Source organism: Protopterus annectens, chromosome 3.part1, assembly GCF_019279795.1.
Source record: "Protopterus annectens isolate FY-2018-M chromosome 3.part1, PAN1.0, whole genome shotgun sequence".
NCBI lineage: Eukaryota > Metazoa > Chordata > Ceratodontiformes > Protopteridae > Protopterus > Protopterus annectens.
Window position 1 is genome coordinate 594,365,347 of NC_056732.1, and position 144,179 is coordinate 594,509,525.

Sequence of the window (144,179 nt, forward strand, 5' to 3'; positions counted from 1 at the left end):
ATTGTCAAAGGAGAGATTGCTATCAACTTGGGTCCCCAGATCCCTAATTACTTTCTCTGTACTTAATGGGTTACCACCTATGTGGTCATTTGTGGGCACATTGTTTTTGCCAAAGGGTATGACTATACACTTTTTGGCATTTAGCTTTAGACCATGGCTCTGGCATGAGTTATCCGTCTCTGCTAGACCTTTTTGAAGGATGTTTGTGTCAGCTGGAGAGTCGATTATGGAGCCCAGTTTGCAGTCATCTGCGAACTTGGTGAGCCATAGTCCTCCCACGTTGGCCTGTACCTCAGAAAAGTAAATATTGAACAAGAGAGGTCCCAGGACAGAACCTTGTGGGACGCCACTTGTGACCGGTTTCGAGTATGACATGGCCCCAGCAACTCTGACTCTGTGGGTTCTGTCTTTGAGACAGTTTGCGACCCATCTTGTGACATAGGGGTTTATATTTAGGCTGGATAGCTTATCTATGATGCCCGAGTGGGGTATTGTGTCAAATGCCTTTGTGAGGTCCAGATAGGCTGTGTGGACTACCTTCCCTTCATCTATGGCCTTGGTGACTGTTTCGAAGAAGTCGGCCAGGTTCAAAAGGCAGGATCTGCCCTTGATGAAGCCAAATTGGGTAGGATCTAGTGTCTGTAGGTCCCCAATGTCTTTGTTTATGATTTCCATGATGATCCTCTGCATAGCCTTGCAGACTAGACTAGTCAGGCTTATGGGACGATAGTTTCCAGGGTCCGCAGAGGCGCTACCTTTGTGGAGTGGGACCACTGTTTCTGTATGCCATTTTTTGGGCACGTATCCTGTAGTGAGGCTGAGATTGTACAGCAGTTTTACTTGAGGGATTAGTTCTTCTTGGAGTTCATGTAGGACGCAACCCGGGACACCATCTGGTCCCATGGAAGCAGTGTTTTCTGCTTTGGAGAGGGCGGCATTCACCTGAACATCAGAGATGTTTGGGAGGCTGCACTCTGCTGGGATAGATACTTGCTCTTTTGGGGGGGAGGGGGTGGAGAAGTTTGCACTGAACCTGTCTGCCAGGATATTGGCAATGTCTGTGGGTTCAGTGTATTTTTTTGTCGTTTAGAATCAACTCAGAATAAGTCTGGGAGTTGCATCCCAGGTTCCTAACATAACTGAAAAAAGCCTTATGATTGTCTTTAGTGTCCTGTGCAATTTTTCTCTCGAAGCTGGCCTTGGAGGATTTTATGAGGGATCGTAATTTTTTGCTAGTACTGATCAGAGATGCCTTCCCTTTTAGGGATTTTGCTCTATCATGTAGTAGCTTCCTCCTTCTGTTGTACAGTTTATTTATGGCTGGGGTCCACCAGACTGGACGCCTGCCTTTGGATGATTGGGTCTTGATTTTGTTTATGATAGCATGATCCATGCATTCTTGGAGATGTCCGTAGAATGCGTTTATATAGGATTCTGCAGTTTGGGCCATAGTTTCCACTGGCCCTGGGGCCTTGAAGTATTCCTCTTCAGTTTTGAGAAGTGTGAAGTTCACTTTTGAGAAGTTTTTCACTGTGGTTTTCTGGGCTGGAGGTGGGGTCAGGATGTGGATATCCAGTGAAATTAATTTATGGTCTGATCTTACCAATGAGGGATATACTTCTGGTATGGAGCATAGAGTCCCCATGTTGGTAATGATCAGGTCTAGTATGTTTTCCCCTCTTGTGGGAGTGGTGACTAGTTGTTCCATAGCATTTGAGTTTATAAATTCCAGGAACCTTTGGGAAAAGGTGCTGGGGCTTGCGTAATGCTCCCAGTCTATGTTTGGGTAGTTGAAGTCGCCCAATATAATGGTGTTCGGAGAGATCTTCATGTTCTCCATTGTTTTCAGGAAAGCCGAATGGGATTCCTGACTTTGAGAGGATAGTCTGTAGGATGCTATAAACTGAAAAGCAGTCTTGCCCACTGTCAGTTGCACATGGATGGTCTCCAATACTTCGTGCAATGCCACTAACCTGGAGGTGTGGATATGAAAACTCCCCCTCCTTTTGTGGTTCGGTCCGGGTTTTGGGGCCGAAAAGCATGATATGAGGTATAACCTGGTAGTGCTGGGGTGCTCTCTGGAGCCTTGAACCAGGTTTCTGTCACTGCAAAGATATTGATGTTCTCCATACTGAGGAGAGCTTTGAGTGAATGCATCTTGAAGTTAAGACTTCTGGCATTTAGCAGCATTACCCTTAGTTTCTTGTTCCTTGTGCTGTCTATGGAGGTGGGTTTGACTTTTAAGCCTTGCCTAAAAAAGGCACTATGGGGGTAGCAAGAGTCTTTGCCAATATCTGAAAGCCCAGGGGTGACAGGTGCAAGCTGTCCCTAGTGAAGCAACATGGCTTGTCGAGCATGTCATTCCAGGCTGAAAGACACTGGATCCCCTTTGAATGACACCAAAATTTTAGCCAATTGTTAAAATCGATCATTTTGTCTTTATACTGTGGCATCATTCTAGGTGAGGGTAAGATGCTGCTCAAGGTCAGGGCCATACCGGCCTGGGCTACATGATCAGAGAGCTCCTCTATGTCTCTTTTCATGTAGTCGAGGGAGGTACGTCTCAGGTCATTCACGCCAGCATGTACAATGACTGAGTCATATTTGTATTTGCTTTGGAGTGACCTGAGCGCTTGCATTATGTGGCGGATCCTAGCGCCCGACAGGCAGCTCACTGTGACCTTCTCTTTATTCAGCCTGGTGAGCAGGACGTCAGTGTATCTGACAATAGAGTCACCTATTACAAGCGTATCAGGTGTGTTATTCAGCCTTAAGGGCTGTAACTGCTTGGCACACTGACTTTGTGTGCTATGTGTTGTACGTGTTTTGTTTTGGGGTAGCGTTTGCTTGGATGTCTGCTTTGGAGGTCTCTGTTCCTTAGGTAGAGTTCTATTTAGAGCCTCCGAGTATGTTTTTGTGTTTTTATGTGTTTGGTTCACTGTTGTGGTGGGACTATGTGATACTGGAATTGTGTTGTGTGAGGTTACCTTCTCCTCCTGACTGGTTACACCAGTTTTGAGATGAGAGAGCTCAGCCTCCAGTTTGGCTATATGGTTGTATCTCTCATATATATTTGAACCTGTTTGGAGGAGGAGAGGGTTGTCTGTGTACATGAGACAGTTGTAACATTGCCTCAAAATTCCCAGATTCACCAGCTGGACTGGAGAGGAAACCATTGACTGACCTTTGGACATGCTAGAGTAATATAGGGAACTGAATTAAAATGGACCAATAGGGGACAAGGTAATCGTAGAGAGTATAAGAGTAAGTAGTGCTTATGGTTTATTAGTGCTAACTTGTAAAATTACTTATTTGGACCAGTGAGGGGCCTTAGAATGAGAATATGGTGTTTAATTTGAGAGATAGAGTGGTTCTAAGGGAAAAAGTGAAGAGCAGACTTTGTGGAGCCAGGAATAGTTTAAACCCAATTAGGCTGCCCGATGTTGCGCTATGAAAACATAAAACCGCAAAGAGGGTTTTAAGAGAGGGAGATCAAGGAGTTAGGAATTGACCCAAAATGGCCAATAAAACTACAGTTTCAAGGCAGTAACCACTCCCACAGGGGCAGGCAGGCTGCTCAATGTTTATCACTGCCACTGATGAACACAGAGACTTCCCTTTAGCCCAAGCAAATAACCTAGTAACTTCTGTTGCGCCTCCTGTAACTGCATACTGCTGTAGTGTGATAAAGTAGTTAAGTAGGTGTTCTAAACCTAGAATTGGCAGCTGTGTGTGTGTGACTTTGTGTCTCTGACTGAGTAACAAACAATGCTTTTGAAGTTATACGCACTCCTTAGAATTCATATACTCAACTTTGGCAAGGCTGCTGATGTCACTTACCTAGAAATGCACCTCTGGGAAAGTCATAGGCCAGTAATCTCTGTAGCACATCCTGTAACTGCGTACTGCTGAGCTGTGATTTAGAACTGTGGTAGGGTTCCATCTCCATGGATGTTTTGTGTGTGTTTCAATGAATATGTATGGAGCAATGCATCATAGGCTACTCACTTGCAGTGCATTTCAAATACACTACTTTGCCAATCCTGCTGATGTCATTCATTGGGAAATACAACTTTGGGGAAAAAGTTTATTAGCAATCCCTGTGGTGTGACATGTAATTGCTCCATGCTGTAGTGTGATGTAGGCTTTGGTCAGGGATTCTATACCTACACAAAACAGTTGTGGATGTTTTGTGTGTGTCTCACTGTCTGTGTAGGGAGCAATTCTTTTTAGGCTAGTCACTCGCAGTTCAGTTGAAATGCCCTACTTTGGTAAACCTGCTGATGTCATTCAGTGTGAAATAAACCTTTGGGGAAGAAAGACTCCAGAAATGTTCATGTGCGTACTATAACTGCGTAGTACTGTAGTGTAATAAACTTGTTAGGTAGGGGTTCTACTCCCAGACATGACAGGTGTGTGTGTGTAACTCATATCCTGTTTAGAGGTGAGTGTGTGACACCTGGTGGGGGTTTTGCTTATTTCTTTTATGGTGGCCCTACTATATATCACAATGTCAACCATACAGGGATAACAGATGTAAATTAGCTGGGAGGCTGGGGTGCAAAGCCATACCCATACACGTGACATCAAGGCCAGCCAATCCAAATTAGCAACCCCACTATTACCCAGAGCACACACTCAACCCATGTGTCATACGCACACACATGCCTTGACAACAGACAATAGGTGGGTAGTACACTGCATATTGGCCACTGATAGTAACTGTACAGTGACAGCAGTGGGCTAGAGAGGGCATGCCACCCTGCCCATCTATCCAATATGTGTGTACATGCAGACAGTGCACCTCCACCATGTTCCCTAATGGACACCTGCACCACCTGTGGTGCCTTCACATGTGACTCACAACAGACATACCATGCCTGACAACATGCCCTGTATGGACAGATGGCACTGACATCAGGGAATGCTGTTGGCATGCTATTAGTGTAGGTGAAGGGTAAACATTCTGCCCATTACCAGTTCCTGCCATAGGAGGGCATGACTGGCACATCTGATGATAATGTGTGTTCACAACATGGCTCAGACACTCCAGGTACAGTTCCACATGTCACTGTACATGCATGTGGGAAGTGTGCACATCCCAGATGCCATCCATGTCATGGACTAAGGAACACATACATTGCATGTGGTGTACAGCATTGGACACACACAATAGTCACCCAGGTGACTGGATGAGGGATGTAATACCAATCTGTGTAGGCAAATCCAGTAACTACAGGCCTGAGCCACAATGCAGACCATTGTCATGTGGCCTGATGCCAAGGTATACCCATTGCCTAGCATTGTACAGCCTGCTGGCACAGTTGACCACCACATACCCATGTAGACATGCACCCATGCATGCCAGAACTGGCACCCTGTGTGTTCGTGTGTGTGTGTATGTGTGTGTGTGTGTGTGTGTGTGTGTGTGTGTGTGTGTGTGTGTGTGTGTGTGTGTTGTATGATACGTATGTCAACATCCACACTCACTACAACCCCCCAGGGCATACTGAAGCATGCTGTCTGATGTCTGACATCTCCTCATACTCTTTGCCCATACGACCTCCAAATGACCCCATGTGGTGCATGTGATACCTGCACATTGATGTGTGTTGTGGTAATCCCACTAGTGATGAGTTGCACTCCTGGCCCTGCCAAGTGTGTCAATGTGTGTGTGTCGCCGTGTGAGTGTGCCTGTGTTGATGCTGGCACCTGTTCATGAAGACAGGCATGTGTACGACACCTACCATATATCTACCGTATTCCTGTTGCAGATGTCACTTACCCTCACATATATGTTCTGAGTGCTCCACATCTGGTAACCCATGTGGTGCATCCAATAACTGCATCGAACTGTGATAGCACTACATAGCTGTTGGGGGTTTAATACCCTGTACTGGTAGGTGTCTGACACAAAAATGCTTCAATTCTACTCTCCCACACCTACCTGACATGTATCTGCCTCTGTCTGCCACCCCTACTCCCTCTCTGGTGGATGTGGAGACCCACACCTGCCTTGCTTATGCAGCAGCATGTGCATTTTACGTCATGCTCATGATCAGCTGATGGCCTCTGCATCAATTGCAGCCCTCCCCTAGCTGATAGAATGTGGAACTACTGTGGTAACAATCTTATAGCCAATTGCATGAAAACACACTAAAATACTTAGGAACATCATGGTGATGTTGGGCCTTTGCAGTCACTGTGAGCAGGAACTAGACCTGTTGTTTGGCAAACAGCATCTCAGAAGGATTAGCGATTTACCTCTAACAACATACACTGTGGAAAGAGGGCAACAAACAGGAGGAGGATGTGCCTGACCTGACTACAAACTGTAAGTGCTGCTATACTGCATTTGGAGTAATGTTGGTTTAACAGTGTTTGCCTGTATTTGCCTGTCGTACATCGCAATACCTCCCATGTCAGTTCCATGTATATGAGGAATCCCAATCTGCAGGGTCATCTGCAGACTGGGCTGTGTTTGTGCCTATGGTTTCATGTGTTAGCCACAGTGCATCTATCTGTGGAATGCAGAAGGTAGTGTTAGGATTGCAGTCTGTAGATGGTGAAGGCCGTGACAGTTACTGACTTCATATCCCTCATAGGACATATGTTGCAACAAACCTGTTACAATGGAAAATATATGAGGTTATCACAGCAACATGTATATACTGGCCCTGTGTATGTGCTGTCAGCCACACCTCTGTCAACCTTTGTACATATGGCATGCATGAAATGGTGCATATGTGCTATACACCATAAATACTGCCATCATATCTGATAACAAGCCAGTGATATATCAGATTGCTACACATGTCATGTACAGTAAGGGTTATCTTTCATGACATAAGCTGGACATTCTGTGCATGTTTGTACAGTACAGAGGTCTGTGTAATGATGGTGAATGTCGGCAGTGTGTGTATTGTTAATATGTACTTTAGCCTGTGTACAGACTGTGGTAGATGTCATTGTTCTAGCTCCCCTTCTATCAGATGTTACATGCTGCCCTACTGTATGGTACCATTTTGCCATACATGTTTGTAGGGCCATACACACACATGTCCCATACCACGGACAGCCATCAGACCAAACTGTGTAGCAGCCCAGCATATGTAGGGTCATTCTGTGAGTGGCACATATGAGGATGGTGTAGAACACATAGTCCATATACTGTAATATTATGCTAGCTTACCATATGTGACTGTGGCTGTGTCCACATTGGTTGTGGTTATGCACTGTCACACAGGTGTATCTTACCCTGTGCTGTGACATGGCTATTGAGCCTGCAATATATGCAAGTACATGTGCATTCCCCCATATGAGATGTAGGCCAGTGTTTAGCCAGTCTGCCTATAGCATGCACAGTGCATTGTTGCATGCCTAGCAGCTTAGTGTACTTAGCCAGTGGGATGTTATGTGCAGATACTTGCCAGATGTACTGCTGCTGGGCCTCCCTTAAATGTCATATATGTCAGACAGAGCAGTGGGATGCTGTACAGATGTATGTCAATATCTAGTGTGTAGTACGTGTCCATGGCACCCCTGTACCAGCAGTCATTATGTGTCAAGCCAGATAGGAGTGTGTGAATCCAACACCTATGGTGCCAAATGTATACCAGTAGTTATGTGTTATACCCATCTACATGGCTGTCTACATCCATATTGTCAGGCCTGGTACACATGTGATGCACTAAGGGATTATGTGTATACCTCTGGACTGTACAGGGTGTGTCTGAAGTTCCACATATAGTGGCCAATATCTCTGCTGCACTCCACAGGGTCCTTACATGCTAGCAGCAGTACTTTACAATGATTTCCTTAGGATGTCTGTCAGTAGCCATTGGCACACATGTTAGAACCAGATGTCAGCATCCACACACACCATGTCTGTGAAGAAAATCCCAATGACAGTAGCAACAGTCTAGTAATATACCTGCTATACATACCTGTCATCCCCTTGTACTATGACTTTGGGACTGTAGGGGCTGGGGTACGGCCACACTCCATGTCCAGGACATATGGTGGAAATATATATACATATACTTATCCAGATAGCCATATATATATAATTACACATGTGTACTACATTCAATTACCACTGTCATGGCAACCACCCACTATAAATCCCTACAGCATGTGGGTGTGGTCCCAGCATATGTAGGATCATTCTGTGAGTGGCACATATGAGGATGGTGTAGAACACATGGTCCATATACTGTAATATTATGCTAGCTTACCATATGTGACTGTGGCTGTGTTCACATTGGTTGTGGTTATGCACTGTCATACAGGTGCATCTTACCCTGTACTGTGACATGGCTGCACAGTGCATTGTTGCATGCCTAGCAGCTTAGTGTACTTAACCAGTGGGATGTTATGTGCAGATACTTGCCAGATGTACTGCTGCTGGGCCTCCCTTAAATGTCATGTATGTCAGACAGAGCAGTGGGATGCTGTACAGATGTATGTCAATATCTAGTGTGTAGTACGTGTCCATGGCACCCCTGTACCAGCAGTCATTATGTGTAAGCCAGATAGGAGTGTGTGAATCCAACACCTATGGTGCCAAATGTATACCAGTAGTTATGTGTTATACCCATCTACATGGCTGTCTACATCCATATTGTCAGGCCTGCTACACATGTGATGCACTAAGGGATTATATGTATACCTGTGGACTGTACAGGCTGTGTCTGAAGTTCCACATATAGTGGCCAATATCTCTGCTGCACTCCACAGGGGCATTACATGCTAGCGGCAGTACTTTACAATGATTTCCTTAGGATGTCTGTCAGTAGCCAATGGCGCACATGTTATAACCAGATGTCAGCATCCACATACACCATGTCTGTGAAGAAAATCCCAATGACAGTAGCAACAGTCTAGTAATATACCTGCTATACATACCTGTCATCCCCTTGTACTACGACATTGGGACTGTAGGGGCTGGGGTATGGCTACACTCCATGTCCAGGACATATGGTGGAAATATATGTACATATACTTATCCAGATAGCCATATATATATATAATTACACATGTGTACTACATTCAATTACCACTGTCATGGCAACCATCCACTATAAATCCCTACAGCATGTGGGTGTGGTCCCTTTACATTTCCTGTGTGATGGACATCCTTCCTGTATGTGGGCATCAGTGATACAGACAGCAGGTAGCGATACCTCCTACAGGAGAACCTGCACACTCAGAGTGGCCACATATCTTTAGGAGGATTAGGAACTACAGACAGACTGTGAGTAGAGTTGTGTTTTGCTTTGCACAGTACTGGTGTTACAGGGTGTGTGTGTATACATACTAGTGTATCTTGGAATGCAGTCTGTCTGCATAGCTCACTAATGTGGACCTATCCTCTTGCTGGACAGAGGTATGCTTATCATGTATTGTCCGGCGACTACACAGGTCCTGTGCAGATATTACACTGGCAGTGTGTGTGTTCCATGCTATCAGTACATGATGGCTACATCCATTTCTATTTCTAATCTCAAGTCCCTGACTAAGGGTATGTTGCAGACTATCCTGTAACACCAGCACCTTCCTTAGTGTATGGCAACAGTGTTCCACATATGTGCCTGTGTTCCAGCCTCTGTCCTCCATCTACATACCAAGCTTTGCACATATGTCATGCTGTTTGGGGTTGTTCTGTAGTGGGCTATGAATATATCACTCTGCCATTAATGCCATTAGTCCACTGATGTTGTAACCCCCACACATAAAGTGGGGCTAGAGCCATACATGTGTAGGTGTCACCTACACAACACATGGGCGCCCTTATGCACTGCAGAGGCCAGTGTATGTAACAGTGGTATATGGGCCTGTATTATTGAGTCTAGGTGGAGAGCACCATAAATGACCTAGGCTGTTACAAAATGTGGGGGTATCAGGGGTGAGCTGCCACAAGGTATCTGGATGTACACTACTGTATACTCCACCTATATTGACATTACTTACATGACTTAGGGTACTGCAAACATACTGCCTCCTGCCATACAGACTGTCCTGTGCGTTATGCTTTGTTATGTACCAGTTATAACCCATTTGATCACAAAACATCTTTACCTCCTAAGGAGTTTGTACAGAGTGCAGATAGAGGCTGCTGAACTACACACCCGAAGTACATACTGTTGATTGTGTGGTACCCTGTGGGCCAGTCTGTCTGCACTATTGTACATTCTGAAGGGCTTGGCCTGGACAGCAACAGTTGTGAACCATTCCAGACTACTGTATTAGTGTAACAGTTTCACAGTTGCAGTACTCTATTTATATGGTTGTCAGTATTTGAACAGCTATATGACATGGCATATAGAACTGTTATAGTACACAATTGATGGATTCCCATTTCTGCAAACCTGTGTGTGGTGTCTTTCCTATGACCTTTCTATGGGTATATGTTGTAGGCAATGACTGGTACATGTGTTTGACTGTGGGGGGATGCCTATTCGTACAACACATATAGTGTGTGGGGCTTCTCACCTCAATTAATGGTGCATGTGGACATAGGTATATTTTTTTTTTTCAAATAATTTTTTTTTATTTTTCCAAATAAAAAACAATACATACATACAAAAACAAACTATTTACACAAAAAAAAAAAAAAAAAAAAAATACACCATGCTACTTTATATGTATAAAGACAGAGCCGAAAAACTGTAAGCATGAAATAATGCCACTCCAAAGGGCAAATCTAAAAGAATAACAAAAAAAGTGTGGAGATAAAACATTAGTCACATAAAATTACATCCAAAAGACATTTCCATAGATTGGTGAAATAAACTTTCTTCCTAAGACCAAGCGTAATAAGTTTTTGTGCTGATATATGTTTAATTGCCATCTCTTTGAAACCAGCCAAGACATTTTGTGCGATCCATCCAATTATTAGTGATGTAGAGTTTGATCAGAGAACAAAAAGTGATTAAAATGTGCAAATGTAATTTAGGCATCGTGAATAGTGGAATATTTAATATGGCTGTTTCCCATGAGAGTGTGGAACTGTAGTAACCCATTTTTTTAGTCGCACTTTGAGAGAACACCATAATTTATAGGAGTGGTTACAGTGCCACATAATATGGAGAAGATCTGCTTTTAGACAGGGGCAACATGAACAAGCAGAGGAATTGTTAGGATTAAATTTATTGAGTATTACAGGTGTATAGTACAGTTATTATTCAACATCAATTGGGTATACAATAATTTTTGAAGGGCAAGTTCTAGAGTGGTTTTATGGCTAGTAGTTTTGATCCTCTGTGATAGGAGAACTTATATTGTCCCAGTAGGTGGAGAAGAGGCAATTATTATTGTAGAGTAATGGTTTCAGTAACTTGTAGGAGGAGGAGATGGTTTTTATGGGGTTTGAAAGTGAAGAAATAATTTGGATAGTTTATTTATTTCCGTGTATAAGATGGAATGCAAACAACTTGTGAGGATATGAGTTCTAGTAGTTGACGGAGAATGACTGTGTATTTATTATTGACCTTGAGGATTACACGTAGTTCTGCAATCGATAGAGACTTATGTTTGAGAAGGTCCCACACCGTAAGGTCCGTGATAAGGAGAATTCAGAGATCAATCATATTGTTATTGATTTTAAGATTTGGATTAAGATGCAGAGGTTGTAGGAGGAAGAGTATTTTCCAAATTAATATCCTTAATCAATTTTGGAATAATCTAATTTTGTGCTTCAGTAAGGGGAGTAATTTGGAGTTATATAGAGAAATATGGGAAAGAAATGGGATAGCTTCGGGTGGGTTGATTTTTTGGAGGTCACATGTCGATGCCAAATCATCACCCAGGCAGGAATATGTGTGTGATTTAGTATTCATGTTTGAAATGGACCATAGTCTGTTTGCGGAGATGATCGCATAATACAGATGAAAATTTGGCAGACTCACTCCTCCTTTCTCTTTGGGGAAAGTAAGTTTAAAATAAGAGATCCTGACTTTCTTAGGAAACCAGAGAAATTTTGCTATGTTTTTATTAAATTTGGAGAATAGGTTATTCGATATCATTATATTAAATGGCGTTAAATTGATAGAAGTCTCGGTAAAATATTCATTTTCACAATGGCAACTTTAGAAAGAAATGCTAATTTCAAAAGTTTCCACCTCTGTAAGTCTTGACAAATAAAAGCCCAAGATTTTAGTAAATTATTTTGAAGCATAGAGGCTTGGTTGTGTTCAAAATTAATACCGAGATATTTGGTACTATATGAAATGTGGAAGGAAGATTCAGGGAAAAAGAAGGATTTATGAGCGTCAGGGTTAATTGGGAGGATATGAGATTTTTTCTTATTAATTTGGAGGCTAGAGGCACAAGAAAAAATATTAATTGCATTTATAATTTTGGGTAAGTCAGAGTTGGGATAGTGAAAATATAAATTCAAATCATCAGCAAAAGCCGACAATGCAACTTGTGTGTTTAATATTTTGGGGATCGTGTGGTGTGTATTCTGAACAATGTATAGGAAGAAAGATTCGATAAATATATTAAAAGGAAAGAGCGGACAGCCTTGCCTTGTTCCATTGGTAATCAGAATCGTGTTGGATCTTTTTTATTTATGAATAAAGAGGTGTAAGAATTTGTATAAAGAATTCTGATCATATCTGAAAAAGATTTAGGAATATTAAAATGGGACATGGTGAGGAATAGAAAGTCCCAATTTACTCTGTCAAATGCTTTTGAGGCATCAAGAGTCAAGGCATATAACGGATTTTTGTCTCGTTTAGTAAAGTGTATTAAAGAGTCCAAAGTTAGAGTATTGTCCCATGTATGTCTGTTGGACATAAATCCAGCTTGATCCTGTGAAATTATATGTGGCATTATCTGTTTAAGTCTGTTAGCCAGAATAGCAGAAAATATTTTAATATCTACATTAATAAGCGAGATGGGTCTATAGCTGTGAGGATCTGTTTTATCTTGATTGTTTTTTAGAATTAAAATTGTTTTTGAGATATTCCAATGTAAGTCAGTAATTCCTTCTTTTATAATAAAGTTGAATATCTTGAGAAGAATAGGGGCAATTTTTAAACTAAAGGTTTTAAAAAAGTTGGTGGTAAAACCATCTGGGCCAGGAGATTTGCCAACTTTGAGATTGCTAATGACATTTTGAATCTCCTGAATATCCAACGGGGCAAATAAGAGGGACGATTGATCTAAATTAAGAGAGGGAACTGCAATTGAATTGAGAAAGGTTTCTATTTGGGGTTTAAGGGAGTGTGTTCATTCTTACTATAAATATCAGAGTATAAATCATGAAATAATTGGATCATTTCAGAATCTGATTTGTAGAGTTTCCCCTTATACTGGAGAATGGAAATTTTGGCAGCACCATTATTATTCTTAAGTATTCTAGCAAGAGTTCTCGAGGAATTTAAGCCCATTCAGAATATGTTGCAATAAATCTTTGTTCCTGAAGAGTAGTTATGAGAGTGTAAGTCCAGTAATTCTTTGTGATTCTTTAATCAAATCCTCCAACTTTGGGTCAGATTGTATTCTCTGTTTTTTTTCTAGGGATGCTAGTGTTAGGAGGAGATCCGATTCTTTTTTTTTATTGAGTTTTTTAAAGAATGAGGCTTTACTGATCAGAAATCCTCTTAACTCTGCTTTACAGGCTGCCCATTGTATATCAGGAGCAATTTGAGAATTATCAAGATTATAATATAGGTCAGAAAGTGTGCTATTAATTTGTTTTAGGATCTCCTTGCTATGTAATAGATTATTATTAAGGGACCAGTTAGAATAGGAAAAAGAAGTGTGTGTAAAAATAATTTTAAAGGATATTCTAGCATGATCTGATAAAAATCTAGGTTCACTGGTGAAGGTGTTGTTAAATTTAGAAAAAAAGTTGGAAACTAAAAAAAAGTCAAGACGTGACCATGATTTATGGCAGTTGGAGTAGAAAGTGTATAAGTTGTCCTTGGTTAAGATATTACTAAATGCAATAGTGTCCATAAGGTAAAAGTCTGAAATAAGTTCTTCTAGAGCTACAGAGGCTTGAAAGTTATATGATAAAGAATTACTGGTGCGGTCTGAATTAGGATTTATTACCGCATTCCAATCCCCACCTATTATATATAGATAATTATGGAACGAACTAAGGATATTATGAATTTCTAATATGAAGGTGTGTTGTTGGGAACAAGGTCCATAGAGGTTTAGAAAAAGAACTGGTTTATTTGTGTCAGGGAGAATAGAAGTAAAATAGCGCCACCTACCATACTTGTCGGATTTGATTTCATTTATAGTGCCCTGAAATTGTTTCTTAATAATAATGGCTACCCCCTTAGAGTTTGTGCTATCACCATCTGCTATAATAGTTCTAATCCATTTCCTGGTGGAAACTTTCTCCCATCCCACTTTTGACAAATGTGTTTCCTGTAGGAAGCAAATATTAGCCTGGGATTTGAAAATAAGATGAAGTAATAGATTTTTTTTTGCAGTGTTTTGTAAACCCTTAACATTCCAACTATCAATGGCCCAAGTCATGTATTCAAACAGACAAATGTGAATAGTGGAGCATTATAAAGTTTAGTGATTGTGAAAGAATCTGAGTGGAATAATGAGTGTAGTGAATATATTGTCATGAGGTTTAATAAGGTGAGTTGTGTATATATCCGAGAAAGTACTGTCTTTACACACAATTTAAACATATCAGTAAAGGTAGCAAAAAACTTCTTCTTACTATCCCCAGTGCCTAACCACCCAAACCCCTTGAGAGAAGAAGTATAAAAACACACATTCCAAAACCATAAAAATATTATACATATGTACAAACTACTGTTATTCCAAGAAAGCGTCAACCTAAAGAGCCAACAACACACACAAGAGCATCCAAGTAGCTATATATTAATGAACACAATATGAGTAAGTAATAGGAAGTCCTAGATTAAATTTAATTCAAAACAGAGGACTTAAACAATATATAATATAACTGACTATTGTACTTAGATTCTAGAATAATAGAACAGAGGATGAAGACCAATACACTTTATAGAACACTGAACTGTTATTTAACTGAACAAAGAGAATATAACAAACCTAGATGATTCTAGATCTTGATAATGAAGCAGAATCTATGTGAAGAACAGTTCTTTATTTGAGAAAGCATTATGTGGCAGTTAAAGAGCAATAGAGCTCATTAAGGACAAGTATATCCAGTTAATAAGACTATAAAAGAGCACTGAGTGCAACGACAGAAGCTCAGACTATAACTAAAACAGTCTCCAGTCTCATTACAAGTGAAATTCCAAAGCCCACATCAACTTATAAATACGTAACTGGTTAAAAATTGACTAAATATGTAGGCTGAAACTGTGAAACACAAAACGTTCTACTAAGATAGTTAAGGAAAACAAATAAAATTCTGTGTACACTTAAGAGCCACATCACAGATCACTAAAAAAAAAAAAAAACATCCCATGAAATACATGGCGTGTGAACCAATAGTACCACAGCGCCAAGGTCTGAAATAGGTATAATACAAACAGCATCTCCGTGCACAATTAAAGCATTACCCACTTGAGGATAATCCCCAATAACAATACAGACTAGGGTTATCACCTGTCCCACTATGTAAGGGACAGTCCCTCTTTGGGCAGCTGTGTCCTGTAAAAAAAATTGTAAAAAAGGCAAATGTCCTGAGATTTTAGGACAAAATTATTTCCTATATTTTATGTAATAGTTTCATAGAACAGTTATTCTGTATATGAAACCCCTAAATGTCATAAGAAACAGAATAACCAACTAAAATGCTACAAGAATAAGCTTTTATTTAGGTAAAAAAAGTGAAGTTCTGTTCTTTGTACTGGCCGTGGGTATGTTTCAGCCTGCTAATTCTGATGTTTGTACCAACAATGTCCCACTTTGGGCATTTGACAAGGTGGCAACCATAATACAGACCAATGCTGATAAAATATAGTTGAGAATAAAACAACCACAACAACATAAGTACTGCTGAGCACTTTATATACCCATATATTCATAACCACGCTCAACTACCCAGCACACAGAGTGTAAGCACAGGCCGAAACAAATCAAATATAGGTGTAATAGATTAAATTGTAGCCTGTATTAAATACAAAAAAGTCAGAGACAGGGAGGCTCCACTGTGTTTCCATAAACATATGCTGTTGACTAAAACCCTGAGGGTGAGTTCCTCCGTCACTGCAGATTGCTTGTTATATTCGCTGGCAGCTTGATTACAAATATAATGATTAATCATGAGCTCATAAACTCATAAAAAAAAAAAAAAAAAGTAGCATGTTCAAGCCACGAGCTCGCAGCAAAAGAGGTCCACTGTCTCTGTTATTGTCGATAGACATTTCGTTTTAGGCACTCAGCGAACACACACATACCTGGAGGCTAACAGATGAATAGAGCTTTACGCGCACGACAGGGCATGTAAGGCACTTATGATGCTAGATGACAAACCCCAGACACCTATGACACCAAGTAGTGAGAAAAAACAGGAGCTCTAGCAATGTCGTCAATGCACCTGCTGAGCTGAGGATTCAGGGTGAAGGTTGAGACAGCCTCCTAAAACATGCATTATGCCCCAGGCAAGGATCGACCAAAATTCAAGAACTCATGAGTGTAACTGCCAAAGTCTGCCCAGTAGAAGCGAGAATTTGGATCGTGTTCCTATAATTACGGAACCAGTATTAGCTAATGTGAAAAATAGAAAAAATAAGTAAAAAAAACTTTATAGAAGACTTTGTCATATGTAAGAAAAGCCACATTAATACAAGGAAGTCACTTCGATTAATTTTCAGCAACGCGGATTAGCCTTTTGAGCATCCGGTAAGGATACTAAGATTTTAGCATTCCTGGGAGTTCGTATAATTTCGTTAATATTCTCAAGGAATAGGAGATTTGCCAAAAGCTTTAATAAAAGCTGCTTTAGCTTCATTTATAGAGGTAGCAGAAAATCTCACATCATTCATGTAAAAGATTAAGTTATTGGGATAACGCATTTGGAACCTGATACTTCTTTTTATAAGGTCTGAACAAAACAGAGCCAGCTTTTGCCTGTTTTCCTTGATGATTAGGGGTAGATCCTGAGAGAAGGAAATTTTATGATTATTCCACATAAAGGATTTGTGTTTTTTGGCAGCAAATAAGATTTTTTGTGTATCTTGGAAGTTGAGCAACTTAACATAAATTTGACGGGGAAGTGAAGTGTCTTGACTTTTATGGAGAGCACGATGAGCTCTTTCAATAATTATTTCATGGTTATCACCATCTTGGAGAGTTAATGCTTGAAATATCTGTTTTGAAATATTCAGTAAGCCTTGATTGTCATATTTTTCAGGGAGACCTCTAATTAGAATATTATTTCTCTGACTCCTTGCCTCTAGATCTGTTATCTTCACTTGTAAATCTGCTATGGCTGTTGCTTTGGCAGATAATTCCTCTGAAAGGGATGATACTTGAAGTTCGTTAGACTGCATTTTTTGTTCCAGAATGTCCACTCTATCCACAATTTGAGTTATGGATTTTCCTAAAGTTGAGAGTTGATCAGAAAAGCTTTGTATAGCTGAGTGTATGGGCTGTAGGGCCTGTTTTAATTCATCCATGTGGAAACTGGGATCTTCATTGAAGTTATTAGTATTTTTATTAGATTCCACTTGTTGTTTATTGGTTTTCTGTCTTTTAGATATATTTTCCTTTTCTGGTGAAAATATAGCTGAAGATTTGGCTTTTGATGTTTGTGTCTCCATAATAAGAGGATCAATTGAAGATTTTTGCTGCCTGGCCATGTGGTCTCCGGAATGCTGAGGAAAGAAGCAGGCCTTCTGAATCTCTGTAAGTATGACACTGAAGTACAGAATGTACAGTTTAAGTCAGATTTACCAATTTTGATAAGCTGAAAAGATGAGTAATCCGAGCCAGATAGGATTCAGCATCTTTCTTTTGTTATAAGAACATCCCCAAGCTACTGCAAAAGTAGAACAAACTTAAAGAAGATAGATTGAGGTAGGGAGCTCTGTGTATAAGCAGTTCATCAGCCGACCACCATTTTGGAATCCTGTGGACATAGGTATATTTGTTAATCTGCAATTGCTATCCACAGATGCATGGCCATATATACCTATATAGATATATGTATCTGCTAACAGATATATGACTATATGTGCATAGATAGTGATATATATGTATATAGAGGTAGTAAAACAAAATATACATTTACATATATATATATATATATCTCCAAGGCACAAAAACAACACCAGAAAGTCAACGTATCAAATGGATACTCTCCGTCACTGCCAAAACAGAAATGCTTGCTGACACTAACTCAAATAAGGTAAAAAAGTAATCCACAATGAAATTTAATCACCCACGAAGAAGAGCAACAATGTATCTTACAAACACTTGTAACAGTTAAGCGCTTTCATCCGCAAAAATGCAGACTTCTTCAGAACTACTGAAAACATAACAGAACAGTTCTTTTAAAAACTTCTTGGCGCCAATATTCATGCAAACATTTAAAGTGACAGTGCTCACATACTAAAAAGTATTTGATACTATGATGCTTATATATTTTCGAACTATTATATAAATATACTTTAATACATAACTAAATTATCAATATAATAATAAAATATTAATATAATAATAAAATGTTTTTAAAATAAGATTTATGTTAAAAATTATTACTTGAAAAATTGATGTAGATACAATTGAATGAATTGATATGAATGTTCCATAAATAGACATTACTAATATTTTTATCTAAATAAATATGATACTGTGATAAAATATAATTCATTAATTAAGAAACTCAAAGTGTAAAAAGGAAAGGCTTTATAGAAATAAAGTCATGAATACCCAGTGCATTGGTAGCGTCTGTCAGCACTTGCCAGGTACTTTCCATTTTACTTAAAAGTGCTTTGAAATTACCTCCCCTATTGGAGGGCAAAACCTGGTCTATAATGGCAAAACTGAAACTATGCTCACTACCTTTTTTCTCAATATGTTTATATAAGGCATTCTTATTGTCATGTGTCCTTATTCTATACAAGTGGTCATAGATTCTTTTTCTAAGTTGTCTTTCAGTTTTGCCAATATAGTACGCAGGACACATGGAACAAACTGCTAAATAAATTACATTCTTTGTATTACAATTGCCTCTTTTAAATCTTATATAAGTCCTATTTACATTTCCTAATCTAATTCCCTCACTCTCATTTATACAAAAACATTGTTTACACAAACCACATTTATGTAAATATTGGAAAAACCTAGTTTTAGACGAAGAAATTAAACAAATTCTGGGTGAGATACCAAGGTTTGTTTTTAAGATGGGGTTGAATATTAAGAATCTATTACAAAAAGGACAAAAAGACAGCGGAAAAAACAATTGCTTGAAGGCCACTAAAAAATGTGGTTCGTGTAAACAATGTTTTTGTATAAATGAGAGTGAGGGAATTAGATTAGGAAATGTAAATAGGACTTATATAAGATTTAAAAGAGGCAATTGTAATACAAAGAATGTAATTTATTTAGCAGTTTGTTCCATGTGTCCTGCGTACTATATTGGCAAAACTGAAAGACAACTTAGAAAAAGAATCTATGACCACTTGTATAGAATAAGGACACATGACAATAAGAACACCTTATATAAACATATTGAGAAAAAAGGTAGTGAGCATAGTTTCAGTTTTGCCATTATAGACCAGGTTTTGCCTTCCAATAGGGGAGGTAATTTCAAAGCACTTTTAAGTAGGAAAGTACCTGGCAAGTGCTGACAGCTACCAATGCCGGTATTAATGACTTTATTTCTATAAAGCCTTTCCTTTTTACACTTTGAGTTTCTTAATTAATGAATTATATTTTATCACAGTATCATATTTATTTAGATAAAAATATTAGTAATTTCTATTTATGGAACATTCATATCAATTCATTCAATTGTATCTACATCAATTTTTCAAGTAATAATTTTTAACATAAATCTTATTTTAAAAACATTTTATTATTATATTAATATTTTATTATTATATTGATAATTTAGTTATGTATTAAAGTATATGTATATAATAGTTCGAAAATATATAAGCATCATAGTATCAAATACTTTTTAGTATGTGAGCACTGTCACTTTAAATGTTTGCATGAATATTGGCACCAAAAAGTTTTTAAAAGAACTGTTCTGTTATGTTTTCAGTAGTTCTGAAGAAGTCTGCATTTTTGCAGATGAAAGCGCTTAACTGTTACAAGTGTTTGTAAGATACATTGTTGCTCTTCTTCGTGGGTGATTAAATTTCATTGTGGATTACTTTTGTGCCTTATTCGAGTTAGTGCCAGCAAGCATTTCTGTTTTGGCAGTGACGGAGAGTATCCGTTTGATACATTGACTTTCTGATATATATATATATATATATATATATATATATATATATATATATATATATATCCATATATGGATATGTTATATCTGTTAAGGTTGCAATATAGTTACACACGCAGACATTTAGATGATGGTATGCATTCTCTGTACTGTTGAATGACAGGACTGACTGATATGTTTCTGAAACATTGACTATCTGTGTATCTGTCATGGCTTAGTGATACATCACTTTATCTAGGGTGTGCAGGGTCTTTGGTTTGAGCTTTGCAAGAGCTGTTTATTTTGTTGCTGGGCAGAACACGGCCCATTGGATACAGAGTGATTAAGGCACTTTAAAGCAGTTGTAAGCAGGTTTGCATCGGTATGCGCTTAGCTGAGCACTGCCTACATAGTCAAGCAATTTAGAAGCTGAGTGTATGAAAACGTAACTGGAGGTTAGCAGTGCTTACCGTCGCGCAAACCCACATACAACTGCTTTAAAGTGCCTTAATCACTCTGTATCCAAGGGGGTGTGTTCTGCCCAGCAAAAAAATAAACAGCTCCTGCAAGGCTCTAAACCAGGACCTGGCACACCATACACAAAGTGATTTACCACTTTTCCACTAAGCCATGGCAGACATGCATAATTATGATGTTTTCACATACATATCATCCAGCACAGGTATATAACACTACAAGAAATGTATTCCGCCATGTAGATGTATTTGTGTGTGTATATATATTCAACTTTAAATGAATATAACATATCTATATATGTAGATATAGCTATAGAAATATATATATATATATATATATATATATATATATATATATATATATATATATGGTTCTACCTTACATGACTGAAATCTCATATGACTGAAAGCTCACATGGTCGACAGTTCATTTGATGGACATGAATTTTAGGTGGGGGGCTTCACCCGCCACCCCCCCAATGTGGGGGGTTGTGCCCCCCACACCCCCCTAACTATATATATCAACTCCAAGGTCGCACAACATTGGGGAGGGGGGCAAATTCATGTCAATCAAATGAACTGTCGACCATGTGAGCTTTCAGTCATATGAGCTTTCAGTCATGTCAGGTAGGACCATATAGATGTATATATATTTATATATATATATATATATATATATATATATATATATATATATATATATATATATATATATATATATATATAGATATATATATGGGTCTACTTTCTATCACCGAACTTCCGATTCACCGACACACAAGTTACCGACCCCAAACAACCGAAAACACACAGCACCAACAACTCAAAAAACCGAACACCACTACACCGACACAAAAAATGTCAACTACACATTGCACACAACAACATATCCACTAACCTTAACCTAAACCCTAACGTCCGACACTACCACAAACTTACCCAACCCGCACCCTAACCCTAACTCACTTAACCCACCCCTAAACCTCAACACCGTCACTATCGCACACTTACCCTACCTGCACCCTAACCCTAACTCACTTAACCCACCCCTAAACCTCAACACCATCACTATCGCACACTTACCCTACCTGCACCCTAACCCTAACTCACTTAACTCACCCTAAAACATTCAGCCCGTCACTATCGCACACTCACTCCACCCGCATTCTAACCCTGACACACTTAACCCTTCCCTACACTGCTCTACGTCACTTCCACACACTTACCTTACCGGAACCCTTAGTCCGACACTACCGCACACTCACCTTTCCCACACCCTAACCTAAAATCCCTCACTATCGTACACTTACCTGTCCGCTCCTCAATCCTAAATCTTTCACTTTCGCACACTTACCGGATCGCACTCACACGCTGCCATTGTCGGTCTCTCAGCTGTCGGGATATCGCGTTTTCCGTAACCTACCTGTTCGGTCGTTCCGTCTCGGTCTTCCGGGTGTTGGTGACGTGGAGCTTCGGTTATTCGAAGTAGACCCATATATATATATATATATATGTCATTAAATACATATATACATAGATATGTATATATATATATATATATATATATATATATATATATATATAATATATATATTATATATATATATATATATATATATATATATATATATATATATATATATCTGTATACATCCATATGTCCACATATATACAGCACTAGGAATGCATATATGTCAGCATATATATGGCTCACCTTTCAAAGGGAGAAATCCATGTATCCAAAAGCTGGAAGGCCAAAAGTATGTTCTCAACATTGCACAATACTGCAATAAATGCATAGAATGTGCAATGAGCGAATGTTACTATGCATTTGCTCATTGCAGATTTGGCCCTACATGACAAGGGCAGTGCATGTTAACAGTACTCCAGCCCACCTGTAGGATGTCAGGCTGGCATTACTAACATATCATGCAGTACAGTCAAGTGAAGTGTTATGCTTGGGGGAACTCCCTGTGCAGGCACAGTAAGTAGCTGGGATACCTCATATGATCCAATAGGCCTGTACCTGACAATGGATTCACCAATGTTGGCAAGGACGACCACAAATCCACCATGTCAGCTGGGAACTACCACCCAGTAGCCTGATGACCCTGGTTTGCAGGGACATGGAACATATCAACAATGAACCCATGGCCAATGTCACTGGTAATCTTAACACATGGGACTCTGCTACCGTTGGACTTGCCAAATGCAGAGAATACAACCTGAACCTAGTATACCTCCTTTACCCAATCATGACAGGTGTAGATGAGGATTAGGAGGTGCACAATACCAACGCAGATCATAGCAGGCTTTTGTACATCATCCCACATGTAGGAATGTATGTAGCTGTTAAGGGATCTACCTCTGTTCACAGAATATGTGTCCATCAGTACTGCTTGGTAAATGCCAACATTCAACAGGTGCCATCCTGTGGACATACAGTCCTTCACAGGTCATAGATGTGTTAATGCCCTCCTCCACACTGTAGAGGTGTGCAGCACTACTGGGGTTGCTATAACTCACTGGGTGTGGCTGTTGTGGACACATTCACCATTATTGCATTTACTGTTGCATCTATCCCCCTGCCCCACATAGCTGTCTGTGCTACTGTACAGTGTATGTAACCAGGTTGTTAGTTGTTGTTTACACCATTCACAGTAGTTGAGCACCTCACACCCTCCCATGGGTAGGGCTATGCCACCGGCATTGGCACACACATGTTACTAAGGTAAGTATTGCAGTAGAGTGGGGAGAGGGACATACACCCTGCTGATAGCATGTTCAATGTCACCCACATTGCAGACTGCATATATAGCAATGTGTGGTTGTGCCTATCTTGTCTTGGTGGGATTACATGTGCAACAGATGTGTTACCTGCACGGGGACATACCTCCATGTGTACAGTCTTGTACCTGTACTGCATCCAAACCAAAGGCTCTGTGCATTGTACCCAGCCAGGGCATGTGTACCACCCACTACACATACTGGTGTCTACTGTAGAATACTTGCTGACACCACTACACCCATCATTCATGTGGCACATGGACAAAAACAACACAATCAGAATAGATAATGGTGACAATAATATGACATTGTTAATTACAGATATGATGCATCATGGCTGCTTAGCTACACCTTTCAAGATATTAGCATTTCACTTTACTGCTAAAAACATGCTACACATCATTCCATTGCTACACTGCTGTACAGTCACCCTGTGATCAGCACCATGTTAGCCTGTCCCTGCACCGATGTTACAGATGTCAGGTAGTGGCACAGGTATCATCATATGCACAGGGTATGTTATTGGTTTGCCAGTAGACTAAACTGAGCTATAAAATTGACAACGTGTGTGTATGTGTGTGTGGGGGGGATGAGTACTGTTATGGGCCACTGGTGATGTCATGTGTGCAGGTATGTGGTTGCCTTAGGTTTGTTTTTTATGTGTGTGTGTCTGCATGCACACAGTTCCTCCATGTGGCTGCCCTATACAGGGAATTGTGAGACAGCTGCAGACTGTACCTGGCAGGGTTTGCAGTTCCCTGTCTCCGGCCACGGACACAGGACCTGTGCCTTTCAGGGGTGCTACAGGCAGTATCAGATACAAAGCCAGATCGAGTACTGTCTCCCGAGGTTGACAGATGTCCACTGGATCCAGGTCCCTCCTGGGACTGGCCCAGGGCCACGTGCAGGTGGTCTGGATCTGTGGACAGCACCCCCCCCACAGTGCTGAGGCTGGCACTGTCACTACTGGAGCGGCTGTGACTGGTGGGCATCCATGGTGACGTCCAGATGCTGGTGTTGCTGGCATATGTCCACATGGCCGTCGCAACCATCACGCCCTGTACTGATGCATGGACATGACATTGTGGATGAGATCCAATGTCTCACCCCATTGTCTATCCAGGACCTCAGTGTAATTATGGATGTAACTTGCTAGGTCACAGATGCTGTCAGTTACAGAGGTGTGATGAGCCCTCTGCGCCCTTAGACCCTGACTGGTGTACCGTTCCATTCATACCTGTGCCTCCATGACAGTATGGAACATGTGTGTGGTTGATATAGATGTGGCACATCTGCCAGGGGCATGATGACCAGCAGTGCTCCGATGAGCACCCCTGCACATCTGCCTATGTGATACCCCGCCAGACATCTGGCTATGTCTGCCATGTCCTGACACACATGCCATAGATACCACACTGTCCTGGCCAATGCCAACCATAGACTGTCCCTCAGCTAAGGCCAACGGTGATGAGGTATGTAGAGACAGTTTGACTGTGTGCGTGGATAAGTTTATAGGTTCATAGGTAGGTACTAGGCTATCGGCCCTAGGGACCATACAAGCCTAGCCAAAAAATGTACCCTGGCTTTCGCCACCCAAGAAAATTATTTTCCTGTGCCCCTGTTGAGCAGAGCCACAGAAGTGACCCCTGGGGTAAATTTCCCATTTCCCATCCAATCATCAAGATTTTTCTTGAAGAGTGCTAATGAGGAGCTCTGTTTGACATAGATAGGTAGTCTGTTCCAGAGTATGGGAAGTCTCTGGGACAGGAATCTATCCCTCCAGCATGTTCTGTTTATTGTGGTGATAAGGTTTAGGTCCCTAGAGTGTGTAGCTCGGAGGGATTGGGATTTCTTTAAGTGGAGCATGTCTGGGTTTGACATAGCTTAGTATGTTAGGCAGAGATCACCACTGAGTAGGTGATATGCGATGGAGTAAAGCTGTAGTTTTTTGAGATGGTCTGCATAGGGCATCTATTTGAGGCCCTTAATCCTCTTTGTGAGGTATTTCTGTGGTCTTTCCAGTTATTGTAGATGTCTTGTGAGGTACATACCAAAAGGGGCGTTGTACTCTATAATGGGTCTAATGAGTGATGAGTAGAGGGGAACAATTACCTCTTTTTTTATGGATGAGAATCCTTTTGTGATGAGATGAGCCACGTAGAAGGATTTCCTGACCACTGTGTCGATGTGATTATCAAAGGAGAGACTACTGTCCACCTGGGTCCCAAGGTCTCTTATCACATTTTCGGCATTAAGTAGACTACCAGCTATGTGGTAGTTCATGGGTACAGAGTTTTTACCAAAGGGGATGACAATACACTTTTTGGCATTGAGCTTCAGGCCATGGCTTTGACACCAGGTATCTGTCTCAGTGAGGCCCTTTTGTAATTTGTCCACATCGTTAGGAGTTTCGATTATGGCTCCTAGTTTGCAGTCATCTGCAAACTTTGTTAGCCAAAGACCTTCTGTGTTGGCCTGCACTTCAGAGAAGTAGATACCAAACAGGAGAGGACCCAGGACTGAACCCTGTGGTACTCCACTTGTCACTGGTCTGATGTCGGATTTGGAATCTGCTACTTTCACAGTGTGGGTTCTGTCCATGAGCCAGTTGACAACCCACCTTGTGACATAAGGATTTATACCTAGTTTAGTGAGCTTATCTATAATTCCAGAGTGGGGGATGGTGTTGAAAGCCTTGGCGAGATCTAGATAAGCTGTGTGAACCATTTTATCCTCATCTATGGCTTTGGTGACTGCTTCAAAGAAGTCAATCAGGTTTAGGAGACATGATCTGCCTTTTACAAATCCAAACTGGGTAGGGTCCAGAGTTTGGAGATTACCAATGTCTTTGTTTATGAGTTCCACTATGATACGTTCCATGGCCTTGCAGACCAGACTCATCAGGCTAATGGGGCGGTAGTTCCCGGGGTCCGTCGTGGCTCCCCCTTTGTGGAGTGGGATAACCATCGCAGTGCGCCATTCCATGGGTACAAAGCCTGAGGTGAGGCAATGATTGAACATGGTACTTAGGTAGGGTGCCAGTTCATTGTGTAGTTTGTGTAGTACGCAGCCTGGGATATTGTCAGGTCCCATGGATGCTGTGTTCTTGGCTTTGGAGAGTGTGTTTTTTACCTGTGCATCCATGATTATAGGAACTTTGCATTCTTCCGGTATAGCGATTGCCCCTCTAGGGGGTGAGAGGGGAGTAAAGCTAGCACTGATCCTATCTGCTAGGATGTTGGCAATATCAGTTGGTTCTGTATATTTAGTGCCATTGTGCTGCAACTCAGAGCAGATTCTTGACATATCTATAGAATGCTTTGTGGTTGTCTTTAGAGTCAGTGGCAATTTTTTTTTTCGTAACTAGCTATAGAGGATTTTATGAGGGATCTCAGCTTCTTACTGAGGTTGACCATGGAGTTCCTCCAGTCACAGGATTTTACTCTTTTTTTGCAACAGTTTCTTCTGTTGTAGAATTTGTTTATGGCAGAGGACCACCAGACTCACTTCCTTTTTTTGGAGGATAACATCTTGGTTCTATTAGGGATAGCATGATCCATGCACTTGTGTAAGTGCTTATAAAGTGCAGTTGTGTAGGATTCGGCAGTCATACCTCTATTGTCCATCTGCATGGGTGTCATGAAGTTTGCCACTTCTGTCTTAAGAAGTGTGAAGTTGGCTTTGGAGAAGTTTTTTACAATGGTTTCCCTAATTGGGGGTGGGTGTGGGATGTCGATGTCTAGGCTGATTAGATTGTGGTCGGATCTGACCAACAAAGAATTGACCTCTGGTGTGGAACACTGGTTTCCCATGTTGGTAATGCCCAGGTCTAGGATATTGCTGCCCCTGGTGGGGGTGTGAATAAGTTGATCCAAGGCGTTGGAATTTATGAATTCTAGAAAACGTTTGAGCAAAAGAGTTGGTACATGAGTAGTTTTCCCAGTTAATGGTGGGGTAGTTGAAATCGCCCATTATTAGGGTGTTGGCTTGTACCCTAATACTTTCCAGTGTATCAAGAAATGAGGAGTATGAATCCTGGGGCATGGCGGGGGGTCTGTAGCAAGCTACAATTTGGATTACGGTCTTGCCCAGAGTTAGTTGTACTTGGATAGTCTCGGATGCATTATGCTGTGCAACTAGCCTGGAGGTGTGGATATCCTTAATGAATATGGACATGCCTCCACCTTTAATGCTTCTTTCTGGGTTAGGTGGCCGAAAGGTGTGGTATGAATTGAAGCCTGGTAATGCAGGGGTGCTCTCTAGAGCTTTCAACCAGGTCTCTGTCATTGCACAGATGTCAGTGTTCTCCATTTTAAGGAGTGCCTCGAGTGAGTGCATTTTGAGGTTTAGACTTCTAGCATTGAGTAGCATTACCCTCAGATTTTGCTTGCTTGTACCTGTTACGGTGGTGAATTTGTCATTTGAACCTTGCCTAAAAAAGGCACTATAGGGGTGGCAAGAGCTTTAGCTAGTATCCGGAATCCTAAGGGTGACAGGTGCAGGCCATCTCTGGCAAAGCATCATGGACTGTCGATCATGTCTTCCCAGGCAGACAAATACTGGATCCCCTTAGAATGACACCAGAAGCTTAGCCAATTGTTGAAGTCAATCATTTTGTCCTTGTACTGTGGTATCATTCTGGGTGATGGCAGCATGCTACTCAGGGTTAGGGTCATACCTGCCTGGGATACAAGATTGGAGAGCTTCTCCATGCCTCTTTTCATGTAGTCCAGGGAGGTACATCTCAGGTCATTCACACCAACATGGACAATGACAGTGTCATATTTGTACTTATTGTGGAGTGACCTGAGTGCATGCATTATGAGGCAGATCCTGGAACCTGACAAGCAGCTGACAGTAACTTTCTCCTTGTTTAGTCTAGTGAGTGGAACATCAGTGTGTCTGACTATAGAGTCACCTATGACTAGAGTGTTGGGTATGTTGTTATGCCTTATGGACTGTGGTTGAGTGGGAGTTTGTGGGCTATGTGTCATTTGGGTTGTGTTGGGGGATGGAGTTTGCTTGCGTTTATGCTTTGGATGTCCCTGTTGCTTGGGCAGGTTTTTATTGAGAGCCTCCGCTAATGTAGGTGAGTGTTTTGTGTTTCTATGTGTGTGTTTTGGTGGTGTAGGTTTTGAGGGACTATGTGATAAGTGTGGTGTGGTGCAAGTGTTTACCTTCTCCTCTTGACTGTCTAGTCCAGTCTTGGGTGAAGAGAGCTTTGCTTCCAGTTTGTCTATATAAGTGCATCTCTCACAGGTTGTAGTGTTGGGTGGTAGGAGGAGAGGGTTGTCTGTGTACATGAGGCAATTGCTGCATTGCCCCAAGATGCCCAGATTCATCAGGTAGACAGGAGAAATCACTGGGACCTGACCCTTAGACATGCCTGGATAAGTGCTTATTTATTAAGTACTAAAAACTGCTTTCCACTAGACAAGTGAGGAAAGTTGAGTGCTGTAGTAATTTGCAGCTTATGTAGTGCTTACACTGAGTTCTGAACAAGTGCTGAATTCAAAGAAACAGATTTGAGTGCTGAAACTAGAAAACTGGCTAGTTATAAGAAACAAAACTAAGCTAGAAGGCTTCCCTCCAAGACAGAAGGGCTTGGGGGCTCAGAAGCCTACAAACAGTCTAGACCACTTAACAGGAAAGGCAGGAAACAAGCTTATTTTTTTGTTCTCTTTCCCAGATGCTCTCTTTGTACACAGTAGGAGTGCCTGAAATCAGAATGGGTGGATATGTGTGGGTTGTCAATTGGTGGCCCAGCGGCAGCCCCTGATGACCCTTTTTGTGCCTCAACACACCTATCCTCATGGTCACTGTCTGTATCAGTGACATTAGATTCCCTGCGGGGGGACCCAGCCCCACCTCACCACCTGTGAGGGGAAAACAGGGAACAGACTGCATCACCACTAAACAGTACATATACACACACACACACACACACACACACACACACACACACACACACACACACACACACACACACACACAAACACACACACACACACACACACACACACACACACACACACACACACACACACACACGTGTGCAGACATAGCCACACACACATCCATACACACATGCAGTTGACATACATGGCAACCCATATACTCCACCAGACAGCACCAACAGACATCTCCTGCACCCCCTTAACACACACAATAGCAGGTGATGGTGCAGTGCAGTAACACACACAAACCTGTAATTATACACATGTCAGCATGCAGGACATGTGGCGCTCAACAGCATGCAGTGCAACTGTAGTCAATCCCTGTTATCAACATTATACATGTCTGTGATGCATGGCTTCTGGTAGTAGGTGATGGCCCTCCCCCTGGAGCTCTCTGCACCCATGTCCACAGCATTGCCGTTCATCTGTTCAGCACCCTAGCATGTACTGTGCACCATACCTCACAGGTGTACACACCATTGCAGGATGTGTATCTGTGTGTCAATTGTGTTTCTGCTGCTGCTCACAGCCTCTGTGTCTTTCTGGATTACATGTGGACACATGTTTAGTGAATGTTTGATGTGTATTAACAGATGTCATTATCACTGGTGCATGTATGAGTGATAGACTACCATTAGACCGACCGCAGACACAATGCACTGTACCTATGGTAAGTGTAGAGACCATTATTGACCATTATTGAGGCCTGGTTGATGTTGCCTGTGGTACACATAGGTGCATAGGATAGTGCTGGTTTATTGGTCCTGGGGCCTACATATGCCTAGCCACAGGGGTTCCCAGCCATGCACCACCCACTAATGTTATTCCATTGTGCTCCTATCAGGCTGTGGCACAGGCATACAGTGTGGGAATTCCCCAGAACAGGGCCCTATCCCTCCAGTATGTACTGTGTAATGTGTTGATGAGGTTTAGGAACCTGGAGCATGTGTTTGCAGAGGTAGTGGGATGTCTTTATGTGTAGCATGTTCAATTGCTCTGTGTATGACATAGCTGTGTATGTTGGGCAGATGTCAGTTGTGCCCGGGCAATGTGCACTGGAGTGTAGCCACAGTTGTCTGAGATGGACTGTGTATTGCATGTGTTTGAGGCTGGTAATCCCATTAGTGAGATGTGTGTTCTGTCAGTGCACATGTACAGCATGCATTAGGGGTTGGTGTGTTAGATGTGTACGTGGCCTACACAGTAGCTATGACATGCACAGTGAATTGCCAAGCATAACCTTAAACCATACTCACTGGCATCCGGCCACTGCCTTGCTGGTATCCCAGGAGTACCTACATTGAGATGGGGTAGAGTTGATGTCAGTGGCCAGAGCGGTGGCATTGCTACAGGGTGGCTGCAATATTACAGTACAACAAAAGCTGAAGTCCACAGTACCACAGATTATGCATTACTGCTTATCAGTACTATACAGCAATGAACCCCACATCTCACATATGCCTTATCTACCTGTACAGATGCATACACTGCAGTCATCTACTGATATGCCCTGGGACCTTACCTGCATGCTCCATGTCTGGTGTGTGTGTAGCACCCACCTCCATTTTTGTATAAGTCTTTAGCTCTTGTGGGCAGGCAGGTGCTATCTGGCACATGAGCAGCTCCTCCACTCTGGTAAGGGAGGATGGATGTTATGCCCCCCCCCGTTGCAAGGTGGTCACCCCACAAGGCAGCGGCACTGTGATGTACATGGCAGAGCAGGTCACTACAATGGTGGTGGACCTGCTCATATGTACGGCTGTGCATCCCCACCTCATTCACCCTGTGGACCACATCATTCCACATGACTGTTCACTCCTGCTGGTCCTGGCTTGTCAGTGAAAACAATAACTGATAGTTCTGGATGATGCTGGTAATTATAATTTCATCCTCAGCGGCACTGTAGGCAGGATTCTTCAGGTACGCCATACTCCCTGAAAGACGTAATGATGGAAATATGTCTGAGCAACTCATATGTCAAGTTTACCATAATACAATACACATAGTCTCCCGCCACCATATCAACTCCAACATAATGTTCACACAATGCTAGTGGTATGTCTCCACTATATGTACCATTGGGTCATATATTGTATTGTACAACACCTTCTACTATGTGTTTATAGACATGCTCCCTGTGGGGACACCAGAGTTGCTGGGCTGTTACAGAGTATTTCACCTGCATGCCATTGTCACGTTTCCACATATGCATGTGGTATGCCTGCTGTGTGATTGCTAGACATCTGCCAATCTGTGATATTGTGGATATCTATGCATGCTGTTGGACATGTTCTGGGATTGTGTAGACTATTACAACCCACATATGTTCCATGACAGTGACATGCTAGTATGTGTAGGGGTTACTTGCCAGCAGGAACACCACTCCCACCTAATGTGCACATTTTACCAGTCCACATCACATCCGTGACCCACCATGGAACCTATCTATGGTTCCCTCACTACCTTAATGTGGAACCACCTCAGGGGATGGTGTCACCCCACCATGAAGCACACACAGACATATGTCTGTCACCCAGTTAGGTCGAGAGTCTTGTGCATAGGGAGCCCCACAGAGACATGGGGTATGTGCTACATCACCTGGAGGCATGCAGTACACATATACAAGGTTTGACATGTATGTTCATCCTGCCCAGCCCACAGCCCAGGCACTTTTATGTCCATGTAGATGCTGTTGTGACTGCCCATGGGTGGGCACCATGTTCCCTTTGTTCCCATGTGGGGGCTCAATGGCCTCCACATTCCAAATGTAACTACCTCCCTACAGTGTTTAACCACCACATGTGTCATATACCAGCCCTATGCTGTCTTGTTTTTCACCCAACCAGACCTACATACCAATATGTGCCTAATACCCTTCACCATCATGTATATCCCACCTTCTCAAACAACTGTGATGTGTTCCCAACATGGGTTACACACCACACTCCACACTCCATCTTGCAGCCATGTACTGGTGTGTAAGTATGTTGTGTACTGATGTGTGATGTTCTCTCACACATGTCATGGCAGGGGACATGTATTGACATAAATATATATATATATATATATATATATATATATATATATATATATATGTGTGTGTGTGTGTGTAGATATACACACACACACACATATATATATATATATATATATGTATATATACATATGTCCATATATGTGTAGATATCATTATGTGTCATTTATATACCTATATAAATGTATAACTGTCTGAGTTTCTGTAGATATACACAGCTGTGAATATGTGTCACACGTATATGTATCTGTATGTGGGGTGCATACGAACATGTGGACCACACTCATGTAACCCTGTTTACTTCACAGCTGAACTGTTCTGCCATGCTGCAACACAGTCAGGTGTCACATGTGAACACATATTAACATTAGGGGGCTATACATGGTGACAAACGTTAGATAAGCATATTATACTGCTATGGCAGTTGGGCATGCTATGCTACACTTTAACATGACTGTCCTGCAGTTGGTGTGGTCTCTCACCCATGTGTCTATCATGGCAGTATTAATACCCCCACCAGCCACTGGCCACAGTAATTTACAGAACACAGATATCATGGGTCACATCTTTGACATTCACTGCTGATCTGCACATTTGACAGGTATGTCCCACTGCCCACAGGGACTGACACTACTGTCCAGTGCAGTTGTTGAGCAGAACATCATTACAGGAACAAGTACTGATGGCAAATGCACATCCTTTCATATTATACATCCTATTATTCTATGCCATATACTACATGCAAGTAAATGCATATCTGCTTCACATACCTGTTATGTTTTTTCTGCTGTAACACAACCCTGAGCTTTGTGACCTTTCTTGAAGTTTTTTTATCTCTCTCTCTCTCTCTCTCTCTCTCTCAGTCTCTTCATTTGAGTGATTGAGCTGGTTTGAATAGGTTGCAGCATGCTTTTGTTGGTATTTCATGTGATCAGGTGGCAGCCTCTGCAACAGTCAGTGTCCACCAGTTGCTAATTGCATGCAGCCTGCTGTGTAGTACTTCAGATAACCACTGTCATGTCAGCTCTGTACTATAAATTGCTGCTTTCTGTGGGCGTTGTCCCTTCACATTTCCAGTATGGATGACATCCTTCCTGTGTGTGGACCTAAGTGTTAAAGACAGCAGGTAGCAATACCTCTAACAGCAGAACCTGCAGACACAGGCCAAATCCACATTTGGCTAAGGTTCCAGACCTACAGACAGCGTGAGTAGTGTTGTTGTGTGCATTGTATCTTGCTGTTCTTACAGGGTTTCTGTGTACACAGTACTTTTTCTTGGAATGTTGCCTGTCTGCATAGCTCTCAACTGTGGGCCTATCCATATATCAGGGGGATTGGTTGTTATGTTTTGTCTGTGCACCACACAAATATTGTCCCATATATATCTCTGGCATTCTGTCTGTTGAGTGCTATAGTACATGGCTACATCCATTTGTATTTCAATGTCATATTCCTGCATAAGGGTATGCTGCAATGAATCCTGTAACACCACCAATTTCCAGGATGTGTAACAGCAATAATGCAATTATGGCCCTATGTTCCTGCCTCTGTCCTCCACATATATGCCAGTCTTTGTCCTGCTGTGATACAGGAAGGGTTGTTAGGTAATGGCCTGTGATTATTTACTGTTAGCATTACTGCTATCATACCAGTCATGTCATGGACTCCCACACCAACTGTTAGGCCAAGTCCATATATATGGGGGCAACAGCTAGAGAACATATATGTGCCCTTGTACATTCCAGAGGTAAGTATGTGGTACACAGTGTTCCTTGCCCTTGTACAACAATTTGGGGGGGGTTCTATGCCATTAACCTAGGCTATGACACCTTTTCAGGAATATAACTGTTAAGACGAGGGTCATTCAGTGTGATAGTGAGATGTTAGGTTAAGCAATGTTATGTACAAGATACCGTGACATTAACACAAGTGCTACTTTTCCTCCTAGGGCTTGACTATAGAGTGCAATTGGAGGCTGGTGAACCACATCTGTAATTGCTGATTGTTATGTATCCTGAAGGCAAATCCTCTTTCTACTGTTGTACTAATTGAAGGCCTTGGCCTGGACAATATAGTATGGTATATATACACATTGCTTGCATCTACTGTTTTGTGTGGGCCTTGCATTCATCACTGATTACATATTTCATACCTTATGTGGTGTAAGTACTGGCATACGTTATTGTATAGTACACAAAGGTTATCTGTGTATGTATACCTGTATGTCATGTCATGTCCTTTGAATTTTGGTTGGGTATATGTTTAATGTCAGCATTCTCATCTGTGGGAATGGTTGCCACACTACACATTTCTCAGGTGGCAGTTAAAGAGATTGTGGCTGAGGGATATACTTTGCGCCCAGTACTTCCACACTACTTCTACATAAGCATGGCTACTGATACTTTTTGTATGTGTATATGTGTATGTACCTATATGTATCTCATATGGCTATATCTATATATATGTATATATATATATATATATATATATATATATATATATATATATATATATATATATATATATATATATATGTGTGAACATATGTATGTATCTATATACAATTGATGTTATATGATTATTTGTGAGTCATACATTAACATATATATCTACATATAGCTTTCTATCTTTCTACATTTACAGATATATATCTGTCCATATGTCCATGCATGTTCGGCTCATATTTTGTCCTGTTCCTCATTCACATGAGAATTGTCATGGACGATCGCAGCATTAAAGTCAGTAACTAGTGCCAAAAATTTTGTGTTTCAGACTTCATCTCCTTCTACATATGTCCTGTTATACATATAACTATGTAACTAGCAACATTTTAAGTGCATTAGAGCATTAGTTGACATATATCCCTATTTGTACACACAGTGTACATACTTTGTCCAGACTTCTTGCATTAACAGGTTGTGTGGTATGATATTAATAGATTTCCTGTACTGTTGACTGATTGTGCTGCATGATACGTTTGTGACAACTTCAAGTTATGTATATCTGCCATGGTTTAGTGGTAAATCACTTTGTGCTGTAGTGCAGGGTCCTGGGATCAAGCCTTGAAGATGCAGTTTATTTTGTTGCTGGGCAGAACAAGGGACGTTGGCTACAGAGTGATTAAGGCACCTTTAAGCAGTTGTAAGAGGGTTTGCAGAATGGTAAGCACCACCAACCTCCACTTATGTTTTCTTACAGTCAGTTAGTTTCAGATTTCTCAACCTGTGTAGGCATAGCTTACCCCCACGCAAACCCACTTAGCGCTGCTTAACAGTGCTTACTGCCACTTACCTCCATGCTAATTCCTTTAAAAGAAAAGAAAAATGGGTTGATAGGAAAGTGGTGAAAAATGGGGCACAAAGAGAGAAAGACAATAGGGGAAATAGCTAGACAAAATATTATAGCTAACATCACAGTACACTGTGCTATCAGGGAATTGATGTAAAGCTTTCAACTGTTTTCTATCTAAGTCTCCTTAACTTGTACAATATGACTGACCTCTTGGCACCTCCAACATTGTTATGCAGGACTTCATGCCCATTTTATCTGCATACCATGGTGTAGGTGACACTGCTTAAGATACAACAGTACTATTTATAGTATGGAACAGATCGCCAACATATGAGAGAAGAATAAACAGAAGCACTCCATGGGTTATACCTTTATTCACAGACTATTACACATTTATTTCTACTGGTACAACACTTTCTAAGGCTCTTATATTTATTTGTTATGACAGTACATGCAGACTGATTACTAGCCTGCCTCGCAACACAGTCTTTGCAGGCTAGCATCATGGGCTTTCAGATTCACAGCCCGCTCATCTGCAGCTGTTAGAGAAATGCAGTGATATTTAGCCATACATATCCATAGTGTACACAAGCTAGGAAATCATTTATTGCTTAGTGGAATGTGTACTTACTCAGTACTGGGGCATTGAGCTTCTGCTAAGACTCCTGGATCCATTGTTCCAGGACATCTCCCCTCCACCACTTCAGGTCAGCATGGTAGTGCCTGACCTGCTCACCAGTCCGGGGGATACCTGAGGCACTGATGAGGTCATGGGTGAGACTGTCCCAGGCCTCTGTTTTATACTGCGAGCCCTGGTACTGGCCTTGTAGTAGTCTCTGATCATGGTGTTTTACCAGGAGCCATGCCATGATTTTTGACTCCAGGATGCCCCAGCACTGCACTCTAAATCATGTGCCTTCACCCACACCAGCCATTCTGCCTGCAGTAGGAAGCTACCACCAGTTATGGGAAGTATTCCCACCTGTGGGGTTTAAATACGGCCATTTTCCCACACTTCCCCGTGGTTGGCCAGTTTTGAAAAAGCTAAGCTATGGGCAGACCTGCTTACATGAGGTTGGCACTGCTTATAGGTTCATAGGTTAGTACTAGTCTAATTGCCCTTGTGGGCCATTTTAAGCCTAGCCAATTACCCCATGTGAGAATCAAACCCTGCACCTTGTGTTTGCAAGGTAAACACCTTAACCATTCTGCCATCCTCTCACCGTATACCACTAGGCAGATTGAATTGGCTCACCTACACACTGCTTATACTTACTAACTTGAGCTGTGCTGCGGTTAGCATTGCTTAATAGTTAATTAGCACTGTATGGGGCTCTGGGGATTTCTACAATTTATTACAATAACACCTCAAATCTATGCTTACTGCAGTACTCCAGTGCACATATTTATGTTCTGTGGCAGGTTATACAACATCACACTGTACATAGATTCAGTTCACGTTTGGTTTGATTTTCCTGTGGTGAGGATTAGTTTGATATGATGACTTAGTGGTTAACTACTGTGACTATAGTGTGCAGGATCCAGAGTTTGAGCCTTGCAGAGGCAGTTTATTTTTTTCCTAGGCAGAACAAGGGTCGTTGGACACAGTGTGATTACAGTACTTTTGACAGTTGTAAGCGGGTTTGCATGGGGGTAAGCACTGCCTACACAGGTTAAGCAATTTAGAAGCTTACTGGGTGTAGGACACTGTAACTAGAAATTAGCAGGCTTACCTCCATGCAAACCTGAGCATACGGTCTTAAACTCGCTTACTAGTGCTGACATATGCTTACTACTACTTCTTGCTGCTTAACGTAACTACTGCTTTATGCATAATGATACTGACACTTCACATGTATATATATATATATATATATATATATATATATATATATATATATATATATATATATATATATTTGTATATGTTATTCCATGGGTTATGCAACATACATATTACTCATAACATGCTTTGCCATGAGAAATGGTATGTCTCAGTTACCTTCCTGTTTTCTCCCCTCCTTTCTCACTTACATCCATGGGGTGGTCCCATTAGAATGGGTCCTTTCAACATCGACACTCCGCGGCCCATAATGTCTTACCCATCATTCCCTCCACCCCCTCCCTCCTCCACATCAATCATCCTTCTACAGGTTCCATCAAAATCTCACCACACCACTACACTTTGCCCACTCTCCACTTCTCGGGACCCATCATGTAAGTTGTCTCACCCCATGGATCTTCAGGGTTCCCAGACATTCAGTCTGCGAACATACATATCCTTCTTTGCTTACCTGTAAGGCATGGTATGTTACCCCGAGGACTCTTTTAGCAGAATGTTTGAGGTCATCCCACTAGGGATGAATATGTGTTTGTTTAAGATTAGACTTTGTAGGTTGACACTGTTTCTCCCACTGGTACTATCCTGCCAGTAGTCTGGGTAGCAGTGCTGTGCATTGCTTAGCAGTGCTTAATATTTGATTTGCATGATATTTGCCTTTTGGCATTAATGCCTTCTTCATTTCATGTTATATATGTGTCTTGTATCCTTGATTCATGTGTATATACGCTGTATGTGTTCCTGTGAACACTTTATTGCAATAACACCTCACATCTGGCCTTACTGCAGTACTCCAGTTCACATATTTATGTTATGTAGCAGGTTATACCATTTCACACTGAACATAGATTCAGTTCACATTTGGTTTGATTTTCCTGTGGTGAGGATTAGTTTACTGATACCTCATTCATATCTATTGCAATGATGGCTTAGTGGTTAACTACTGTAACTGTAGTGTAGAGGGTCCTGAGTTTGAACCTTACAGAGGCAGTTTATTTTGTTGCTGTTCAGAACGTAGGCCGTTGGATCCAGAGTGATTAAGGCACTTTAAAGCAGTTGTAAGCGGGTTTGCTGGGGTTTGCACAATGATAAGCATTACTAACCTCCGGTTACAGTTTCTTACACTCAGCTTCTACTTTGCTTAATCTGTGTGGGCTATACTTACCCCCACAAAAATGCACTTAGACATGCTTACTACTGCTTATTTGTGCTTAAACCTGCTTACTAGTGCCTTATTCATTATGACACTGACACTTCACATGTGCATTTCATGCAGTACTCCAGTTCACATTTAAATGTTATTATGTTGGTTATACAGCAAAAAGATGTTAAAACATGTTCATATACAGATTTCACATGGAAAATGTTATGTGCTGCAATGGGACTCGAACTGGGAATGCCCATTCATTACGCGGATGCTCTAACCACTACACTATTGCTGTGCTGCTTCATTTGCATATATATCCCTTGTTATCCTCTTCAGCCTTTTCAGCTGCTTTAACCATAGCTAAGTGATGGGCAAACCTGCGCACCTATGCTTAGCTGTACTCAGGGTTTAAAAAAAATAAATACAAGGGTTTATTCATTTTATTTCAGTGTACTGTTGCTGTTGAACACATGGGGACTGTTGTGGAGATATGCAAACATCTATGAGCAGTCTCTCTAATTTATTTACACTTTCTTCTTTATTTACACTTCTTCTGTTCTACTTTGCAGGGGCGTGTTTATTCTGAGAGCTCTGCTCTCAGACATGCCCCCTGCACTCGTCCATGACCAGTGTAGGATTTGGAGTTCAGGTAATGCGCCTTCATTAATATGCATGGTGCACTGCCATCCTCCTCTTAAACATCCACTTTCGTGCAGGAATAGATTAGCCCCGCACAGAAGATTAGTAAATCTGGGGGGGGGTCAAAATAAATATATCAGTATAGATAGCTTGAAGACATTTGTTAATCTCATTCCAGTATGGTTTAATATTAGTACAGTCATGAAAAGTATGAGACAAGTCAGCATTAGTCGACAGATGACATCACCAAACATAACTTCCTGTTTTAAGGGTTTATTTCTGGGAGTTTCTCATGTGTCAAAAAGGATCCATGTAGAAATTTACAATGAAAATCCTCCAGAATTGTGAGTAAGAAGTTAGTTTAAATGAAAATAAAATGTTTGTTTTATCTTCCATTGATAATGATACTTGAAACCCTTTAGTTAGATATTGCCAGTAATAATCTTTAGGAGCTGTCTTATAGACAAAGTGTTATATAGATATGATAATTCATTCTTAACATTGATATTATTATATAGAATTCCAAAAATCCAGTTTATAATTTTTGGTACGGTTTTGAAGGATGAGTTATGTATTATTCTACACAGATCCTTAGTGTATGCTGTGACACTCTGAAGAACCAACTAGTCATTAGGGGATAGGCCATAAGTTGACAATATACTTTGTGTGTTCAAAGCTTGTTGGTTTTCAATACACTGCAACTAACAAAATTGGTTATTATTTTCCCATAAACCAAAAATCTGTCTATGTGTTTTGTCAGGGAAATCCCTTGTAATTGCAAATGGTATCAAAATCTATGCCACAGTTTTATATCTAAATTTGTGTTAATGAATTTTCTAAACATATCAAAAATATTGTTTATTTGTGTCAGTTTAGTTAATTTTGTTATATTATACTGTAAATTTAAACTTAAATAGTGCTATATTTTGTTATCTTTGTTAGTTACTAAAGCATTCTTTGATGAACAATTTTCATTCATCAGCATAATGGAGTATAACTGTTTCCAATTGGAAGAGTATCTAGGATTTATCCAATTCATCACTATTTTAATTATAGATGCCTTTATATAAGTTTCAGTCTCTGGGAATTTTAACCCTCCCGTTCCCATTTTCTGATATGATGAGACTATGCCACTCTATTTATTTTGGGGTACAATAGGAATTTCATCAGAGTTGAAGTGATTTGTTTAAGGATTTTCTTTCCTGGTAGACGTATAAGGGCTTGTGCTATATACAATATTTTAGATAACAAAACCATTTTTATCAGTTGTAACCTATCATCAAATGTTATAAACAAATTATTCCATTTGGATATTAATGTCTTGATTAAGTCTATGGCTTTAGCATAGTTAAGCTGTAAGGTTTCCTTTATATTCTTGCCTAGGACTATTCCTAAATAGTCTAGAGTTGAAACTTGGTTTCCAATAATATGATTAACTGCAACCCGTATGTTCTTTTTTTTATTTAATAATAAATATTTTGATTTAGATTTGTTGAAGGAGAGTCCCGAGATTTTTTTGGAAATTTGTTATTACTATATCCACCTCACTTAACACTTCCTTAGAGTTAGGTAAGGTAAGTAAGACATCATCAGCAAACATCATTATTTTAGAACTATATTTGGTCATATATATTTATACCTCTTTGAGTTATTACGTATTAAAATGACAAGTATTTCTATGGCCAGAGGAAATAGGATAGGGGACATGGGACATCATTGTCTAGTACCTCTAGTGATTTGGATTGGTTTGGAAGTAAAGGGACCTAATTTGACATATGCTAGATTATTTTCATAGATTTTCTTTATCATTGTTATAAAAAGGGGGGGGGAATTAAATAACTGTAAGACTTTAAATAAATAACCCCAATTTAAGGAATCAACAGCCTTTTGAATATCTAGACCTGCTATCAATGCTTCATGGTTTCCTCCATTGAGGTAATCTATCAGAGTTAGTACACTTTTAATATTATCTTGTGTATGCCTGTTATGTATGATACCAGTTTGGTCTTCATTAATTATTTTAGATATGGGTATTTTCAATCTATTGACCATAATCAACATATATAGTTTATAATCATTATTCAACAAAGAAATTGGTCTATATGAGTTGCAATGATTAGGGTCCTTATTCTCTTTTAATATAGAGGAAATTAGAGAATATCTCCAAGAAGGAAGGATATTTGCTAATGTTTGAACTTCAAGAAAGTTTCTATGTAGGAGAGAGATTACGGAAGAAGGGAACAATCTATACATTTCTATAATTAAGCCATCTATTCCAGGTACTTCATTAGACTTACTTTCTTTAATCCCATCTATAATTTCTTTTTGAGAAATAGGTTTTTGTAGATCTAACTTAAGTTCCTCAGGAATTCTTGTTATTTTGGGAACTATATTCTCTAACTTCTCACATTCATTTGTACTTATTTTATCTTTATGATTTATTTTATTTTATTTTACATTTGTTGACCGGGCTAGTCTAGCTGGATACATGTCCATTTTCAGTAGAGGCCCGGGGAGAAAAGCTCCACAATACAATACAAATGGGTTAGTAAAACCAAGTGTTGTTATACATTCAAATAAGAAATATTATACAAAAATTAGGTGTTACAGAGAAAAAACTGGTTCATAAGCATTACTAGCAAAAATACTTTACAATACTGAAAATAAGCAAGCAAGAATATATATATTTTTTTAAATTAAGGGTGAATATAAAGGTTGAGAAAATAGAAAGTTTTAGTCAGGGTTTGTAAAGGACAGAGCTAATGAAAATTAAGCACAGGTTTTAGCTGCTTCTTGAAGGTTCAAACATAAATACTATACTAACCTAGAAAAATGTTTGAGGGGGTGAAAAAGGGTAGAGGGAATTAAGCAGAGTTTTTAGCTGCTTCTTGAAAGTGGGTAGAGAAGTAATAGTGGTGAGTTCACTTGGAAGCTTGTTCCAGATAGGTCCAATACAGTTGGCGAACAAACAGTCTCCAGCTTTGTTGTTGGATTTATAGGGTGCTGCTAGTAGCTTTGTAGCGGAGCCCGGGGACAATAGATTTTTATAAGGAGTAATAAGGGTACTAAGCATTGTGGTATTAGAAGGTTGATAGAAGATTTTGTGGGTGATGGTAAGTTGCTGTAGTCGTATTTTATTTTTTAGTTCCAGCCAGCCTAGTTGTTTAAGATTAGAGCGATGATGGGTTCTAAAAGGGGCTCCTGTGGCAAATCTTGTAATATTATTATAAGATACAGCTAGTTTATTGAAATTAGATTTTGATAAGTTTGTAAAAATAGGTGAGGCATAAAGAAGGGTAGAGAGCAAGTGTGTTTGAGCTAAAGTACATCTGGCTGAGGTAGCTAGGAAGGGTTTGAGCCAGTAGAGAGATCCACGTTTTCTGTTGACTGACTTGATGGTTAGGTTAATATGGGCATCAAAATTGAGATTATGGTCTATTGTGACACCTAAATGGTAGGTGAGCCAGGGGATATTATTGTGCCATTGTTCGACATTATATCGAAGGTAAAGGTCAAAGATTTCTGTGATGGTGTAAAAAGTAATAATTTAGTCTTTTTGGGATTTAGTAAGAGGTCATGCTGATAGAACCAATTTTCAGCTGCTGTGAAGACTTGTTGTGTAGTGGTCTGGAGCGTAATTGGGGAGGATGCTAAACATATCAGAGTTGAGTCACCGGCATATTGTATACATATGGATTGAGGAAGGGACATATTTAGTTTGTTAATAAAAATAGAAAAGAGGAGAGGTCCCAATATTGAGCCTTGTGGTACTCCAATTGTGATGGGAAGAACAGATGATATTTGATTATCCCAAAGAACTGCTTGTTGTCTATTTTCTAAGTAGGATTTAAACCACTGGATAGCTTGACTGTCCAAGGCAAATGATTTAAGGATGTTTAGTAAGAGGGAATGGTTGACCATATCAAATGCCTTAGAGAGGTCTAAGAATAGTGCTGAGGACAACAGGTTGTTGTTCCGATTTTTATTAATATGGTCTGTGAATGACAAGAGTGCTGTAGTAGTGCTGTGATAGGGTCTAAAACCATGTTGGCAGTCTGCTAGTAGGTTGTTTTGAGAAGATGGTCAAGTAGTTGACAATGTATACATCTTTCCAAGATTTTAGCTAAAGGAGAAAGTAAGGCTATGGGACGAAAGTTAGGGAGATCAAAAGAGTTACTGCCCTTGTGAAAAGGAATGATATGAGAGACTTTCCAGAGGGTTGGAATAAAGCCTTCAGTTATGGTTCATTTAACTAAGATGGAGACTGGAAGGGCAATTACTTTTGGCTGCAATTTGTAGGTATTCAGCTGGGAGGAGGTCAGCTGAGGGGGTACAAGGTTTGAGTTTGGTAAGAAGAATAAAGATAAGATCAGTTGACACTGGTTGCAGTTTGAAAGGCAATAAGGTGTTGGCGTGGACTGTGGAGATAAAGTTGAAGCAAGAGAGGTGACAGTGTCTGAGAAAAATTTGTTGAAAGTATCAGCGATTTGGTTAGGTGTGCTCTGAGTGAGGTTAGAAGGAGTGGGTGTTTTAGAGTTACCTGGATGTAGTAGTTTATTGCTACTTGTCCAGAATTTGTGAGGGTTTTGGTGTTGGGTATGTTGGAATTTCCAATAATAATTTCTTTTATCAAGGAATATAAGTTTCTTTGTTGTATTCCTAAGTTGTTTAAAGGTTTGGTGGTCAGCTGGGTTTTTAGTACTACGCCATTTGGCCCAGGTTCTATTTCTATGCAACATTTTTTGTTTGGTTTCTTTTGTTAGCCAAGGAGCAGGCTTTGCTTTGGTTTTAATTAATCTAGTAGGGGCATGGAGGTGAGGATTTGAAGGAATTTGTTGTTAAAGTATGAGACTGCATCATCTAGTGGTAAGTATTTTAGGGGAGACCAATTGCATGCTTGAGTTCTAATTGGAAGTTAGTTTGGTTGAAATTGCTTTTGTTCCTGCTAGTTCTAACTTGAGTATTATTGGAGATGGGGATTTTTTGTCTGGTGATAAAAGTGATTAAATGGTCACTGATATTATCAGGTAGTGTGCCTGTAGTATAAATCATAGAGCTGCTATTGACTAGAATCCAGTCAAGGATGCTTTGTTTGGAGCTGGTTTTGTTAATTCGAATGGGAACAGTAATGGTTTGATTAAAGCCATAGAGGTTTATGTGAGAAGTGGGTTTTTGGGAGATACAGGAATTCCAATCAATATCAAAGTCACCTAGAAGTATAGTTTCCTGAGGGAAGAAGTTTGAGAGCCAGTGTAGTAAGTTTTCAAGGGTATTAATATTGTTACCTGGGGGGATATAACAGCAAATTATATAAATGGATTTCTTAATATTAATTTGTAGTTTAGTGATTAAGACTTCACTATTGTTTTGTAAGGATGTTTTTGTATCTAGTAGGGTAACCGGTAGTTCAGTTTTGCAAAGTATAGCTACACCTCCACCCTTTTTGCTGTGCCGATCAAGTCTAATGATGTTATATCCTGGGGGTAGTATGTCATTATCCTTGGTATCTGCTTTTAGCCAGGTTTCCGTTAGGCAAAGGATATCAAAGGAATATAGGTCAAGGAGGGCATGCATTTGTGTTGTTTTATTGTTTAGGCTGCGAATATTTAGGTGGGCTAATTGGAGAGAGTTCTAATTGGGGGTATGAATTGTAGAATTACCTTGATTTACTATGGGGATGGCAGGCTGGTGATTATTTGGTCCGGGACTGGGATGAATGTCACCATATAGGAATAATAGCTTCTGTTGACTATGTAGGTATTTGGAAGGTTTGGAAGAAATTGAAAAAGGTTTCTTGTTTAGAAAAAAATTGATATGAGTTGCTCTATGGTAATGAGGCATGAGGTAGGAAGATGATGAAGTTATATTGATGTGTGGTTGTGAGATATGGAGAGAGTATAAAGTAGTTTGTTTTAGTGCTAGTTGAGATTCAAATAAGTTTGTGTTTTCATAGAAGGTCAGGGAGTAAGCAAAGAGAAGAGTGTTTAGGAGTAGGAAGGAGGAGAGTAGGATGTTATTTTTATAAATGTGTGGTTTATACATAGTGAGAGAAAGTGCTCTGCATAATGATAATTAAAAGCCTCCAGAATGTCCCCTATGTCCATGAAGTTTTTCATTTTCTCTTCATGAAAGATACTATCAATGTTATTAATTTTTGATTGTATTCTAACTTTCATTGATAGGTTATGAAGATGCTTAGGAGAGGTAGCATAAGAATTTAATTTCAGTTTTTCCATAGCTAAATTAGTTTTATGTGATAATATTTATTGTATTTCTTATTTGCTTCTTCTATTTTCCTCTTTATTAAAGGTTACCAAGCAATGGATGTAGACAAAATGCTGCATACTGCCTACCATGACCAGATGAAAGTATTTGGCACAGCACACATGGGGGCATTGCACACAAACTCACAAAATTAGGTGTAAACCCCTATGTCAAAGAAAGAAGACAAAAGCCCTTAATGAACTGATGCCTCAAGTTGCAAAAACTATTTAAAGGTTACAAGTCAATGAACCCAAGTGTGCAGTTATACAAAGATCAGTAAATAATAATAATAACAACTCATTTATCCAATAAGAAATGAATTATCCAATAAGAACCATTTGCATGGTAATTCAGAATTCAGCCCTTCAGGCTGTAAAGTTCTAAACTGTGAACTGTACATAACCTCCATTTCATCCAAACAGGACAACATATATCTTTCAGATTAACCTGATTTCCTCAAAACTTGCCACTTCACAAAATATTTTAAACATAAATATTCTCCTCAAGTTGTTTCCATAGATGGTCAGATACTGAATTTTCAAAATTCTTATTATAATAGTATTTTAAATGCTCTAGTATTCTAATTTAACCATTCTAGTAGTTCCTTAGAGTGGTTAAACATTTCTTATTGAGCGTGACCAAATGAAGCATGAAAAAGTAGTTGATGAAATTTCTTTATTACAAGTTTAATTACAGAATTCTGTTTCTTCTAAAGACTTTTTAAATCATATTTCTGAGTTGAATTCTTAGTAGCTAAGTGTGGAAGAGACCATTGTTAAGAGAAAACAGAACAAATTAACCAGGGCTCTGAATAATTTTGCTACAAGAAAATTTTTCAATGGGATGCAATAAGTACTGTAATAAAGAAAGCCGGCAGGGTCGATAAAAATACAGGGGTACCTCTAAAAGCCTTTCTCGTGTTTCTATGGGCATTCGGTACTTACGTATTATCACAATCAGATTTTACGACATCGTATACTTTCTTCTCTTTTACTAAAACTACAACAAATAAGTGTAATCAGGAAGGGTGAACTGTTAAAAAGTATTCTAGGATATTGGTGGTGGGTTTGTAAGATGATTAAGGGTTAAAAGTTTAGACTTTGCAGGTAACGTGCTTTAAAGACTTAAAGTGGTGAATTCAGCGAGCAGCTCAGTCTTCAGATATTAGTCTCAAGTCTGCACTCCTGCTTTCTGCTGCTGTAAATGACAAATTGGAATGGTAAGTTAACTTCAGTTTTCCACAGGATCGCATCACTTTCACTCTTAAACAGAAAACGACACTGAAATCCTCCTCGACGGGATAGCGGTGTGTAAGACTTATGTTAACCTACCATTCAGAGTGCTTTACAGCAGCAGAAAGCAGGACTGCAGCCTGGAGGCTAATAATCTGAAGACTGAGCTACTTGGTCCACCAAACAGAAAAACAGAAAAGCCACATTGGTGTTAAACTGATGTCAAAGATACTATTAGGAAAGTACCGTACATTTTGTACACTTTCACAAAAAGCCTTAAGAAGTAGCTTGACTTTCCAGATCCTGATTAAAACACATAGAGGATCACAGTCGCCCTGAATCTGTGGTCAGTGTAATAGAGCTCACGGTTCTACGCGCTGTCTTTAAAAAGAAATGCATGCATGAAGAAATATTTGCCCCTCTCGCAGTTGGCTGCCAAAGCCCGGCTTCCGTTTCTTCTTCCTGCTCATGTTTAACTGGCAAAACCTATCAGTAGGAGTCAACAGACACCACCTTACTCAAACATTCACTCCTTTCAAGAAAACATTAGGAGTCAGACAGCATTACAAATCTAGTTGCGATAATACGTAAGTACCGGACATTCATACTTCATATAGGACTACTGACCATTATGCATGTTCAGAGGGCACTTCTGGCCAGTTAGATGATAACTTTTCTTCATGGTATGAAGAAGTGGGAAATCAAAGACAGTGGGTCAAAAAAAAAAATCGTTAAAAAAGCCATGGAAATAATTTATGATAAATCACATTTTGACATTTAATATTCTTTTTCAAATGGACTTCTTTTTGTTGTTGTTGATGAAAAATGTACTAGTGCTTTATATGTACCGCAGGTAATTAATCTTTTTGGTATTAACTTATGTGATAAACAGCAAAATGTTTTATTGAAGGGATCAGAGTTTCTAACTACAGTTTTGCCTAAGAGATGGAATATAATAATAGATATGGATAAGTTTAATAGAAAGATAAAATCGATTTACTATTATGGTACAAGAAGTGATTTAGAGCAATAAGATGTTTATTTACAGGCCCAAAATGTTGAGGATGGGCACACCCTTTCTCCTTTCCAGATCTGTCAAGCACCTAAGCAGTTAAAAAGACTCACATAGCTTGGGCCCAGAGCAGGGCGTCATCCATCTGCACTATCAGAGTGGGGTTTTCCTGGCATTTCTACTGTTATTAAACATGGTCCTTTAGCATGTTGTACAAAGGAAAAAGTATTGCACTTTATCACTGATTTGCCAAACTAATATTGGGATATTATTTCAGTTTTAGAACTTGAAGTCTCTGCAACATACATTGAAAACTACTGATTTCCTTGGTCTCTGCCTTTTCATTCACTGGAAATTAGGTATACCACTACATCTATCTCTCTCAACAGACTTTACATAATCCTTTAAGAAATAGATGATACAAGAACTAACTTTAAATGATAATTTGTTACTGTATACATAGGTAAGCCTCTGCATAATTACAGTTACAGTTTAAAGAATCATCACCAAAGAATACTTGTTGAGAGCAGGTTCTAAATAAGAACAAATATCAATATTATATTATTATATAGCTACACGGAATCAGGAATATGTGACAGGACAATATCCTCCTCCTCAAGGAAGAGTAAATCTGGCTGGTGGACATCTGCAATAAATGAACTCTATAATAAAAGGGAAAAAAATTGCTGAATGGGACCAAGAAGGAGCAGATGCCTAACTGGAAGCAATCTCTCCTTAGCCTGAACAAACAAATAAGAGCACTAGTGAAATCCTCCAGAACAAACTTTGAGTCCAAACTGGCCTCATCTACTAAAGACAAATATAAGGCCTTCTTCACATATGCCCACAGTCTCAAGGAAATCACCCAGATCTGCTCAGAACTGGTGGTCAAGGACACCACATGCACAAATGTTGTAGATATAGACAACCTGCTGGCAGACAGGTTCAGTGAAAACTTCACCCCTTCCTCCCCCAATCAGTGAAACAAGACATCCCCAGTACTTGCCCCCTTCTCCTTATCTCTAGGGAGCAAGTCATCATGGCCCTCTCAAAGGCAAAAAAAAAACTGTCTCCATAGGATCCAATAACATCCCAGGCTGCATTTTACATGAACTCAGGCAGGAACCTGCAGCTCCATTAGGCACCCTATTCAACCAAAGCCCGAGTACCAGCCTCATCCCAGTCAAGTGGAGGACAGCCACTGTCATGCCTTTGCACAAAGCTGGAGCATCCACCAATCTAGGAAATTATAGCCCCATCAGCCTAACTAGCCTGATCTGCAAGGCCATGGAGCAGATTATCATGGACATCACTAACAAGGACATTGGTAACCTCCAGACACTCAATCTCACACAGTTTGGCTTTGTCAAGGGGAGGTCATGCCTGTTAAGTTTGGTTGACTTCTTTCAGACAGTCACCAATGTCATGGATGAAGAGACGATGGTGCACACTTTCTACCTTGACCTGGCCAAAACCTTCAATACTATCCCCCACTTAGGTATAATAGATAAACTCTCTCAACTAGGCATCAATCCATATGTTACTAGATGGGTAGCAAACTAGCTCATTGATAGAATCTACCTAGTCAAAATAAGGGAAGCCACCTCAAACAGTGGACCCATAACGAGTGGTGTACCCCGGGGATTGGATTTGGGGCCTCTGCTGTTTGGGATATACTTTTCTGAGGTGCAGGCCAAAATTAGTGGGATATAGCTGACCAAGTTTGCAGATGACTGTCATAAATACCCCTAGTAATGTGGACAACCTCCAAGAGGATCTCACTCAAATAAATGACTAGTGCCTGAAACATGGCGTCAAATTGAATGCCAAAAAATGCATCATCATCCCTTATGGGGAGAGTGACATAGCCACAAATTATCACATTGATAATAAGGTCCTAAGCATGCAATCAGTCATGAGGGACTTGGGTACCCAGGTTGATAGCAAACTGACTTTTGACCACCATATTGCCTTTCTCCATGGCCCATCTCATAAGTAAGGGTATCACATCCAGGGACAAGGTGGTCACAACATCCCTATATTCTTCCCTTATAAGACCCTTTATTGAGTACAGTACCTTTCATCATGTATCTCACAAAGCACATGCAGCAGCTGGAGAGACCACATAGGTTCCTTACCAGGAGAATCCAGGGCCTCAAACATCTACCCTACACAGATAGACTAAAGACCCTGTCCCTCCACTCAGTCTCCTACAGACTCCTCAGAACTGACCTCTTTCTGGCATACAAAGCAATCTCAGAACCTGCCCTGATGGGACTGCTGCATATCCGTAAGTCAAACTCCATTCAAGTAGCCTGCATGCGCAACCTCAACCTGATCTGTGACATAAATAGGATTTGTTACCAGAACAGATTTGTGTCCCAGAGACTCCCCCTTTTGTGGAATAGACTCCATTTCCATGTCAAGCAGAATACTTCATTAACCATTTTAAGAGCAACATGGATAGCTGGATGCATTTTTTGCATAGGCACGGGTCACACAGTATCCCCACGTGCTTGTCTCTTATACTCCTTGAATTTATATATACTGACTCCACAGATGCAGCAATGTGAACAAAAAAGAAAGTCTCCTGAAACAGAGGTATCACTGCTGGGGCAGTGATTTTCTTTGAAAAGCTGCAGTCTGGAAGTTCAACATCACTGAGTTAATAAGCAGGTGTAACCTCATTTAGTTTATCCTTTATGAGGTATGGGGAAGCCATTTCTAACTCTAACCATTAATAAATCTATCTATTGGTGCTTCATCCAGTTTTCAAGGGGATTCACACTTCAATCCCCACTGTTCAAAATTATTAGCATACTGAATCTCAGTTTCATTCGCCTTCTAGTTGCAATAATTGGAGTGAAAGTTTTCCACTCTACCAACAGCTTGTGTGCTTAGATCCTATTTTAGTATTTTGGCATTCTGTCTAGAGAATTTGTTGTCCAGTTTCTTTGACTGAACTAAGATCCAAGTAGACCACGCACTGACATGTACATCATGCTGTCAGTTGTCAAATGCTTACCTTTACAAGGTCATTCTCTATGAAAAGCTATTCATTCTTGTTGATGTGTACTGATCATGACCACATAACTGTCTTAATTATATCAGTTCTTCCACAAAGAGTCATTACTAAAGGAACACGGATACTGATCTCATCATCACTTTTACTTTTCATGCATCTTATTTACTAAAAGTATACATGAGGAGACCATGCATTCTGCTTAGGAACACTTTTTAGTTGATTGCAACACTTATCTGTAGTAATGGCAGTCACATATTATACTTTAGCATGTTTTATGTCAAAGTAGTCACAGATTATACTTAACCTTGCTTGTATCACTGCATTCACATAATATACTTCAGCCTGTTTTACATCAAAGTACTCACAGATTATACTTAATCTTGCTTGTATCACTGCATTCACATAATATACTTCAGCCTGTTTTACATCAAAGTACTCACATATTATACTTAGCCTGTCTTATGTCACTGTACTCACAGATTATACTTCAGCCTGGTTTACATCAGAGTACTCACAGATTATACTTCCGCCTGGTTTACATCAGAGCACTCACAGATTATACTTAGCCTGGTTTACATCTGAGCACTCACAGATTATACTTAGCCTGTCTTATGTCACGGTATTCACAAATTCTCCTTCAGTCAGGTTTATGTCACAGCACTTACAGATTATACTTAATCCAGTTTTACATCAGAGTATTCACAGATTATACTTAGCCTGGTTTATGTCACTATACTCACAGATTATACTTCAGCCTGTTTTACATCAGAGGACTCACAGATAATACTTAGCCCGGTTTATGTCACTGTAGTCACAGATTCTACTTCAGCCTGGTTTATGTGACAGCACTCACAGATTATACTTAGCCTGTTTTATGTCACTGTACTCACAGATTATACTTCAGCCTGGTTTACATCAGAGTACTCACAGATTATATTTCTGCCTGGTTTACATCAGAACACTCACAAATTATACTTAGCCTGGTTTAAATCAGAGTACTCATAGATTATATTTACCCTGGTTTATGTCACTGTACTCACAGATTATACTTCAGTCTGTATTACATCAGAGTACTCATAGATTATACTAAACCCGGTTTATGTCACTGTACTGACAAATTCTACTTAAACCTGGTTTATTTGACAGCACTCACAGATCATGCTTCATCCTGTTTTATATCAGAGTACTCAAGGATTATACTTAGCCTGGTTTACGTCACGGTACTCACAGATTCTTCTTCCGCCTGTCTTATGTGACAGCAGTCACAGATTATACTTAGCCTGGTTTATGTCACAGCACTCACAGATTATAGTTAGCCTGTTTTATGTCACTGTACTCACAGATTATACTTCAGCCTGGTTAACATCAAAGTACTCACAGATTATACTTCAGTCTAGTTTACATCAGAGTACTCACCGATTATACTTCAGCCTGGTTTACATCAGAGCACTCACAGATTATACTTAGCCTGGTTTAAATCAAAGTATTCACAGATTATACTTAGCCTGGTTTATGTCAGTGTACTCACAGATTCTACTTCAGCCTGATTTATGTCTCAGCACTCACAGATTATACTTAGCCTGTTTTATGTTGGAGTGCTCACATATTATACTTCATCCTGATTTATGTTACAGTGCTTACAGATTATGCTTCAGCCTGGTTTATATTACAAAATTCATAGATTATACTTCATCGTTGTAAATTTATGAATGTCTTGTATTGTCATAGAAATGAATAGCAAAATTTAACTTGTCACCGTTTTTCAATTTCAGTTAACATAAGCAATGTGAATGTGTTTTATCTCCTTGTTTGATTACAGCTCAATGAACACAAGCAGAGCCGTAAAAGTAGTTTTTTATCAGCTAAGTATGCACACCTTTTATTTTAAAATACAGCTTAGAGTAACAGCCCGGTTTTTACATGCTGTTTCACTTATGTTAGCAGTGCTTGTGGGAGCTTCAGTATTATGCATCAGATAGACTAAAGGCCCTGTCCCTCCACTCAGTGGTACATATGTAGATTGCTGGAGGATACTAAAATAATTTCATTTCAGACAGGTTTGAAGCTGTCGCATTATCTCTGTTGGCACTAAACCTTGCAGTAATGTCAACAGCAAAAGACTTATGAGAGTAAATTTAAAGTGAGGCACTTAGTTTATGAGAGAAGAAATGTAAATAAAGTAACAAAGCATATTACATATGGGTTTTTTTGCAGTTTTCAGCAAATGTATTTTATAGTGGTGTTGATTTCTATCAATTAATCTGCTGTTTAACGGAGTTCAGCAGCTGAAATCCTCTAAGGAAAAGTTCAGTGAATTCCCTCTTATTGGATCCTTCAGTCAGTGAATGTACATCACATGAAATTATAACCTACCCAAAGGTGCTATAGTTTTAGAAATAGTTATAGTTATTTGTTGATGTAGAACAACTACCCCCATGTGAGCATTCATGAGAGGTTCCCTGTATCAGGTAATATACAAGTAGTAAATGGTAAACTGAATAACTCTTTGTTGTCTTTTCTTTCTTTCATCTCCAGGCCTCTCTAATTCTTTGTGCTTTCCTGTGTTGGCCCTGAGCTTTAACTGAGTTATCTCCCTCCATTTCACAGTTTTTCAAAGTAAGCCTTGAAGCTCAGCTTATGAAATTACAACAATGAAAGGTATGCCTTGTAATTTATCATTATCTGTATCATGTGACTATGAAAAGAAAAAAAAAACTTATCTATATTTTCTTTTATTTACATTTGGACATTTGAAAAAATGCAGCACCCAGCAGGAATTTGCTTAATGCATATGAATGGGTGACCAAAAGACAATACTTTATATTGTTTTAATAAAATTAGCACATTGTACAGTACGGAGTCTTGGAAGCTAACATAAGATTGAAAATTATATGCTGCCACAGGATTGCCATTTTGTACTCTTGTCTAACAATATTCAGTTTAACGGATGTGCTGCGAAAGACAAGCACATATCTCATATCAGCATTGTCACAAAAAAAAGCAAAGAAAGGATTCAAACTCCATTGTCTGCCGATTTTTCAAAACCACAACCCAAAAAATGGATAATAAAGCAACTACTCTTTTGAATACATTTTCATAAAATTATATCATAATTATTCAGTGCAGCCATTCCTACTGCATTCAGACAATTCTACTATGAATTGTAGACTTCCACAAAGTCGACCATCCAGAATTCCTAAAACTAATGCCCAGAACACAGAAGGGTGAACAATGTCAATTTGAGCAGTTTTGCAGGGGGTAAACTCCTCCCATAGCACAGATGTGGGGGAAAAGCCCCACACATACCTCGAACTTGTATATACCACCTTTTGCACCAACAAAAAGAAGGGAGGAATTTCCCAAAAGTAGGGAATCCCTGCCAGTGCACAACTATGCCAGCAATGATTTTCTGTGGAAACAGCATCTGATTTTCTGCCTCTCAAAGTTTTTTCCTGAGGACAACTGAAGCTGAAGGAATTTCACCTTGTCTAACTGTAGAGGATCTCATTCAGACAGATGTAAAACAGTTTGCAGACAAACATGCTTTATTATTTCTTCAAATAACTTGCTGTTATAAAATCTTAACCAATACTGTATCCCCCGGATTATGCAAGTCCTGCACAGCATGCAGGACTAGTGCAGGAGCTCCAGCAGGCAATATGTCTGACGTGCGATCCAGGAATAACCTGCAGGGATGTGCGCAAGTGTTCCTGCACTAGTCCTGCACAGACTCAGCCCCTGTATGCAAATTACCCCATTTGCAGGAGAAATCCATGCAAATGAGGTGAATTTGCGATCCAGGAAGCTGAAAATCGGCTGTGCAGAACTAGTGTAATCTGCAGAAATGTACTCCACCAGTAACAGAGTACATTTCTGTAAATTACAAAACGGAGCCATGACAGCTCCAAATAAAGGGTGGATATCATGTAGAAAGCATGCCAATGGCCAACTATAAGGCCATTGGCATGGAAAACATTTGCAAAACTAAAAAAATCTACTTTTTCTTTTTTTAGCCGATCTCGGCTGTTTAAGCGTAGGGCAGTGGCTTGCAAATGGGATCAGCTGGAAAATAACAAAAAAACCCCATAAAATAAGCATTCTAACCAGAATCACTATTTTGCCATTATATCCAATGGCAGGGAGAAGACAACATGATCAGTGAATAGTGGTTGCTAAGGGGGGAGGCTCAGTGTTGGACATGTAACTATGCATCAGCAGGCAATCCTATGCAAATGAGAGGAATGATACTAAATCCCAGATTTTCCCTGCATGATAGTCAGCACCCAACAGTGTAAAAGCAGGAATAGCTTGGTGCAAGCCTAGGAGTTAGCTGACATCATAGGTGTGTGTGTGTCAGGCATACTGTAAGTGGATTGGAGCCCTGTAGCTCAGGTTTGCACCTAGCTTAGCAGAGCTAAGCAAGGGGGGGTGTCTGAGGCTGCCTAGCACTCTGTACATTTCCTAAGTGGGCGTGCATGCCACGCACTGGGTTTTAAAGGAAAAATAAAAAAAAGTAAACCAGGAAATAGCAGCTCTGTGCACATTTGAGCACTGTATTTGCATGGTGCACCCCCTAGGCTTAAACAGGAAGGCAATGGGAAGGGAAAACAGCAGTAGGAAGGTAATCTAGGAGAACTAGCATAGCTGGCAGGTGAAATGTATCAGAATCAGCCGATTACACAGGCAGCAGACCAGCCCAGCCCAAAACATTACTATAAACTATGCAAACACCTTTCCCTCTGTTTTTTCCCACATACTCTACACCACCAGTGTATACAAGCAGGGAAATTTTAACAAACAAAAAGAACAGAATGATAGGGGCTGCAGCAGCTATCAGACATCAACATGTGGAAGAGACTGAGGGTGGTGAAGATGAGAATGCTGTCAACCAACCCTCAGTGAGGAGATGGAGAAGGGTGTACAGACTCAGGGTAACCAACCATGGGCTACATGAGCTGGAGATAGTGGAGTGCTATATGGTGGACAGGGACCTCCTACAGCAAATTGTTGAGCTGTGCCAGCCACACCTGACACACAGAACTAATAGAGGGGAACCCATCCCAGTGGATACCAAGGCATGTGTCGGCCTAGGAATACTAGCCACAGGTACCTCCCAAGGCCCAACTGGGATTATCATGGGGATCTCACAGACATCAGCATCCAGAGTATTCCACCAGTTCCTGGATGCCATGTCAGTACATGCCAGTGAGCACGTATATTTCCTCAAAACATGTGATGTGTTGGCCAGCAATATGCGTATCTTCCACCAAATAGCAGAATACCCTGAGGTGGTGGGTGCTGTAGACTGTACGCACATACCCATCAAAGCACCATCCGGTGAGTGGGGTATGGTCTACATCAACCACAAGGGCTTCCCCTCCATCAACTGCCAGGTCATGTGCGATGCCCAGGGCATTATAATGAATGTGTGTGCTTGCTGCCCTGGAAGCTATCACGATTCCCACATCTGGCAATTGACACAGCTGTACCAGAGATTTGCCAATGGGGACATCCCTTATGGTTACCTAGTAGGGGATGCTGGTTACGCACTGGAGCCATGGCTGATGACACCCATCAGAAATGCACACACACCCAAACAAGAATACCATAATGAGGCACACGCACAGACCAGAATCATAATAGAGCATGTGTTTGGGATGCTCAAGTCACAGTTCCAGTGCCTGGATACATGTGGTGGAGCCTTGCAGTGCTCACAAGCTACATATACCCAAATTGGTATTGTATGTGCCATGCTACACAATATGAATCTGTGGAAACAGCTGCAGCAGGAACAGCATAAGGCAGGGCCACACAGCTCCCCACCAATGCCAAGGCCTGCACAGGCACAGAGTGACTCAGAGTAGGAACAACCTGAGCCTTCCCAGTAGGCAGATGGAGGTGTGCCCAGTATGTCCAGGCCTTGGCAAAGAGGCAACGCATAGCACATACAGTGGCACAGTAGGGACCCTGAGAATGACACCTCTCTCTGACTCGCACATACAGTAAAAGGGATGCCAAACATGACATACCTGTGCTCAACCATGTATAGGGAGTGTACTATGTGCATCCGACATTGGCACCCCCAGCACCATCCTCATTACTGGCAAACCCACAAGGTAAGTCACTCCCCTTACCGATTGCTGATTAGAGTAATATGTGTAGTTACTTGCATCTATGGTATGGATGCGATTATGCAAGGGAATCGGGTAGCTTAATAGGATGCCAGCAGATGGTAGACACCTATAGTTGCAGCATGAGATTTGTAACAAATATGGGTGTCACCATAGTAGCCAGTATTACACATGTTGACAAAACTCACTGCAGGAAATGTGCTGGGCCACATGGGTGTCCATATGATACACATGCCAGTCAGGGAGGTTCACATACCAAACAACAGTCACAGCCAGCAGAACAGGTGTAGAAAAACACAAATAAAGGCTGTGCTAAGGCCACTGAATGATGCATATGGGGAACCCCCCCCCCCCAGGCCTGCCCAGACAGACCACATCAGTTCAAGCAGCGGGATTTTAGTTCTGAAGTGTAGGAAGTCAGAAACTAATATGTAGGTCAATCAAACGTAGGACCTGTAGTACACTGGCATGCCTCTAGTCAGCATGATAAGTTAGAAAACAAAATGAAATAAAGTACCTGACATACCAGTACAGTCATAGTAAATGTGTACAAGTGTCAGGTGTGCACCCCCCAATCCTATGTAGCAATGTAGTAACAGTCAGGTGTCCACCACAATCCTATGTAGAAATGTAGTAACAGTCAGGTGTGTGTCCCCAATCCTATGTAGGCATGTAGCAACATTCGGGTGTGCCCCCATCCTGTGTAGCATTATAGAAACAGTCAAGTGTGCCCCCCATAACCTATGTAGACTTGTAGCAGCAGTCAGGTGTCCCCCCAGTCCTATGTAGAAATGTAGTAACAGTCAGGTGTGCTCCCCCCAATCCTTTGTAGACATGCAGTGACAGACAGGTGTGCCACCAATCCTGTGTAGCAATATAGAAACAGTCAGGTGTGCCCCCCATAACCTATGTAGACAGTAGTAACAGTCAGGTGTGCCCCCCCCAATCCTACGTAGACATGTAGTAACAGTCAGGTGTGCCCACATCCTGTGTAGATATGTAGAAATAATCAGGTATGCCCCCCAACTCTACTTAGACATGTAGTAACACTCAGGTGTGCCCTCCCCAATCCTATATAGAAATGTAGTAATGGTCGGGTGTGCCCCCCCAATCCGATGTACACATGTTGTAGCAGTCAGGTGTGCCCCCCCCAATCTGATGTAGTAACAGTCAGGTGTGCCCCCCCAATCCTATGTAGAAATGTAGTAACATGTATGTGTAGGTATAATACCAGTGGAGCACGGATGCCCAGAGGTGGCCAAGGTAGCAGGATAGAGTGTAGCATTTGTACAATATGTAGGTATGTGTGTGTGTCAGGTTGCTGTGTGTTTCATATTGTGTGAGAGTACTCAGTATATATGCATGTTGAGGTATGACCCGGTGGCCATTGCTCAGTACTGCCGATGACAGGGCCAAGTCCTCACAACTGCAGTGCCAAAGAAAATTCCCACCAGTATAACACATGCTAGCAGTAAGCCATTGTAAATGTATGGTGGTAATATGTGTCACCATCTGAAAGATTGACATGACATGGCTGGTGGGCTAGCTGTACAAGCAGTACACAGGAGAAAGTACCTCAGACATACAGTATATAATGTGTAACTGTGAAATGGACACACCCTTGGAATAGTACATACATATATGCATCACATTATCTGGGCCTGTAGTAGGGAATACTGGTGTAGTCTGCCCAAACACTTGCAGATCAAAAAGGTGGTAGGACTGATGCATTGCAAAACAGCTGCTGTACCTGTACATGCCACCAGGACTGGAATGCCCCATGCATATCTGTGCGTCAGATACAAGTAGTGTCCATAACACACATGCGTCCAGCTCACCCAAACACCACCCACAGGTACCACTCTGGTTGTATCCCTGCTGTGGGGAATGGTTGCAATATGACCCCCACCTGCATATGGCAATAGCAACAGAAAGCAGCATGCAGTGCAGGTATCCCATGTAGGTGTATCCCTAGCTGTAGGTAGCACCCTGCCAGCATACACACCATCTGATCAGTACTGGTAGAAAGTATTGGCATGAACACCTAGCACAGCTACCCTATCACCTAAGTGAATATACTGTATGGCAGTCTGGGACTGTAGGACTGACAGAATGTAACGGCCTGCCACAGCTGGCCTGCATCACCACTAAATGGCCTACAGGCCTCTGCCAAAGGCCTGTGTCTCACATGTACTGCCAATGCATGTTATGTCATGGACACCCACATAACAACATAACACACTCCACATAAGCCATATGCAAGGCCATGTGGACAAACCACAGTAACATGTCCACCATGTCCCACTGCATGAACTGTGGACCAACACCGAAACACAGCTGTGATGAGGTGATAACCTTGGGAAAAGTATCAGACATTGTATGCATAATGTATGTCAGAGGATAGAATAATTGAGGGGGGGCATGGGCAGCATGGAATGTGCAAGGTCCGACACACAGCTGTGTGCATACACTATCCCTGGCTGCAAACACATAAATGGGTGTCTACAAACATGCCCGTACACCACAATAGGAGTAATGTCCTGACTCATGGCCCCTGCCTCTGGGTAACCTGTGTGAATCTGTACAGTTGTGAGGTATTGCAACAACAATCTAAGGCCATACTGTCATGTTGATGGATGTACAAGTATGGGATCCTCTACCAGCACTGTACCAAGGTGCTGAACCAGATACACAGACCCAGCAGCACGTGTCTGCAGCTCCCCCTCCAGAATGGCATAACTTACATGAATATGTAGGCATCTGCCCACAATACCGGACACAGCTGCATTCACCCTTATTCCCCAGGACATCACTGTGAGCAAGGATGTCCACCTGACAGTACTTGAGGACATAAAACATCACAGTGTATAACAGTACACATGTCTGAATATGTCTGCTAACACCAGTACCATGTAGTAGACGCAGCACAGACACAATCACCTACAGTACACACTATCCCTTGCACAGTTTGTCCCAATATTGCCTAATGGTCTATGGATACCCTGCAGAAAAAATTGCTACCTGTAGGTGTACAACACATAGGTCTGCACTGGAGTACAAACGACCTGGAATTGATCCATACATTCAATACAGAAGGGTATACTGGGCATGCTCACACACCTAAACAAATGAAGCCCATGTCTGCAAACAAGAGTGGACCATACATATCTGACTGTTGCAGATGTTAGTGCATACACTCCTCAGTATGCACCAGTAATGCTTTGCACACACAGTGGATAGGAATATAAACATATATCCAAGGATAACACACTATAATAAGCCAAAAGTAGATATATATAGATGTGTGGAAGAGAGTGACTGTGACAAAGAGCCATCCATCATGGGGCCTGTCCCACCCAGCACACAGCCAAATGGCTACAACCACATGATGTGTAAATGTCACTCACTGTAGAAATTTGCCACTGGTATCGGTCAGCATTACAGATTATGTGGTGCAAGTGCTAGCTGTGCAACATGACTGTACAAGGTAGTAGTCATCTAGCAGCTGTATACATGTACCTGCAGAATATAACCCTGTGTGTGCCTGCATGTGGTGTGTCAACTTCTAGATGAATGGGTTATGGCCCATGCACACACACTGCCCACCCCACAGCCCTACTATAACAAGCCTGCTGATGTCATCAACTTTGAAATACACCTTTGGGAATAGAGTAACCCAATAATCTCTGAGGCATGTCCTAATACTGCATAATGCTGTAGTGTGATAAACTTGTTAGGTAGAAGCTCTAATCCCAGACATAGCAACTGTGTGTGTGTATCTTTGTCTGTGTTGGGAACAATGCTTTTTATGCCAGTCATGCTCACTACAATTCAAATGGCCTACTTTGGCAAGGCTGCTGATATGTCATTCACTGTAAATACACCTTTGGCAAAGGTATAGCCCAATAATCTCCATGGTTCATCCTATAACTGCGTAATGCTGTAGTGTGATACCCTAGTTAGGTAGGTGTTCTAATCTGAGATATAGCAACTGGTTTGTGTGTGTGTGTCTGTCTGTCTGTGTAGGGAGCAATGCTTTTGAGGCTATTCATGCCTACTACAATTCAAATGTCCTATTTTGGCAAGACTGCTGATGTCATTCACTGTGAAATACCCCTTTGGGAAAGATGTAGCCCAGTAATCTCCTTAGTGCATCCTATAACTGCATAATGCTGTAGTGTGATAACCTAGTTCGGTAGGAGTTCTAATCCCAGACATAGCAACTGTGTATGCCTTTGTGTTGGGAACAATGACTTTTACGCTAGTCATGCTCACTACAATTCAAATGCCCAACTTTGACAAGGCTGCTGATGCCATTCACTGTGAAATACAACTTTGGGAAAAGAGTACACCAGTAATCTCCATGGTGTGTGCTATAACTGTGTAGTGCTGTAGTGTAATAAACGAGTTAGGTATGAGTTCTAACCCAAACATGGTGGGTGTGTCTGTGTTTGTCATTCATAATCTGTGTGGAGGTGGATGTGAGTGTGTAACAGCTGGACTCATTGTGGAGAGGTTTTTGCAAATTTCTTATATGGTGGCCGTGTTATATATCGCAATGTCCACCATAAAATGATAACAGATGTGAAATAGCTGAGAGGCTGGGGTGCCAATCCATACCCCTACATGTGACATCAAGGCCTGGTGAACAAAGTTAGCAACCCTTGTATTACACAGAGAACACTCTCAACCCATGTCTCATACACAAACGCAGTTTCCTAGCCAAGAACTGCTGTGCTGGTAGTACCCTGCATATTGCCACAGATAGTAACCATGGTGTGATTGCAGCAGACTACAGAGGACATGGCACCCTGTCCATCAGTACAATAGGCACGTACTTGCAGAAAGTGCACCTTCATTATGTTCCCCACTGGACAACTGCAACACCTATGGTGATATCAAATGTGACCCACAAAGGGCATACCATGCCAAACACATGCTCAGTATGGACAGATGCCACTGGCACCAGGGCATACCTGTATCATGCTATCATTGCAGGTGCATTCTCAACCTGTTGTCCATTACCTGTTCCCACCACATGAGGCCAGGAATGGCACATCTGATGATAAGAATCTATGTACACAACATGGGCCAGACATCCCAGGTACAGATCCACATGTCACTGTACATGCATGTGGGATGTGTGCACATGCCAGACACCATCCATATCATGGACTAAAGAACACATACATGGCAAGCAATGCACAGCAATGGCCACACACAATAGTTACCGAGGTGACTGGATGGTGAGTACAAAACCCACCTGTGTGGGCCAATCCAGACACTACACCCCTGAGCCACACTGAAGACCATTGTCATGTGGCCTGATGCCAAGGTATACCCATCACCTAGCCTTGTATAGCCATCTGGCACAGTCAACCACTACACACCCATGAAGCAATGCACCCATGTATGTCAGTACTGGCACCCTGTGTCTGTGTTTGTGGTGTATGATGCTTCTGAGCACATTCACACTCACTACAACCCCCATTGGCATACTGAAGCATGCTGTCTGATGTCAGACACTTCCACAATCCCTTTGCCCATATAACCTCTGGATAACCCCTGTGGTGCATGTGATACATGCACAGTACTGCATTGTGGTAAACTAACTAGTGAGGAGGTGTATTCCTGACCCTGCCAGTGTGTCAATGTGTGTGGGTCACTGAGAGAGTGTGGCTGTGTTGACGCTGACACCTGTTCATGCAGACAGGCATGTGTACTACACCTACCATATAGCTACCATTTCACTGTTGCAGATGTCACTCACCATCACATATATGTTCATAGGTTCATAGGTTCATAGGTTCATACTAGGCTATCTGCCCGAGGGCATTTATAAGCCTAGCCCATCGTTTTGTGGCTTACGCCACCCCTTTAGTATGGGGAACTATACCCATTATTTTGCTGTGCCTCTGTTGAGCAGTGACACTGAGGTAATTCCTGGGGTATATCTGCGATCTCCCATCCATTGGTCAAGATTTCTCTTGAACAAGGCCAGCGAGGTGCTCTGCCTCACATGTACCGGGATTTTGTTCCACAGCATTGGGAGTCTTTGGGTGATGAATCTATCCCTCCAGCACGCCCTATTAATAGCCAGGTTTAAGTCTCCCGCCTTGTGGCTCTGATGGATCTAGATTTTTGAGGTGAAGCATATTCATCAAATCTGGGTTTGACATGGCCTTGTATGTTAGGCAAAGGTCACCTCTGAGCAGTGTAAGCGTTTACTGAATAGAGCTGGAGTTCTTTCAGTCGGGCAGCATAGGACAGATTTTTGAGACCTTTATCCTTTTGGTGAGGAACTTTTGTGGCCTCTCCAGCTGCTGCAAGTGTCGGGTCAGATACATTCCGAATGGGGCATTGTACTCAATCATTGGTCTGATGAGTGATGAGTAAAGGGAGACTATGACCTCCCTTGATCTAGATGAGAATCCCTTCATGATAAGGTGGGCAATGTAGAAGGACTTCCTAACTACTTTAGCTACATGGGTGTCGAATGACAGACTACTATCAACCTTGGTCCCCAGGTCCCTGATAACTTCTTCTGTGCTCAGTGGATTGCCACCTATTTGGTAGCTAGGGGTAACCTTGTTTTTCCCGAAGGGTATGACTATGCATTTTTTGGCATTTAACTTTAGGCCGTGGCTCTGCACCAGTTATCCGTTCTGTGAGACCCTTCTGAAGGATATCTGTGTCAGATGTGTTTTCTACTATGGCCAGTTTGCAGTCATCTGCAAACTTTGTCAGCCATAACCCTCCTGTGTTTGCTTGTACTGAAAAGTAGATGCCAAACAAGAGTGCCCAGGACTGACTGTGGGACACCACTTGTGACAGGCTTTGAGTCTGACATGGCGCCAGCAACTCTGACCCTGTGGGTTCTGTCACTCAGCCGGTTTGCAACCCATCTTGTGATGTATGGGTTAACATTTAAGCTGATGAGTTTTCAATGATACCCGAGTGGGGTATTGTATCAAGGCCTTAGCCAGATCGAGGTAGGCTGTATGGACTGCCTTTCCCTCATCAATGGCTTTGGTGACTGTTTCAAAAAGTCAACCAAGTTTAAAAGGCATGATCTGCCTTTGACAAAGCCAAACTGGGTTGGATCCAAAGTCTGCAAATTCCTATGTCTTTATTTATGAGGTCCATTATGATCCTCTCCATGGCTTTGCAGATAAGGCTTGTCAAGCTAATGGGCGGTAATTTCCAGGGTCTGTGGAGGCACCTTTGTGAAGTGGGACCACAGTTGCAGTGCGCCATCCAGAGGTAAGACTTTGATTAAACAGCTGTCCTAGCTGTGGGTTTAATTCCTCATTGAGTTCGGTGGAGCACACAGCCGGGGACACCATCGGGTCCCATGGATGCTGTGTTTTTGCTGGAGAGAGCAGTTCTCACTTGGGCGCTGGAGATGTTTGGGGGCTGCACTCATTTGGTATAGATATCTCCTTTTGGGGATGGGGAGTTTGCACTGAACCTGTCAGCCAGTATGTTGGCAATGTCTGTAGGATCAGTAATCTTCACATCATTTTGAACTAGTTCTGAGCATATCTGGGAGTTTCCTCCTAGGTTTCTAACATAGCTAAAGAATGCCTTATGATTGTCTTTTGAGTCTTTAGCTATTTTCTCGAAATTTGCTTTGGATGATTTTATGAGAGCTCTTAGTTTTTACTTATAGTGATCAAGGGTGTCTTACCTTTAAGGATTTTGCTCTATCTTGTAGTAGCTTCCTCCTTTGTTGTAGAGTTTGTTTATGGCTGGGGTCCACCAGACTGACGCTTGCCTTTGGTACAAAGAGTCTTTGTTTTGCTTGGGATTGCCTTATCCATGCAGTCCTGCAGGTGCTGGTAGAAGGCGTTTGTAAGTGATTCAGCGGCTTGAGTATTGTTTTCCCGCCAGCTCGGGGCCTGAAAGGAGACCACACTAGTCTTTAGAAGTGTGAAGTCGGCTTTTGAGAAGTTCTTTACTGTGGTCTTTTATTTCAGGTGGGTGGGATGAGGACCTCCAGCGAGATTAGTTTGTGATCTGATCTCACCAGTGAGGGTATACTTCGTGTTGAACATTGTGCTCCCATGTTCGTGATGATGAGATCAAGTATGTTATCTCCTCTTGTGGGATGGTGACTAGTTGTTCCATGGCATTTGAGTTTATGAATTCCAGGAACTTTTGGGCTAGGGTGTTTGGGCTTGAGTAGTGTTCCCAGTCTATATTAGGGTAATTAAAGTCACCTAGTATGATGGTGTTTGGTGATACATTTATCCCTCTAGTGTTTTCAGGAAGGCCATGTGAGTTTCCTGAGTTTGTGAGGGTGGCCTGTAACATGCTACAATTTGCAGAGCAGTCTTGCCTATGGTTAATTGCACCTGGATGGTCTCCGATGCATCGGCGTTGCCACCAGTCTTGAGGTGTGGGTGTCCTTGATGAATATGGATACCCCTCCTTTCTTGGTATTGTCCGGATTTTGGGGCCGGAACGCATGATATGAGGTAAAACCTGATAGCTGGGGTGCTCTCAGGAGCCTTGAACCAGGTTTCTGTCACAGCACAGACATCGATGTTCTCCATACTGAGAAGGGCCTCGACATTTTGAGATTTAGACTTGCATTGAGCAGCATTACCCTTAGTTTTTTCCTTTTTGTGTTCTAGGGTGGTAGGTTTAGAATTTGAGCCTTGCCTAAAAAGGCACTATGGGGGTGGCAAGAGCCTGCCAATATCGAATCCCAGGGTGACAGGTGCAAGCCGCAGCGTGGCTTGTCCAGCATGTCATCCCAGGCAGACAGATACTGGATCCCCTTTGAATGACACCAGTGTTTAAGCCAATTGTTAAAGCTGATCATCTTATCAGCTCCTCAACATGTAAGTTATGTGGTGCATCCAATAACTACATAGACATGTGATAGCAATACACAATTAGTCAGGGGTTTGATAGCCTGTACTGGTAGGTGTAACACAAACATGCTTATGTTTTACTCTCCCACCCCCTTCCTGTCCTGTCTTTGCCTCTGTTTGCCTCTTTCACTCCCTGTATGGTGGATGTGGAAATGCACACCTGCTTTGCTTAAGCAGCAGCATGTGTTTTGTAAGTGAAGCCCATGATCAGCTGATGGCCTCTGCATAAATTGCAGCCCTCCTCTAGCTGATTGCACGTGGAACAGCTGTGGTAACATTCCCATAGCCAATTGCATGGAAATACACTCCAATATCTAGAAACATCATGCTGGTGTTGGCCCTTTTCATTCACTGTGAGCAGGACCTAGATCTGTTGTCTGGCAAACAGCATCACAGATGGATTGGGGATTTACCTCTAACAACCTACACTGTAGAAACAAGCCAACACACAGGAGGGGGGTGTGCCTGACATGACTACAGAATGTAAGTGTCACTATTCTGCATTTGGAGTAATGTTGGTTTAACAGGGTGTGTGTGGATATGGCTGGTCTACATGTTTTAATACCTGTCATGACAGTGCTATGTTTCTGAGGAAACCCCCATGTGTAGAGTCATCTGCATACTGGGCAGTGTGTGGTGCCTTTTGTTTCTTGTGTTACTCATAGAGTGCCTATCTGTGAACTGCAGAAGCATAGTGTGAGGATTGCAGACAGTACATGGTGACAGACATGAGACTTACTGACTTCATATCCCTCATAGGACATATGTCACAACAAACCCTGTTACAACAGTAAATGTTTGAGGTTATCGCAGCAACATGTCAATATTGGCCCAGTGTTTGTGCCTGCAGCCACAACTCTGTCAACCTGTGTACATATGTCATGTGGTAAGAGGTGCATATGTTCTGTATGCCATAATTTAGTAACATCATATCTGATAACAAGCCAGTGAGATAGACTGTGACAGGCTACATACAGTAGGAGTTATCTTTGAGGACATAGCCTGGGCATTCTGTGGTTGTGTGTATAGCACTGAGGTCTGTGTACTTATGGTGATTGTTGACAGTGTGTGTGTATTGTGAATATGTACCTTGGCCTGTGTACAGACTGTGGTAGATGTCATTGTTCTTGGACTTGTTCTATCTCATGTTGCATGCTGTACAACTGTAATTTACCCAATCGGCTTACATATTTGTAGGGCCAAACACCCACATATCCCATACCAGAAACAGGCATTGGACCACACTGTGTAGTGGCCCAGTATATGAAGGGTTAGTGTGTGAGTGGTACATATGAGGATGGTGTTGATCAGATAGTCCATATACTGTAATATTATGCTAGCTACCATATATGGCTGTGGCTGTGTTCACATTGGTTGTGGTTATGCACTTTCACACAGGTGTCTGTTACTCTGTGCTGTGACATGCCTGTAGAGCCTGCTATATATGCAGGTACATGTGTATTCCCCAATAAGAAATGTAGGCCAGTGTTGTGGCAGTCTGCCTGTAGCCTGCACAGTGCTTTGTTACATGCCTAGCAGCTTAGTGTACTTACCCCTTGTGATGTTATGCCCAGATTCTTGCCAGATATACTGATTTCAGTTCACCATAACAGTCATGTATGGGGTTTGTTGTGACATATGTCCTATGAGGGATATGAAGTCATTAAGTCTCATGTTCTATGTATGTCAGACAAAGCAGTGGGATGCTGTACAGATGTATGTCACTAACTAGTGGTTAGTATGTGGCCATGGCACCCCTGTACCAGCAGTTAGTATGGGTCAGGACAGACAGAGGTGTGTGAATGCATAACCTATGGGGCAAATGTATACCAGTGTTTACGTGATATACCCATCTACATGGCTGTGAACATCCACATTGTCAGGCTAGGTCCACATGTCTTGCACTAAGGGGTTCTATGTATATCTCTGGACTGACCAGCGTGTGTCAGACTGTCAACATTTATTAGCCATATCTCTGCTGTAGTCTACAGGATCATTAATATGCTAGCAGTGGTACTGTACTATGATGTCTTTAGGATGTCTGTCTGTGGCCAATGACTCACATGTTAAAAGCAGATATGAGCTCCCACACACAACATGTCTGTGAAGATATATACCTGCAATACATACCTGACATCCCCTTGCACTACAAAGTTGGGACTATTGGGGCTGAGGAAGGGCTTCACTCCATGTTCAGGACATATGGTGAACATGTATGTATATATACTTAGCCGTATATCTATATAGATATATACACATGTACATATTGACATACATAGATGGATATGTATATCTACATGTATATATATATATATATATATATATATATATATATATATATATATACATATAAACACTCAGATAAATACATATACACAGCAATATATGTCTACAAATATACAGATAGAGATACATATGTACATATACTTATGGATATCTACATATATATTGAAAGTAATAGGTATATCAGAATACATCTGTTTGCACATATAGTTATAGATATCTACATATGTATCTACATAAATAGGCATATCTGTACACATAGGATGTGCATACATATATAGCTATATATACATATAGCTATATCTATCTATATATATATATATATATATATATATATATATATATATATATATATATATATATGGTCTACTTGCAGAAAGTTCATATGGCTGGACTGCTGTTTATTTGGTCGACAGTGCATTTGATCGACAAGCATTTGCCCCCTTCCCCAATGCTGTGTGACCCTGTAGTTGATATATATAGTTGGGGGTGTGTGTGGGGCACAGCCCCCCACATTGGGGGGTGTGGGGGGTGAAGCCCCTCACCTAAAATGCTTGTAGATCAAATGAACTGTCGACCAAATAAACAGTCGATCATATGAACTGTCGACCAAGTCATATAGACCCATATATATACACACACACACACACACATATATATATATATATATATATATATATATATATATATATATATATATGTATGTGTGTGTGTGTGTGTGTGTGTGTGTGTACATATGAAAAGATGTACACATGGCCATATATATGTTGCACTATACAGATGTGTATACAGACACATGTATGAATATACATGTGTATGTACATGTAGAAATATATTAACTGATTATATGTATATATCCCTATTCCTGTCATGTATTAGCCTCACGGTTGTGTATACACTCTCAGATGTATCTCACTGAATGTATCTGCTATGTGTACATTATGATAAAACAATATATGTGATGCAACTGTCATATTAATAACAAGTACTACACAAATGTGGAAGTAAAGGCAATTGTTCAGTACTAATCAATATGTGTATTGACAGATATATTGGAAAAACAACAGCTGTCTTCACAGTGATCATGGTGTAGTGGTTAAGTGCTGCGATCTTAGTGTACAGTGTCCTGGGTTCTAGTCCTGCAATCTCTGTTCATTTTGTTGCTGGACAGAACAAGGGCTGTCAGATTTGGAGTGTTTAAGGCAGTTTTGAGCAGCTTTAAGAGTGTTTGCTTGGGTTTGTGGGAAGGTAAATGGTGCTAAGCTACTGGTAAACGTACAGGCGCTTACACAGTGTAGGTTTCACTTACCATTGTGCTAATCAGCTCAGCTGTTATAGTGCAGCAATGTTGATACCTGCTAAGCATGGCTTAGCCCTGGTAACCAGTTCACATCACCCAGTCTGATAACATAGCAGGGTAATGACATCTATAATAAGTGCATGTAATGCCATGTACAATACATGCACCTGTGTGCTGTCGTTATAGTAGCAAGGGGTGTGAGTGTCATGTGTGAGACACAGACATATATGAGGCCAGTACCGCACTGTCATGCATGTGACTGTGTTACATACAGGGATAGTAGTCCAGGGTATGTGCTGTCACACTGGCATGCAGTTCATCATGGCGGTACAACTGTTGTCATTGCCTACCCAGGCAAGAGTAGAGTGCTAAATGTAGTACTGCAGGCATAGTTGGACTCTGAGGCCTCCCTGTTGTATCCCTGGTGTGTGAGCTGCATCACAGTATGTAACCCCTACTGGGTAATGATCTGACATGTGGAATGTAACTGTAGACTACTGTCTGCACAGCACATGATAGCGAGGGCTCCTGACATGTAGGTATGGCATACATATTGTTGTCAAATATCTGTCTGTCAACACATTCATCCTACTGCATAGCTGCTTGCCAAGCTGATGACTGTCAGTCCCTGTACAGATGTGCAGATGGCAGGTATACAGCTGGGATATGTACAGGCATCATAAGCTTGATTGACACTGACATGTCTGCCCAGCCATGTAAGAACTGGCCCATATTGGATATAACACCCTGTACGCACCTCATGCCAAGGGTACCTGCACTACACTAACACAGTCAACAGAACATGCTTGGGTAGAGGTCTCCATCACAGACACTAACCATGTGTTGTAATGCATGTTGCATGTATGTCAACATAATCTCCTCAGTGGCCATGTGCAAGAGGCCTCCGCAGGAATGGCTGATGTGTGTCACTCTCACCCTGAGGGTCACCACAGTAGTGTCTGTTGATAGATTCCTCATGCCACATTTCAGGTGGCAGGCTACCACTGTACACACAGCCCCTACACAACCCATCTCTCCTTGGACAATAGCTATGTACACAGCTATGACCACCTGCAGCGATGGACCCCAATACTGACACGTGTACATGTGCATGACTGAGTATAGCAGTGTATGTGTGTTAGCACATCTGTATGTGGGAATTCCATGAGGGCCTTCAAAACCACCATAACACCCATTGCCATAGCCAGTCATGGCTGCTGCTGTATGGGACATTACATGCACCCTGTTAAGCTCTTCCCCATGTTGGCTACATGAGCCTTTCAGTACCATCACAACAGTGTTGTACAAATGGGTTGATAGGCATGGGATACCCATTTTGTTCTGGAAAGTGTGGGTATGTGTGCATGTCTATTTATCTGTAGGGTACAGCATTCTGAGGCCACATACACCTATTACAATACCCATTGCCACACAGTAGTACAGGTAGTGTTGTTGCTGCCCATTGGTGAGGCATGACAATGCAACACACTGCTATGGATGTGGCATGTGCATCAGATGTATATCCCTGTAGTACCACTGTTGGGATCTATAATGGGACTTATCACAGCCGTGGCCAATGTGTGATGGTGGGTATATCAGAGTGTCATCATGGGTGTCAGGGAGTACAATATCCACTGGGGGATGTGGGTGCTGTGTACACTGTCATTACACCAAGGTACACCCATTATATGTCCCATATACCATGTTATGGTTACCACTGTCACCATCAACCATACAGGTAACTGATACCACATTCCGGGTCAGTTATGCATGTGCTGTGTGTAGCCTACCTATAACACATTGGACACACAGTCAAGTTAGTTAGCAGTGATAGGCCCTGGTCTCTTGGATGTGTGTCTGCCTGTTATGTGTCTGTTAATGTGTATATGAAGGTATGTCACACTCTGTATTGTCCATATGCACCCATTACATCCCCCATTAGCATACTGTACATGTCTGGGGATGTTCTGCATGTATCATGTAACCTGGGACTCACCTCACCCTAAATGTTGTTTTGTGTGTGCAATGTAAGCCACACACTTCAGTATCACTGCATACCTAGGTAGGGGTCTAATCCCAGTGTTGCCAAGTAACAGTGTGCGTGTATGTGGATGGGTCTGCATCAGGTTGCAGAGTATACACATGCCAGCGGGTCACCTGTCCATGTGGCACAGGCAATAACTGTTACACTAACCTGTGACATGTGTTCAACTGTACCCCATGTTACAGCCATGGTGTCACCACAGTGCCATACGCCGTTGTGGAATATGACTGCAGACCATCCTCGTGCTGACACATGTACACCTACAACACAAATAGATAACATTATAGAGACCAGAATCAACCAGTGTTACTAACAGCTATAATGTATTATTGCTGGATGGCTACACTAACTGACATATATGCATTAAACTTTACTCCTTACAACATGTTACACTGCAGTACTGTGGTACACTGCAGAACAGTCACTGTGTGCATCAGAACCATATAAGCCTGTTCCTGCATTGATGGTATGGATGACAGGGATGTAGCACAGGTATCATCATATGCACAGTGCATCCTCATGGTGACACATGTACACCTTCAGCACAAATGGATAACATTATAGAGACCACAATCAACCAGTGTTACTAACAGCTATAATGCAATATTGCTGGATGGCTATACTAACTGACATATATGCATTACACTTTACTCCTTACAACAAGTTACACTGCAGTACTGTGGTACACTGTATTACAGTCACTGTGTGCATGAGAACCATAGTAGCCCTTCCCTGCATATATAGTATGGATGACAAGGATGTGGCACAGGAATCATCATATGCACAGGGTGTATTGCTGGTTTGCCTGAGGCCAAGGGTGGGCTAAACATTTGACACCATGTGTGTGGGTGAGGGGCGTACCAAAGTGAACTGGGCATGGTGATGTGTAGGTATGGGGTGCCCTAGGTGTGTTTATATAGTGTGTGGGTATGCATGCACAGAGTTCTGCCATGTCGCTGCCCTACCCAGCATTTATGGACAGCTGCAGACCATACCTGGCAGGGTGAGCAGTTCACTGCTTCCAGCCATGGACACATGGACTGTGCCTGCCATGGGTTCCATGGGCACATGCAGGTACAGGCCTCAATTGTGCTACTCTCACCTGATGATGACAAATGTCCGCCGGTAACAGGTTCCTCCTGGGACTGGCCAGGATCACATGCTCATGGTCTGCTGTGGTGTGTTGTGGTGTGGTGCGGATAGTGCCCCACCCGCAGTGTTTGGGCTGATACTGTCACTATGGGAGCCCCATTGTGTCCTAGCATGTCCACATAGACTGGCAGCTGTTGGTGTTGCTGGCCTACATCCACGCAGCCATTGCCGCACTCCCACCACACGTTCAAGCGCAGGCAGACCATGGTCGATGAGGGCTATCATTTCACCAGACCATGAACTCAGTTAATGCATGGATGGCACCAGCGAGTTCACGGGCATTGTCACTTGCAGATGTGAGAGCAGCCTTCTGCAGCCTCAGGCCCTGTCTGGTGTAATGTTCTATACGTGCCTTTACCTCCATGACAGCTTGAAACATGCGCCTGCTGGTACCAGGTATGTTGCCTCTGCCAGGGGCATGATGTCCAATGGCCCTACCAAGAGCACCCTGGGACATCCGCCTCTGTGGTGTCCTGCCACACATCTGGCTATGCCTGCTGTGACCAGACACAGTAGACCTGGTTACCACACTTTCCTGTGCACAGCCACAAAACGGCAGCTGTCCCTCTGCTATGGCCACTGGTGATGGGGTATGTATAGGCACTGAAACTGTGTGTGGGGTTGGGGTGGTTAAAAGGGGGATGTCAAATGATGGTGCTGTTTCTGCCCCTGATAACCCCACCTGTGCCTCAACAGTACTATCATCACCTTCGGTGTCTGTATGCACACCAACATCAGATTGCGTGCAGGGGGGACCTTGACCCACCTCATCACCTGTGTGGGAAAACAATAAACTCACTTTAAAATCTGTACCGCATTGCCTAACAGTACACACACACATGCACACACACACACACACACACACACACGCACACACACACACACACACACACACACACACACACACACACACACACACACACACACACACACACACACACACCACTGTAATACCTAGATGTCCATGACTTTACAGATAGTTCCACGTAAATGTCCATGTGTACCCCATCCTACAACACACTTGGTAACATACACACATTGATACCACTCATTAACATATCAGACCTCTAAATGACTACACAAGCAATCAAAACACAAGATCTGTTACTACATTTCCTGCCTGACCTGTGTGTAGTGGTTTTAGATGGCCTCACTGCTGTCATTCAGTGTTCACCCTGTGTATGTCCAGACATCATGAGCATGGCTACTTTATGTGTGGGCTACTATGTTCATTCCATAATATTATGCACTGGTGTGTCATGTGCATGTAATGCTCAGTACATGCCAGATATGCTGCTCAATCAGCTTATCATGTGACAACTGTAATATATGGATACACTCCCTGGTGTTGACTAGTACTTCTCCAATGCTTCTGTAGTGCTGCATATCGGGTTGTATGGGTTGTCTCTTCTCTATGCGATATTAAGGGTGTACCTGGTGTCTACCTTCCCTCTCAATGCCTGTTCCATGCTGCAGTCCATATTATACTATCAGCTGTCCTGTGATCGCATACATGACAAGTATTCCTGGTGTGTATTGTGGCAGTACATGTCCATGTACTGCATGATCCCAAATGGAGGTACTGCTGTATGAACACCCCACAATCACACATGTGCATCCATGGCCAGCCACAAACACACACATGTGCACACGCATCCTACATGCATCAGCCTCCCTCCACTTCACTAGAGTGACCCTAAAGACTAACTACCCACCAGGACGCACACACACACACACACACACACACACACACACACATACAGGTGAGGTTGCACAATGATAGTACACACAGTCCTTCTATTACCCATCTGTCAACATGCATAACATATGGTACCCAACAGCATGCAGTGCAGCTATCGTCAAGCCATGCTAGCAACAGTATACACGTGTGTGATGCATGTGCTGTGTCACTAGGTGATGCCCCTTCCCCTGGATACCACTGCACCTATGTACACAGTATTGCTGTGCACCTGTTCTGCACCCTGCCATGTACTGTGCACCACACCTCAAAGGTGTACAGCCCATTGCTGAATGTGTACTACTGTCTCGGTTATGTCAACTTTAATGTTCACAGCCCCTATGTTTTCCAGCAACACATACCTGGGATGATATGTGGACAAATGTCATTTGTGAATGCCTGTTGTCTGATTTACAGCTCTCAACATCAGTAGACTATGTATGACCAATCCAATACTCTTACACTGACAACCATCAGAGCATACCATGGCTATGGGGCGTTTAAACACCCTTATTGATATGATGCACCCATCCTTGATCTGCCAAGGGACCACATCACCGCATATCTTAGCAGTACATGAGCCCAATGTGTGACATATGTCCTGTACTTTCACATGCAGTGTCTACGGAATGTATTAGGTGTGCAGATGCCGGCCACCATACATACACACCATGTGGGCATATGTGTGCACACCCTTATCATGACGGTTTGTCGCACCTCTTGTTGTGTGTACTACAGCAGTCACTACTCCTGGCAGGGGTATACCAGCGTGGGCCAGATCCTGAACCTGACTATGTGCAGATACAGCCATTCTTAGCATCCTTAGGATCCCTGCTGCAGTGCACTGGTATGTCATGCTGACACCCCCGCCCTCCTTCAGCCTTTTTTCAAATGCATGGCAAGTAAGTCCTACACATGTGTGTCACTTTGCAGTGTCCCATACACTGAACACCACATGATACAGCCTAGTCCCAGCTGATAATGTGGACCACTGCAATGCCTTATGCCATAGTGTATCTCTGCAGCAGTTGGCATTGTCCTACAGGTATATTCACACTGGTGTTGCACTGTATATGGGTGTTGTTCCATACATATCCCTACTGTAGGCCATGTCTCCGACCATTATGTCACTCCCTGTGGACACATTCCACAATGACAGGATGTTAGTTATCATGCAGGTGTCTGACATACCCTTCCAATACTCCATCATGGTCACCCCTGTGATGCTGTGCATTTCACAGCAGCAATACGTGCACATGTACAGCATGCATTCTGGGTAGGTGTGTTAGATGTGTGCATGGAATATACCATCGCCATTACATGCCAGGTGTATTCGTAAGCATCTACATAAACCATACTCACCAGCTACAGGCTGCTGCCTTGGTGATATCCTGAAGGGACCTACATAAGAGGGTGAGAGATGCAAAGTCAGTGGCCACACTTGTGGCATTGCTATAGGGTGGGTGCAGTATTACAATATAGCAACAGTACATTTCCACAATACTACCACATATGGACATCTGTTTATCACTACTATGCAGCAACAAAATATATATATGACATGTCAGATATGAATGATCTACCTGTACTGATGCAGATGTATATGCAACAGTGGTCTATTGATGTGCCCTGTGGCCTTACCTGCATGCTCCTCGGCCGGTGTGTGGGTGGCACCCACCTCCAAAAAGGTGTCAGGTGGTTGGTGGCTGGCCAGACAGGCAGGTGCCGCGAGTTTGGCCATGAGCTCTTCCACATATGTCAGGGGGTGGATGGCATGAACCCCCCCATGGGGAGGTGATCCCCCCAGACTGCAGCAGCATGCAGACGGGCATTGCAAAGCAGGTCAGAACAATGATGCTGGACCTGCTCATAACTGTGGTTGGGCAGTCCGACATCACTGACCCTGTGGACTAGGTTGTTCCACAGAGCGGTCCGCTCCTGCTGAACATGGGCAGCATGGCCAAACAAGATTGTATAGTGCTGTATTAGTTCATTCAGCAGGATTTCATTTACAGCTGCTGTGTAGGCTGGCAGCCTTCCATGGGACATTGTGCCTGAAAGACATAAAGATGGACACAGGTGTGATCAAGTCATGCAGCAAGGTTACCACAGTTCTTAATACACATCACTGTCACACCCCCACCATATCAGTGACAACAAACTGTACACACAACTTGATAGGTATGGCTACAGCATACCTACCAATGGGGCAGATATTGTACTGTACCACGCTTTGTGCAATGTGTTTGTAGCCATGTTCCCTGTGTGGACACTATAATTGCTGGCCTGTTACAGACTATTCACATGCATGCCTTTGTCAGGGCCACAATGGTTCCATATATGCCTGTGGTATGCTTGATATGTGCTTGCTGCACATCTGACATTCTTTGTTATTGTGGTTATTTATACATGCTGTTGGACATGTTCTGGGATTGTGTAGACTATTACTACCGACATATGTTCTATAACAGTGACCCAATAGCATATATATGTACTATTGGCCAGCAGAAGCACCTCTCTAAACTCATCTGCCCATGTTACTAGGCCACATCACATGTGTGACCCAACCTGGAGTCTCCTCATGTACTGGTCCAGCAATACAATCAGGTGGAAGCAACCCAGGGGATGTTGTCCCCCCCTGGGGGCACACACAGACATGTTCCTGCCTAGTGAGGACAGGTCCAGAGTCTGTTCCATAATGGGCTCCACAAACACGTGGGATGTGCTACATCACCTTGAGGGACCTAGTACACATTCACAGGGCCCAAATGCTCCTCCTGCTCAGCCTCCAGGCCAGGCACCTTTGGGACATGGACTGCTGTTGTGAGTAGCAGTGGGTGGGAGGCTTGTTCCCATTTTGTCCATATTGGGGCCTATGGGGCATTCACATCACAGACCACACACACCATCCAGGGTGTTTACTCACCACATGTGTCACATACCACCCCTGTAGGCTGTCCTCTATATCTACCAACCCTGATCACCTCACAACTATACCTGCCATACTTCCCCATATTCCCATTCCATACTTCACAGACAAGGGCAATGTAGTCCCAACAAGGGGTTCACATATGACATACCTATCCATGCTGCACACGACAGCTGTAGATATCTGTGTGCATTGCTATGTGTGCTGTTTCCTCACACATAGCATGCATCACTGTGGTAGTAATATAGGGGGCATGTATTTACATACATATATGTTTGTCTGTTTGTATATATGTAGATATGTGCATATAGGTATATATCTATATATGTGTAGATATATGTGATGTATATATATGTCTACACATGGATATCTGTATATTTGTGGACATACCTGTATAAATATATATATATATATATATATATATATATATATATATATATATATATATATATATATATATGCACATATGCATACCTACATGTGGGGTACATTCAAACATCAGGTCCGCAATCTCAAAACACCTTCCTGTACAGCTGCACTGTTCTGTCTTGCTACAACACAGACAGGTGGCACATATGGACACAGCCTGACATTAGGGGGGTATACGTAGTGCATTATTGCAGGTAACCTTATTACACACATATGGCATTCCTGCTTGATATAATACAGGTTAACCTGAATATCCTGCAAGAGGTGGGCTGTGGAACCCATGTGTACATCATTATGGCATTACTTCCACCACCAGCTATTGGCCACTTAATATACATACTTCCCATTACACAACACACACTATGATGGCTTACATCTTATCAATCAGTGCTGCTCTGCACGGTTGACGGTTATGGCCCACTACCCACAGGGATGGACTCTATTGTTCTTAGCAGTTGTTCAGCCAAACATCATTACAACAACATCACCTGAAGGCACATATAAATCATTCCACATCATCTATCCCATTATTATGGACCAAGTACTATGGTCAATTACATACATATATATACTTCACATAATGCAGACACTGCTGGATGTTTTTTTTTTTCTGTGCCTTATACTCACACTCTTTCTCTCTCTCTCTCTCTCTCTCTCTCTCTCAGTCTCTCTCCAGTAAATGGAATGAGCTGCTTTACATAGATTGCAGCATGGAATTTGTAGGTGATGCACATGATCAGGTGATGGCCTCTACACCAATCAGTGTCCTCCGCTTGCTACCTGCATGCAGAATGCTGTGTAGTACTTCCAATTACCACTGTCATGGCAACCAACTACTATAAATCCCTACATCATGCGGGCATGGTCACTTTACCTTTCCTGTATGATGGACAACCTTCCTGTGTGCGGGCAGCAGTGTTACAGAAAGCAGATAGCAATACCTCTTACAGGAGAACCTGCACACTCAGGCCAGCAACATATTTGTAGGAGATTTCATGACTACAGACAGAGTGTGAGTAGTGTTGTTGTCTGCATTGTATAGCACCAGTGTTACAGGGTTTGTGTGTACATACTAGTTTAACTTGGAATGCAGTCTGTCTGCATAGCTCTCAACTGTGGGCCTATCCTCTTGATGGCCAGAGGTGTGCCTATTATGTTTTGTCTGTCCACCACACAGGTCTTGTGTCAGATATGTCACTGACAGTGAGTGTGTGTTGAGTGCTATCAGTACATGGCTACATCCATTTCTGTTTATAACTTCATATTCTTGACTAAGGGTACGTTGCAGACTATCCTGTAACACCAGCAACTTGCTTAGTGTATGACAACAGTTTTACACATATGGGCTTGTGTTCCAGCCTCTGTACTCCACCTACATACCAGGCTTTGTACATATGACATGCTGTCAGGGGTTGTTACATAGTGGGCTGTGAGTATCTCATATTGCCATTCCTGCCATCAGTCCACTGATGTTGTGTCCCCACACATACTATGGGGTTGGGTCCATATATGTGTGGGCTTCACCTACACAACACATGTGAGCCCTTATGCACTCCAGATGCCAGTGTATGTTACAGTGGTATATGGCCCTGTATTATTGAGTATAGGGGGGATGCACCATAACCCACCTAGGCTGTTGCAACATGTGGGGGTATCAGGGGTAAGCTGACTTAAGTATCTGGATGTACATTACCATACAATTCACCTTGGGTAAATGCAGGCCTACTGACTCCTGCCATACAGACTGTTCTGTTTGTCAGTGTGATTGTGATGGTGTCAGTTATGCCTTGTTATGTAACAGATACATCAGATTATGTCAACTGTGGACTTTATCCCCTAGGGATTGTGTATAGAGTGTAGATAGAGGCTGCTGGACTATACATATGCATTACTTACTGTTGGTTGATTGGTACCCTGTGGCCTAGTCTATCTTTACTATTATACTACCTGAAGGCCTCGGCCTGGACAACAACATATGTAAACCTTTCCAGACTACTGTACTAATATAACTGTTTCACAGTTGCATTACTCTGTTTATATGTATGTCAGTGTCTAAACAGCTATAGCATGGCATATACAGCTGTAATAGTACACAAATAAAGCTTTCCCATGTATGCAAACCTGTGTGTGGTGTTATATCCTTTGACCTCTCTGTGGGCATATGTTGCAGGCAACAACTGCCATTCGTATGGGTGGCTCATACAGTGTCCAGTTGGTAAGGTGGTAACTATAGGCATAGTGCCTGTTCCATATTGTGTGCACCATCTGCATATCTCTGTGTGTGTATGTGTAGTTGCATATATATATATATATATATATATATATATATATATATATATATATATGTGTGTGTGTGTGTGTGTGTGTGTGTGTGTGTGTGTGTGTGTGCATATCTGTATCTGCATATATGTGTCTGTGTATATGTATCTTAGGGATGTTGATTGCTTCCACATTGTACATTCCCTATGGTCGCCAGACTGTACAGCATGATATGTTACTAGTACCGGCCTGACATCATACATGTGGGATGGCATACTGTTAACATCTTCTGCCCATGTTGTGTCAGGTCCTGGTTATGGGATCTCCAACAGCTGGTAGTGTATTGCAAGGCAGACATGTTTGGCTGTGGGGGGGATACCTATATGTACAAGAAGTATGTTGTTTGGGCTCCCTCAACCCCATTAACGGTGCATGTGGACATATATGTTTTTGTTATGTTCCCATTTTTATCTACAGATGTATGTCTGTATATACCTATATAGATATATCACAAAGCAGGCTGGTGTTACAAGAAACAAGGATAAAATTTATTCTTAAGCGCTTTTGTCACAGATTACAGTTGACTTCTTCAGAAAAAACAGAGTGCCTTCACCCCACTCCTTAAATACTCATTACAAACACATTCCAAACCAATTTGTAAAAAACACCATAAGCATTTAAAGCTACAGACTCCCTATTTGCTCCACAATTATACATGCAAGATAAAAACAAACTAACTATAAAACATGATTCAACATGTACTTTAAACTTAGTATTTTGACAAACATCATAACGTGAACAACTGAATAAAAAATCAACAATTAGAGGAAAAAAATCATCAAACAATTGGATACAAAAATTAGATAAAAAAAATCAGCTGTTAACCTCAAAAAGCTGGTTATTGAAACCATTCCATTCAACCCTGGAAGAAATATTGGCATTGACCCTTAATTGCCATAACAGTTATTTCTGTTCAAGCCAGTAATCCATAAAACCTCCTCTCTCATCCATAGTCAGCTGTTCAAGAACTGTGAATTTAAAATTGTGACCTGGGTGGTATTGATGGGCTTGGCCAGTTAATTTTTTAGGTTCATTTTCCTAATGTCATATAAATGCTGGTAAATACGTGTACGAAAGGCATTTTTGGTCTTGCCTATATAAAAACAGGCACACTTCTGACAAATACCAGCATATATGACATTCTTACTGCTACAGTTGTACATATACTGAAATTTCACCCATCCATATCCGTTAAGAAAAACACTGTCACCTTCCAAAATATACTTGCAGTGAGTACACTGCTTGCATTTGGACGTTCTTCCTAATGCTCCAGCCGTATTGACACCTTTCCTCCTCTCTAAGATATTTTTAACACTGGTGTCCTTTCTGTACACTACCACAGGGGCTTCTATATAGATATATATTTGCTTACATATATATATATATATATATATATATATATATATATATACATATATATATATATATATATATACATATATATATATATATATATATATATATATATATATATATATATATATATATATATATATATATTTATATGTATATATATATATATATATATATATATGTATATATGGGTCTACTTCATTTGCCCAAATTTCCAATTGCCCAACACCCATTTGCCCGACCCCATTTGACCGAAATTTCATTTGACCGACACTTCATTTGACCGACAAGCATTATTGGCAAGAAAATGGGATATGCCCCCTTCCCCACTGTAGTGTGACCCTGGAGTTAGAATATATCATTGGGGGGGTGTGGGGGGTGAAGCCCCCCACTTACTTTTGTTTTACTAAGCAATATTAAAGCAAAACTAAACAAAATAATATGAAATTAAGTGGGGGGCTTCACCCCCATACCCCCACACACCCCCAACTATATATTCTAACTCCAGGAATGCACTACAGTGGGGAAGGGGGCATATCCCATTTTCTTGCGAATAATGCTTGTCGGTCAAATGAAGTGTCGGTCAAATGAAATTTCGGTCATTTGGTCTCGGGCAAATGGGTGTCGGGCAATTGGAAGTTGGAAGTTTGGGCAAATGAAGTAGACCCATATATATATATATATATATATATATATATATATATATATATATATATATATATATATATATATATATATATATATATATATATATATATATATATATATATATATATATATATATATATAGATGTAGGCATATATATCTATAGACGTATGCATATGTATATATATATATATATATATATATATGTGTGTGTGTGTGTGTGTGTGTGTGTGTGTGTGTGTGTGTGTGTGTGTGTGTGTGTGTGTGTGTGTGTATTTCTATATATAATCTATATCTACATATATAGATATGTATATATCTATTTATATATATATATATATATATATATATATATATATATATATATATATATATATATACACACACACACACACACACACACACACACACACACACACACACACACACACACACACACACACACACACACATACATCTACATATTTAGATACATTTCCTGTACTGTTGAATGACTGGGCTGCATGATATGTTTGAGAAAATATCAGAGCTCTATGTATCTGACATGGTGTAGTGATAAATTACTTTGACTATGCTGTGTAGGGTCCTAGGTTCAAGTCTTGCAGAGGTGGTTTATTTTGTTGCCAGACAGAACACGTGCTGATGGATACAGAGTGATTAATGCACTTTTAAGCAGTTGTAAGCAGGTTTGCGCGGATGTAAGCACTGCTAACTTCTGGTTACAATTTCTTTTACTTAGCTTCTAAATTGCTTAACCTGTGTAGGCATTACTTACCTCCATGCAAACAAGCTTAAACCCGCTTACTTCTGCTTAAAAGTGCTTAATCCCACTTACCCCCATGCTAATTTCTTTAAAATAAAAGAAAAAAGGGTTAATAGGAAAGTGATGAAAAAGGGGAACAAAGAGGGAAAGACAGTGGGGAAAATAGCTAGGGATGTGCAGGAGGCTGTAGGGAAGGTCCATAGTTTCCCATTTCTTCTACAGCAACAGCTCTGCATATACACTGGATTTGGAGGTATTTTTAGACACTCAAACCCCTGAGAGAGGGGTGAGAACAACAATAATATGTTGTGATGCCAATTAGACCAGATTACACGTGTCCCATGGACACATGTGCAAAATGAACAGCTATGTATGGGGCAAAATATTTTTGGAGGAAAATAATGCCTTTTTTTCAGGTGAGAGTGGGATGTTGGGGAGGGATAGTAGGTATATTTGGGGAGGTAGGTTGGGTAGGATAATAGACAAGACAAACAAGACGCATACAGGGCTGGTATATGACACATGTGGGGGGTAAATACCTTGATGGGGAGGGATGTTGGGAAATTAGAAGCCCATGATCCCCTAGTGGGAACAGTGGGACTGAGATCCCCACCCATGGGCAGTCACCACTGCACCTTCACAGCCCCAAAGGTGGATGTGCTGGGGGCTGAGCCAGAGAGCCAGGCCAACCTTCTAGTCATGACACAAGGCCCTCAAGCTGGCATAGAAGATCTCCAAACTGCTGAACGAGCTCTCTACACACCACAACCCGGACCTAGTGACAGGTGACATCTTCCTGTCTGCGCCCATTCCCAGGGGGGTGCAAGCCCCATCCCCTGAGGTGGTTCCACCCAAGGGTGGTGCAGGACCAAAGAACGAGGAGGTCTCAGGTTGGGCCCCAGATGTGCTGGTGCCCGGTGCCACAGCCAGCTGAGGTGGGACAGGTGAGTCTGCTGGGACCCGCATTCCCATACATGCTATGTTGTATCAACATATGTGGGTTAGTAATAGTCAACACATTCCAAGGTTAGGTATAACAGCATGCATAGATATTCTCATTAACCCAGACACCAGATACAGAACAGTTGCATAGCAAATGGAACACATGCATATATGGGACCACAGTTGTAATAGCAACAGCATGCAGGTATGTTGATGGGACTATGCCACCGATGTTGGGGTATTTCAAAATAGTACATGCATAGAAACATATTTAAATAATTATCAACCATTAGGACATATGTCCCAACATAACAGTGGAGTCATCACATACCAGCTGAGGTGGGTATGTTGTGTATTGTTGGAGATTTGGTGGGGAGAAAAAGATGTTAATTAACAACTGGTATATTCCTGTAGTTCGCATCACTTTCCTAGTCAGTGCTGTTATCTGTACCTTACAAGTATTACTACACTACCCTGTTGCCTTTGTTTGGAAAGTGATATAGCTGTCTTCATCTTTGTACATGAACTGGTTTTAACTGCAGTATACACCTCTTATCTGGTATACCTGTGGAGGAAATGTTTGTTAACACTAGCTAACTGTTTCTACATACACTCCCAGTTTCCAGGTTGATGTTGTGTACATACCTGTCCATCTCTTTTTGCACAGACTCTGCCATGCTTGACCACATACAGGATAACCGGGACATATCTAGACTACTGACCTCTTCAACCTTTACTAACTTACAACACTCTTATGCAGGATTTCCTCAGTTATATTATGTAGCACAGTCTGGGTAACAGTGGTCAGTGATACCTTATTATTCAGAGCAAATGCAACAATCACAATTCCATAAATTACCAGAGTAAACAGTACCAGTACAGGGTATCAAGCTTTTATTTTTCAACACAGTGTTTGTATTTGATGTACCTGTGGGAGAAATGTTTGTTAGCACTACCTGAATGTTGCCACACAAAGTACCAGATTTCACATTAGTATTATGCACATACATCTCACTCTGTTACTGTACACACTTTGGTCACAGCTTGACAACATGGGGATGTAGATAGGACATACTTGGCTTATTACTCTCATAATAGTTTTGGGAGTTGCTAGAGTGACAGGTTTGTTCTCATAGATGTGTGACAATCAGTTGTATTTCCAGTTTGCTGCCTAAACATCTGGGAGCATCCCACTGACTTCCTAGGGGGACAGGGTGATAGGCAGCAGATATGGGCCCATATACTGGACATTCTGGACTTATCTGTACATTTGTGGAGTATGGATCTGCATACAGCCTACTTCCACTCCCAGGTATCAGACCATAGCTGTGTCTGCTAAAACTAAAACACTGTCCATCACAGTTGTGTGTGTTATATAGATATTGCTGTATATCTCCTATCTGCTTTCTGTCTTATAATTCTCCTGTGGCTTTACATTCTGACCTTGTATTACAACACTCTTATACAGGATATCCTAGACAGGCATATTATGTAGCACAGTGTGGGTGACAGTGATGAGTAATACCTTATTATTCAGATCATCTGCATCAGTCACAATGCCATACAATACCAATGTAAACAGTACCAGTACAGGGTGTCATTCTTTTATTTCTGGGAACAGTGTAAGTATCTGACAGACCTGTGGGAGCAATGTTTGTTAGCACTACCTGAATGTTGGGAGTTGCTAGTGTGCCAGCTTTGTTCTCATAGTTGTGTGACAATCAGTTGTAGTTCCTCTTTGCTGCCTATATGTCTGGGATCATCCCACTGATTTCCCTGGGGGACAAGGGGACAGGCAGCAGATATGGGCCTGTTTACTTGATATTCTGGACATATCTGTACAGTTGTGAGGTATGATTCTGTATGCAGACTACTACCACTTTCAGGATTTGCACCATTGAACCATGTGCTAAAAATACAACAGTTCACATCTCAGTTGCATGTGCTATTTGTATTTTGTTGTCTGCCTTTTTGCTGTTTTCTATGTGTCTCTCAGTTGTACTAAGTGACCTCTGGGGATTACACCAGTCATATACAGACATTCCTACACATTATATTTATGTTGCACAGTGTGGGTAACAGTGCTTAATACAACAGTACTATTAAGAGATTGCAAATCTACATTACCTTATGATACCAGAGTATACACATGCAGTCCAGCAGTTAGACCTTTACTGTCAGGCTATTATGCTTTTATTTACATGCAGACTATATAAGACTCTTCCTGCCATATTCTCCGGTGTATGCAGTACTTGCCTTACACAATACAGGTTTTATACTGGCAATTAATTTACTAATACTTTTAGATTTATTTCCTATGACAGTACATGAAAGAGTATTAGTAACCTGCCTCACATTGCAACCTCTCCATGCGACAGCCATGGGCCTCCTGGTTCATGGCCCGCTCACTTGCCAGTGTGAAGGACATAAGAGGAATATTTAGCCATACCTATCCATAATATACATGAGCTGGTAATTATTAAACAGGTGGTGGAGTGATACTTACACACAGCTGGGACCTCCCCTGCCATCCTAGCCTCTTGGATCCACTGATCCAAGATATCCCATTTTCACCACTTCAGTTCAGCATAGTGATGCCTGACCTGCTCACCAGTTCAGTGTATACCGGTGGCACTGGTGAGGTCATGGGTGAGATGGTCCCAGGCTTCCACCTTATATTGGGAACCTTGGGACTGGCCCTGCAGCAGTCTTTGCTCATGGTCTTTGACAAGGAGTCCTGCCATGACACTGGACTCCTGGATGACCCAGAGCTGTGCCCAGAAGTGCAGTCCCTCTCCCCTTTCTGCCATGGTGCCTGCAAGGGGAAGCTACAACCAGTTATGAGATGTATTCCCGTCTGTTGGGTTTAAGTAGGGCCAAATTCCCACACCTTGCTGTGATTGACCAGTTTTGAAAAAAGTTAAGCTATGGGCAAACCTGCTTACACAAGGTTGGCTTTGTTTAAAGGGGTATACCACTGGGCACATTGAGTTAGCTTGCCTACACATTGCTTACACTTCCTAAGCTGGTCTGTGCAATGCTTAGCATTGCTTAAAATTGACTTTGCTTTATATTTGCTTTTTGGCATTGATTTATTATTCATTACATCACATATATATATATATATATATATATATGTGTGTGTCTGGTATACATGATTCATGTTTATGTACACTGTAATAGGTCCTTGTGTTTAGTAGGGGACTTCAACACTCTATTACATTTACCCCTCACATCTGGCTTTATTTCAGTACTCCAGTTCACATATTTATGTTATGTAGTAGGTTATAGACCATATGACTGTATACTGATTCCTTTCACATGTTCAGTTTGATTTTACTATAGTGGGGGTTTATTTGGTGATACCTCACTCTGATGGACTGCTGTGATGGCTTGGTGGTTAACTACTTTGACTATAGTGTATAGGGTCCTGGGTTCAAGACCTGCAAGGCTGTTCATTTTGTTGCTGGGCAGAACAGTGGCTGTTAGAATTGGAGTGATTAATGCACTTTTAAGCACTTGTAAGCAGGTTTGGGTGGGTTTGCACGAGGTTAAGTAATGCTAAACTCTGGTTAAATATGCTTACAGAGAGTTAGCTTCAATATTGCTTAACATGTGTGCACACTGCTTACCCTCGCAAAAGCAGGCTTAAACCTGCTTACTAGTGCATACATATGCTTACTCCCGCTTACTACTGCTTAATAGTGCTTACATTTGCTTACAAGTGCTTACTCCCGCTTACCATTGCACTAATTTAGACAGTAATGTCTCATGGTTCTTGGGAAGGTGGGGGATTTGGAAGCTTCATGGAGTTATCATTTGTTACACATTTTACCTTCCATTTGTATCCATGATTCCTGTGTACATATACTGCATGGGGCACATGTGATTATCTGTAGAGTTTGCAACATTATGACACTGACACCTCACATCTGCATTTAATGCAGTACTCCAGTTTGCAAATATATGTTATTTAGGAGGTTATGCGACTAAAATATTTTTGTCATAATGTGATTTGACGTGTAAAATAGAATGGGCTGCAGTGGGACATGAACCAGGAATGCCTGCTCGTAAGGCTAATACTCTGCCAAATACACTGTTTCTATACTGCTTCATTTGCATATATCTTCCTTGTTATCCTCTTCAGCAATTTAAGCTGCATTAACCATAGCTAAGCTATGGGCAAACCCGCGCACCTACCGTTAAATTTAATCTGCTTCATAAAAATAAAAAATGGTATATTTATATTGTGTATTTACTATTGCTGTTGTACACATGAGGGAATGTTGCTGGAGGTATATGCGGACACCTATGAGCAGTCTCGCTCATTCTTTTGGGCTTTCTGCTGTTCTTCATTGCAGGGGCATGTACCTTCTGAGAGCTCTGCTCTCAAACATGCCTACTGCACTCTTACATGCTCCATGTAAGATTAGGAGCTCAGGAAATCTGCCTTCATTAATATGCATGGCACTGTGCCGTCCTGCTCCTAAACAGCCACTTCCGTGCAGGACTAAGCTAGTCCTGCACTGAAGATTAGTAAATCCGGGGGTATGCCCATTTAGAATGCCTTAACTCTTTCAGCTAAACTTAAACACAATGATGATGACACGTATTATTTGTTTTGTAATCTTATTCTGTGTCCAAAATACACACCGCCACAGTACTGATGCCTTTAAAGAAGCTTTCTCTTTTTGTAAAAGTTCTGATAGATTTCTTACTAATTATGTATATATATTATCACTGATTAATTAATTGCAGATAATTTTCAATTATTCCACTGTAAATGAAAATATCTCTTAAGGCAATTTGCTCACAAGTGACTATGTTTTTCACTCTTGTAATCACTAAACACTTTTTTTGTCTAAACCCATGTTTGTTGCTGCAATGTGACTGAGTAATGTAAACAACACTGAACTCCCAAGTAAAAAAAAAAATAGATGTCAATGTCATTATAAATGCACATAATTAAAGTAAGTAATCAGGCTCATCTTCAACCAATGAACTCTAATGAGAAGATATATCAGTTTATTATCCAAATTTGAACAAGTATGTTAAATGTTCATCTTAAAAGGGAAGAAAATAAAGTTGCAGAAGAACATACAGTGTAAAATATCACTCCTTATTTGCCACAAGGCTAATCAAGTTTTACCAAACACTTTTTTAGAGTTTTTAAGGATTTAGCTATGGACTCCTAATCGCAAATCTGTGCAAAAAAATCAAGAAGCAAGAGTTCAGTTAAGGCTACTGTTCAGTTATTTGAACATTTGTCACATTTGTTAAGAATAAACTTAATACCTCTAGAAAAAACATGCTTTTATATTTTGCTTCCTTGACGGCTACATTAGATGGGACTTCAGGATTGTGGTGTCAGTATACCAGCCCATCAAGAATGTTTTGAAAGTTCTTATTTAGTTAAGACAGGTGCTTGCAGGGCAACCATTTAAAATTACTAGAAATAATCTTCCCTTGGAGTTCCACTGTATGCTGCTCAAGGTTTTTGGGGACATGAAGCCTGTTCTGGTAAGCAATGAATATAAGACAGAGAACCAGTCCAAAACAGAATGCCAGCATGCATAAACACACACAAGCGTACATTTATATACACACAGACACACACAGACACACACACACACACACACACACACACACACACACACACACACGCACTCAAAAAAAACACACAGACAGACACACAAGAACACACATCACACATACATACAGACACACACACACTACATGCAGACACACAAACACACACACAAACACACACACCACACACAGACACACAAACACACGCACACACGCACACACACACACACACACACACACACACACACACACACACACACACACACACACACACACACATAAATGCACACATGCCCTGCATACTGCATAAATTACGTACAGACATGTATTTGTAATGGAAGAGGAAAATGAAAACTGCAAAGACACATAGAGGATATACAGGCTGTTCAGAAAAAAAAGCATTGCAACCAGGAACCAAACATAAGAACCAGTGTTAACCACTGCAGAACAGCACTGCCCTTTCAATAATATAGCTGAAAATGTTATCAAACTTTCATGTTGACACAAACAAATGATTCATGATCTATATAGGAATCATTTATAAATGTGTTTACTTTATATTCTGGAAACAACAAGGACGCATTTATTGCAGTCTGGTGTGACTTTTCTATGAGAAAGTCAAGGAGTATTTTTATTTTATAGTATTTTTCCTTAATTTTATTTTTCCTTAATAAAATGCAGTGACAATACGTTTAACTACCCTTAAAATATGTGTCACTGTCACTCCAGCTTGCCAAAAGAATAACAGCCAGCTGTACATTTTAAGTATGTGATGAACTATCAATTGTTTTATGCTGTTTCACTTGCAAAATGTATTTGTCAGCAAATGAAACAGTCACTATAAATGCATTACTGAACACAGTGGACAGTTTTATTACCACAGAGGTCATATCACTTTATCACTGCAAAGAGAAGAGAGAATGCATAGTTAGAAATGCAAGGCACTGGCATAAAGCAATGGAAGGAATATGACAGAATTTAGATGACATAAGAAGCATTGAATAACATTTTGTGCTTTATAACAAATTACATTCTTGCATTATCAGTGTTTATGCATATCTCTGACCTCCTTTATCTTATTATGAACTACTATTTTTTAACAGGGAATATTTAAATTATACTGAGAAATACACACTAAAGAATTATCATGAGGTGAAGAAGAATTATATAAATGTAATTATTTTTTATGGAGTAAATGACCACCATTTTATTTTCTTACCTCCATTATGTAGTGTTTATGCAAAAAATAGCTCTTTTGTGATAGAAAGTGATTTCTTTTTTGAGTGATATACATATGAGAGCTCATCGATCGACACTTAGACATGATCATTAGCATGCGATTCTCTCACTGGTACTACTGTGTGATGCACTCTAATATTTGTCAAAACATAAATACACATTGGAATGAGCCTGTTTTATAATTGCATATGAAAGCGGTATGCCAACACTGTTCTTTATAAAGTTTTGTGCTACATACATATGTAATTGTGAAATATTGTATTTCAGCAGATGTCAGTCTGCAACCATGGGATTGGAAACAAAGACCTGATGACACATAAAGCCATTTGGTCATTAAATCTGTGCATGTTCTTAACATGTAGATTAGCTGCACATTCTATTTATGCAATATTTTGTGCATGTCTCACCTAATATAACAGTTATTTTGTATCTATGCAAAACTTTTTTTTATTTGCTCATTGCTTTAGTTAATATAGCATTTCAGGTAGGAAATTACAGTCTTTCATCACTGTCTATGAGAAAAAATAAATTGTGGTACCCCCCCCCTAGAGCTATGCATCATATGTATTCATAATATGCCCTATATCCATCAGCAGTCATTTTTGCATGATCCCACTTAAACTTAAATCCTTCTATAATAGTGCCATCCCTACTTGCTTTCTACAAAATGGTATACATTAAGCTCTCCTGATACTTATTTGTGGCTTTTTATCATAGAATTTATACTCCTCTTAGTTTGACCTATCATTTCACTTAAATAAAATATATTTAATATTACAATTTTTGATCCCAGCATCTTATTATTCCTACACCCATTAACTCTGAGTCTGTCTTAATTTTTAAATTAATCCTTTTTGCAGTACACCATGTAATACTTCATTTAAATCAAAACAGTACACCATTCTGACACATTCTAAACTATTATCTTGACTATAATATTAAGAATATTAACAAACTCTGTGAGATGTTTCTAAATGGACCTTCCTGCCATAAAACCATATTGCCTCATCTCTATTTCTCTATCAGGTACTGATATTGCAACATTCATTTATTCAGAGTAATTTATCCAGTTTTCCTTGAAGCAGAATCAAACAGACAGGCTGGAATAGTTTTTAACATTATGTATTGCTTCCACTCGTTTTTTGGAGCCTTATCTAACTTTTTCTATTATGCATGATCCTATCCCTCCTGCCATGATTTGGTAAAGCAGTATTGCCTCGGTTCTCTAAAATTGTTTGGGAAATCCATTCAAGACTGCTTTGCCTGGAATTCATTTTTTCAGCTGCTTCACAACTTGTTCTTTTGTGAAAATTTTGTAATACAACCCATTTCTCTTAACAGTTCTGCTGCAAGTATAAAAACTATATATCATTTTATTTCTTAAACATTGAGCTAAAGTACATGTTAATAATCATGCTTTTACCACATATTTCTGGCAAACCCCAGTCCTTGTTAACTTTCACTCCTTTTATCTTTCTTTGATCTGTAGTGTCGCTAAATTTTTTTCTCTCTTTTAAATGAGGTTACAACCTTGTCATAAGTTTTACCTTTGCTGCTTTTGTGAGCATTAATAGAAAATATTACATGTCTTCCTCATTCTTTGCTTCCTTAATATCAAAAAGGTTATGATTTTTTACCGGACTTATTATTGTAGCTCTTAAGTGAAACATGTTGGTTTCACTCTTTTTTCAGACCTGATATTTCTTCCTTACAAATGCATGTTGTTTCTTTGAAAGCAGTTTCAGAATATCCCTGCTGGACTCTCACAATATTTTCATACATGTATACTAATACTTTGCTGAGGTATTAATCAGTTTTGCCAAAATCTATGTGCTAGAATTTCAGGATGCTAAGTCTGGATTCACTATATCTCATAGCAAAGATAACAATGAGCTTTACTATTTGATGTTCATTTATTTCCCTATATTTGCCAATGTCCAGATCTGAGATTACCCCTTTAACTCTGAGAACAATGCTTCAACAACATCTCTTTGTCTAGTATAATTTAGAACTGGTACTGGAACTTGCTGGATATCCTATCAAGAATGTTTTTCCTCTGGATAACCAATATTTGACTAGTGACACGCGCACAAAAAGGACTGGATTTGGGGGGATAGGAGTGAACGGCTTACCCATCCTGGGGAAGGTAGTCTGCTAAAGCCAGACAGTTTCCATGCTGCAGGTGGTATACAATTTCATCAGGAGGTTGTGCATGTGCAGAAGCAGGCATGCTCCTCCTTTAGGTAGTAATTATGGAGATTATAAGGCTGAACAGGGTGGGAGGGTGGAAGCGGGTTAGGGCACACTCCCTAGTAACAGTATGATGCAGCATCAGTAACCTCAATCTACTCACCAGTTCAGGACATGTATCAGATTCAGCCCTGAGAGAGGCTAAGATAGATCTAGTGTACCTGGTTAACAAGAGGAGGAGCTGGCAATAGCAGATGGCCAACTATGGAGGGGGGGGCAAAAAAAAGGAAAAACAATGCTTTTTCTCTTATATGTGACTGTAGCCAGGATTCCTCAATACCATTTTTCATAGTAAAGTGCTCAATCATTAACACCTGTCTTACTATCACTATCCAAATGACACTTTTTGTTATTTTATCTTTTAATTTTCATTAGGAGGAGACGTCTCTTAGCACTCTTTCTACAGAATGTACTATGATTTCCCCTTCTCCATTGAAACTCCGCTGCCTTCAGTGCTTCCTATGTACTTTCTCTCTTTTTGTAGTTATTTTGATGCATTTCTAAATATTCACACTTATACCATCCTTTCATTTACACTAATCTTCTCTGCCTCTCCTAGAAGTTACGCATTCCTGTATCTTCTCATCACAAACACAAACATCTTTCCCACATATTTGCAACATATTTCTTTTCCCTCTCATAAATTAAAAGCATTGTCCTTTTGTCGAAGTTACAAAATCAGGCAACTTGCTATCTACAGTTATAGTGAGGACAAGCAGCTAGTCATGCTGCTCTGATCTAAATCACTTACATTATCCAAAATCACTAAAGAGCAGAAAAGTGAGCATAATATTCAGGTGTAATAGAACAGGATTAATTTTCTACATGGAGAGTAATATCTGCTGAAATAGATAAACCCACAAGCGTGTGGTTAGTTTATACAGTAGTTTGTTTTTATTGCATAACATGGTCACACTATTCTTTATATAGCATTTATACAGCATACCTGCCTTGTTTTTGGTATTTAGACATTTACTTATTATTTAAACTTTAATTATATCAAATGAATACTGAAGTCCAAATGACAGTATGTAACATCCATTTAAAGAAATGAACTTCAGCAGTACTCAATATACTTCAAAATGCACGCTTTCCAAATATAACATGGAATGTTGTGCATTTTATTGAGATCGAAATGTTATCCAATGAAGTAGACTGGGGGCAGAGCCAAGATGGCCAACTGATAGCAGCAGTTTTTCAGAGCTCCATGAAACTACGATAAAAAACAGGAAATAACTTATTTTATTTTAGCAAAAATACTTAGAATTGATAGATGAAAGTATAAACTATATTATTAAAAACATTGGTGAACTTAGGAAAGTTTGTTCCTGTCAAACTATAAAGGAGAATATATAATTTGGGGAGATGAGCACTTCGAAGAAATCTCATTCTGACATGGCTTTAAAACAAGAAATGCTTGTTTGTGACATCTGCTTTATAAAAACTCTTACTAAAATGATTTTAAGGAGAATTTACAAAACCTCAAGGAAAATTGTTAGAAACAAACAGATTCTCTCAAGGAACTTATACAGCAGCATCAATCCAGAATAACACACTTAGAAACATCCCTGAATGATCTTGATGGAAGACTGAAGAAAGAAGAAAGCCAGAAGGATTTTCTCATCAAACAAAACAGTTGGCTTCTCAATAAAGTGGATGACCTGGAACACAGAGAGAGAAGGTCAAATATAAGGATTTTTGTCATCCCTTAGAGAGCTGAAGGAGAAGATATAATTTATTTCCTGAATACCTGGAATCCAGAGATTTTAGATTTAAAGGAGTGTCTGTCCTTTGGTTTTTGAAAGGGCTCATAGAACTTTAGGAAAGCCAGTGTGAACTCCTCCTGTACTCCTCCCAGATCAATAGTCATAAAGTTTCTAACTTATTTGGACAATGAGTTGGTCCTAAAATCTGCCTGGAGGAAAAGTCCATTAAAATTTAATCAAAACCCAATTAGGTTTGATAGTGACTGTTCTACCAGTGTTTTAGAGCAGAGGAAAAAAGTTTGGCCATTAATAAAACTGTTAAAGCAGAATAGCATCAAAACTCAGCTTGTCTTTCCTGCCTGAATAAAAATTCTATATCAGAATAAAATTAGATCATTTAATGACCTAGAGGAAGCCACTGCCTTTATTAAAAACAATAACATTATTTCCTTACTTGAAGATATGAAATGGGCATCTACATCTCTGAAAAGAGTTACTGATAAATCTTCTTGGACTGATGTTAAAAAGAAAAAAGAAAAAACTGAGTCAGAGATTGCTGTTCCCACTAAATCTCTCAAAGCATCTACTGCAACTGGACTTTAATTTCTTTTATACTTGCAAAATCTTCAAGTAAGATATGTCATGACGATATTTTTCTTATTGCTTTTCTTTCTCTTTTTGCTTTTTTCATTTCTATACTTTTTTTCTGTTCATATACAAATTAAAAAAAAAACTGTTTATGTTTTTAGTATATTAGTATAATATTATTGGTTTGTTGAGTGATATAATTGAACAGTACACTAGCTTTGCTTTTATGACCTTAAGATTACATGCTTTATTTCAAATAATATATAGCCCTTTGCCCTGCTAAATGTTCTTCTGAGTTATTACACAGGCCTAGTCACTGCTTAGATTATTTATCAGAACTGTTTTGGATACATGGGACAACAGGGCATAGCTATGATTTAGTATTTATTTCATAACTTCATAGTATAGTACTAGGCTATCTGCCCTAGGGCATTTATAAGCCTAGCCAAAGTGTATGTGGCTTTCGCCACCCCATGTAATGATACAAAAGTGTACAATTTAAATTAAATTTAGTTTACTGTGCCTCTGTCTAGCAATGACACAGAGATGACCCCCGGGGTAAACCTACGATCACCCATCCATTCATCCAGATTTCTCTTGAAGAGAGTCAGTGAGGGGCTTTGCCTAACATGGACAGGTATCCTGTTCCAGAGTGTGGGAAGTCTCTGGGTTATGAATCTGTCCCTCCAGCATGTCCTATTCATATTTGTGCTGAGATTTAGATCTTTAGCTCTCGTGGCTCTGATGGATTTGTTTTTTTTTTGAGGTGGAGCATGTCCATTAATTCTGAATTGGACATGGCCTTGTACGTAAGGCACAGATCACCTCTGAGCAGGCGGTATGCTACTGAATAGAGCTGGAGCTTTTTCAGTCTGGCAGCATATGACATATGCTGGAGACCCTTGATCCTCTTGGTAAGGTACTTTTGGGGTCTCTCCAGCTGCTGCAAGTGCTGGGTGAGGTACATACCAAATGGGGCATTGTACTCAATCATAGGCCTGAAAAGCGAGGAATATAAGGGTACAATGACATTAACTTGTTTTTGTTTGATATTTATAACTTCTGATTGTATCAAAATATATATTGGTACCTGTGTGAACAAAAAGCTGTTTACCGGGTTTTTACATAAATTGTGTCTCTCTGACAGTTATATGCTTGCATGTTTTATGGCACAAGGTTTTTAAATGGTTACAAGTTATGTTTCCTGTAGAGTTTAATGTTAGTACTGTTTTCTCACTCATTGGCATTGAATGTTACTTTACTGTTTGGGAGTATATGACAGTTAAACTTTGCATTTGTTACTGTAAATAAGCAGACTTTGTGACACAGTTAAAGTGACATCAGGAAACTGTACTGTGTAGTGTGCTGGGCGGGAAAATGTCAGTTTGAAATCTAAGAAGTGAAGCTTTCTTACTTAGAATATGACATCATGCATTCTGTGCATGCAGATCAGATTATATTACATGTAATGTGTATATGCAAGCATAATTGTGAATGTCAAAACTCTGATTGGTTAATAAAGCACAGTAGGCTTCTTTTACAAGAATTATGAGCTACACTGTCTGCAAACATATTCATGGTTCCCTTTTATAATAGTGACTGTATTTTGTGACCAAATATATACATAAATGTTATTTTTTCTTGTAAACAGTTAATTATAGCCACTATTTCTAATGAATATACTGGAGTTTTTTTATAAATCGATATTTATAAATAACTTTCCTATGCAGTTAGCAAGTGTTTAGTATAGGCTTATACATTTACAGAAAATGCTTATGACTAATGGTAATAACTGTAAGGATACTCAAACACCATACTAAATCCTAACAATTATATGTATGAAAAATTTTGATTGAACTATAATTACTTTGCATTTAATATGTTTATTTTCTTATTGCATCTTAGATATTATTTATGTTTCAGACGTCATGTTTTCAGTTATTATAAAGTCATGTTTTTTAGTATATTAGCACTTTATGACAGGGAAAGAGCTCAGTAATATCGATGACTTGTGATAACACAACAAACAAGTTATGAGTTTCAGTATAACCCTATTACTATGGCAGATATTTACAGCTATCTCTATCTTAATTTTGTCTTTGAGTCATTCATTTCTAAGGCCTGTTATCCATAGTAAGTTTTATATAAATAATGTTTTTTACTAATTTTTGTTATTTCAACAGATGTCAGTTAATTATTATTGATTTTAGTCAGTTATTTAAACATCTGCTTTTCCAAATGCTTAGGAGTTAATTAAGGACAAATATGTCTTATGGAATATTTCTAAAAATCTATGTTAACATCTTTTGGGAATGACACACACACTCACTATGTGCTAACACCCAATTCTCGTGAAGTTTTTATTAAGTGGGAATGTGTCATGATAAAATTTATTCAGAGGGCAAGTAAATACAAATGCTAAATGATTCTTTGATTTGTTCTGCCGTTTTAAAGTTTTTATTAGAACTAATACAGATGACATGATTAGGTATTTTGGGTAATCATTTAGATTGTTAATAAAGCTAATGTTTCCTTAGTCTATTAAGCACTAAATTCAGATTATATATATATGCTAATATGTCTCTTGCTTCCTTAATGAATAATTACTGTATAAATGTTTTATGTTTCTAATAATAGTGTATGTAACTCATCTCTAAAATCTAACTGGAATTAATATCTGATTAGTTGTTTATCACTATTATTTTTCTCTTAATTTATAATATATTCTCCATTTTTTTACTTTGTTTTCATGGGCTCGAACCAACAAAAATTGATGGTTGGGATAGGTAATCTAGCAGATTTTGTTTTATTTGCTAAACTAGGAATGTATCTCATTCCATGTATAGGGCGTATTAACGTTTATATTAAAGTAGAATATGCTAAAATGTTTTTCTAGTTTTGAAATGACTGACACAATTGTTTTACTTTTATCTTTCATGGGGAACGTTATTTAGATTGAGATAAATAGAAATACAACAACAGATATTCTATTGTCTATTCAGGAAGAGTATTATGTATACAGTATTCTATTAATACAAATTCATTTATTATTTGTTATCTTTAAAGAATTCTGATATGGATTTAACTTTGATATCTTTAAATACTAATGGCTTAAACAACCCATATAAGAGAGCCAACTTACTAAGGTATTTTAAACTAAACAAGGCTCAAGTAGTTTTTCTCCAAGAGACACACTTTAAAATAAATGACACATTTATGTGGGACCCTAAGGAATACACAGTACTTGCTCAATCTTCTTATAAAAATAAGACCAAAAGAGTAACAATTCTATGGATAAAGACTTTCTTAAATCCCAAAATCATTTACAAACATGTAGATAATGATGGACTTGTGGCCTTAGTTATACTTAAGTTTAATAATAGAATTTGGCCCCTGGTTAATTTATACTGGTTCCCGGGTATGGGAGTTGGACTAGATAAGACACACTTAGACTTTATTACAACTACTTTTAAAGGTAATATTATACTAGGAGGTGATTTCAGTTGTATCACAGATATTACAGAAACTACCAATAAGACATTTCCTAGACTATTGTCCTCAGCCAAACAGTTAAAAAATGGACAGAAATGTTTAAATTAAAAGATACTTTTAATGTTTTGGAACCAAATTCTTTACTATTCTCACAACAAGACTATACCTTTAATGCTTTCGAACCAAATGCTTTACTATTCTCACAACAAGACTATATAAATGGTACCCAGACTAGAATAGATAACATTTATATCTCACAAGATCTTTATTCTAAAATCTTGAATTTTTCAATACAACTTTGTCCCTTTTCAGATCATAATCTCCTGTTGTTAACAATACACTTGGAATTCAATCAGTTAGTTCTTACTTTAAGGATTCCTTCATATATCACAAAAAATAAAGACTTTAAATCTTAGATAACTTCTGAGCTTTAGCTTTTCTTAGATATTAATTATACACCTGAAGCAAACATAGTTATGGTTTGGGATTTTCTTAAGGTCTATCTATATGGTAAAACCATTAGCTGGTAAAAAAATAAAATTAAAGAATGGGACTTAGAGTTACAGCAACTCTAAAATCAAATATTATATCTTAAATCTAATACAAACTTAATTGCTAAAGATAATAAGAGGAAAATAGAAGAAGCAAATAAGAAATACAAAGAAATATCATCCCATAAAACTAATTTAGCTGTGGAAAAACTGAAAATAAATTCTTATGCTACCCCTCCTAAGCATCTTCATAACCTATCTATGAAAGTTAAGATACAATAAAAAATTAATAACATTGATAGTCCCCAGGATTTACTAATCTTCCGTGTAAGACTAGATTAGTCTTACACGGAAGCGCCAGTCTAAGAGTATGATGGCAGCGCGCCATGCAAATTAATGAGGGTGTGCTGCTTCAATTCTAAAGCTTGCACGGAGTGTGGATGAGTATAGGGAGTGTGTCGGACTGCCAAACAGTCCAAAATGCCACGCTCCTGCAATGACAAAACTCGAGAAATGTTGAGTTACATGAGCAAGTCCGCTCACATGTGTACATTGTAACACTATGTTAAACCTTGTACAAATTAAAAAATTTAAATAAATTTATTTATTTTTTGTTTTATTTCCAATATAGCTGCCTGTATTTGCTCGTGTTTGCGCAGGTTTGCCCATTACTTAGCTACAGTTAGCAGCTTAGACACCGAAAAGAATAATAAGAAAAATATATGCAAATTAAGCAAAATAGCAATAGCGTAGTGGTTAGAGCTTTCGCACAAAGAAGAAGCATTCCTGGTTCTAGTCCCACTACTGCACATTCCATTTTCAGTTGGAAATTTGCATACAAAAATATTTCCTGACATTTACCATGTATACGTTTTGTAAAAAGCATTCAAGTGTTATATGTAGTAGTGAATGAATTATATATATATGAAGGTTAAATGGTTATGCATTCTGAGGCATGAGTAACTTATTTAAGCAATACAAAGCACTGCTAAGCACATTTTACCAGTATTGAGCATATTTAAATCCAATTGCTCGTAGCTGAGCACCCCGTTAACAAGCGCAATGTCTTTGCATGCAGCTGCGCACCATGCCAACCAGTGCAACTAAAACATATTTGCACATAGCTGCACACCGTGTAACCAGCGCAATGTCTGGCAACATCGAGCAATGGTGGGCAAAGTCGAGCAAAGTTGAGCAAAGTCGGCTAAACACAGCCACACCTCCTTTACTGTACCTTAACCATTGAGGTCTGGCCAGTAGGAAAATAAAAAGCAGTGACAGGGCTCAAACTCAGTCACAGTACATAACCACTAAGCCATGACAGCATTTCATAACCATGCACTTTCAACAGACACATATCTATCAAAGTAATTTTAAACATTGCCAACATCAGCTAAGTAGGTGTGCCTACAGCTGAGTTTTTTCAAAACTGGCCAATCACAAATAAGTGCGGGAAATGAGGCATATTTAAGCTCCAGAGGCAGGAATACTTGCCATAACTGGTTGTAGCTCCCTTCTGCAGTCAGCATGGCTGGTGTTGGAGAAGGCACTCGATTTCGAGTGCAACGCTGGTGCATTGAGGAGTCCAAAGTAATGGTTTGGCTTCTTGTCCAGAATCGTGAGGAAAGATTCCTGTGGGGCCAGTACCAGGGCACCCAATATAAAACGGAGGCCTGGAACAGTCTTGTTCATGATCTCACCAATGCCACTGGCATTCCTCAGACTGGTGAGTAGGTCAGGCACCATTATTCTGACCTGAAGCGATGCAAGGAGAATCAACTGGACCAGTGGATCCAGGAATCCCATGCAATGCCTAATGCCCCAGTACTGAGTAAGTAGCCATTGTATTAAGTAGTTAAGAATTGCTATGCTTGTCTATACTATAGATAAGTATGTCTCAATATCACTGCATTTACTTCACAGCTGCAGGTGTCCAGGTTATGAATCAGCAAGCCCACGAGGATAGGTTGCAAAGGCTGAATCATCAGGCAGGTTAATAATTATTCTGCATGTACTGTTATATAAAATAAATGAGATAGCCTTCAAAAAGTGTTTTAACCCAATAAATAAAGGTGTAATAATCCTTTAATAAATGTATAATTTCTGAAGTGCGTCTGTGTCATTTTCTTTGATATGTTGTTGTACTGTTGCATTTTACAAATAGTACTGTTGTATTAAGCACTGTTAACCCACACTTGGGTAGGCCCATATAAGGTGAATGAAGGGAGTGCCAGTAGCTTTTATGCATATTTACAGCCCGCAACTGTTGGTTCATGCCCAGCATGTACAGGTTAATCTGGCACATGAGTAGCTTGGCATTGTGTTCCCCAGAAATGTCAGTGTGTTGCCAGAAATGTAGGGAGCTGTTAACATATAACGGATACTTTCTCTTGAACATATCTAGATAATTATATGAAAGTAGAGCTGTCAGTGTACCATCTTAGCAGTAGTGTGTGTGAGCAACTCTCAAAATATGTAGCAGTAACATCTGCATCTTGGACAGTTTGTATGTAAGATACAGCTCATGTATATAATGATCTAGCAAAATCCAATTGCACAATATAAGGACATTGGGTAGTGTAATTGTAATAATACATGTAAGGGACATATAACTGCAGTTACTAGGAATGTAGTGAGAATTAGAAGGATATATAAGTTGTTAATTGAGCTAACTTTTTCCACCCTACTGTATGTGCATAAAAATGCAATTCCACACCTCAATCGGTATGTTTAATCTCAAAACATTTGTTGGGACATATGTCCTATTGGTTTATAAATATTTGCATTTATTTCTATGTATGTGCCCTGTTAAAATACCACAATATTGGTGGCCTGTTGTCATCAATTCAATCTGCATGCTGTTGTAATGTCCACTATTGTTCTATATATGCATGTGTTATGCTTCCTTTTCAACTGTTGAAAATCTGGTGTGTTGGGTTAATGGGAATACTTCTGCATGCTATTATAACTCATTGGGAATGCTGTTGACTGTTACTAATCCATATCTTTATTAAACTCTCCAAAACATAGTTTGCATGGGAAGGCTGGTCCCAGTGGACCCATCTGTCCCACCTCAGCTGGCCATGGCACCTGGCACCAGCAGGTCCGGTGTCCAGCCTGGGACCTTCTCTTCCATTGGCCCTGTGCCACCCTCGGGTCAAAGCGCTGCAGGGGATGGGGGTCTGCCCCCCCATGCATGTGTGGGCAGAAGAGGGCTACCTATCACCCTTCAAATGGTCCAGGCTATGTTGCATAGAGAGATTGAACATTCTGTTGCAGAACTTCTATGCCAGCTTGAGGCACGAGTGGCACAACTCCCGGGTCAGCCTGCCCCTCCTACACAGCCCCTAGCACAGCCACCCTCTGGGCTGTGAACATGCAGTGGTGACTGCCCATTGCTGGGAACCTCAGTCCCACTGTTTCCATCTGTGGGCTCATGGGCTTGCGATTTCCAAACACCCCTCCCCATCAAAGGTGTTCACCCATCACATGTGTCATATACCGCCACTGTATGTGTCTTATTGGTCTTGTCTGTTTACCTCCCCAACCTACCTCCCCAAATATACCTACTTCCCCTACCCTACATTCCACTCTCACCTGAAAAAAAGGGCAATCTGCTCCCAAAAAAAAAATTATGCCCCATGCATAGCTGCCCATTTTGCACACATGTCCTCTGGACACATAAAATGCAATTTAATTGGCATTACAACATACTTTGCTGTCCTCATCCCTCTCTCTGGGGTTGAAGGTTTCATATCCACCTCCAAATTTATTCCATATGCACTGCTGTTGCTGTTAAAGAGATGGGCAGCTATGCACCTTCCCTACACCCATCCTGCACATCCTGAGCTAATTTCCATACTGTTTTTCCCTCTTTGTGCCCTTTTCACCACTTTCCTATCTCCCCATTTTTCTTTTATTTTAAAGAAATGAGTGTGGGGGTTAGCGGGAGTAAGCACTAGTAAGCAGTAGTTAGCGGGTTTGCCCAAGTGTGCACTTGTTTGCGCTTAGCTAAGCATTGCTAAGCATCACACAAACCCATGCAAACCTGCTTACAACTGCTTAAAAGTATCTTAGTCACACTGTATGTGAGGGCCCTTGTTCTGCTCAGGAGCAAAATAAAACACCTCTGTTAGTCTCAAACCTGGACCTTGTACACACTACACAAGATGCAGTACCACTAAGCCACTGTAGATATACAACAAGTTGGCACTGAAATAAATATGAGTGAATGTATAGGAAAAATAGGAATGACATACCACACAACTTGTTCTGTAGATTTTTACCAACAGTTGTTGCGGGTTTACATTACATGACTGTGATAAGAGAAACAGCCATTCTAGCAGGAAATAATGTTACACCATCACTTTACAACCCCACACAGTATCATAGCAGGACAAACACTGGCATATCTGTTTTGGGCAGAGGCCATACCTCCCAACTGTCCCTAATTTTCAGGGATGTCCCTAATTTTGACACAAATTTTAGCTCTGTCTCTGAATCCCTCCTAAAACTACTGACTTTGAGCAGAAAGGTGGTGAATTACACTTAATAAATAATGACAATAATTAATAGTTAGACACTTCTTTTACTTCAGAAAAGGTGTATTAATTCATATGCTCTGATTCTCTCAATGTTTCAACTTAATGGCACTAATATTTTAAAGGTGTCCCTGACTTTTTCTTTACTTTTCCTTCAGTCTGTTCAAATATGTATGTGAGTGTTTGAGAGGTCTGGCAGAGGCAGAAACACAGAGGCATGTCAGCCTTTCTGCTGTTACACACTGTGCAAATAGCTTTGGAAGGACTTTTGGAAGCATACCCTTATGTAGGAATACAACATTGAAATACAAATGGATGTAGCCATGTACTGGTAGCAACCAACTGTGACAATGCCATTGCTCTATTGCTGAAAAGACATGTGTGGTGCACAGACAAAAATAACAGGCTATTTTCTGGCTGTCATGTGGATAGGTCCACAGTTGGGAGTTATGCAGACAGACTACTTGCCTTGATAAACTAACATTTACACAGCAAACCTGTAAGTCCAGCAAGATAAAATTCAGAGAATACTACTTACGTTCTCTGTACTTCTGCACCCCTACCCAAATGTAGAATATACCTGTGTGTGCAGGGTCTACCAAGGATGTAGGTAAGCATACTCACAGTACTGAAATGTGCCCAGTTTTTTCTGAGCAGCTTGTGCTAATGTCAACACTAAAAAAGCACAAACTGTTTAGAACTGAGTAAATTAATATTCTCAGTATAGCAGTTCACAAACAATTCTTGTGCCAAAGGAATACATCTCAATAACTAGCATTGCATGTCAGTTAATTGTAAAAGTTGAAAAGAAAGTACATCTTTCCATGTATCTTGGGGTAGCATTTTGAGGGTGAGTACATTTCTACACTGACAAGTAGGTACTGAAAGCAGCAGCATTAGGTCTGAGTACAAAATGTAAATGTCTGGCTTCACCCCTGGCTTCTGATATAAGAGCTATACCAACTTTCTGTCTTAAATAATGATGTCCATAGCAAACAAGGATGATCTCCATCTTCGAAAGCTGAAAGGGCCACACCTACCTGAGTTAGCAATTTATAGTACTGGGTTGCTATGACAGTGATTACTGCAATTACTACACAGCAGACTTCATGCAATTAGTAAATGGTGGCCACTAATTAGTGCAGAGGCCATCACATGCTCAACTGCAAATACCTACAAAAGCAGACTGCAATCTCTGCCAAAAAACTCAATCACTCTATTGCAGAGACTGAAAGAGAGAGAGACACAGAGAGAGAGAGAGAGAGAGAGAAACAGAGAAAAGGAAAAAGAAAAAGAAATATTACCAAATCATACAAAGGAAAGGTATGTGACACATATGTATTTACTGGCATGTAGTAGATGTTATTGAAGAATAGTCTGCATAATGTGAACCATTCATATGTGGCAGCAGTACTTATTTATGCATAGATGTTAACTACTGCTATGGACAATACAGTGTGTACCTGTGGGCAGTGGGACATACCTGTGAAATGTGTAGCTGAGCATTAAATGTCAAAGATCTGATCCATGTTATCTGTGTTCTGTACAGTAGTGTGGCCAATGGCTGTTGGTGGGATTAGTGCTGACATTATATAAACTTGGGTGTGACAGAACAACACATGCATGATAGTCATATTAAAGTGTAGCTTAGCACTGGCAACTGCTGTAGCAGTCTAGTATGCTTATCTAGCATCTGTTGCCATACATACCCCCCTCTAATGTTAGTGTGTGCTCATATGTGACACCTATTTGTGTTGCAGCAAGGCCCAACAGTTCAGCTGTGAGGTCCAGGGACTTACAACAGTGTGGACCTTTTGTGTGTATGCCACACACATACGGGGAAATATATATGTGTCATATATATTCACATCTGTATATGTGCATAGAGCAGGGGACATATCGCAACTGTTTGTGAAGGGTGGAGATATATATGTTGGTGAAGGTTAGTATGCGCATATTTGTATCTAGGTTTTAGTGTGTGACAAACAAGACACATACAGTGCTGGTATATGACATGTTGTGGTTAAACACTGTGGGTGGATTGTTCAGTTTGCAATGTTGAAGACAGTGAGGCCTGCTAAAGCTACCTGGGCTGTGAACACCTTCAATGCATGTATCCCAAGACTGTGGGATTTTATTAAATTACTGTACACCTCACATCCTTTGTATAATTGATATTCTCACTATGAAAGGTATATGTATACCAATGGATGTGTATACATACACACATCCATTGGTGTACATATACATATATACACACCCACTGGTGTATATATGTATATGTACACCAATGGATGTGTATGTGTATATATATATATATATATATATATATATATATATATATATATATACATATATAGTTATATATACTCATACACACCTACATCTACTTGTTGCAATATATTCTCTGTACTGTTGACTGACTGTGATGGTCAATGTGTTTGTGAATACCTTAAAAATATGTATCTGTGGGATAGCTTAGTGGGAAACTGTTTATGGCATGGTATTATGGGTCCTTGCTTTGATCCTAGCAAAAGCTGTGTATTCTGTTGCTAGGCAGAAAAAGTGCTATTGCATACAGTGTGATTAAGTCCCATGGTTTTAACTAGGGTCTATCATTGGAGGCTAAAGCACAACATCTATAATTATTGATTGGTACTGATGTTGAATCTAAATCCTGTGTGTACTGTGGTACTACTTGAAGCTCTGGGCCTGTACAGCAAAGTATGGTGTATGTCCACATTGCTTCATCCACTGTTTTGTGTGGTCCCTGTATTCATAACAGATTACATTTCTCAAGATTAAGGTTGTGTAAGTACTGACACACAGTACTGTATAGTACACACTGAAAGCTTATCTGGGTTTCATACCTTTGTGCCCTGTAATTATGTCTGATGTGTGTGTGGGTATGTCTGTAACATGTCCTTTGACATATGTTTGGTAAAACATATAACTGTGTATCTAGCAACATTCATAGTGTACTACAGCAGTATGCGACCTATATTCCCAATTGTGCACATATTTTGGCCATGGGTTTGCCATTAACAAGTTGTGTGGTATAATAGTAATACATTTACTGGACCTTACACTCATTGTGATGGATGATATATTTCTTTACACATCAGCTTGATGTATATCTGCTGTGGCTAGGTGGTGCATCGTGTTGCATACAGTGTGCCAGGTACTCTTGTATAGTCTTATATAGTGATTTTATTTTGTTGCTGTGCAGAACGTGGATCATTAGATAGAGAGTGAGCCAGGCACTTTCAAGCAGTTGTGGGGTGAGCAGAAATAAGTGGCAGTTAAAGTGTTTCTCTCTCGGTTAGCTAATAGGTTGCTATATATGGCAGTTCAGTGATATCTGTATTGTATAATGTTAAATGTGCCATATGACTTGCTCAGACATATTTTCATATTTATGTCTTCCAGGGATCATGGCACATCACAGGAACCCCAGTTACAGTAGTCCTGAAGATGATATAATTACCAGCAGTATGATTCAGCACTACAGTCTCATGTTCTCACGAACCAGCCAGGACCAGCAGGAGCGTACTGCAATGTGGCAAGATGTTGTCCACAGGGTAAATGAGGTAGGCCTGCATAACCAGACATATGAGCAGGTATGCCACCACTGCAGTGATCTTCTCAGACATGTTTGTCAGTGTGCTGCTGATGTGTGGAGACAACAGCTTGCAACAGGAGGTGGTGTTAATATCCACCCCACCTTACCAGAGTTTAGGAGCTGCTCCTGAGCCTGGTGGCACCTGCCCAACAACAACAGCAGCAGACATACACCATGATGGAGATTGGAGCCACCCAGCAAGCACACATGGAGCATGCAGGTAACATGGCATATCTGTAGACTACTGTTATCTGTATTGGTAGATCATACATTTGTGAGATGTGGAGTGTGTCGTTAAAAGATGTGGAGCCTGTTGTTGTGCAATACTAATAATTTGGAACATAATCTGTAGCCCTGTAAATGTAAACTGTTGTTTTACTGTAAGATTGCAAACACACAGTAGCAATGCCATAGTTGTGTCCACTGACAAACTGTCTCATCTCTATGTAGGTCCCTTTGGGGTGACATCAAGGCAGCGGGCAGATGCTGGTGAGTGTGTTCTACATTTATTATTGTAAATAAAAAGTGCATGTCATAGTTAAGGTGTAGGCCATGTACACATGTAACACACCTACCCATAATGCATGCTGTGCATGTTTGGTGTAAGACCATGCACATCTCACTAATGCGATTAGCTGCCTCAAACACATGCAATACCCAGACCATCTCAAGCAAATGTGGCTAGACTGTAGTGACCATTGGATAGGCACAGCTGATACTCAACATGCACATAACATACACATCTATGCCATACATAGAGCATTTTAACATGCTACACATAAAGGATTCCCAAACCCTGTGTAAAGACACACTCCAGTATCCAAAATCTCATCCACACATTACACATAACATACCTGAAGGGTAGAGGCATATCATGGGACATTTAAACACTCTGCAACACACTACACATTCATGCCAGGGAATGCTCCTTATTGGCCGCCTTGCAAACTCATGTAACAACTGGTTGTGAAATGGTGAATGTAGCCAAGGTAGTACAGTTCTGGTACAGCATGATTAGTGCTGGTTTGGGAAACATTTGTAGCCTTGAGTGACCACATGATGCTTCATGATGATGGCCTATGATACTACACCCCATCCAGTTATTGTAACCACAGTACTACACATAGCTTTCATTGCTACACACCTTAATGTTGCGTGTGTGCACACATATGCACCTCTAAACAATATGCCTACCAATCACCATTTGCACAACTGATACATATATGTCTTGTGATGCTATTAAGTGGCTAGGTCATATGACACACATTGGGTATGTGTAGTGTTTAAATATGCAGTTGTGTTTTAGCATGCCATGTCATGGATGACACTGGCATGTCCACAATATGATCTACAGTTGCCATAAGTACCGTACATTGAGTATGTGGCCAAATGGTATTCCATCAATTATCCATGCTCCACTGATGATGTTGGGTGAATACTCATCATGCATGTGCTAAAAATGTGTCCACAATTATTTGCTAAAGACACAGAGGCTGTAATCAGCATTGGATACCTATCTGACACACAGATACACATCCAGCCATGGTATGTACACCTGTGAGTTATGGTGCACAGTACATTACAGAGTTTTGAATACCTGCACAGCCATGTTGTGTCCATGTCTGCATTGTGTTCCAGGGGGAGACCCATCACCTAATAACAAAACACATGCATCAAAGCCATGTATACTGTTAGTAACAAGGACTGTCTACACTTGCACTGCATGCTGTTGAGCAACACATGTCCTGCATGTGGCATGTGTGATATGACTGTTTTGCTTGTGATACTGTACCCCACCATCACCTGCTATTGTGTATGTTCTGAGATTGCTGGTGTTGTGTGTGTCAACTTTAGGGAGGAGTGTATTTTCTGCGTGTGCATGTGTGCATGTGTGCATGTGCAAATGTGCGCATGTGGTCTGACATCATGTTCAGGTCTTAAAGTGTGTTTCCTATTTTCCTCTCACAGGTGCCGAGGTGGGGCTGGTTCAGTACAGCAGGGAACCTGATGTCACTGAGACAGACAGTGATCATGAGGATAGGTGTGTTGAGGCACAGGCAGGTTTGTCAGTGTCTGTTGTTGGGCCATCAACTGACAGTACACAAGTCTCCACCCCATCCATGCACACAGTCATACTGTCTGTACATCAATCATCATCATTGCCCTTAGCTGAGGGACAGTGTACGGTTGGCACTGGCCAGGACAGTGTGGTATCTATGGCAAATGTATCAGGGCACAGCAGCCATAGCCAGATGTCTGGAATGGTACTACATAGGCAGATGCCCAGGGGTTCTCATCACAGCACTGCTGGTCATCATGCCCTGGTAGACGTGCCATGCCTCTTTTTACCACATGCATGTCCCAGGCTGTCATGGAAGCACAGACATGAATGGAGCAGTACACCAGACAGGGACTAAGGGCACAGAGGGCTCATAACACCTCTGTAAATGACAGTATCCATGACTTAGCAGGTGCCATATGTAATTACACTGAGGTCATTGATAGACGTTGGGGTGAGACATTGGATGTCCACCACAATGTCATGTCCATCTGTCAGGACAGTGCAGGATGGTTGTGATGTCGACGTGGATGTATGCCAGCAACATCAGCAGCTGGAGGTTGCCGTGGATGTCCAGCAAGTCACAGCTGCTCCCGTAGTGCCAGTACCAGCCCCAGCAATGTTGGGGGGGGCTGTCCTTAGACCGTCCAGGAAGAATATGTGCACGTGGCTCTGGCCAGTCCCAGCAGGGACCTGGATCCAGTGGACATATGTCAACCTCTTTGGATAGTACCCAGTCTGGATTAGTACCTGATACTGTCTATAACACCCCTGCCAGGCACAGGTTCCGTATCCATCACCAGAGATGGTGATCTGTAAAGCCTGTCAGGTACAGTCTGTAGCTGTCTCACAAATCCCTGTATATGACAGCCACATGGAGGAACTGTGTGCATGCAGACACACACACACACACATAAACCAGAAACCTAGGACAAACCTATACCCACGCACATTACTTCAACATTGGCCCATAACAGTACTCATGGCCCTCACACACACACTCACACACACATGTCGATTGTATGGCTCAGTGTAGGCCTCTGGCAAGTAAAAAGCAGCTCCATGGGTAGAAACACTCAGTCCAGATATCACAAATGTGATACAACCAGAAGTAAACTGAAGTTAAATAACTTTAATGAATAAAAACAGAAGAATTAATCAAGCGCTTTCGCCTGGTTCCTACCAGGCTTTATCAAGATACTGCTCAGTGAAAAGTAAAATCATTTTATATCATTATACATACATCAGGTGATCACTTAATCGACCACTCCTGGTGTTAATTATGATAATTTGTTAAAAGTTTAAACATTTTTTAAGGTGTCTTTGAAGTATTTTTTAAGGTGTTAAAATATTTGTACTCCCTACAAGTCAATAATACTGCAATAACACATTGTTTTAAAAACTATCTAGATACCTTGTGTGTCAAAAAATCTTGTAAAAATAAATACATATAAGTAGTTAATGCAAACCACTAATAATTCATGCAGTGTGTTAAATATTTTTTTAAAAGTGCAAATACTAAGAACAAATATTAAAAAATATATACAAATATGCACTTAAAATGTTCTAAATATAAATCCTTATAGTAAAAACATGTACTTCTGGTTGAAAGTTAATAACATAAAATAAAAATTCATCATTAACTAACTGCCTGTTGATTACCTGGCATTTTCAAAACAGTTTTTTGTTTACTCATAATTTCTTCCTGCTAAGCTTTAGTGCACTTGCTATACTGATGCTGTCATTTAGATCTGGGGGTCTTGTTGCATTTAATTTCAATTGCCACAAAAGTTCTTTATGCTCTAGACGAGTCTCCCAGTCCCCTCCTCTGGGATCCTGGGTGGCCTGGTCTAGGACAAGGAATTTTAGATGCATGTTAATACATTGCATTGAATGTTTAAAAAAAGCATTAGTATCTTTCTTCTTACTAATTTTGTATAGATGCTCATAAATCCTTTTTCTTAGTGGCCGCTCGGTCTTGCCAACATAAAAACTGTGACACTCCATGCAAACACCGAGGTAAACCACCCCTTTTGATGTGCAGGTAAAATATTTTGTTGTACTAATCTTAAAGTTCCTAGAGGGAATGTGTAAACTATTATTATTGTATATGTGTACACACTGGTTGTATGCACCACATTTGTAGGTACCTACCTTGTTAGAAAAATGTGAATGTGATTTTCTGTTATTTTTGTTCTCAAATAGGCCCTTTAGATTAATATCTCTCTTTCTTGTGAATCCAGGCTTGGCGGGTACAATTTTGTTAATGTCCTCCTGTAATGTCAAAACTGGCCAATATGTCAAAATAGTCTTTTCTACCTGTTGGGAGTCCCTAGTATATGTATACACAAAGTTATTATATGACGATTGTCGGTCAGCCTCTTGAGTGTGCTCTAAAATCTTACCTTTCCCAAGTAATGGTGGATACTTAGATTCCCTGTTGTCGAGAACCTCTTTAGCCAAATTATCCACACGATGGACTGGATAGCCTCTCTCAAGAAAGAGTTTTTTTAAAAAGTCAACTTCTTTAAGAAATAAATCTTGAGTACTTGACATCTTGGATGCACGAATGAGTTGACCTATTATTATACCCTTTTTCTAATAAAAAGGGTGCCCACTATCAAAATGTAAGAATGTGTTGGAAAAAGTCATCTTTCTATATATTTGGGATTGGAAAAAGTTGTTGACATAATCTTTGAATAAAAAAAATCCAAATAATGTAAATATTTTTGCTCACATTATGTGTGAAAGCCAAAAAATCTGTAGTGGAATTAATGTACGTGATGAAATTTGAAAAACTGTCCATGTCACCATCCCATAATATGCAGATGTCATCCAGGTAACATTTGTAGTAAGTAATATGCTCAGCCCAACCAGATGAAAAGATGTATTTATTTTCCCAATAGTATAATACTATGTTCGCGTATGTTGAGGCACATGGAGCACCCATCGCTACACCTTTCTTTTGCCAGAATACTTCTCCATTAAAATAGATGAAGTTATTCTCAAGAACTACTTCCATGAATTCCACTATTAGCCTAACCGTTATTACTTAGGTCAGATTGTGTTGTCAAAATTTCATTAAACCAATCTATACCTATTGAATGAGGAATACTGGGAAATAGCTCTATGATGTCAATAGTTACCATTAATATCCCTGGGTTGTAAAAATTTTGTTGGACATCATTAAGAAATTCCCAGGAGTCTTTACAAATATATTTTATGGTTGAAACAAATTATTTTAGTGTCTGATCGATATATTTCCCTAGAGGCTCTGTAATACTCCCGGCTCCTGCTACTATAGGTCTGAATTTTAAAGGGTTCAGACCTTTGTGCACTTTTGGAATCCCAAAAATTACCTGGATCCTAGGTTTTGGGACATGCAAATAGTTATGTAATTTCTCGTTAATAGCACCTTGCATCAAGTTATCCATTAACATAAAGTTGATCTTAGAGTACGCAATGTTCACTTCATTCCTAGAAACTAGTTCATAAGTGTCAGCATCCTGTAGCAAAATATGAATATATGTTTCATATAGCCAGTTGCACATTAGAACAACAACACCACCCTTATCAGGTTTCATTACCCTGATACCCTCCTCTTTGAGTAAATTAGTTAACTGATATAGGTGGAAATCAAAGTTATCAGGTGGTTGGTTTGCACTAAGTGCTTGTTTCTTTCTTGGATCCATTTCTACTAATTCCTCAAACATTCTTAAGGTGGGGTGGGTGGGGGGGTTAAAAGTACTACACCTTGTGTTTATGTGGTTAGTAAAAGATTGCCCTTTAAAAAATAATGCATGATTTAGTCTCCTGATGAATAATTTGAATTCTACTAGTGTTTTGGATAAATCCATTTAATGGTGTGTAAGGGGACAAAGTGAAAACCTCTGGTAAACAACTCAAAAAAGTCAGAGGTTGGTATAATTTCCGTAAAGTTGTAAATAGTGTAGCTGTCCTTGGTTACCACCTTGTAATTACCACTAGATGAGTCCCTATCAACATCTTCATCATTAACTAAACCACCTTCATTGGAATCAGTTACCTGCGTAATCTGTTCCAATTCTGTTGGTAGAACATTGTATTCCTGCCCCCTGGTCTGCCCTGGGGATACTGAAAAACCTGATGCTGATTTTTGTTAATGTCTTTTTGAGCCAGTCGCTCACTTCTCCTGGGTGGGTCTGCTAATGGGGTATTAGTGTTCTCAGTGTTATCAGCAATGTCAGTTCTCCCTTCATCATTTGTAGTATTAAGTTTAAATTTTCCTGGCAAGGGGTAAGCCCTCCCATCCCTATATTCAATCAAGTTACTCCCCAACTTTCTTATCTTACGACTGACTATCTTAACACAATGTTGGTCCACTTCGTTAAAAACTTTATCATAACATTGTTTAATACTAGGAAAGTTCTTGTCTTTGATGATACTGTCATTTAATGTTGTTAGTTCATTCAGTTAATCCAGGCCTCTGGCAAACCAACAACACACCCTGTGCATATGATGAAACCTGTGCCACCTCCTGTCATCTGTAACATTGATGCAGGAACAGGCTAACATGGTGCTGATGCACAGGGTGACTTTAATAAAGTATAGCAATGGTTGAATGTGTAGCATGTTGTCAGTAGTAAAGTGTAATGATATCCTTGAAGGTGCAGCTGAGCAGGCATGATGCATTAAAGCTGTAATTAGCAATGTTGTATTGTTTCCACCAGTGTTTATTCCAATTGTGTTTTGTTTGCCCATGTGCCACTTGGCTGATGTGTGTAGTTGTGTCAGCATGTGCTATACAGTGGACTGTAAGTGTGGGGTGTGTGCAGCACAGGTTTTGTGAACATAGTGGAGGTGCACTGTCTGCATGTACATGCATATTGTACACATGGGCAGGATGACATGCCCTGTACTGGGCAGTGTTAACACTCCAAAGTTTCTATTGCTGGCCAGTATGCATTGCACTACACACATTTTGGAACTTGAGTACGCATGTGTGTGTATGACATGGGTTGACACTGTACTGTGGGTGATGCTGTTGTTGCTATCTGTCATTGGTTTGCATTATTAAGGTTAACACTGTCCCAGCAGCATAATTCTTTATTAATGCACACTGTTCACCTACAGGGTTGCATGGACCGTGCTATCACAAACACAAGAAATTCTCACTTATACAGTAAAAGTGCATTAGTCTCATGGACCCCTGCCATAAACTAAATATATAATAGAAGGTGTGAAGTTGTACCAAAAATAGTTACATACCAAGAAGGGATAACCTCTCTGGTCAGTAGCATTGGGAAAATACAATCCCTCAATAAACATACAAGGCAAGCTTCAAAATACAAAATGGCAAGGATTCCAAAGACAACACTAAAGCTTTCTTTAGTGTTGTTCATAATCTACAGGGGAAATCTCAGATTGGGTCACAGTTAATGTAAATGATCACAAAGTACACTTATCTGACTGACATTACCAATTCATTGTCAGACAGTTTGAATGCGGATTTCACCACCCTGTCATTACACAAGGGCCACATTTCCAGACCTGGTGAATGTAAAACCTGATGATTCACAGACACTCTAGTTAAACCATCTCTTTAACAAAGTACACACCACAGTGACAATGGTACTGGACAAGTGTCCCTGGCTGTGTCATACACAAGCTGACATATGAAGTCACCACTCACCTAAACGCTCTGTCCAGATGCAGCCTCTATACAGGTTACATACTTGTGGAATGACACATGGTAATGGTGTTCACAGTCCACAAGGGTTGATCTACAATGTCTTCTTCTTCTTCTCCTTTCAGATGCTCCCATTAGGGGTCACCACACTACATCTTCTGTTTCCATTTCTTCCTGTCCTCTGCATCTTGTACTGTCACACCATCCACCTGCATGTCCTCTCTCACCACAGCCATAAACCTCATCTTAGGCATTCCTATTTTTCCTGTTACCTGGCGGCTTCATCCTTAGCATTTATTTCACAATATATTCTGCATCCCTCCTCAGCACATGTGCAAACCAACTTAATCCTGCCTATTTGGCTTGGTCTACTAACCTTCAAACCTGGCCTGACCCTCTAATATACTTATTCTTAAACCTGTCCACCCTCGTCACACCCAGTGCAAAGGTTAACATAAATTGACTAAGGGTAGAACTACAACAGGTCCTGGAAACTCTCACCCTATAAGCCAGACAAATGTTATCTGGAAGGCAATGGAGCACAGCATTATGGAACTCATTAACAGAGACATTATGAATGTGCAAACACTGCACCATACCCACTTAGGTTCTCTAAAGGCCAGATCATGGCTCCTACACCTAGTAGACTTCAAGCCAGTCAACAAGGTAATAGGTGAGGGAGAGGAGGTCAACACAGCCAAGCTATAGCTCACCAGCAATTCATACCCATCCCACATACTGGTATTATACATAACCTCAAGAGACTGACAATAAACGATTGTTAGATGATGGCTTGACAACTGATGCACAGATGTAGGGCACACAGTAACATTTGCAGCCTCCATGTACTATTCTATGCCAGTAACAAGTGGTATTCACCTGCACTCAGTCCTGGGACCACTCCTGTTTGGCATATAACTTTCTTAGGTACAAGCAAACACAGTAGGGATATGTTTGCCCACATTTGATGACAATGCATACTGTGGGCTATACTTTATTCTCCAGATGACACACACATTCTCCAAAAGGGTATCATACAGAGATACCTGGTGTCAAACTCATGCTGTAAAGCTATAAGCCAAAGAAAGCATAGTTATCCACGTTTAGAAAACAACGTATCCCCAGAGTATCACATAGGTAGTGGCCCCCAAAATGTGTAATAGGTACTAATGCATACAAAATTCATGTGTTAAGTCATCTGTCCTTTGATAATCACATTACCAAAGGGATTTGGAAATTCCTCTGTGGAGCACATAAGCAATAAAGGGTTTGCATGCAGATTCACAGAGGTTGCTGCACACCTATAATGATTAGTCATCTTTGCCAGACTTTGCTTGCTGTGGAACAGGTTTCAAATATACCTCAAGCATAAACCCTCACTCACACTCTTCAATAGAAACCATGATGAATGGATGTGAAATGGAAGACATAGTCCAGGGATCACTGCAGTGGCTAAGCTTGTCACAAGCATAGAGAAGTGACCTAAGGTCTGGAAAGTGTCAGCACACTCTGGCAAAGATAACAGATGTGTTCATGGAGAAAGCAGAGTACCCACCTATGAAATAATTGAGGTCACATGTATGTATATGGATTTGCCCCACAGCTACCTTACATGTGTAATGCACATACAGTTGTCATTGTGATATGTCATACACTAGAAAAATCAAAACCCACTCCGCATTGGTCAATGGTGTCTCACACCTGGAGCACTCACACATTCAGTAAGTGCGAGATTCAAACTCCTTCCTAACTACATGATGATATTATAGCAGTATGCATTTACACAACGTACTATGCACGTTACTAGGATTTCACCTTTCCACAGGTATATTTGTAGGATGGTAACATCATCAGATTTGTCAAAGATGGGGATACCACTTTTAAGGTGTGTGAGTAGTCTCCAAAAAGGTTGCTTCTTTCCAGGGAGCCACTCACACAGTTAGCAAATTCAGGATTCAAACCCCTACCTAACTACATTATAACACTACAGCAGTATGCATTTGCACAACACACTATTTACATTACTGTGATTTCACTTTTCCAAAGGTATATTTGTAGGATGGTGACATCATCAGATTTTTCAAAGATGAGTATACCACTTTTAAGGTGTGTGAGTAGTCTCCAAAAAGGCTATGCCTCCCCAGGTAGACACACACGCACAGTTGGTAAATGCAGGATTCAAACCCCTAACAAACTATATTACAATACTACAGCAGTATGCATTTACATGACATACTATACACATTACTGGGATTTCGTCTTTCCACAGGTATATTTGTAGGATGGTGACATCATGAGACTTGACAAAGATGAGTATACCACATTTAAGGGGTGTGAGTAGTCTCCAAAATGGTTGCTCTTTTCCAGGGAGACACACAGTTGGCAAGTGCAAGATTCAAACCCCTACCTAACTACATTATGATACTACAGCAGTACACATTTACACAAAATGATATACACATTATTAGGATTTGCCCTTTCCACAGGTATATTTGTAGGATGGTGACATCATGTGATTTGACAAAGATGAGTATACCACTTTTAAGGGGTGTGAGTAGTCTCCAAAAAGGTTGCTTTTCCTAGGGGGACACACACAATTGGCAAGGGCAGGATTCAAACTCCTACCTAATTACATTATGAGAATACAGCTGTACACATTTACACAATACGCTATACACACCACTGGGATTTTTCCTTTTAACAAGTATATTTGTAGGATGGTGACATCATGAGACTTGACAAAGATGAGTATACCACTTTTAAGGGTTGTGAGTAGTCTCCAAAAACTTTGCTCTCTCCCTAGGGAGAGACAGACATACACGCACACACACACAGTTGGCAACTGCGGTGTTCTTAATCCAAACTAAGTACACCTTTACACTTCAGCAAGCAATATGGAGTTACAGAGTGCAATACAGACATTACTTGATGACAGTTTGTCCAAAGTTTTTTTTTCACATTTGCTAACCTCAGCAGGCTTATCACACTTGGTGTATTGTGAGTGTATTGTATGCATAGGCCATGACTATATCATATATGGGTTGATGCACCACATGCTGGCACACACAGGGTCAAAATGGTGGCTAAGTTCTGTCAACCCAATACTGGACAATACAGGCAGGAGGAGTAGGGTCATACAACCACAACACCATCAGTCTCACATAGACCTACAATATAAGCACCAGCAAAACACACAAATAAATACACATTACCATACTTGGAGAATACAAATATTAATCTGAAAAAGAGAGAGTGTCCTCCTAAGCAGACAAGCAAGCAACATGCACCTCCAAGCACACGCCAGAAAACACATAATACACCAAAGCAGTGTGCCTCACAACAGGCCCTAAGGCAAAACAACATACCCAACACACTAGTAATAGGTGACTTCATAGTCAGGCACACAGATGTTCCACTCACTCTGCTGGACAAGGGGAAGGTTACTGTCAGTTGTCTGTCAGGTGCTATGATCCGCCACATAACACAAGCACTTACATCACTCCAGAATAGGTACATATATGACGTGTTCTTTGTACATGTCAGTGTGAATGATCTAAGACATACCTCCCAGGACAACATGACAAGATATATATATTAGCTCTATGATCATGTAGCCCAGGCTGGTATGACCCTGACCTTGAGTAGCATCTTACCTTTACCTACATGATACTGCAATATAACAGAAAGATGATAAACTTCAACAACTGGCTGAGCTTCTGGTGTCATTCAAAGGGGATCCAGTCTCTGTCTGCCTGTGATGACATGATAGACAGGCCTTGTTGCTTCACTACAGATGGTTTGCACCTGTCGCCCCTATGCTTCTAAATATTGGCCAAGGCTCTTGCTGTCCCCATATTACCTTTTTTAGGCAAGGCTCAAAGGTTCATAGGTAGGTACTAGGCTATCTGCCCAAGGGCATTTATAAGCCTAGCCATAATGTGTTGGCTTTTGCCTCCCTTTTAAATTAGTTTCCTGGGCCTCTGTCTAGCAGGGCCACTGAACTGATCCCAGGGGTAACTTTACAATTTCCCATCCACTCGACAAGATTCCTCTTGAAGAGAGTCAGTGAGGAGCTCTGCCCAACATCAACTGGGATTCTATTCTAGAGCAAGGGAAGTCTTTGGGACAGGAATCTATCCCTCCAGTATGTCCTGTTTATTGCTGTGCTGAGGTTTAATTCACTGGAGCATGTGGCTGTAAGAGATTTGGTTTTCTTGAGGTGGAGCATGTCCATTAATTCCAGGTTGGACATGGCCTTATATGTCAGGCATAGATCATCTCTGAGCAGGCAGTAAGCAACCGAGTAGAGCTGGAGTTTCTTTAGTTGAGCTGCATAGGGCATCTCTTTGAGGCCCATGATCCTCTTGGTGAGGTACTTCTGCGGTCATACCAGCTGTTGCATGTGCCGATTAAGGTACATACCAAATGGGGCATTGTACTCTATTATGGGCCTAATGAGTGATGAGTAGAGGGGCACAATGACCTCTCTTGATCTAGAGGTGAACGCTTTTGTGATTAGGAGGGCTGCATAGAAGGAATTTCTAAACACTTTGGCAATGTGATTATCAAAGGAGAGTCTACTGACCACCTGTGTCCCAAGGTTTCTTTTCACATTTTCAGTATTAAGTATACTACCGCCTATGTTGTAGTTCATGGGTGCAGAGTTTTTACCAAAGAGGATGACAGTGCACTTTTTGGCATTGAGCTTGAGGCCATGGCTTTTGACACCAGGTGTCTGTCTCAGTGAGGCCCTTTTGCAGGATGTTCACATTGTTAGTAGTTTTGATTATGGCTCCTAGTTTGCAGTCATCTGGGAACTTCATTAGCCAAAGACCTTCTGTGTTAGCCTGTACTTCAGGGAAGTAGATACCAAACAGGACAGGACACAGGACTGAACCCTGTGATACTCCACTTGTCACTGGTCTGAAGTCAGACTTGGAGTCTGCTACTTTCACAGTGTGAGTTCTGTCAGTGAGCCAGTTGGCAACCCATCTTGTGACATAGGGATTTATACCTAGTTTAGTGAGTTTATCTATAATTTCAGAGTGGGGGATGGTGTCAAAAGCCTTGGCAAGATCTAGATAGGCTGTGTGAACCACTTTACCCTTGTCTATGGCTTTGGTGACTGCTTCAAAGAAGTCTATCAGGTTTAGGAGACATGATTTGCCTTTTACAAACCAAAAATGGTTGTGGTCAGAGTTTGGAGATTACCAATGTCTTTTTGTTTATAAGTTCCATGATGATACATTCCATGGCCTTGCAGACCAGACTCATCAGGCTAATGGGGCGCTAGTTCCCAGGGTCCGTGGTGGCTCCCCTTGTGTAGTGGGATAACTGTCACTGTGCGCCATTCAGCAGGCACAAAGTCTGAGGTGAGGCTATGATTGAACATGGTATGTAGGTGTGGTGCCAGTTCATTCTGTAGTTTGTGTAGAACGCAGCCTGAGATGTTATCTGGTCCCATGGATATTGTGTTCCTGGCTTTGGAGAGTGTTTTTTACCTGTGCAGCCATGATGACTGCAACTTTGCATTCTTCCGGTATGGAGATGGGCTCTTTCATGGGTGAGAGGGGGGTAAAGTTAGCGCTGATCCTATCTGCCAGGATGTGGGCAAGATCAGTTGGGTCGGTATATTTAGTGCCATTGTGCTGTACCTCAGAGCAGATCTGAGTGTTGCTATTGAGATTCTTGACATAGCTATAGAATGCTTTGTGGTTATCTTTAGAATCAGTGGTGATTTTGTTTTTGTAACTAGCTTTGGAGGATTTTATCAGGGATCACAGCTTCTTACTGAGGCTGACCAGGAAGCTCCTCCGCTCATGGGATTTTACCCTCTTTTGCAACAGTTTCTTCCTTCTGTTGTGCAGTTTGTTTAAGGCAGGGAACCACCAGATTGGCTTAATTTTCTTGGAGGATAACGTCTTGGTTCTGTTTGCGATAGCACGATGCACACACTCACGTAAGTGCTTATAAAGTGCAATTGTGATGGATTCAGTAGTCATAACTTTATTGTCCATCTGCATGGGTGTCCTGAAGTTCACAACTTCTGTCTTAAGAAGCATGAAGTTGGCTTTGGAGAAATATTTTAACATGGTTTCCTTAATGGGGGGGTGGGGCCAGAATGTGGATATGTAGGGTAATTAGCTTATGGTCAGATGGGACCAATGCGTTGTTGACTTCAGGTGTGGAACTCTTGTCACTCAGGTCAAACCAAACCCCATAACCAACACAAATAACCACAAAGTGAGCTAAATGCTACTCATTGCCAGAAGTCTCAGCCTCCAGATGCACACACTGAAGGCACTTCTCAGTATGGAGAATGTTGATATCTGTGCAGTAACAGAAACCTAGTTTAAGTCTCCAGAGAGCACAGCAGCACTACCAGGATACTACTCATTCCATACCTTCCAGCATCAGATCCTGGATCATAGCACATAGGGTGAGGATGTATCCATATTCATCAAGGATACCTACACCTCTCTCTACAACATCTCTACAGAATATGTACCCATAGAATGTTGCACAGCAACGTTCTTCCCACTCCACAGGGGTGGGGCCACAAAAGATCCTTGGCGTTCACGCTCTATGAGCCTGACGAGTCTGATCTGCAAGGCAATGGAGCCAATCATAATGGAAGTCAACAATAAAGACATTGGGAACCTTCACACAGTTCAGCACACCCAGTTTGGCTTCATGAAATGCAGATTACACCTCCTAAACTGGGTGGATTTCACTGAGACAGTTACCCAAGCTACAGATGATTGAAATGAGCTTCACACAGCCTACCTATACTTCACTAAGGCCTTTGACACCATTCCCCAGTCAGGTATCATAGATGAACTCACCAACCTGGGCATGAATCCATACATCACAAGATGGATTGCAAACTGGCTCACAAATAGATCCCACAAATTAAGAGTTGCTGGCTACATGTCAGACTCTACACCGGTAACAACTGGTGTCCCCCAGGGTTCAGTCCTGGGGTCCCTCCTGTTTGGTATAGACTTCTCAAAAGAACATGCCAACACAGGAGGGTTGTGGTTGACTAAGTTTGCTGGGAACTGTAAAGTGTTTGCCATAATAGATTCCCCGGATGACACAAATATTCTCCAGAAGGGAATCTATGAGACAGATGTGTGGTGTCAGAATCATGGCCTCAAGCTCAATGTGAAAGAATGCATAATAACCCCCTTTGGTGAAAACAAAGTACCCACAAACTACCACATAGGTGTTACCCCCTAAAAACTGACAAGGTAATAAGGGATCTGGGGACACAAGTACATAGTCATCTTTCCTTTGACAACCATGTTGCCAAAGTGATTAGGAAATCCTAAGTGGCCCACCTACTCAACAAAGGGTTTGCATCAGGATCATAAGAGGGAGTTGTGGCCCTCTATTCTTAAGTCATCAGACCCATCATTGAGTACAATGTACCATTTTGGATGTACTCGACTAAGCATATCCAGCAGCTGTAGAGACCACAGAGGTACCTCACCAAGAGGATTACTGGCCTCAAACAGTTGTGATATGCAACACAACTGGTAAAACTAAATCTGTTCTCCATTACATACACCTACTCAGAGGCACACTCTGCCTAACATACAGAGCCATGTCCAGCACATAACTGTTGAACATGCTTCATCTACGGATAACAAAATTGAGTTGCATTATACACTGCAGGGATAGAAACCTCATCACAACAATGAATACAACATGCTGGTGGGATACAGTACCATCCCAGACACTTGCCTTACTCTGGAACAGAGTCCCAATGTACATCAGACAGAGCCGCTTGCTGACACTCTTCAACAGGAACCTTGATGAGTGGATGGGAAACAGACAATTCATGCCAGGTATCACATCAGCAACCCCACTAGAAAGGGGCTTAAGGTACTAGAACTAGGGCTTAGAAGACTACCCAATGGGGTGGGGAAAGCTGCACAACTTGCCTAGGCTAATATATGCCTTCGTGAAGATAGTCTACTACATACCTATGAACCTATGTGACAGGTACATGTCTACAGATAGTAGATGTGTACTTCATTGTACAGTCATGTTGTACAGTAGGATCATGGATCACATACACTGTAATGCTTACAGATACTGGTGGCTGTTATGTACAGTGGGTGAGATGTGCACCTCATGTCTTTTGTGCCATTGGGATGTGTGCTGGGTGAGACAGTCCTGGATGGCTCCCTGTCATGGTCATCTTCTTAGACACATCTCTGCCCATCCATCTTTGGCTTATTATACTATGTTCCCCCTACATATATATAGGTACATTGGTGGGTAATAGGCTATCTGCCTGAAGGCATCTATTAATATGTCCAGAGTGTGCAGCTATCACCACACATGGGGTTAGTTTCCTAGGCCTCTGTGTAGTAGAGCTGATGAAGTGATCCATGGTGTGACAGTTCAGTTTCACATACACTCATCAAGGCTCCTCTGGAAGAGTGTCAGTGAGGGACTCAGCTTAATGTAGGTTGGGAGCCTGTTCCAAAGCAAGGGAAGTCTGTGAGTTAGTAATGTATCCCTCCAACATGTTCTATTTATTTTTGTGATGATGATATCCCTAGAGCACGTGGCACAGTGAGCTTGGGTTTACTTCAGATAGAGCATGTACATCAGTTCTCATTGGACATGGCCTTCTGTTGGGCAGAGATCGCTTGAGTAGACAGTTTGCAACAGAGTACAGATTAAGTTAACTTCAGTCTTGTTGCATGGGGCAACTGTTTGAGGCCAGTAATACTCTTGTTGAGGTACTTTAGTGGTCTTTCCAGCTGCTGAAGGTGCCTAGTCAGATTCATCGCAAGTGTGCTGTGATACTCTCTGATGTGTCTGATGACTGATGACTAGAGGGAACCTTCTTTGACCTACATGCAAAGACCTTGGCAATTTCTGGGAACACATAGCATGATTTTCTAACCACTTTGTGAATGTGTTTCTGGAAGTATAGATGACTATCCACATGTGTCCATAGATCGCTTATTATTACCTCCATATTTAGGGTGTTAGCACCTATGTGGTATTTGTATGACTGTAGCTCAAGCCATCATTTTGACACCACATCTGTCTGACTGATACCCTTTTTAAGGATGTCTCTGTTGTCCCAAACATCGATTATGACAACCTTTTTGCAGTCATCCACAAACTTTGCTAACCATAGCCCTCGTGTGTTTGACTGTATTTCTGAAAAGTATATACCAGACAGGAGGGGTCCCATGACTGAGCCATGGGGGACAGCAGTTGTTACCAGCTTACAGTCCAACAGGGAGACCACAATTCTTACCTTGTGGGATCTATCTGTGCCCCGGTTGGCAATCCATCAGATGACATACGTGTGTATGCACAGGTTGTTGATTTTGTGGATACATTTGTGTGGGATGTTGGAAAAGGGCTTTTCAAGGTCTATGTAGGTCGTGTGTAGCTCATTTCATTGATGCATGTCCTGGGTAACTGTCTTGAAAACTGTCTAGCAGGTTTAGGAACCATGATCTGCCCCTGACCAAACCAAAATGGGTAGGGTTGGGTGTTTGTAGGCTCCCAGTAGCTCTGTTTATGAGTTCCATAATGATGGACTCCATGGCCTTGCAGATCAGGCTTATTAGGCTTATAAGGCAATAGTTCCCATGGTCTGTTGTGCACCAACACTTGTGGAGTGTGCCAAATGTTGCTGTAACCCATTCAAAAGTTTCATATCCTGTACAGAGCGTGAGTCTCAACAAACTGTTCAGGAGTAGGGTCTGTTTGTTTTGGAGTTCACATATGACACAGCCAGGGAAACCATGTCATTCCATAAACGCCGTGTTTTAAGGTTTGTATATCGCTGTTTAACCATTGTGTATGTGATTTCTGGGTTTTCACAATCTCCAGGTATGGTAATGGGCCCTTTTGTCAGTGAGAGGGGGGTAAATATGTATGAACCTGTCTGACAAGATGTTGGTAATGTCAGTCATGTATATTTATTCATTTACACTTTGCACTGACTCAGAACATATATGAGTTTACATTTATATTTATGGCATAGCGAAAGAAAGCTTCATGGTTCTCTATGGACTCTTTGGCAATATTTTTGCCAGATCATGACTTGGATAATGTTAGGAGTGCACATTATTTCTTGATGATTACTGATTGGAGAATTATTGATCTTCTTTGGATTTTCACTTTCTTTGAACAACTTAAGTACTTATAGTACATAGTTTGATTATGACAGGGGTCCAATGTATTATATGGTTCTGTTTTCATATCACTGTGTGCACAAGTCAGGAATGGTGAATAGTGACAAGTGTCTGGAGTAAGAACTGCAACTGCCAGATATGTGTGGCCCACTGCTGTACTCAGACATGGCCTAAGTGTGTGAGCATGCCCAGTATGACCTTTCAGTATGTTGCTGACTGAAATTTGCTAAATTTGTTTAAGTGTGCGAGCATGCCCATTATGGGCATATATACTATATGTGTGTGAAAAATCAAGTTGGTTTTTACTTCAGGGCTCACCTTTGTGTTGTACATCGACAGGAAGCACGCTGTGCCTGCAAGGCTTCCATGAGTCAATTTGCATAGACTTATCAACATTTCTACATACGGGGGGACAGCTATTATTTGTACATTTCTACCCGGGGGGCAAACCTGATTGTTACTGTGGGTGTACATATGATGAGGGGTACATCTGACACTTATACACATTTGCTAGGCCTGCATTGCTATGTCAGGTACTCCATTTCAGTCTGTACTGTTGCCTATTGCACTGGCTTAAGGCATACCACTGTACTACAGACCTTAGCTTCCAATTACACACATATTAGTTTGTGACTTCATAGCCTACCCAACCCACATCACATTGCGTGGCCTGCTGTTATCTGTCTGCATAGGCCTGGGGGAAGGTTACTCATATGCCTCTTCAGAGAGCATGATACAGCATTTGTTTGTGTTTGCATTGTCTACAATTGTCCTGCTGGCTGTGACTGTTAGGTATGTGACCCCCCCCCCAACTGGTATGTGTGAGTGACTTAAGTTGTGTCTGTGCCAGTGAAATGCTGTCATGGCTTAGTGGTTCAGTACTGTGACTATAGGGTACAGTATCCTGAGTTTGAGCCCTGTCATTGCTTTTTATTTTCCTGCTGGGCAGACCTGAGTGGTTAAGGAACAGTAAAGCAGGTATGAGCATGTTTACCCAACTTTGCCTGACTTTGCCCAGCATTGCCCAACTTTGCCCGATGTTGGCCGACGTTGCGCTGATTAGCATGGTGTGCAGCTATGCACAATTGTATTTACATATGCTCAATATTGGTAAAATTTGCTTAGCAGTGCTTTATATTGCATAATATAGGGACTCATGCCTCAGGTGGTGCTGCAGGGCTGCCTATGTCGGATGCACATATTACATTCCCTATACATGTTTGAAAACAGGTAGTGTCAAGTTAGGCATCCCTTTTTGTGCGCGTCAGAGAGAGGTGTCATTTCTAGGGTTCCTACTGAGTTAATGTATGTGCTATGCGTTGCCTCTTTGCCAAGGCCAGGGCATACTGGGCACGCCTCTTCTGCCTAATGGGGCAGGCTCAGGTTGTTCCTCTTCTGAGTCACGCTGTGCCTGTGCAGGCCTTGACAATGGTGGTGGGCTGTTTGGCCCTGCCCCATGTTGTTCCTGCTGCAGCTGTTTCTGCAGGATCATATTGTGTAACATGGCACATAACATGACAATTTGGGTACATGTAGTTGGTGAGTACTGCAAGGCTCCACCAGATGAGTCCAGGAACTGGAACCATGACTTGAGCATCCCAAACACACGCTCAATTATGTTTCTTGTTTGTGCATGTGCCTCATTATGGAGTTCTTGTTCTGGTGTGTCTGCATTTCTGATGGGTGTCATCAGTCACGGCTCCAGTGCGTATCCAGCGTCCTCCACTAGGTGACCATCAGGGATGTCCCCATTGGCAAAGCTCTGGTACAGCTGCGTCAGATGCCAGATGTGGGACTTGTGACAGCTTCCAAGGCAGCCAGCACACACATTCATTATTTTGCCCTGGGCATCGCACACAACCTGGCAGTTGATGGAGGGGATGCCCTTGCGGTTGATGTAGACCCTACCCTGCTTTGATGTGTATGTGTGTGTGTAGTTTCTTGCACCCACTACCTCAGGGTATTCTGCTATTTGGTGGAAAAGATGCATATTGCTGGCCAATGCCTCACGGGAATTGGGGAAATATATGTGCTCACCGACATGTGCTGACATGGCATCCAGGAACTGGTACAGTACCCTGGATGCTGATGCCTGTGAAATCCCCATCATATCACCAGTTGGTCTCTGGAAGGTACCTGTAGCTAGTATTCTTAGGCCAACACATACCTTGGTATCCACTGGGATGGGTTCCCCTCTGTTGATTCTGTGTGTGAGGCGTGGCTGGCATAGCTCAACAATTTGCTGCAGGAGGTCTCTGTCCACCCTATAGTGCTCTACTATCTCCAGCTCATATAGCCCCTGGTAGGTTAGCCTGAGTCTGCACACTCTTCTCCGTCTCCTCACTGTGGGTTGCTCAGCAGCATTCACAACATCACCACCCTCAGCACCTTGCACATGTCGGTTTATGATAGCAAAAGCAGCTCCTAACATTTTGTCTGACTTTAAAGTTTTTAAGCTTTACCTCTTTGTATACTGCAGTGTTTCAGAGTTCTTTGGAAAAAACAGGGAAGAATGCTGTTTGCAGAGTTTAAAGTGCTGGCCTGGGCTAGTCTGCTGCCTGTGTAATTGGCTAATTCTGGTTAACTTCCTAATACTTCTTTTCCTTCCTTTTCCCTTTCTGTTTCCACCCGGGGCAGCACCACGCAAACATGCGCACACGCTGTGTGCATGTTTGCAAGAAATTTCAGATATTTTCACAGTGTGCACCTTTGGTTTCTGGTTTTCAAAAGGACAACTGTAGACATGCCTCTTGCAATCCTGAGGAACTCGGGACAAACAAAAGACACTGTGCTCCAATTAGCTTACAGCCTTTCTGACATACCCCCTCACGATGTTACCTATATTCTGCTCTACTACTCACCTACTCCTACACTTACACTCTTGGGACATGATTCACATGCTGGGAAAAATTGTGATTTACTATCCCTATCCTTATTTGCATAGGATTGCCTACTAATGCATGGTTACATCTCTCACACTGAGCTTCCTCCCCTTAGCAACCAGTACTCAGTGGCCATGTTGTCTTCAGCCTGTCATTCACCTGCATGGCAGGATAAACGTTTTAGTGAAAATGGCTATTTTTAAATTATTTTCTTGTTTTTAAAGTGCTGCACGTTTGCGCGGTGCTGCGCTATGCTTAAAAATTGGAGATCTGTGAAAAAAAGTTAGATTTTAATCATTTTAAACATTTATAAATGCCAATGGCCTTATATCTGGCCATTGGCATGCTTCCTCAACTGTATGCATCTTTTATTTGGAGCTGTCATAGCTCCGTTTAGCTATTTGCAGAATGATACTCTGTTACCAATGAAGTAATTTTCTGCAGATAACACTAATCTTCCACGGACAGGTTAGATTTTCCTGGATTGCAAATTTACCTCATTTGCATAGCTTTCAGCAGCAAATGAGGTAATTTGAATACCATGACACTGTCCATGCAAAAGTAGCTTTAGCAGCTCTCGTGCACGCCCCTGCCGGCTGTTCCTGGATTTAATGTCAGACATATTGCCTGTTTAACGTCTTACTCTACTCTACAACTCTGTGCAAGCTTTCGTAAATCCAGCCCAGTATCTTTCATGAAGGGAAAAGGAAAAAATTCTCAGACATAGGGGACATTCTGGAGGCTTTTAGTTATCATTATGCAGAGCATCATAAAGATAAATTAAGTACAAATGAATGTGAGAAGTTGGAAAATATAGTTCCCAACATAACAGGAATTCCTGAGGAACTTAAGTTAGATCTACAAAAACCTATTTCTCAAAAGGAAATTATAGATGGGATTAAAGGAAGTAATTCTAATAAAGCATCTGGGATAGATGGCTTAATTATCGAAATTTGTAGATTGTTCCCTTCTTCAATAATCTTTTTCCTACATAAAACCTTTCTTGACGTTCAGACATTAGCAAATATTCCTCCTTCTTGGAGTTATTCTCTAATTTCCCCTATATTAAAAGAGAGTAAGGACCCTAATCATTGCAACTCATATAGACCAATTTCTTTGTTGAATAATGATTATAAACTATTTATGTCAATTATGGTCATTTATGGTCAATAGATTGAAAATACCCATATATAAAATAATTAATGAAGACCACACTGGTTTCATACATAACAGGCATACACAGGATAATATAAAAAAGTATTAACTCTGATCGATTACCTCAATAGATGAAACCATGAAGCATTGATAATAGGTCTAGATATTCAAAAGGCCTTTGACTCCTTAAATTGGGGTTATTTATTTAAAGTCTTACAGTTATTTGATCCCCCCCTTTTTATAACAATGATAAAGAAAATCTATGAAAATAATCTAGCATATGTCAAATTAGGTTCCTTTACTCCCAAAGCAATCCAAATCACTAAAGGTACTAAACAAGGATGTCCCATGTCCCCTATCCTATTTGCTCTGGCCATAGAAATACTTGCCATTTTAATATGTAATAACCCAAAGATAAGAGGTATAAATATACCTCACCAATATATTTCTAAAATAATGATGTTGGCTGATGATGTCTTACTTACCTTACCCAACTCTAAGGAAGTGTTAGGTGAAGTGGATATAGTAACAACACATTTCCAAAAAATCTCAGGACTCTCCTTCAACAAATCTAAATCAAAATATTTATTATTAAATAAAAAAAGAACATACAGGTTTCAGTTAATCATATTATTGGAAATCAAGTTTCAATTCTAGATTATTTAGGAATAGTCCTAGGCAAGAATATAGAGAAAACCTTAAAGCTTAACTATGCTAAAAGCATAGACTTAATCAAGATATTAATAAGCAAATGGAATCATTTGTTTATAACATTTGATGATAGGATGCAACTGATAAAAATGGTTTTGTTACCTAAAATTGTATATATAGCACAAGCCCTTATACTTCCACCAGGGAAGAAAATCCTTAAAGAAATCACCTCGGCTCTGATAAAATTCCTATGGTACCCCAAAAGAAATAGAGTGGCATATTCTCATCATATCAGAAAATGGGAACATGGGTGTTAAAATTCCCAGAAAGTGAAACTTAAATAAAGGCATCTATAATTAAAATAGTGATGAATTGGATAAATCCTAGATACTCTTCCAATTGGAAACAGTTACACTCCATTATACTAATGAATGAAAATTGTTTATCAAAGAAAGCTTTGGTAACTGATAAAGATAACCAGATATGACACTATTTAAGTTTTAATTTACAGTATAATACAACACAATTAACTAAACTAATACTAATAAACAATATTTTTGATGATTTTAGAAAATTCATTAACACAAATTTAGATATAAAACTGTGGTATAGATTTTTAATACCACTTTCTATTACAAGGGATTTCCCTGATAAAACACATAGAGAGATTTTTGGTTTATGGGAAAATAATAACCTATATAGTTGGTTGCAATGTACTGAAAACCAAAAAGCTTTGAACACACAAAGTATATTGTCAATCTATGGCCTATCCTCAAATTACTGAATGGTTCTTCAGAGTGTCACAGCATACACTAAGGATCTGTGTAGAATAATACATAACTCATCCTTTAAAACCATACCAAAATTATAAACTGGATTTTTGGAATTCTGTATAATAATATCAATGTTAAGAATGAATTATCATATCTATATAACACTTTGTCTATAAGACAGCTCCTAAAGACTCTTACTGGCAATACCCAACTAAAGGGTTTCAAGTGTCATTATCAATGGAAGATAAAACAAACATTTTATTTTCAGTTAAACTAACTTCTTGCTCACAATTCTGGAGGATATTTCATTGGAAATTTCTACAAAGATCCTTTTTGATACCCGAGAAACTTTCAAAAATGAACCCTTCAAACAGCAAGTTATGTTGGAGATGTCATCTGTCCACTAATGCTGACTGGTCTCATATTTTTCTTTGACTATACTAATATTAAACCATATTGGAATGAGGTCAACAAATTTCTTCAAGCTATCTATACTGATATATTTGTTTTGACAAAGTCTTTAATTTTATTTAATGTTGTTAATAGTAATAATATGAAGAAAGGTGACCTGTATTTGTTGTGGACAATGTTAGCAATAGCCAGAAAATGTATAACTAGAAGATGGAACTCAAATGTAGCACCCACAATGGAGGAATTCCTATCATCACTGAACAAATGCATACTAATGGAGAAGAACTAAAGAGTTAAGAACTTTTCTGAAGCCATTGGTTAACAGTCCATGGAGAAAATTTTGAATTTGATTGATACCCTACAGATGGAACCAAACTCTTTTTTTATCTATCATAGTTTATATATCAACTTATTATTTAACTACAAATGTTTTTATCTGAATCCTTTTTGTCAGGCTGAGTGTAAATACTGAAAATAGTTATTGAATGTTATGAATGTATTAAATTAGTGTGTTATTTCATCAAAATAAAAATCATTTGAGTAAAAAAAAGAAATGTTATCCAATGATAGATATCAAAATAATTTGCCAATAAGAAAAAAGTCGCAATTTAGTGCTTAATAGATAACTTTCTTGCAAGTCAATTAAATCAGATTCTAATGTTTATATCTTATGTTTTTTTAACCTGTTAATATCTAGCATGCTAATGACATATTTCTGGCTTGGAGAAAAGGTATGTAATTGTGACTGGAAAATTCATAGCTTTTATTTCTATGGACTAATTTTACTGTTTGGCAGTTCTGAGTACTGTAGTTTTTTTTTTGTTTATAATGAAATCTGTGCCATATTCTGTAAAGTTCACAGAAGGCATTTATAAAGTGCAAAACATTGAAGGAAGACTTTAGTGTAGCAGCTGTGGACATGATTTCAGAAATCATGCTGATAATACTCCTAGTACTTAACTATTCATTGTAGGATAATTACAAATTCTGCCCATGCCCAGTGGATTCCAAAACACATCATGTGTGCTCAACACAACTTAAGTACAGCAAACTCTATCACTGACTCTGTTTCTGAATTCCTCAGCATGTGCTATACATGATGTCCCTTAAGGAACGGAAATTAATTCTATGGATTCTGGCATATTCTGTAATCATACTGAAATAAAGAAAACAAAAATGCAATCAGCAATTAATAAACTGCAACAGACGGCAGTGATTCAAACCATAAATAAAATTGTGGCTGTGCATCTGAGAAGGCAGCCAGAAAGAGTCAGAATAAGGCTGCTACTAACCATCTGTCAGACATGTAGGAGTCTGTAAGAATCCAGTCGGAGTAATAGAGCTTTCCAATGTTCTGCACAATTCATTTAACTTAAGGTTGTAACTCACTTTGTGAATTTTAAGATAGATGATGATCCAGAAAAGGTCATACTGAAGTGAGCATTATATTCTATTACAGCCTGATAACAGAGACGTAGAAATGGGCAATGACATTTTTAGTACTAGAATATTACATTTTTTTATCAGTTGCGTTAAGTAGAAGTTTTGCCTAATGACAGTAAATATGTGATGACCACAGGATAGTTCATTTTCTGCAAAAGTGCCTAGGTCCTTAAAGACAGTGTCTGTTTTGGAGATGTAATTTATGTGGTAAGTGATACTGCACTTTTATTCATTTAGCTTGAAACCAGGGTACTAACACTCAGAGTTTGTACAGGAGTGGCCTTACTTACAGCATAAGAGTGTTTTCAGGAGAGTCGATGATGGTCCCAAGTTTGCAGTTATCTGCAAATTTCGTCATCTAGAGACTTCTGACATTAGCTTTGAAATTAAGAAAGCATATGCCAAACACTAGTGGTACTAGTACAAACCCAGGGAAGCACCACAAACAATGAATCATTTGGGGGAGGGTACATCCTCAGCCTTGATGGATTGGTGTCTACCTCTGAGGAAGTTAACTATCCAGCAAGTTGCATAAGGATTTCTTTTTAATTGAGTTAATTTATTGATCATCCTTGAATGTGAAATAGTACAAAAGATCTTTCCTTGGTCAAGGTAAGCTGTGTAGGTGGATGAATGTATTTATTTATTTATTTACTGGCATTTGATTATTGGGAAAGTCTGATTGGGTAGAAACCCATTTACCATGGATGCCTAGGGAGAAAAACTCCAATTTAATGCAAAACATTTTAAGAACTATAATTATACAATCTTCAAAAATAAAACAAAAACATCTGCAGTTTAAATAACTATAACAGATTAAGCATAATATTAAAAAATGGTTAAGATTTGATACAAGGTATATGGCAATAATGTAATATTTAGAGAAATTTTAGGCATTTTGTAGAGAAATTAAAGGTATGTTAGCCTCATACAAATAAGAATTGTGATAAAAAGCAAGGGAAAAACAGGCTTGTGGTATATTTAGAGAGAAAGGGAATATAATTAGATAGCAGTATGGAAGTAAGTGAAAAAGGTAGAATAAGGAGGTATAGGGAATGAAAAGGTACTTGCTCACATTTAGATTTATAATTTATCCTAGTTCTGAGCAAGAATAGACCCAGATTTTAGCTAGGAAGTGTTTCAGAGTGGTTTTGAAAGATGGTTGGGAGGATGGATACAGGTAAGGGCTTCCAGGTCATAACAGCCGTATATGAGTACAGACAATGCCCAGCAGATTTGCTAGGTCTTATTATTGCTTAAAGCCACTGTGACTGTCTCAAAGAAGTCAGCTAGGTGAGTAAGACAGAGTTATCTTTCAGAAAACCAAACTGGTCTTGGACAAGTGATTGCAAGCCACCAGCACCCTCATTTCTGAGTGTATTGTCTAGTTAGGAGAGTTTCCATTGATGATGTCTGGAAAACTTTAATATTTGTTTGTTGTAGTGTAGGTATGGCAATTTATGGATGGATAGTTAATGTCCACAACAGTAATCATTCTGGGTTTGCTGGTAACAGAATGTGTTTGGTTTATGCTTGCCTCACAGGTTGTCAATAACATAAAGGGGTTCTATAGTTGACTAAGATATGACGTGAGGTCTTACTAACAGCCACTAGGATATGAGCAAGTTCCAGGTCATCATCACAGTCCCTCTCAATGGTGAGGTTCAAAACAAGTGGTAAGAATTGAATCCTGGAAGGGTTGATACTGTATTGGAACCAAGTTTCTGTGATAATGCAAATGGTTAATTTTCTATGACTCAGAATTCATGTACAGAGGAATACTTCATGTTTAGACTTCTAACCTTGAGCATTGCCATGTTGATGAAGATTTGACTTGACTTCATGGTTTGGAAGACGTAGGAGACAGACATTCCCTAACAAATGCACCATCATGGCAGAGAATGACTTGGCCAGAATACAAAAGGTCAGAGGATAGAGGTGTCACTTACATTAGTTTATAATTATTATATTTTATCAGAATTACTCATGAGGTATATTTTTATTCATACATTTGTTATTTTTAAAGCAGAGAAAAATATGAGAAAAGCAAGTCATCTAGATAACACAACAGTCAAATGAAAGCAACCTGTTTTGTTAAACTGCTTGATAAAAACAACTAGACCTCATTATTTTCTATCATTTCATTAGTACTGTTGACACATTGCAGATACTGTGGACATACATTGCAAAGGAAAGAAAAAGGATAGGTCACTGAAATCATATGAGGTGAATACTCAGAGATTTACCTGTGTTTGTCATTACAAAACCAGGCTAAGTAGTCAAATTAACAGAACAGGTTGTCTATGTTCTGTTGCAAGGTAAAAGTACATCATCTTCAGTACTTTACTGGCTCCCTGTCAGAAATGAAAAAAAATGTCTCTGGAAGTCCTACACCTTAGAAAAATAATGTGCTTTTTAAAAATAAATACAACAGACACTCAAACTCTTTGTAATCTTATTAAAACATTTTTGTGGGTGTGGGGATGGTGTACCTCCCGCCACCCAACTTTGGACTCTGCACCCCATAATGCTGCACCCTGTAATGCTACCTATTGTATATACATACACATATACAGATATCACTGTACCTCAGGGTAGGGAGGATACTCCAAAGTATCGCAAATTCAGTATATATTTCTCATATTCACAGTGGCTATCTCAATACCACATAGGTAACAATTACTGTCTTTTAAATTTTAGTAAAAACATGTATTGCTATCTTATGCAAGTGGTGATATTTTTTTTTTATTATCTTACTGGATAATAACATTTTAAAATAAATGTCTGCTAAATGGAATGTTTTACAAGAGATGATGGCCATATGTACCATGCCAGGCAGAAGCATTTTATGCTGGTGTGGGGTTAATACTTTGGAACGGTATGTTATGTGTTAATAACTTAATAGTTGGCAGCTTTACTAAGTATACCTGTATATAAAAATGTGAGTACATATATGTTCACCTCCTGTGTACCCTATTGTATTGATATTAAAAAACAGGACACTGAGATGTTTATTATATCATTCTCCTCAAATTTATTTGGGGAAAATGTTATAAACATAAAGGTAGCATGTGCATATCAGAATTTCTCAGCTGTGTTTTACTTCTAAGACTTACACCATAAGACAGTAGTTTAATCTCCTAAAGTCCTTGTGTGAAAGTGGTTCCTCACATCTTTCTTGGGTTTAACCATCAGGTATAATAGAAGTTCTTGAACCATTTCAGCTGCCCAGTAACAAATACATTTGTATTTTATATAGTTCATGTGTTCCAGTTCTATTAATAGATGTTTTTTAATGGTGTCAGTTTGCATGCATATACTCTCTGCTTTTTAAATTATCCAGCCCTTTTTGACAACCATGCTTCTCTAAAAAGTCCATAACTCTTCACAACTGTCATGCATTTCTCTTTGCTTGAGAGAGAACTCTCTTGTTGACCTCAACAGCACTTATAAATTTTATCTTGGCTAAAGGTTGCAAAGGTCTTGCTAGATAGCTGATGTGGGACAGTCAAATATCATTGCAGACACTGAAGTAAAGGCTAGTTATGCTACAAGAGGACATACACTATTTCTGCTAAGATTATTCCTTTACATTATATACCTTAAATATAAATAGGAGTATATCCATTCGATGGCACAGTGGTGCAGATCAAATTGCTGCCTCATAGCACCTGGTTATAAGGTTCAGTTTTCACCTGGAACATTTTCTTTGCAAAATGTTGCATGTCTCTATATCTGTATATGCTTTCACTGGGGTGTTAAGCCAACAGATAAACCGCTGATAATGTAAACTGCTCATAATTGTCCGAGCAAATACTGGTTTGTGTCTAATGAATATTATTTTGCACATTCTTGTCTGGCTCATTCATAACCCACAGATCTCAACAGGATAAGAAGGTCATTAGAAAATTAAAGAATAAATACATCTTATTCGTTACAGATGCAGCACTCTTAAGTCCTGATTCATTATTTCTCCTGACGGTATTGCAAGATGCCTTCTTCTTAAGTAGGTTGTCCCACTATACCAGAGTTTTTTTTTCTTTTATGGAGAAGGTCTATAGTACATACTGTAGTGGATCTGTATCATATTACAGCTACACAGTTAGGTACAGAACATTGAAGAAACATATTGCTTCATAGTACACCTGAGGAAGAGGTATTGCTATAGCAATAACCCACGCCTGGGTGTGGGTAATGCTGGATTTACCAACGGTTGGCGTGGTTTGGTCCTGAGGGCGAAGCCCGAGGGACCAAACAAGACAACAGTGGGTAAATGCAGCATTTCCCACACCCAGAAGTGGGTTATTGCTATTATACCATGACATTATTTAAGAAAAGAAACTATTACTTTTCTTAAATAATGGCATAGTATAATGCCTGCTTACAGTCCTTCCGCAGATGTCTGGTATCCGCGGCAGTTCTGATGTACTGCGCGCCTGCGCAGTACATCAGAGCTGTGGGCAAAAGCAACGGAGAAAGCAAGATCTCCGTTGCTTTTTTTTTTTACTGTTTCGCTATGTTAAATGGGTTTAACATAGCGAGACAGCTTTAAAATAAGTAACGGAGATGTCCGTTGCTTATTTTAAAACTGTCTCGTTATGTTAAACCCATTTAGCATAGCAGTAAAAAGCAATGGAGATCTTGCTTTCTCCGTTTTTTTTTTTAAAACCTGTCTCGCTATGTTAAATGGGTTTAGCATAGCGAGACAGCTTTAAAATAAGCAACGGAGATCTCCGTTGCTTATTTTAAAGCTGTCTCGCTATGTTAAACCCATTTAAAATAGCGAGACAGTGTTTTAAAAGTAGAGCTATACTAATGGAAAAAAGTCCGGGCGACCGGACCTTTTTCCATTAGTATAACTCGATTTACAATGTGCACGCTGGCCAATCAGCGTGCACGTTTTGGGGGGGTCATGGTATAATAAAACATATTGCACCACAGTTTTGTGTGCACAGTAAAGATTAGCACAGACACAGGATTTATTTAGTCAGAAGGAAAGTTCAGTTAGAGCACCACAGATTCAGGAAATTGTATGCAAAAACAATCTTTGCTTCAGGGATGAACTAACTTAAAAGTGTTAGTAGATAAATCTTTGGTAATGGCATTAACACTGCAGACAAAAACTTCAGTTTAGGATGTTGTGTAGTATGTTATGTTACTTTAACAGTGAGGCATGATATGAAATAAAAAATGTTGAAATAAATTTGCCAGCATGTCTCCAACACAGGATAATGTGCTTTTTGAAACATATATGCTTTCAAGGCAAACTGAATGTTATAACTGAAAAGGCTTCCTTCAGGTGATGAAGGGAGGATCTCAGAACTGCGAGGTGTTAAGGTTGTGAGCACTCTTCAAATGCTGGAAACATCATTTTGTAGACAGCTATATTAAGGTCTCCTGTAGATCTACGTTCCCTATGAGAATTGTAGCAGAAAAGATTCCAGTAAGATGAATGCAGGTACTGCATTAAAGTTAGAAGGTAAAAATTAATTTATTTATTTAATTTATTTATTACTTTTGACAACTGGGTTTGTGGGTTATTCCTTAGTCATTCCTTGTATACAGAAGGACCTTCCACAGACCCAGTCAGTTACAGACCCATAAGTCTGGCCAGCCTCATACGCAAAACCATGGAAAGACTTATCATGGAATTAATCAATCAGACAATAAGAAACTTCCACTGGATTAGTCAGGGGCAGGTCAAGATTACTCAACCTGGTGGATTTTTTTTTTTTTTGAAAAGGTTACCAGAGCAATGGATGAAGGTAAAATAGTACACGCTCCATACCTCAACCTGGTCAAAGCTTTTGACATGATTCTCCACTCAGTCATAGTAGAAAAGCTAAATAAACTGGGAATTAACCCTATGTCACCTGATGGATTTCCAACTGGCACACAGACAGGAAGGAGATAAAATACTAGGTTACCGCCACAAAGTGAATAATCACCAGTGGAGTCCCCCAGGATTTTGTGCTCGGACCTCTCCTTTTTGACATCTATTTTTCTGAAGTAAAAGTCAGTACCAAAGGCTCTGACTTGATTATGTTTGCAGGTGACTACAAGCTAAAACTGGTCATTGAACCTCCAAATGACTTAGCCATCCTGCAGGAACATTTGTCTCAAATAAACAACTGGCGTCAAAATCATGGTCTGAAAGTAAATGCTAAAAAATGCATTATTGTATCCTTTGAGAAGTCATCTACCCCCAACAAAACTACCACATTGACAATACACTCCAAAGAGTTGATCCAGTTGTTTGGGATTTTGGAAGTTGTGTGGGCAAGTGACCTAACATTTTACCAACATGGGTCTATTGTTTTGGAAAGTGCTTCTATATTACACAACTTACAAAGAAAGTGATTACATCTAGATCTAGGGATGTCATTGTCCCTCTTTACTCAGTTCTCATTAGGCAGTCGTCAAATATGATGGACCCCTTGACATGTATCTTTCCAGACACATGCAACAACTGGAATGCTCACAGAGATACTTTACTAAAAGGATACAAGACCTACACACCATGTCTGCATGGACCAACTCAAAGCCCTGTCACTATACTCTGTATCCTACAGACTGCTAAGAGATGACCTGTGTCTGGCATACAAGGCATCCTCCCCACATTACTTATGGATTTACTGCAATCAGCAAGTCAAATGCCATCAAAAATACTCTATCTAGGGATCTAAACATCTTCCATAGTATCGACAGAACAGTTTGGAATGACAGATATAGTTTGCAGAGTATACTGCTGCTATGGAGCAGACTTCCCATCCATGTAAAGCAGAGTCATCCCTGTCCATTTTCAAGTACAACTTAGGTCTGTGGCTAGGAAACAGAAAATTTACCCAGGACTGCCCCTCTACTATTAATGGAAAGATGAAGTTTGTTAATGCTGTATCCCATATATGTGTCCCTTCAAATTATGTATGGTATAATCCCAGCTATTCTCATTAGGGTAATGCATGATTACCTACCATGGGATGGATAAGGCCAATCTGTAACAAAATGGGATAGTTTATTTCAAGCACAAAAATGGAAACTGGCTAGGCTTAAAATGGCTTGTAAGGGCAGCTAACGTAGTACTTAGCTGTGAACCTATGAACCTATGACCCTTTAAGACCACAACATGGGCCATAAGGCAAGAGTTGTCATAAGAGTGCAAAACCGAACAGTGGAACAAATACCAATATGTTCAAGGATAACAGTTAAAACAAGTTAACAATATATACCAATTAAAAGAAATTACAAAACATATTTTAATCCCGTTATCTTGTACTGATCAAATGATGATATTTACTGAAAGGCTGATTTAAGCTTTGTAGTGAGCAACCTTATTTTCCTGGTTGGCATCTAATGCAAATGTTTATACTTAATACTTTGGTGTAAACAGTTCTGAAATGTCATTATGACAAAACTATAAATAATGGAAAAATATGCAAAACAGAAAAGATAGTAGGAAAGCACTACAGAACCAAGTACTTCTGCTAGTGGTATAGCACTTTTTATTTTACTTGCTAAAGGGTGAAAAGTTATTTAAAAAAGAAACAACCTCCAGTGTATCCAACAAATTTATGACGTCTCAGCCAAAGACTTCAAGGAGTATATCATCATATACTCTTTGAAGGCTTTGGCCGAGATGTCAGAGTTTCATTCAGTTTGTTGGCTACTTTGTTGGTTATTTCTTTTTTGCTACAAGACAACTTTATATTTTGTGCCTCAGTTGGTGAAAAGTTATTTGTTGGATTTATTTAGTGATGAAAATACTTTGTCAAAGTATGTAATTGCCCGGACCATGGTACAACACAGTTATATGAAGTTTTGGACAACTTTAGCTGTGGTATTATCCAATGGTTTGCGCTGTTTTAGAGTACGCCAGTGAGCCCTCAAGTTCTAGTGGTTGATAGCTGCTAGTGTTTTTATCTTCCAGTTGTGTGCTATATTTCTGTCTGCCACCCATTGCCTGAAGATAGTAAGAACTAAAAACAGAGTCTCTTGGATTGTAGTTATACTGAATAAGGAAGATCGGTGCAACAAAAAAATGTACTGCTTTATTTGTATTTACTAGGTCTCCTTAGCACTATCAGAAATACGGTTTACCTTTAAAAGATTGAAAACCGTTTTGCGAACAGCCAGTTGAGTGAACCAAAAAGCTATTTCCTGCATAGTGAATGTGACGGAAGTTCAAAACTCAGCAAACGAAAAGCAGATTCGCTGAGTTTTTAACTCTGATATCGAAAACACAATGTAATGCAGGGGAGCAAGCCTCCCTGCACCCCCACTCCCTCTACTTTAATATTCTAACTCTGAGGTTGCACTACAGTGAGGAAAGGGTCCATTTCCCGATCCCCACTATAGTGCACTCTGCCTACAAAATGCCGAATCTGCAATGAGCGAATGTCAATGTGCAGTCGCGCATTGCACATTCGATGACTATAATTTGAAGAATATTAACAAACTCTGTGAGATGTTTCTAAATGGACCTTCTTGCCATAAAACCATATTGCCTCAGTCATCTCTATTTCTCTATCAGGTACTGATATTGCAACATTCATTTATTCAGAGTAATTTATCCAGTTTTCCTTGAAGCAGAATCAAACAGACAGGCTGGAATAGTTTTTAACGTTATGTATTGCTGACACTTGTTTTTTGGAGCCTTATCTAACTTTTTCTATTATGCATGATCGTATCCCTCCTGCCATGATTTGGTAAAGCAGTATTGCCTCTGTTCTCTAAAATAGTTTGGGAAATCCATTCAAGACTGCTTTGACTGGAATTAATTTTTTCAGCTGCTTCACAACTTTTTCTTTTGTGAAAATTTTGTAATAAAACTCATTTCTCTTAACAGTTCTGCTACAAGTATAAAAATATATATCATTTTGTTTCTTAAATATTGAGCTAAAGTACATATTAACAGTCATGCTTTTACCACATTTTTCTAGCAACCCACAGTCCTTGTTAATAATCTTAACTTTCACTCCTTTTGTCTTTTTTTGATCTGTAGTGTCTTTAATTTTTTTTTTCTCTCTTTTAAACGAGGTTATAACCTTGTCATAAGTTTCACCTTTGCTTTTCTGACTGCCTTTACTGCTTTTGTGAGCATTAATAGAAAATATTACATGCCTTCCTCATTATTTGCTTCCTTAATATCAAAAAGGTTATGTTTTTTTACTGGAATTATTATTCTAGTTCTTTAGTGAAACATATTGGTTTCACTCTTTTTTCAGACCTGATATTTCTTCCTTACAAATGCATGTTGTTTCTTTGAAAGCAGTTTCAGAATACCCCTGCTGGACTCTCACAATATTTTCATATATGTATACTAATACTTTGCTGAGGTATTAATCAGTTTTGCCAAAATCTATGTTCTAGAATTTCAGAATGCTAAGTCTGGATTCACTATATCTCATAGCAAAGATAACATTGAGCTTTACTATCTGATGTTCATTTATTTCCCTATATTTGTCAATGTCCAGATCTGAGATTACCCCTTTAATGTGTCAACAACATCTCTTTGTCTAGTATAATTTAGAACTGGTGCTTGTACTTGCTGGATATCCTATCAAGAATGTTTTTCCTCTGGATAACCAATATTTGACTAGTGACACATGCACAAAAAGGACTGGATTTGGGGGGATAGGAGTGAACAGCTTATCCATCCTGGGGAAGGTAGTCTGCTGAAGCTCACTGCAATGGCAGCATTAAGAGCCAGGCAGTTTCCATGCTGCAGGTGGTATACAGTTTCATCAGGAGGTTGTGCATGTGCGAAGCAGGCATGCTCCTCCTTTAGATAGTAATTATAGATATTATAAGGCTGAACAGGGTGGGAGGGTGGAAGATGGTTAGGGCACACTCCCTAGTAACAGTATGATGCTGCATCAGTAACCTCAATCTACTCACTAGTTCAGGACGTGTATCAGATTCAGCCCTGAGGGAGGCTAAAATAGATCTAGTGTGCCTGGTTAACAAGAGGAGGAGCTGGCAATAGCAGATGGCCAACTATGGAGGGGGGGCAAAACAAAAAAAGAAAAACTATGCTTTTTCTCTTATATGTGACTGTAGCCAAGATTCCTCAATACCATTTTTCATAGTAAAGTGCTCAATCATTAACACCTGTTTTACTATCACTGTCCAAATGACACTTTGTGTTATTTTATCTTTTTATCTTCATTAGGAGGAGAGCTGCGGTGGTGGTGCTGCAGTAGCGTTGTCGCCTCACAGTAAGACATTGTCCTGTTCGATTCTCAGCTAAAGCGTCTTCTGTGTGAAAACATGAGTGAATGGGCGTACCTTCGTTGAAGTTTGTGCATCAGGCCTGGCAAGTCGGTACGTAAAAATCAACTGCCAATCATTAGCGGACCGGAGTTCCGCTGTGGCGACCCCTAACCGGAAAAAGCCGAGATACAACAACATTTTCATTAGGAGGAGACTTCTATAAGCACTCTTAGTGCAGAATGTACTATGATTTCCCGTTCTCCATTGAAACTCCACTGCCTTCAGTGCTTCCTATGTGCTTTCTCTCTTTTTGTAGTTATTTTGATACATTTCTAAATATTCACACTTATACCATCCTTTCATTTACACTAATCTTCTCTGCCTCTCCTGAAGGTTATGCATTTCTGCATCTTCTCATCACAAACACAGATATCTTTTCAACATATTTGCAACATACTTCTTTGCCTCTCATAAATTAAAAGCATTGTCCTTTTGTCGAAGTTACAAAATCAGGCAACTTGCTATCTACAGTTATAGTGAGGACATGCAGCTAGTCATGCTGCTCTGATCTAAATCACTTACATTATTCAAAATCACTGCAGAGCAGAAAAGTGAGCATAATATTCAGGTGTAATAGAACAGGATTAATTTTCTACATGGAGAGTAATATCTGCTGTAAGATAAACCCATAAGCTTGTAGTTAGTTAATATAGTAGTTTGTTTTTATTGCATAACATGGTCACACTTTTCTTTATATAGCATTATTGTATCTTAAATATTATTTATGTTTCAGACGTCATGTTTTCAGTTATTATAAAGTCATGTTTTTTAGTATATTAGCACTTTATGACAGGGAAAGAGCTCAGTAATATCGATGACTTGTGATAACACAACAAACAAGTTATGAGTTTCATTATTAACCTGTTACTATGGTACATATTTACAGCTATCTCTATCTTAATTTTGTCTTTGAGTCATTCACTTTTAAGGCCATAGTAAGTTTTATATAAATACTGTTTTTTTTACTAATTTTGTTATTTTAAAAGATGTCAGTTAATTATTATTGATTTTAGTCAGTTATTTAAATATCTGCTTTTCCAAATGCTTAGCAGTTAATTAAGGACAAATATGTCTTATGGAATATTTCTAAAACTCTATGTTAACATCTTTTGGGAACAACACACACTCACTATGTGCTAACACCCAGTTCTTGTGAAGTTTTAATTTATTGGGAATTTGTCATGATAAGATTTATTCAGAGGGCAAG